Source organism: Trachurus trachurus (assembly GCF_905171665.1).
Source record: "Trachurus trachurus genome assembly, chromosome: 17".
In the NCBI taxonomy this organism is placed as follows: Eukaryota; Metazoa; Chordata; class Actinopteri; order Carangiformes; family Carangidae; genus Trachurus; species Trachurus trachurus.
In genome coordinates, this window is record NC_139900.1 from 17,400,579 (window position 1) to 17,516,702 (window position 116,124).

At 40.6% G+C, this 116,124-nt stretch overlaps 1 protein-coding gene and 2 long non-coding RNA genes across 3 annotated transcripts; 1 reads left to right on the plus strand and 2 right to left on the minus strand.

The window, feature by feature from the left end:
- Positions 1-763: 763 nt before the first annotated feature.
- LOC311000482 lies at positions 764-2,548 on the minus strand. Its single transcript, XR_014596089.1, has 3 exons — positions 2,197-2,548; positions 1,710-1,762; positions 764-1,521 (listed from the first exon to the last, which is right to left on the minus strand). It is a non-coding gene; the product is annotated as an uncharacterized lncRNA (long non-coding RNA).
- Positions 2,549-12,244: 9,696 nt separating this feature from the next.
- On the plus strand, positions 12,245-79,971 carry tnr (tenascin R (restrictin, janusin); the record flags this gene model as incomplete). Its single annotated transcript, XM_083991913.1, has 28 exons — positions 12,245-12,328; positions 13,671-13,887; positions 14,013-14,113; positions 15,275-15,437; positions 16,289-16,765; positions 21,432-21,551; positions 21,683-21,826; positions 23,206-23,321; positions 27,010-27,160; positions 30,305-30,483; positions 30,860-30,950; positions 31,477-31,577; positions 32,545-32,647; positions 33,459-33,548; positions 35,359-35,492; positions 35,642-35,771; positions 38,892-39,158; positions 42,019-42,138; positions 42,549-42,692; positions 49,233-49,352; positions 52,911-53,054; positions 64,736-64,866; positions 68,768-68,900; positions 69,688-69,839; positions 70,079-70,175; positions 76,322-76,483; positions 77,104-77,267; positions 79,852-79,971. The coding sequence occupies 28 exons, from the start codon at positions 12,245-12,247 to the stop codon at positions 79,969-79,971; spliced, it is 4,155 nt and encodes a 1,384-aa protein (XP_083848039.1).
- A 17,888-nt stretch (positions 79,972-97,859) lies between these two features.
- Positions 97,860-101,271, minus strand: LOC311001253. The gene is made up of 3 exons (XR_014596148.1): positions 101,194-101,271; positions 98,150-98,316; positions 97,860-97,990 (listed from the first exon to the last, which is right to left on the minus strand). It is a non-coding gene; the product is annotated as an uncharacterized lncRNA (long non-coding RNA).
- Between the last annotated feature and the right edge of the window lie 14,853 nt (positions 101,272-116,124).

A 116,124-nucleotide genomic window follows, 5' to 3' on the forward strand; every position in this document is an offset into this window, starting at 1 on the left:
AGTGCAAATCTAAGTCAACACAAAAAAGGAGTCAAGACAAAGTCAGGAAAGAGTTCAGATACATGAAGCTATGAGACCAAGGCTAAGACCCCGGAAATTTGAATACTCTCTCCCAACCAACCTCCGGCAATGATTTAACTAATATCTGTTCCTTTTTTTTTTGCTTTTGCTTTTTCGCTTGTTGAGTTTTGAGTGTTAACTCCAATGGAAAGAGAAAAAGAGAATATAGTCGGTTTGATTTAACCATGCATGATCAAGACATCAATGATCTTTGTTGATCAATTCTTTGTTCAATGTAAAAAGTAGTAAGAGAATTTGCAACCATAATGGTCAGATATGGCTCTCTCACATGCACCGCCACCATGATACTTGGCGTACAGGACTTGATGTTGCCATGTTGGTGTCAGTAGTTTTTTGTAAAACAATCGATCTCTGCGGCTCTGAGGCCTAAGGTATTTAGTATTTCAAACAGCTATAAAAACAAGTCTTTTGAGAGTATTAACTAATGAAAAAAAAAAGGTAACACTTTATTTTAAGGGGTCCTTGTTCCTGTGTATCTACCTAATTAATTACAGTGTAATTACCTATGTAACCGTATGTAATGACATGTACTTACATTGTAAATACATAGTGTATTTTCGTGTACTTACAGGTCCTTGTTACACTTGTAATAAGAAATGCTTGTGCAGAGAGAGGCCACTTTGGCATTTCTTATTACAAGTGTAACAAGGACCTGTAAGTACACGAAAATACACTACACTCTAAAAAGAAATGTTTAGACTCAACAAAAAAAATCAACGCAACAGTTTCCATTAGCCTTTCTTAGTTATGACAACTTAATTTGAAATTACATTGAACCAACAAACAACATTATGTTGGGGGAATTAGCTTTACCTCTTCAGTCAAAGATTATTTTAATTACCTCTTACTTAATAATTCTAAGCCTAAAGGCAAGTTTTTAAGTTCATAACTCAAAAAATTGAGTTGCTCCAACTAGTTTTACCATGTTATCTAGTTAATTACTATAACAATGTACACACCTTTTTAAGTAGCAAACATTAAAAAAATTAAGTTGCTCCAATTATATTTTTATTTTTACCATTTTGTGTTTTCTTGTTTTTGTTCATGTAGTAGCTTTTAAGAAAGACATTAGTTCAAACACTATCTTTGTGAAATTAATTTTTTTTTATTTCAAACTGCAGTTCAGTATTTTAACACAATATTCAAAAAACAACAACAAAACACCTCTTCTTGGGACTCATCACATTTGCAATGGCTTTCAGTCCATTAAGGTCGGGGAACAACTTCTGATAAGGTTCCAAAGTATGTAGGCTATATAAGTTCCACGTAGTTGGTCTAGCTCAGGTTGAGAGCTATATGTCCATCAGCAAAGCACAGCGCCTTGGGGCATCCTTTTGTTTCCTCCACCACAGTGGCTGCTGTCCGTGGTCAGATGCAGGGGTAGACTGGTCACCAGTGATAGCAGTTTTCATCGAGGCTGGCCGCAAACTCATCATTGTCCTAGTACAGTAAATTAAAACATACGTTAGTGTTTAAGTTTGTAGTATGTGTATGGATTCAGTTAATCAGTTGAGACACACACACACACACACACACACACACACACACACACACACACACACACACACAAATCATAGTATTAGTATTATTATTATTAGTATGATAAATCATAATGGTAAGATCCATACCTCTTTAGCAGGTCTTCTTGCAGGGAGTAAGGTGCAGCATATGCTTTCAGCTTCTGTGGGAGACAAATATTCCATAGATATTAGTGCTAAAATTGCCATTCATGTCACAAACTCGTGTATTTTCAAATGTCAACTGTACATGGTAGATATTCTCCACAATGACCATGGCACAACCTGCAATGGTTTAGCAACCCTGTCTTTGTAGAGGATTCATATGTACACAGTTTCACAGCAATATCCACAGTTTGTTCAAACAACAATTTGCCTATAGTGGAAAAAATTCAGCCATCTATGTGAATGAACAAATGATATGAAATTAGATAACATTACGTAGCTTAATATGGCCACATGGTGAAACAAGCAAAACTTGAATAAGGCTTTTCTCATTGACTCTCTTGCTCAGCACATATCTTAATGAAACGTAATGAAAGACGTGCAAATTCATTATTTTCGTAGAACTGTTACATGTAAAGGAAATAATACTCACCATGAAATGTCCTTTATATTGAGTTTCTTCAGCTAACACACCGTCTTGCTATCGGAACTGGTCCAGGCATGTTATGTGGGTGGGAACTTGAAATTGTAATGTCATTGTGGAGAAAAATTAAGTTATCAAGCCAACTTAGTTAAGTAAGTACAACTTGAATTTGGTTTTAAAGCCATTAACAATGACATTTGAGTATAAATCACATGCAAAATTAAGTTGATGCAATTACCAACATTATTATTTGAACACAACTTATAAAATAAAGTTTGCAACTTAGAAAGTTGCTCTAAAACAACTAATTAGAATTTTTAACTTGTGTCCATGTATTAAATCAAGTGGTGGTAAAAGCTCCTCTGAGTTACTTTTACAATGTAAGTACATGTTATTACATACGGTTACATAGGTAATTACACTGTAATTAATTAGGTAGATACACAGGAACAAGGACCCCTTAAAATAAAGTGTTACCAAAAAAAAGAAGGCAAAGATCAATAGAATTATTTTTATATTGATATACTTTGTCTTTATTCCTTTGCCATCTCCACCTGTTGATCAGATATTACCAAATTGCAATTTTCGGAAAAAAGTAGGAAAGTAAGTCTTAAAATAAAACAAACAAACATCTGAGGTGTAGATTAAAAGATGAATAAGCTCTGAAGATCAAACACTGTCTAGCACTTCTTTACTGCATGTCATCTCAGTTCTCTCTGTGAACATTTGTTTACATCTCCCCTGATAAATCGGTTGCAGTGTGCTGGGTAGAGCATGCAGTAATCAGCAGCCTGCGGTTGTATTATTTGCTGTAGAATGGAATCCATTTCTTGGTCCCATCTTTGCCCTGAAACAGCCGTGAGACATAGGAAAAGACTTGTGCAGCCCTCCGGTTGCGGGAGCAGCCAATGAACAGGGCCCAATGGTCCTGAAAGACAAGGTAATTTGGCCAGGGTGATGGGAATAATGAGAAAAGCATCGTAATGTTGCCAGAGTCCAATTTACAAGGTGGAGAGAGAGAGAGACTGAGAGAGAGAGAGCTAAAAAAGAGAAGCAGGGACAGGGAAGGAGCCGAGGAAGGCAAGAGACAGGAGAGAGTGAGTGAGCGATTACCCACGCAAAAAGGCCTGGTATTGGTTTTGTGTTCATGTTGAGGTGGCTGCACATTAACCTGTGCAAATGGAGGTTATGGCTTTACTTCCATAGGGCGAGCAAGGAGGGGATAACAGGGCCGCTGCCAGAGAAAGAGAGAAAGAAAGCAGTGAACATAGAGAAAATTCAGCCTTCCACCTCTACAGTGTTCGACTTTCAGCCAGAGAATCAGCACAGATGCGTCATTATACTGTACAGCACATCTCAAGAAGAACAGATTTACTGTACTGTGCGGAGTGAAAAAAAAAAGACTTTCAGGGATAAAGAAAATCCTCGGAGAAAGACTGAAAATGAAAACCCTGTCAGAAAGATAAAAGATGATGAAAATGACAAAAAGAGATAATGAAAAATGAGAGCCAGCAAATAAGAGAAGATGGACCAGAGAGAGCAAAGGTGATTCTCTCAAATAGGTGAATAAAATCATGAGGAAGAAAAAAGTGTGAAAACGACAGAATGTTCTCCACTTGTCCTCTCTCCTGACTCCACATTATGACGCCGCAGAGCAGCGGAGCATCTTAAACCAGAGGCAGTACTTTGCAACCGATCGCAGTGTCTCTCCGACCGACCAACCGCGTGCCTCAGCAGCTGGGAAGACGCTGGAGATTGCCATCGCAGCTGGATTACGGAAGACAGTTGCTCCATAAACGCTCCCACTGTCCCCCTCTCGACTCGTAAAGGGATTGTGACAGCTAACTGCTCCCAAGGCTGACTTATCTGTTCTCGCTGATCCCCTCCCCCAGGACCGCAGAGGGTACGGAGACCACATACACAGATTGAGACATACTTTATTTCTACAGGCCAGACCGCAAGCACTTAGTTGGGAGGCAGCAGCCTAAAAACCCCTGTGGCCATGGGAAAACTGGCGAGACACACATACAGTGAGAGTTAATAAAGCTTTCCAGTGCATATCCCTGCATAATCTAATGGGGATGTTAATCTCCTGTGGGTCCCTAACTGATAAAACACACTGGTACACACACACATATACACATACACACCTACACACTTACAGAATGAGACTGTGATCATAAGCAATGTGTGGGTGGAGAGGCATTCAGTAGCTGCCTCTTGTTTCATGATGCAGCTGGCTGAATGAGCAAGGTTTGTTGAGCCATTTGCCTTTTTTCTTCAGCTTTCTTTTTTGTCACTTCATTAAATGGCTGCAGACATTTTATTTTAACTCTGTAATTATATTGTGTCAGCAGCACACCATATCTTCCGGTGCACACCTCTAATCGCAGGCTTTCCCTCTTGTTTCTTTCTTATGCCCGTGTCCATCTCAACAACTTAATACTTTAATCATTGTTCATCTTCACAAATTCAAGGCTACATTTTCCATGCCATTTACACTTTGCTGAAAATGCAGTCTGTACTGTATACGTATGAATGCTTTATGCCGGTGTTAATGCAGCACCTCTGACAGTGCTCTGCCAGGTGTAAATGTAGCTCATTTTAAAAGAAAGCCCACAGGAAGAAAAACGTTCACGACCCCTTGTCAATTTCGCCATCCACTCTGCTTCAGTGAAGAGCTGCGAGCACAATACACTCCCACAAGTCGTGGCTCCTTTCACGCATCCGTGGTAGGGGAATCATTATGGATAAGGGAGGGAGTAGCACTCTGTGCAGCTGTTAATGCTTGTGATAATAACAACCTGCTGCGTTTTTGTTGCTTCTTATGACACGTCATGAAAGACCAATCTTGACACTTCCAGTGACATCAAAGAAAAGGGCTGTACAGTACCATGAAGCCCTGGGGGAGTCGGTTCTACTACATTACACATTAATTATCCACAATATCTCACCTGACCAACCTCCTTTCTTAGCAGCCATAACATCTGTGAAAAAGTCAACAAATCTGTTTTCTCTGTTTAGTGACAAGAAATGCAATGTGAATGATGGAATTGCATTCTTTTAATTAGGAGCATGTTAAACAACAGACCAATTGTTTGTTTCTGTCCACCTCGTTAGGCCTTCCAAAGGGAATAATTGGTAATATTCTGTATTTTCTCTATCATTTAATCAAATACCATAAAAAGATCGAACAGTGAACTGATCCTAAAAAGTGTTGACTAGGGCTGCTTATGGACAGATTTGTTTTTTTTGAATTGATAAGTGGTTTAGTCATAATGACTAAACTGGTAGAAAATGGTACAGTAACATAACATGAGCTGGGCGTGTCTTACATTAACTTTTATTTTTTGATCAATACCTGAAACATATTTAGTCCTCAATTTAAGATCTCTTAAAAAATGGACATAAACAACCAATCAAACATCACAATAGTTGCAAATTATTTCTCTTTTGATTGGGAGATTCATTATTTGACTAGTTACCTCTATTGTTGTCTGAAAATAATTAAAAAAATACATAAATTGGCTGCATTGCTGTACTTGGAGAAATGTTCTTTTGATAAGTATGATCACACTTTGTTGTTGATGCACATAGTCCCCAATAGACAAACAGTACTCCTATTTACAAGCAAATGAAATAAAAATCAAAATATTTTTAATTCATTGTCAGTATTTACATCCTTATCTGTAGAATGTGCTGATTCCTAACCCAAAACCAAATGAATTATTTCATCCTGCTTTAGAGACACACAGACAGGCACTTTGTTGGGTAAACTTGCTTGTTTAACTCAAACTGCCAGCTCCTCTAAACAGTAAAAAAATGCAACCGCAGCTGAACGTATTAAGTATGCAGACAGGGTCAAGAGGTTCAGTTACTGCTCAACTGAACATTAAAATCAGCAATACGTGTCATTTAAGGAGAGCTGCGGCTGTTGCCAGATGGGAGGCGCGGTGAATAAAAAGAGAAGCAAAAATCGTGCAGTCAGTGGAGGCTCTGTTAGCAAGGAAAAACAAAAAAGCTGTCAGCACAAGAGGTCAAAGGAAAACAGTCAAGAACATAAGACACAAGTTAGGGAGTAAGAGCCCAGTGAGTCATTTCTAGATTACTCGACAAGCATGACAGTGACATACATTGTCTGCACAGAGCAGCGGTGAATGATTGTGTAGTTAGAAAACCAGAATCAGCAATAGCATCTCTATAGAAACCCGAATGAGAATGAGAATGGATTTAAAATCTTCAATGAGCGTTCCTGTTGCAGTCATGCTACAAGGAGTTTGTCTTTTCTAGTCCCATTCTCTTACAGGTATGAATATTAAATACAGTGTTTACAGAGTGTATATCAAGGTCAAAAACGGTCAACATATAATCCACAAAAAAAGGATAAGTAAGCCTTTGAATTAGAATCTGAGCATTGCTTGATAAAGCCACAATGCAACATAAAACCCTTTTGCTATGTGAGCTTTTGACCCGGTGAGTGCAAACACAAATCCCAGTAATCCCCAAAGTGAAAATTGCATTGGACTCCCTGGTTGTTACAGACACCCTTCCTGCCCTGCATGCCTCTCCACACACATCAGTGCATTAAAAGTCCACAGTGAGTCACCAAAATGCCAAACGTGTCCAGTTAGGAAAATCAAGCCTCACTGGTGCGACACAGGAACAGCCCTTTAGGTTGTTGGAATTGGTACAATAGATAAATAAAAAAAACACTGTGCCATAGCCATACTCATCGGTCATATCTTCTTGAGCCGAGAAGAGGCAGTGTCAATGAAGCTGAGGGAGAGAATAGTCTATTTCTGAAGAAAATGACCTAAGCCCAGTTGTTGTAGAGATGTGAGTTAGTGGTATTTCATAATACCATGAGCCTACTGACACAGAGTCAAGGGCAAGGGGGACAGTTGCACTACTGAGCAAATGGGAGGTGTTCAACAAGATGGAAAGTTCATCTAAGGTTGTGCTGCTGAGGCAGATGTTGATGATAGATATGGGTTGATGATAAAAGAGGGAATGTCCTGTCTTCAAGGAAGTGGTGATTTGTTGATCATGTGGCCAAACCAGTAACTGACATGTAGTCACTTTGAGCAGAGTATTTTCTTTCTCTCTGTAGTGAACTTTCTTGAGGACGATTTAGCTCCTTTTAGCATTAATACACACGTGGCAGCTGTTTCAGATGTGAATGCTCAAACCTTTTAAATGATACATAATAAAGTCGGAGATCGGTCTCTCGTGGCAGACAACAATGACCCAGGTTAGTAGTGAAGGAGCTTGGGAGTGATTTGACCCTGAGGAAAATCTGTCTTGTAACAATAGGTAGATACTTCAGCTAAAAGCAAACCAGGCTTTCAGATTCTGTGATTGGTACGCGTACGTCCAAGAATAAGAGCTCAGGAGGAGCTGGACAAGGAGAGCATTGTTTGTTGAGTTGGCCAGAACACAGTAACAGTTGGATGGTTTGTAAAGTCAGCATTAACAATTTGATGAACCAGACTTTTTTCCTTTGCTGTGTTTGTCTCCTTTCTTTTATTACAGTTTTTCTGCATTTTTATATTACATTTTTCTTGGATCCAGCACAATTGATAATGAATTACTGCAATCTCACCCATATACCAAAATAAAATGGGGAGGTGTAAATCTTAAATGCAGGATTTACATTTTCCCTCCTCATGCTTGATATTGTTGTCCTCATCTGTAGTAGGTTCCTATTCCGTCTTTCTGCTTCCCCCTCCGCTTCATCAGATACATTTTATGTGCCTCTTATGTGCATGCCTGACTTTGCATACTCTATGCACCTCTGGGGTATATTTGTGAAAGATGAGACAAATGGTGTAACTTCTGTAGGTGTTTGGTTGACTTGGGGGCCATTAGCTCAGTAGTTTAATATTGTTACTTTTCAAGAAGCTAATGTTTTCCAATATGTGCCATTGATTTGCTTCACCCAGGGTGTGTTGAGATGCAGAGCATGATCCTCAACATCTGCATTTAAATGAGGAAGACTTTAAGAATTCTACACCTGTGCTTAAGATGAGTGTGAAGGACTCCATTCACTTTATATAAACACAGGGAGAAAGAAGTATATTTTTTATATTACATATTTGTGGTTTTATTTTGACTGTGTTTGTCTTGTCACTATGGTTCTACATCTGTGTCTACAGCAGCTGATTAAAGGACTTTTTTTTAAGCATCTACATGACAAAGAATTGGATCAGTAGCTCAATTGCACCATGCATTTTTAAATTCAGTTCTATGTTCACATCGACTCATCTGCCTGTGGATGAAAGAAATATATTGTCAAAGATTCAAGACAAAAAAAAGCTCACCTTTGAGAGAAATATAATCTAACAAAGATGAAAAAAGTTTGAAAGACAAGATCAAAGTGTTTTTTTTTTTTATCAAACTTAAAGGCGTGCTGGTTTTTGTGATTTACACAGATACAGTTGGGATATTTTGCTGAGTGGCCTCCTTTGTGTAAGATGAATATTTTACCTTTTCCTTTGTGATATTGCATAAAGTGCCCTGATGGTTTTTATTATAATTGGAACAGGCAGTTTCATTTCAGCCTCACGGGGGGTGAACTCATCCAATTTCTCCCAAGAAAATCACCAGGTAATACATAAAATGACAGCACTGTTTCAGAGCATTCTCAAAGTCATTAGATTTATATTTTTTCCATGCACACAAGCTCAGTTTGCCATGGGGCTAAATTACTTTACTGTAGGGTTTTTTTTGTACCTACCCCTTTAAAACCACCTCTCTAGATTGAGAAGATGCATGCTGGCAGATCTAATTACTACCAAGGCAGGTGGAATGTTAATAAAGTGAAGAGCAAGAAACACTTGAAACCCAACGCTCAGCATGTTTCTGTGCTTGTGTACGTGTTTGAGTGTATGATCTAAGTGTAATGTAAATTTGAAAGCGTTTGTGTGAGCACACTTAGTCTTGTGTGCTCATCTAAGTGTGTGTTCTCTCTCCTGAAAAAAATGTGAGTAAATTAAGCCTGTTTTAGTGCCTGAAGCATGTTGATTCTCTTCACTCTGAACGAGCAGGTCTGCCCTTAATTGAGCGTCCATGAAAAACCTCCTCTATTGTGTGTAGTAAAGCTTGTGGGCATCAGCCTGCACCATGACCCAATGACTAAAGTATAATCTTGTGACTTTGAAACTTTTATCAGTGCCACTATAACTATATATAGGGTTGCCTTATACAGCTCTATATTTAGAAGACATTTATAGGCAGTATGCCTTAAAGGAAGACACTTTGCATGCTTACTGTACACGAGACCTTCATCGCCTTTGTCTATCGGGAAACAAAACGTTTGCATGACACTTATTTCACTTGACATATTTTTAGCTCCATTTGTTTGTTGTAGGAAAAAAGGGTTAGGAATCTGAGAAGCTGGTACTGTACTGTATAGAATAAAGCCAGGTCAAGTATTGACTGCTGAATTGCTGTGATTGATAACATGTAAGCCGATAAAAACACAAATGAGCTCACATACTCACAAGAAAATGCAACAAAAATCTTGATATGGTTACAGCTGACAAAATAAATTCACCACGACATCTATGCTACAGTACTGTAGGTAGATGTTCCAGTACGTTATTCAATCATATCACATTCTTCATCAGCAGATGGTGTTTCCTGATTGTTGACTTTAGGCCGAAGGGGAGAAAAACAGATATTGTATTACATTTAGGTTGCAGTTCCTATGTTCCTTAACACTTTGAGGAAGTTTGGTCTGCATTGGATAGATGCTTGATATACAATCTATGAAAATGCCACCATTAAATTCTATAGTTTGTCCACCTGACAGTCCATATCTTGGTAACAGTATTTAAGCAGTGCCTCATAACTCTGTTTCAGTTTCAAAACTCTACTGAAATATCCATTGATATTTCTTGGAAAGAATTATATCATCATCATGTTATTTAGTACTTATCATTGACAAGAGAAAGTTCCATCATAATTCCAGTTAATTGCTGGTTTCTGTTGGTGAGTGATGTACATGAAAGAACTTTTCTCTGAAATACATCACCATTTTCACTACAATCTGGACCAGATTATAAATAGTTTTTTGTTTTTGCAAGGAAACCTTAAAAGAACAAAAAAATCTATAACAATGGGGAAATATTTGTCAGAAATCTTGAGTCAATATTAGATCTCAGTGGATATAGCCTCCTTGGATTTGAGTTTTAAAACAAAACATAATAGCACCTGCTAATCTCCAGAGATGTCCTCCATCAAGCTTGTTGCAGAACGTGAGTGAAACATGCATGTAGTGCCGTTTATCATCATCACATCTTTAAAGCATGCATCCGAGCCATCGACTGGAGCTAGCCAAAGGGACACTGCTTTGGCTAATGGCTTTGAACAACACGGTTCCAGTTGGCTTTGTCCATCTCACTTCTACACCATCTGCACGCGTCTCATTTGTTGGGTGAATTCAGGAGTTAAACGGCTCGTGTCGCGTCAAGACAGCAGCTGCACGCTTGAGGGGCGGTTTCAGAGTAGAACATTTTCCATCTCTTCAGCTTTGGGCAGGCGATAGAGGTTGGCAGTTGATTCCAGCAAGGCCATAGTCATTTTTAAAAACATTAGCAGCACTATCTGAAGCGAGGCATGCGGCAGATTGTAACATATGACCTACCTACCTTCCCCCAATGGGTCTTTTATGATATAGTATATGTGTCAGCCTCCTGTATGCATTTCTGTTCACAACAACACATGTACAACCACACACTGGTTTTCTGCTTTGTCTTCAAATGAGGGGGGAGTTCAGATGGGTGCAAAAGATCTTGAAAAGTGAAGTGCAACGATGTGAGAAATCTTCAGTTTCATGAGCAGAAAGCCTGAGACATTGAAAATGCATCGAATTCAAAAGAAGAAGAAGAAAAGAAAAAAAAACCTAGAAGAAAACATTTGTCTCCTCTGGATGAGAGAAACTTAAAATATACTCACCGGGATTCTCTGCGTTGCTCATTTATGTGCAAATACACATATTTTTCAACATTTCCACCATAAATGATCAAAAAAGCCTGAGCCAGTTAGGTGTGATAAGAAGACTTCCATCTGGCTCACACTAAAGGCGCCAGCTGAGTGAAATAGCCTGCTTTTCCAACATGAGATGCATTGTTTTGATAAAAGCATGAGTTGAATGCAGACAACACAGGCTCATCTGTGAGATGTATGTTTTCCCTCTCCTTTGAAGCATCTTCTACCCACACGTACATAGGCGTGAGCATGTGAAAACTCAAGGGAATTGGGCTTAAAATTACTTCAAAGCACACATGAACTCACACTCATGCTAGTGATATAATTGCTTTTCAGTCTTCTGTAACCTCCCATACCCATAGTCGTATGGTAGAACATCCTTTGCAGGTTGAGTGAGATGATTCAGCAGCAAAAATTCAATAAATTCAAATAGCCACCTTTAAAGCTCTACACGGTCTTGTCTGTTCTGCTGTGTGACAGTCTGCTTGAAGAATCCACATCCTCTGTGCGGCTTTTATTTCAGCGGGTCCTTGTTCTCACTCCCTCACTCTATGGAGAGGGGATTACAGCGGCATCACTCAAACCATGTCTCTACTGAAATCCATCTATCAACTCTCTCCCTGAGCAATATTTCTATATTCCTCCCAAGTGGAAAGATCAAATATTTGGTATTGCACAGTGAAATGCATTCAGAGGTTCCATAATCCCTGGAAGACTTTCCCATTTTTTTCCCACCTTCTAAAGTCTATAATTTTATATCAGATCAAAGCCACTTATTTACCATTTAAAGAGGATAAGCTGATGGAAGTGGGAGTTCCCACACACATCAGACACACATGAGCACATACTGTACAGTGAATTTCCTTGTTGGTACATTAATGGCTCCAGTGGTGCAGCTACAGTGCATTTAAAGGACATTTTTATGCAACACAAACACCACCGCTGTCTGTTTTTTTTTTGTTTTTTTTCATTTACAACAGCTCTTCACATTATTCTGTTTTTTCCCACCTCTCTGTTACTTCTCCATAGGTGTGAGTGGACAGGAGCGGTGAGGTTTCTTCCCATCATGCCACTGGCAAAACAGCACCACAGGGCCACTGTGCCCATAACAGGCTGGATCCTGGTTTTGGCTCTGTTTCTTGCTCTACAGGTAAAATTTGTTCAGACAAAATAGCCCTGTCTCTCTGTCCTTTTTTTTAACCGAGTGCAGCTGCCCAGGGCTTTTTTTCATATTCATTATTTATTTGGAATCAACTATTTTTGGCAGCCAATGTTAATCACTCGACTCTGCACAAATCCACTCAAACTCTGTCCCAGTCGGTTTGAGAATCAAAGAGAGGTGGTGCTTCAGACTACCGCCGTGCTTTCTGTGTGTTTTTAATATTTCATGTTTACGTTTCCCCCTTGAAAGTAGACACTCTCTGTTACTCTGGGACTTAATGTGGGAATACTGTTTACACCCCTCCCCCCTCCCTCCATAACAGATTTAAAACCGTTTTATTAGTCATTGAAATGATGAGATATTGCCAGCAAGAAATTAGAAAATCAGTAATTGGAAAATGACAACAGTCACTCTCAGAGCACTATCAGATAAAGCATGCAGTGACTTTTCAACTGGTCACTGTAATAAACACTAAATATGCATTTGATGGCTACAGTATATACATTGTGGTGTGCCAAATGATCTAGAGATACAAAGCCAGGACCGCTTTCCACAAAGTGAGGAAATGCTACACACTGGATGTAGTTGTGGACAGGTGATATGCTCCCTGGCATTTAGAAGTCACGCTCGGTTACCACTGTAGGTAGGAAGTTACTCAGCTGGATATTTGAACAAGTGCAGTTTACAGTGAGGCAGAATAACACACTGTTTCACCCATCTCTTAAAAAATGTCATACTGTAGATTATTATTCTTACAGCATCCCTATGCACTTTGTTTCAACGTGTGTTCTAGGGCTGTCTTTAACAAATGGTAAATTTTATGTAGGTAATGTTAGAAACCGTATACTAATAACTCAGGGACAACTTTCTTGATCAAATATTTTAACAAATGTACAAAGCCATATTCAGCAACATCTACTGTAGCTGAGTCGATCCAGTGGTGTTCAGACTTGTCTGCCCGCGGCTTTATTTTCTGCTTATCTTTCCTTTCCCCTTGAAATATCACTGGCTTTTTTAATATTGGAAATTCTCGGAGCTCCCTGCCAGACACAAAGAAAGCGGAATCTTAAAATACTGAACTGATGCCACAGTCATTTTGCAAATGACCCACATTTTTAATGTGAAAATTGCTTTGTCAGTGTTACAGCAGTGAGAAAATCCTTCATATAGTATATATTAGTGTCATATTGGTTTGCGTCCCCTTGGGTTCTTTTCTTAGCTTTCACTCCATCATTTTGTAAACACAAGATAGAAAGGAGAAAAAAAACTGGAACCCCCCGAGTCCACACCACACACAGTGTTTTTTGTTTCATATTGTCTCTCTCTCCAGGATGCCGCTCATGCTGCTCCATCAGGAGACAACAAGCTGGTTCGTACTACCAGAGTGAGGAGACAGACCCCAGGGGGGGATCAGCCCACTTCCTCTGCCAACCAAACCATGCTCGAACAGCCCGTGGTCTTTAATCATGTCTACAACATCAATGTTCCCTTGGAATCTCTGTGCTCTGTCGACCTGGACGCCTCCGCACCACCTGCCCCAGGTGATGGTGAGGTCATCTGATCGATCAAGCGTTTGGGTTTAAACTCACTTTGTTCATCTTATCTTCTGTCCTTGAGACAACTTTTCCTGATTGAAACAAAGTTTTCAAGACATATTCTGTTCATGTTAAAGGTCCACGTGCTGAATTGGGCTCCAGGCCTTCGATGGAGGGTCCAATGGATCCAAATGGACCGACAGAATACACTGAGCAGACACTGGATACTGACAGTCAGGTAGGGTTTTTTTTAAGTCAAGAAAGTCTCAACTTTATGTGAATGCCCTCTACTGCCTGGAGACAACCAGTTGCAGTTGTTTTGACCCCTGTGAAAGAGTTTTTTTCTGCTCCAGCTCCACCATGTAAATCACTTCAGATAAATGGAGTAGAGGCCTCCAGCCAACTGCCCCATTCAGTGTTGTGGTACAACTTAGGCGAATTACCAGGACTTGAAAAGGAAAACAATGTGGGGAAACGCCACCCTCCAGCAGTGCCCTATTTTGTTGTGCACAACCAGAGCAGAGTGTGTAAATTACTATAAACTTAATGCTAAACACCTCAGAAAGCATCAAGCTTGTGATAGGTGAGAGCAGCCTGCTGCTTTTAATCTGGCATGTGTGAACAGGGAATAAGACATGCGAGTAGTTAATTGACTTTCATGTGGCATAGGAACATCTGTTTCATCAGACTTATTCATTTACATTTAGATATTTATGACCAATCATTCTATCCAGATTTATTGACAGCTACAGTATAGCTCAGAAAAACAGTCTCAGTAACCCCCCCAACAATTTGAAGTTGGTCAAATTCAAATCAATTGAAATTGATTCCAATATTGAACACTTTTCACAGTAGAAAAAAAAAAAGATGGGAACATGCATTTCAAATGGTCAAGCCATACTCCTGTGCCTTAAAGTACACCACTTACCTCTGTACTCTCACTCAGGCATGTTTATAGGAGCTCACCTTTTGATCCGTCTGTTTGTAAAAAGTGGATAATGTTGCATGTTTAAGAAGTTTCTAGAGACCATTAAAACTGACTATGGCCTCGGTTCCCCTAGACAGACAGAACTATGAACTTGTTTTCTGCCTCTTCAACGCTGTGGGGCTACAGGTGAGTGGCCATGTCAAAATGTGTTCCCACTGACCGATGGAGCTCATTAATGCCTGAGTTGGGGCTTGTTTTCCACAAGCTGGGCTGTATTTGCTTGATGTTTACTCCATATTTTTGTTAGTTGATGCCGGCAGATACATAAAGTTATTTACAGAGTGCTTGATACTTCAGAGATATTATTTGGGTGATGTAGACCCAGATGCACTTTGTCCCATACAGTAATTGCCTGAATACACTTTGGTGCTTTAAAGTGCACATTTTACCCAAATTGTCCATCTTGTTCAGGTCACGTTTACTCACCGCATCAATATCCCAAAAGCTGCATGTGGTTGTACAGCAACAACCACAATCCAGCAGCTCGCCACCAGGGTGGAGATGCTTGAGAGAGAAGTTTCCATGCTCAGAGCTCAGTGTGGATCTGGATGCTGTGGGGAGAGCTCAGCCATGGGTGAGTACTGTTTAAAAGTGGCAGGAAAAAATGTAAGTGAAGTTTCTGGATATAGTTTTTGGAACCACAGTATTTATACAAAGGGTACAACAACAACAACAATAAAGATTATATATAATAATGATAATGGTATGGTATCAACTGTTGACATTACTGCTAAAAAAATGTTCAAAAAAGGTTGTATCATATTTGGCAAAGAGAAACAACAGGTATTATAGACAAAAACAGCAAGAAAAAAATAAAATGAATGAAGAGGAAACAGACGACGGCAGAATATTGATGCTGGAGGGCAACTTCTTTATTCTGCTGCAGAGTCTCAGCCTAAAAGCTGGAGAGGAACCTTTGCTACTGGGAAAAATATTGTTCAGTATTCACGAGTTGCTGCCATTATAATATGAGGGGACTGGAATGACCAGAGTTATAGGACATATTATGGTTAAAGGATCTTCTTCATTGACACCATCACCCCATTCAAATAGTTTTCTGAAAACGCTCCATCTTTACGGTGAGACTGTGATTATCTCCAGCAGTCACAAACTGAATCAGAATGAGGATGAAATGCGCAGCTGGAGAGGAATTGCAGAAAATGAGACGGGTTCCCATTGATGTCTTGACAACTGTCTCTCCCCATCAAGGCCGTTGAGGCGCAGAGACATGGGGCAGATTATATGTTTTATATATGATTTGACTTCTGAGTTGGTATTGAAATGATCAACTCTCAAAGAAAGTTGTGCTCTTAAAAAGGCACAGAATGTACCATAGTATATCTCACCCTATATGTCAAACTTTTCTTTGAATCAAGCATTATTTTTGCTCCGTACTTTGTGATTAAATTGATATTTTTTCCCCAGGTCACTTGGACTTTGTGCCAGGCTGCAGTGGCCATGGCAGCTTCAGCTTTGACCTTTGTGGCTGCATCTGTGAGGAAGGCTGGAGCGGCAAGAACTGCTCAGAGCCTCGCTGCCCGGACGACTGCTCCGGCCAGGGGGTGTGCGTTGAAGGGGAGTGTGTGTGCGACCGTGACTTTGGAGGCGAAAACTGTTCGGAGCCACGGTGCCCTTCAGACTGCTCGGGCCGCGGGTTGTGCATAGACGGGGAGTGTGTGTGCGAGGAGTCCTTCACTGGAGAGGACTGCATGGTGGGGAGGTGTCTCAATGACTGCTCTGACCAGGGGCTGTGTGTCAACGGGACGTGCCAGTGTCGGCCCGGGTATGTGGGAGAGGACTGCTCGCTGGTGTACTGTGCCAATAACTGCAGCAAGAAGGGAATCTGCAAGGAGGGCTTCTGCGTCTGCCAGGACGGCTTCGCCGGAGATGATTGCAACTCTGGTAGGCTATTACTTTTTATCCTCCACATCAGTTTAATCCTCTGACTCTTGTCATGTACAAAAAATAGTTTGTGTGACATTTGTGGCTCAATTCCCAGAAGCAGAAACTCTGGGCAAAAGAAGTCGTCCTCCCTTAACACTTTCTGTCAATGTGACTTGGACCAAGGAACAGAGCAGTAACCCAGTCTAAACAGATTTCACAATGACACTCTGTGACCCTCGACTTCGGTTCAGGCTGAATTCATGAGCATGAACAGGTTTCCTTCAAAAATCACAGCTGAGCATTTGATGGAGTACCTCCAGTGCCGAGGGGGATTTTTTGTTAACGTCATCACATTTTCTGTTCATGAATGACTGCCACTAATGCTAATGCTCATTTGGGTGCAAAACTGAATACATACTTTAGATTACAGCCTTGTGAATATTTTAGAAATGCCATGTCTCTTCATCTGCTTTATGTGAAGTGTGGGAGTAATTCAAAGCAAGAAAAAAAAAACTGATTGGTTCCACTTGATAAGGAAAACCAACAAACAGTAAAAAAAAAAAAAAAAAAGAGTTATTTCTAGCTGAAAGTGTAGCTCTTGCTATATTCACATTGCTAGATGTCATGAATAAGTCAAGTGAAGGAAAATATAACACACTGTTTTCTGTGGCTCATGGTCAAAGCTCAGCCACACAGGTAAATAGCTCAAACTTGTTTCACAGAACTCTAAATGCAAAACTATTTCTCTGAAGTAGCCCTTAGGTCCATGAGTTTGAAAACACAACAGCCACAGCCACAGCCACATCATTTTCAGTATACCTGCAGCTCTGAAAAACAATTTGCCCTCTACTTCTAATGTAGGTGGTGGGGCGCGTGACTTGCTGGACAGGAGAAGGTGTAACACTGTTCATTTGTCAAAAGTCACTCTCATCCACGGACACAACTGTCACATTAGCTGCAGCTGAGACGGTTTCTGAGCCGTGCTTACCTTTGTTCAGAACCGGCTCTCCACGCCAAAATATCAGATCCTCCCCTCTCATTTGAGGCAGCTGTCAACAAAGTGACGGATGAGGACAGGCAGAGGAGCAAGCAATAGTGCGACTGCAAATCATATTACTAAAGCTTATTTCTCAGCGCTGCCCTCTCATTTAATATCTATACCAAGTGAGGGAGCCTGAATTGCAATTTCTTTGCAATTAAAGGCCAAAATAGCCAATACTTGTAGGGGAGAGTTTGCTGAATACAAAACAAAGCGGCTCGGCCATCAGAGGCCTGCATGATGACAGGTTTAAATGTTTCATGTTATCATAAGCTGAAGAAAACGGGATGCAGTTTTGATTCAATTATTGTTGTGTATGTTCCCCCTCTATGAGAAATAATGGAGGCTGTTGAATTTAAATTGGATGTTTCAGACATGGGGTGAGATACAGTATATCTTTACATAAAAATATATCCACCCACGAAGCAGCGATCAACTCACGCTGAAGAGTGGCATTTAATCTTGACAGCAGAGGTATTCCACGCTCGCTTTGATGAGTCCTGATGCTACAGTGGGAAAGCAGCGGTGACGTTCTTATGTTGTTGACATCCTCTGAGTGCGGCTGTGGTGACAACTGACATTTACATTTCTGTCAAAGACATGGAGCTCAAGTCATCGAGTTTATATGAAAACTATCGCCCCTTGTCTATTTTATTGCCATAATTTATTGCCCTGCTGTGCAGTATAAAGTCAGTCAAGTTTATCTGCAGAGCATGCTTTTTTCTCTGGCGCAGGATTGCACAGTGGTATGGCAGTTTAATAGGCTCCGGTATCAAGTCGTTTTGTCACAACACATATGACAGTCCATCACATGATACAACTGTGCACCTGTTTTAAATACAAACACACACCTAAACATAACATAATATGCCACACTGCACAAGAAACACACACTGTTTCTGTGGCATTGATGTGTGAGGAGACACTGTATCAGTGGTTTCAACTGAAATTGTGTTGTAGCTTGTGACAAAACTCCATTAATAACTAAAAGCAATTCTTCTGCACTGAATAGAAAATGAAAAATATATGACAATACAACTTTGACAGTGACAGTATGTGTTTGGGAGCATTCTTTTTTCCAGCCAAAAAATAAACTTGAACATGGGGCTGTTATATTTGTTTGTTTTTTGTTTTTTTATAGCAAACATGTAGTGTGTCCTTTTGTGGACACTTTACGGCTGAGTGTAGTCAAAGATTTGCATTTCATGCCTTTTTTAAGCCTAACATCAGAACCAATTTACTTTTCATTCATAGCAGAACAAAGGAATAAGAGCGCTTTGACAGTTACTGTGGAATAAAGTCTGGCCCTATATAATTAATGTGTTTTCTCATACAGTACATGCAAACCCAAATTACTGTATGTCACATTAGAACTTGAAATATAATCACTTGAGCAAATTTACAAGAGAAATGTCACATCACACCTTAGCCTGAAGGTAAGTTAGTCCTCTGATGCACCGACCTCTGTTGTCAGCTGGAGTTCTTTCATCAGGGTTTTAGTTGAGTAGATTTCGCCGTATCTGCTGATGATGGCGTGCTGATTAGACCTAATGAGACTTAAAGACTGCAGGCGAGATTCTCGAATAACCCTCAGCAAGTCTCCCTTTTGAAGAAAACTTTAGAAAGGACTCATACCTGAGATGTGGTCTCACAGACTTTGAGCATTTGAATTAATTTGAATTCATATCCAACGTGTGATAATGTAATATCTAATTTATGCAGATAAGAAGCATTTACATGTAACACAACTATTTGGTTGTTAGGAGTTGTTTCTTAAATTAGACATTGTGCATTTGGGCTAACGGGCCCATGATGTACCTTTACAATTCTGGTGATTTTTCTGTTAACTACTGTACCTGGATGGAGATGTCGGTAGAGAAGTCTTTTATACTCATCCTTCAACATTTCAGTCAGAGGAACAAAATGTCCTTAAACTGAAATTAGAATAAGAAAGAACAAAAAGGATCATGTGAACTGAGAAATGGCCCAGTCACAAAGGCCTGAGATTCTCCTAATGCTGATTGGATATCAGGTTGTACTCATCATGGACGATTCCAGCTGATTGAAGTATTTGCATTCAGACGAACTCATGGGTGACCTTTCATTCAGCAACAGGTCTACGCTGTGTCTCCCGTGTCACGTCACCGCTTCAACTTTTTCAGAGCAACTTCCTCCAGAGTGCTCACTTGAGAGCGTGCCCTTCACTTTCTATCGGAGTTAATGCCTTTACTTTCAAGCAGCTCATCTGTTCAGCCTCCTGCGTGACCTCATTCAATCACTCCTCCTATCCCACGGATTATTGCTCCTTCTTTTGATTTGTTATTTCCTTCATGTACTTGACGAAGCTGAATCCAATTGACGAAATAAATCAAGCTAAGTGAATGCTGCAGGAGTTGTCTCCAGTGCAGGTTCACTGTTTTGAAATGAGCAAACCACTGTGAAGCATGCAGCCATCTGCCGAGTGTGTGAGGAAGGAGCTGAAACAGCTACTTGAGTGTCCCAAGGTTCCCCGAGGAGTCCTCAGAGCTGTGCTGTGGAGTCCTATATCACAGGATCCAGGGGTGATGATTGTGTGAGAGGGTGTTTATCACACCATCACACTTGGTGTTCTTCTCCTCATCTCTCTCTCTCTTCCTCCTCCTTTCTTACTGTTTCCCTCAGTCTCTCTCTTTAAACTATCACTCTATCTACCTTAGTCATCTGTTCTCTCCTCAAGTCGCCCTCTTCTCCCTTCCTCCTCCGTCCTTTGTGCATCCGTCTCATCATTTCTTCGGCTTTATGTCCTTTACCTGTCTCCTCTTCCTCCTCCTGCTCATTGTTTTTGGCAGAGAGTTGTAAACACTCTTGTTTATGCCTCCACATTTACATTCAGCACCATCTCTGAGTTTTATGGCTTGACGATCTCCACTTCAACCCAAATGAGTGACTGTGCTTCTCCCTATCATGTTAGCACTCAGCCCCTCGTTGCTGCAAGCTCTGGCTTCTTGTACTGGCTGCAGAGATGTAGGCTACTCAGTAAGCCGTCTGAATATTGTTTTCTTTTGGAATATACGTATACATAACTGAAAATGCAGGAGGCAACTTGACACCATCTAAAAGTGAACAGGCACAGGATTTACTACCATATGTTTAAACCTCTATGCTGCTGCCAGTCATTTCCCAAAGCATGCAACTATCTTTGAACTTTTTGTAATATATTTTGCAGGATTTCCTGTTCTCGCACAATGAAATGTTGAGTAGATACACCCAACTAAAAATGCAGCCTTTTGCTGGCTAATATACACATCCACATTTATGGCGGCATACGAGTTGTCATTTGCTTTTTGCTTGTTATATTTTTTTTTATCTTGAGACTATTTGCTGGTAAGAATATATGCTCAGCTGTCAGGCAAAGTGTGCTCATGCCTCATATGGCACAACAAGACACTGAAGGTATGAGGGAGGGAGTGAAATGATGAATTATGTGTATGGAAAACTTTCTGATAAAAATTAGAAGACATACATTTTTGTGGTTGTCTTACTCAGTAGCACTATGACTAATTGCGGTCTTAGAGGCAGATAAAGGCGATACTTGGGTTAACTTTGATGCTGAGACAAACAGCACACAAATCAATATTAATATGTTTTTTTTTTCTGTGTCAACAGTGGCACCTGTCATGAACCTGAGGGTCCGAGGGGTGACTGATCGCACTATTGACCTGGAGTGGGAGGGCTCACCTCGGCTGACAGATTTCCTGGTGACCTACACACCGAGCAGCCAAGGAGGTAAGTACTGTACAGAGCCATGCTGGCCTCTCAAAGCCAGGAAAGTTTTTAATTTAGCTTTCATTTGATTGACAACTTTTCCATGAGTGCACCCATGGATCCATGTATCTTTGTATCCGTCTCTGTTTCAGGTGTGCAGCTAGAGATAAGGATCCCAGGCAATACCACAGCCTGCACTATCACAGGCCTGGACGCCGGCATGGAATACAACATCAATGTGTTTGCCGTCATTAACAACAGCATCAGCGTCCCTGACAGCATCACTGTTTGGACCTGTAAGTGCAGTCTTGTGTGCTGTTTTGACAAAGTGCTCCTCTGCAGTCATGCATGTGTGGTCCATTACCTAGGAAATAATAAATTAATACCTCAGTTTACTGTCTCACACAGAATCAACCGTGCATTTATTCATGCACATGGTAATCCATGTGGAAGCGCACACACCCTGGCTGTCTCTCACTTTTTTCTTTCTTTTTTTTGTGTATAAATCCTCTCAGAGATGGTTCTCAGTGTCAATAGAGTGAGAGCACCACCTGCTCCCCGGTGCCAACTGGTTGTGATTCCTACCTGTAACACCTGCTTGGTGTCACTCACACTCATGTACACACTCACACACACACAAATAGGAACACCCTTTGAACATGTTCCCTTCTAGCTGGTGCTCATGCCAGGTCTGTGGATCTGACCGCAAAAACATACCAGTTGCCTCTATTACTCATCACAGACTCATGCAAACTCACCCTGCCTCCAACCAAGAATGGCCTATTTGCAATCACCAAGAAAATTGTGTCAGCTCATATAAAGCAGGCAGATATACAGCGTGATACACTTTGATAGTACAGTCTTTGCTGGTAGAATTATCGTCCATTTCACAGATAAGTGAATTTAATTTCCACGATGGTAGAAATTGGAGTAATAAAGACAATTTAGGGCATTTAAGTTTTATGCAACCATTCATCAGTGAGGATATGATTTGTTGGCTTGTCTTTGCTGAACTTAATTATGAAATGTAGTATTTGATTATCTTGAAAGATTTGTGGGGACTCAGTTAACTGTGAAGAAAATCATTTTAACATTCTGTTAGATCAGAGTATGAGCAATGGCTATTAACCAAGAAATCAATATTTCAGGATTTACATACAGGAGCTTCAGGAAATATTCAGTGCCCTTTACTTTGTGCAGACCTAAATGTGTTGTAGCTTTAATTTTAAACAGACACTACTGCCTTGTATTAATGAGAGATTTCAGTGTTTGATTTTTTTTTTTTTTTGGATTAAATTTCATGAAACTTGATTTCACTTTTTTCATTATTGATGGGCAGTTTTATTAATTGAACATTCAATCTTAAACACAGTAGTATGAAGAGGTCTAAAAACCAAATCATTGCATGTATGAACTGAAAAGGGTCTTTTGTGTGTGTTAATAGGCCGGTGGTTGTAATAAAAATGACTAAAAAATAAAATCAAGTACCAACACTAAACATTGCACAGCGTCACTCAAAATGATAAAATTGATACAGACAGAGGCAAAAGAATAGTAACACAAATTTAAAAGAGAAAGGTTGAGCATCCCACACCTTCAGCATTAGATGGAGTAGTGATTTATGGGCTGTGTGGGTCACTGAAGAACAATAATACGTCTCTGGCTACTTCTCCAGATCTCTCCAATCCGGACGGTTTAGTCTTCAAATCCATCACAGAGACGTCAGTGGAGGTCCAGTGGCAACCCTTCTACTATTCTTTCGATGGATGGGAGATCAGCTTCATCCCTAAGGTAGAGTAAAGCTGTGTGAACGCTGAGTGTATGTGTTCACTGTCAGCCTCAATGTAAGACTGCAGAGTGCACAGCGAGTGTGTTGGAAGAGGGTGGGGGTGAGGGAGCTAACCAAACAGAGGGGGAGAAGTCTGGTTTTTTTTATGCTTTTAATGAGCCATCAGCAAATGACAGATTTGCCTGCTGCCCCACACACAACTGCAGAGGTTTTCCATTTTGCTTGTTGAGCAAACCAAATATTCTTGATTGAAAAGAATTATTTTAAAATCTCACTAATGCTAATCTGTAAATGACTTTCTGAATTTCCTTGCAGAAACAGGAGGGAAAAATAACTGGATGGATTTAGGTTTTCTTGGGGGCCCATACCAAATTAGACAAGCGGATTGTCTTAAGCTTATTGGCTATTAGATGGATGAGCCATTAAACCCTTTTCCAGAATAACCCTTGGAAAAGCCATAGCAGGGCCAGGTTGAAAGCCAGAAAGCAAAAAGCTTTCTCTTTCTAATTCCCGCTGTAAACTCAGGTACTCCGTGCACTCTAATCTCGTGCCCTCTCACAGTAATTGGTTTTCTCCTTTAAGGTGTTCTCAGGGGGAGATATCCTTTGCTCCGGCCAGACTCAAAGCATTAAATCTGATGTTAAGATGCTTTTTTGTGTTTATTTCAAGCCGTTGTGAGGATGGAGTCACTGAGTGAAAAAAGCAGCAACTCCTGATTTCATTTGATTGCTTTTAGGCATCCTTTCTTCTCTCTTTCTATTCAATTGTACATGTCTCACCGATGTCCCTCTTCTTCTAACATCTGCCCCCCCCCCCCCAACTCCACCTCCATAATCTCTTGTTTTTACCTTCCATCCACCATACCTTTCTGATCTCACAGCCTTTCCTCTCTCTACCCCCAGAGGTACCTTCTCTCCACCCTTTCTCCTTCACCTCTCCCTCACTCTCTCTCGTCCTTTCTGTATATGTTCCTCCCTCTATCTCCCCTCGCTTTCCCTCTCTCACTACAGCCACAAGGGAAATCATATTATGGGTTGGCAGTCCCGCCCCCTGTGGATCTAATCCAGCAATGGGGATTGTGAATTTTGACAATCTTGTAATGGAAGCAGGCATGAAAGCTTGGGCCTGTGCGAACAAACACAGACCTCACTACCCTGTAAAAAAGGAAACAGAGAAAGTGAAAGATGGAGGGACGGTGAGCGTCAAGACCCACCATTAACACTGTTAGAGACAGCTATGGTAAATATCTGACATTCCAGTCGAATACCACGCTGCCAATGTTTCTGTAGCACAGCATCTAATATGCCATAAACTGTAGTTGACTTTTTAAGTAACCTGATAAAGCTGTAAAATAGTACCACTGATAATAGAACTGTATTATTATTTTACTTGAATATGATATTAGTAATGGTTATGTACATATATACAGTCATATATATGGCCAATGATTTATAGGAAGCAAGGGTCTTTGACTTTATCCTTGAGGCTCCCTCTTGAATAACATTTGCTGATTGCTAAAGAAGCTTCTTTTGTAATTAAATCCATACATGCAGAAACACATGATTAGATTTTCCCTGAAGCCTCTCAGCGTTGTTATTCATTTAAATAGTCAACCAACGTGGTCAAAGCGCTAAGTTCAGGACACATGATGAGGCGGTGCAAGTGTGCAGTATTATCTCTGTAAAAAAAACATTTTGTCCATAAATGATGTCTACATGAATGATGTTAATCCATGCCTGTGGCTATAACACTGCTCACTTTGCACTTTGTGCCTCAATCCTTCACTCCTGGGAAGAAAAGGCAGTACCTGGCAGCTTGCATGAAAAATGAAAAATGATCTTTCTCGCTCATTTGAGAATCCCAAACTGCAAAATGTACAATACATGATGTGAATAAGCTACATGGGCTCTCTGTGCATACATATGCATATACATTAGTCTGTGTACAGGTTTAAGATATTCACATAGAACAATTCCAAAAACATATTGTTTATAGCCTTTGTTACCTTATTAGAGAGACATTTGATTTTACTCAAGTGGAAATCTCCAATTCCTAGTTCACATACATAATGTCATTTTTTATACTTGAAAAGATCAGATGTGTTTTGAAGGGCTCCCTTAAGGTGTGGGACCCCTTTTTTGTTTATGTCGAAAAGCTGAAGTTTCCATTTATTCCTGAGTGATTTTATTGGTGTCTGAGTGGTGTTGTTGTAGTTGTGGCATGGTGGATCTTACGCTGGCCAACAGCTGTTGCTTCGTGCTCTAACATTTTTTGATTCTGTTTTATCAGTTTTTTTATGATTTTTTTATTTTTTATTTTACTATGTATTATGTATTGTTCATGCATCTCTGCAATTCTATGTTGTTGAGCTGATTGGGTGTTGTTCTTTAGTTTGTGGTATTTGTCCTTTATTTGAAAGTATCTATAAACACAGATTGTGGGGAAAAAAAACTATATTGTTTCACTTACCCCTAACAGTATTTATCTAAATTTCTTTATACTGTAGGTTGTGGGAAAGATATGGGAGACCTGCTGCCACCACATTTTCCATTACATCTCTCACAGCAATGAAAGAAAATTGCATTAAAATGATCTGGAGCCCTATATCTTATCCAGAAACAATGTCAAATTCTCTGGATGATCAACTGACTATACTGTCAACATTTCTTTTCTAATCATAAATATGTTCTACATTATGGGAAACTGATTAAAAGCCTGTGGGACAGAAAATACATCATTTTGTATTTAAATGCATTATGGCAAGAGAATTAGTACAAGATTGTGTTTTACAATTTTTTACATGAACAGACATGAAAATTATGTCTGACATACTAAATGACCCCAGTCCTTTAACCATGACACCTTAAAGCACATTAAAAATCTCTTTTGTCACTCTTCACCTAAGCAAACTCGTCAGCAGAGAGAATGATGACTAATTATGGGCAAACTGACACAGGGGATGGGAGTGGGATACACTGTTAAGGTGATTCATTTTGTATCATTTAGCATCGCTTGCATTTATTGAGATTGAGCACAACTTGTTATTGGGACATTACCATGGTGTGTTACTGCCCACCCTGGTAATTTAGTTGAGATGATTAAATGGATTACATCTCTAATTACAGTTTTGATTCTGGAAAGTAGCAAGCTGTTATATATTCGGCTCTACTATGAGCCTTCATAGCACTGGCTATTGGGGATCTTGGAGCAGCAGTAGGTGTAACATCTGTCTGTCGACAGGAAGTGTATGTGCAACACTGGCTCTGTGAGAACAGCTGGGAATAGCAGGAACTCCATATGGATGATGAGTGACAGGCCATTGGAAATGTACAGAGTGCTGCCTCTGCAGAACAGGGCCTGAGAAATATCACTGTGGCACACACACATTCATTTTTTTTGCCCAATGCAGCTTGGGAATCTAATGTGCTAAGAGACATCTAGAAGTTTACATAAAAGTCAAAGGAAAAGGTCTCGGTGTGTTGAGGTTTGACTGCATAGAAATCAGCTGCTTGAGTCCTTGTTTATGTCTTACTGGTGATCACACAGTAGGCTTTTATCTGCCAGATTCCTTATCTCTACTGAGAAAAGAGGGTTGTGCCACACTGACATTTACTCAAAAATATGCAAACAATGAGCAACAGAGTTCCAGTCTCTTTTCATCACACACCTCTGTTTGTGTTTTTTCCCCAGGACAATGATGGGGGGATGACTGCACAGCTACCCAGCACCATCACGTCCTTTGTGCAGACCGGTCTGAGACCAGGGGAAGAGTATACTGTTAACTTGGTGGCGCTCCGAGACCAAGGTCGAAGTCAACCAGTCACTGCTACAGTCACAACATGTATGTACGAATGAAAACAGCTCATTCTTATTCCGAAAGAGTAAAGATGAGTCTTTACATACAGTATGGATATCATGTCAAACCCCTGTGTGGTGCCTGAATGGGTACAATGCAAGCTTGTTGGCAGAGATGGAGCTACTGTAATCTCAAACACTACTATTATTGCATCTTCAGAATATATTATATTTGAAACATATATAACATAACTACTCGAATTCACTACATTTTTTAGTTCAGTGGAAGTGTTGTTAGTTCAAGATTAAATTTAAGTCGTTTGCAGTGGTGAAATGCAACCAGTCAGCTTTAGCCAGGTCAGACCATCTTGATTCTGAGCAACTGTAACATAGCCACAGTAGAAGTTGCACTGCTCAGACAGTTTATGTCTCACTGTGATTGTAATGATTGGTGGAGCTTGCAGCAGCATTTGCAAGTAAACGTTATGCTAAACTTGGCTGTGTAGTCATAAGACTTACAAATAGCTCCTTTCCCAGAGAGCTGGTTTCCCAAAGACCTGTTTTGTTAATCAGACAATTAGATTAAATGGGGTCCCAGTCCAAGACAATTTTCTGTTACATTTACATTTTTCACACAAGAGAATTTATGGTTTTGCACAGCTTGAAGAGAAGCAACACAACATCACGCACCGTTCAGGATTTCATGACATTTAAATCAAACATCAAAACAGTCTAAATCTAATATATTTAAAATGTTTTTTAACCCAAAAAGTTGATTTTATATTCATAAGAAAGTTTGAAAAATATATATTTTTGGAGTCTTTCAGTTAATGTGAAGGTGACATTTTGAAATAAAAAGCGTTTTTTCTCCACACAACAGTCCCAAACCCAGCGCTGTTCAATTTCCATTATAATAGAGAAAAACTCTATGTTCTGATATTTGAAAAGAGAAAAAGTAAATGTTTGGCATTTTTTCTTGATAAATTAATAAGTATTTTCTGTCAATTGGTCAATTACAGGAAGTGTTCCCTGCACACTCAAGATGTGACACACACCCACAGTACACACCTGGATAAATATCCTGGCAGAGGCAGGGAGTGTTACCTTGACATATTTGTTGTTCTGCCACCGTTTATGTCCCTGTTGTAACCCTCACTGAGGTATTGCCCTTCCCCTCACCCAGTCCTCACCCGGCTGACAGGACTCAGACAGCTGTAATAGATCCAATTCAAACCTCGTCCATAACAATTCAAACTCTGATGTCTACAGTCAAAACACCATCAATTCCCTGTCAAGTCTTTGTTCTTTTCGTGGGTTGTAATTAAGTATTGATTAATAATTCATGGCACACTCTCATTAATTTTTCACGGTGGCCCACTGCAGGACACCTTATTGGATAAAGAAGGAGGAAAAGACAAATCTAAAGTTACTCAATTATTTACAACAAAGATTTATCCTTCCTTGGAGACGGAGGGAGAGTATGATGAAGGAGTCGGAGGAAAAACCACAGGGAGAGGACAGTTGATGTGGGAGCTGGTTTTCAGCAACTGTCTTCCTCAGGATGTTTTCTAGGACGAGACCCAAGGGGCCAATTTCTAATACATCAAGGATCAGAGTGGACCTGCAATATGTCAAACCTGAGTCTGGGACTTATTTAGATCTCAAAAGCTTAAAGAAATACTTTAAAGGAACACAGTGGTCCTGTGTTGCACAGTGTGAATGATGCCGTTCACATAAGTCCCCCCTGGGGCCGACAGCGGAGTAGTTATGCTATCACAGAGCGGTGTGCCGTGCTTTCAGTTTAAAACATTCATCTCGAACTAAGTACTGTGTCATCTGCTATTTTGGTCGTTTCCTCACCATTAAATGATGTTTGTCACCTCATTCATACTGTTCGTGTTTTGAGAATTATTTAAATCAGCTGCCGTAAACTGTGCACAAGTTGTATCTCTGAACCCCATCTAACGGCGGTGGGATTTGTCAAGAAAAGTGTTGATGTGAGAATCGAAAGCCCCTGCCTTTTCCCAGACATCTGCTTCAACAAGAGATGTCAAAACATAGCTTTTGTGGAAAGAAGTAATTAACAGGTTAATGAAACGGAGTGCTAATTATCACGTTCTCGAACACCCAATTGGTTTGACGGAAATGTCTTCACATTGGCAATGCTGTTACAGTACAATACTGGTTCTCTAGAAATGAGAACTCGTGGAGAACGTGTTTAGTGAATTCCCTTTGTGTCAAACATTGTGAAGTGGCTCTTTCTCATGGTGCGTGATGTGTTTTCAGCTCTTCACACCTAATAAGTGCTGTTTTCCAGCAAACGGCTTGGAGGGACTTTAATCGTGGCTTATGGTTTACACCGTGCACAGATAAAGCCCACTGCCTCAGCGTGTGTCAGGTCTGAGAACACCTTCTCTGATAACAAACCCACAGCGCTGCTGCGGGAAGCACCAACATGAACTTTCATTCTTTCATTTAAAGTTTCTTATTTTTGCCAGATTTTTTGAATATTGACCGAAATGTGTTCTAACTAAAATTTGGCATCAAAGTTACTCCTTGATTTTGTTTTATTTATGTATAATTTGTCAAAGACTGTGTATTATTCACGCCAAACTCTATTACCTCAGTTTGGAGACAATGTTTAACATGTTATGGTAAGGTAATGTAGAAACAGCCAAACCTTGCTTCCACCCTCTCAGATGGATGATTAACTTGTGACTATTCTGGGTTTATGTATATTATAAATCATAAGCATCTTAATTCTTGTTTTTACTTATAAAAATCAATAGTTTTAGATGAGAAAAAGCTATTCATACCAGACAGATTATAAAGTTGAGAGGTCATAAAATTTGTAAACTTCTTAACTGTGTGGGGCCATAAATAGATGCTGCTTTATTTTAGGGGTCACACACCAAAATTAGCCACATGCTGACTTATGTTACAAATTATATATGCAGGTTTTGGGTTGTTTTAGTTGGACGAAACAATTTATTGACATCTACCTGCACCGGAAATCATCATAATCCTTCTTTCATAAAATGTAAATAATAAAATGTCAAATAATTCATGGCCCCACTCCGTAAATAAATCAGCAATAGAGGCTGACAAATGACAGATGACTCCCCGGTGACATTGCTTTGTTCATAACAATAGCAACGGGACACTCAATAATCATACATCTGTCTTTCAGTGATTGATGGTCCCACTCAGCTGATCGTGCGAGATGTGTCAGACACTGTGGCGTTTGTGGAGTGGATGCCACCGAAGGCAAAGATCGATCAGGTCGTGTTGCGTTATGGGCTTGTAGGAGGTGAGGGGCCACGGACGACCTTCCGCCTCCAGCCCACACTCAGCCAGTATTCCCTGCAGGTGAGTGTGTGTGTGTAATTCATCATGTCATGAGATCACAGATCTGATCATACAGACACATTTTGTGGACCTACTGTACCTGCCATATGGGGAAAGCTTCTTTTCATTTCTTATAACTGTCAGGTTGGCTTTGGAATTATTACATTGCACTCAAGTGTATAGTATTACTGTTTGTATACTGTTGTGTGTGTAGGTGTGTGTGTGTGTGTGTGTGTGTGTGTGTGTGTGTGTGTGTGTGTGTACACACTTCTCATGCTTGTTAATTCATCTAATCTGCCTGCCTTCTGTGCCTAGAGATAACCCCCCCCAAAAAAATGAAAAATCCATGCAGAGAGATTAAACAGAACAAACTGTCCGTGTGTTTTTGCCTCCACAGGTTCTGCGTCCTGGCTCGCGTTACGAGGTGTCTGTCAGAGGCGTGAGGAAAGGAAACGAGAGTGGATCCATTTCCACTGAATTTACTACTGGTGAGGTCTGACAGCAAGCAGATGTGATGATAGTAGTGTGTGTGATCCCTCGCCTGCCTCCAGGAATAGAACAGCTGATGACATATGGCCTAATGCATACCATGCTGTTTATCTATATTGGATAGGGTAGTAAACATCTGTTCATTGTTTTTTTTTTACTCCCATAAAGTTTGTGTAGAATAAAGCACATTATTTGTGGAAGCATCAACCTGATTTGTTTTGAGTGCAAATAAAGACATTACTACCACTACATCTACGGTATAGTAGAATGTGTCTCTGGTGCTAAAATATCTACTTCAGGATCATTCAATTTAAGTAGAATCTGCAGATAGCTGGATATGTGTATTCCTTAAGGACACGTTGCAAGTGATGATGCTGTGCTTTACCTGATATGATATTGTATACAGATTAAGTCTGGTAAATGACAGTTTGACACTAACCGTATCTGTCTGATACTGTTTAAACGGCTGTTGTTTGCTTGTTCACAATTCCTTAGAATTGGTCTCAGTGTCCCCAACATTGTCAGCTTTATCGTTCTTCTCAGAGATCGATGCCCCCAAGAACCTGCGGCTCGTGTCCAAGACGTCCACCACCCTGGAGCTTGAATGGGATAACAGCGAGGCTGAGGTAATTAGACATGCGCTGAATAACATTTGCAGGTAACAGACCTAAGCGTTGTACTTTGCCTGATTGTTTCAGTCTTATTGGTACTTAGATTTTACTTCACTACATTTATTGAATAACTTTTAAGATTTTATATTCAAAGCAAATGAGGAGCATTCTGTATGAAGTATTATGCAAATCAATAGATTAGAACAGCCAGCCAGAATATAAACAAGAGATAAAAAAATAATGTTTTAACTATACCAGTGATAATCCAATAAAATATTCAGATAATGTTTTATGGTGATTGGATAGAATCAAGTACATTTTTATACCTCAGTATACCTTTGTATTCCCTCCAAAATAAAAGTCCCCCTCTTAAAAAAAAAAAAAAGGCATAATGTTTTACACATTCGGTCATAATGTCACAATCAGTATATCCTTAATTGCTTGAATGTATTCACCCACACTTTGACCCTTCCCACTCGCTTGCCCTAAAGCAGGTTGTAACTTCTCCTGTTTTTCTTAACTGTCCTGTTTTCCCGAGCACTCTATCATCATAAACAGGTGGGCCTGCAAATGTCAGCTTGGTAAATGTCAATAATAGCAATGGAACAAGGACCACACTGGGTGCAAGTGATCACTGAATGTTTAACCCTGAATTAAAATGTCATAAATCATGTTGTTTCACCAGAAGTCACAGTGATATTTCAGGGGGGCACACTAACTAACTACACACCCAGACTTATGAAGCCAGTCTGTCTTGCTGCCTGTTAGCAGTGCAAATTTATTCATCCTCATGATTCTGCAGAGTGCTGACAGAGAGACAAATATCATACTGGGCTGATGCAAAATAAACCATTTATCTATCACCCATCAGCAATGCGGTGCAAAAGAAAATTAAGCTGTTAGGGCTACGAAAATATTTTTTTCAAATGTTTCTTTCTCCTTGGTGATGCAGCTGTTTAAATGTGTACATCTTATATTGCAGGTGGAGGGCTACCAGGTGGTGTACAGCACTTTAGCAGGAGATCAGTATGATAAAGTCATTGTACCACGAAATGAGGGAGCCACCACTAAGACCACTCTCACAGGTGAGTGAGGAGGAGCGATGCGTTGCTCATCCTCCATTTAATGGGTTTTGTAGTTAATTTGCCTTGAATTATTTATCATCAACATCTGTAGGGCTCTCTGGCTCTTTGGCAGTGTTTTTCCTGACGCTGTCACTATTATCACAATGCATCTAATGTGTGCTGAAGAAGCTGGGAAGTGCCTGTGTGTTTTACATGGCAGGATTATCTGCAAGGCGAACACTTGGCTGACGGGCTACTGATTGTATCTGCAGAAATGCGTGTTATCCTGCGGGGATATTGAAAGGCTGTCAGAAAGGAGGGGTCAGCTGGAATGCTTTTTTTCCTGAAAGGCCACAGTGCTGGAAAGGGCACGGCCAGCATAAGAATTGAAGCAAAAGGTCCTCGTGTCTCTCTGTTCGGCCATTGCAATCAATGCAATCAATTCCATCTCTGTCACTCTCATTTTCTCTCTGCCCCACACTCTCTTCTAATAATCTCTGTCACTCTCACTCATTTCTCATTGCTCATCTCTTCATCTCTCTTCCTGTAGTTTGAGAAGCTCATTGTGGACGTGCAAGATTGATTTAGAACTGATCAATTATGCAGATGGCGAAAAAAAATGGGTTTCTTCACAAATCATAGTGATGTACATGTAAATTTGTCAGGACCTCATCACTGATGTAGAGCTAATTGGGCTGTTATGAAAAACTCCATCTCATTGACATGCACGTTGTGTGTGGAGAAGAGTGCCAAACAACTCTATGTGATGTTTCTTCTTGCTATATTATGTGGTAAATGAGTAACCGCATCTCCCCTTGTCTTTGTGCATCAGACCTGCTTCCAGGCACGGAGTACGGCATCGGCATCTCTGCCATGAAAGGCAGCAACCAGAGCACACCAGCAACAATGAACGCCAGGACCAGTGAGTGAACTGTTGTTTAAACTCTACTGTAAAAAGCCAGTCATCCACTCATGCATGTAAGACACACCAACAGCAGCAGTGTAGTGTACTAAGTGAACTGCAGCACAGTGTTGTTCTGCAAATCTCAGCCTCACAGCTGGCTATCTAGCCCATTTGTCATTATACATGTACTTCACAGTTCGTGCTATGGGTCAGTGCTCTTGTTCCAACCAGTAAAAGCCGTTTTAGTGAAATTAAGCAAATCAGATTTTGGCAAGACTTGTGCAGTTTTAGAGAGGTGTGTAGCTGTTTTATGTTGCCGGCGTGGGTCAAAGTTCCCATTATAGCATTTTAAAGCTGTAATAATGCATACAATTTTGCTAATGGCCCTCTCTTTACATGAGTACTTGATCAGCTGTTTGAATTTTTATTGGGTTTGAGTTGTTTGGCTGAAAGAAAAAAGGACCTCAATTCACTTGCTCTTTGAAATGTTAGTGAAAGGAGGTGCTTCACTAATCTTTCCCATCACATTGTCTACCCAGAACAGCTGTCCTCCAGTTGCAGTTATTTTAATGGCATGAAGGTGTTTTGCACTTTGCAAAATTATACCTAGGTTTGCCTTACAAGCATGCTCTTTCTACCCCACTATTTTGTGAACTCTCTTTAAACTCTGAAAATGTACTACATCTATCACATCGCTCTCAAATAGCTCAAACACCTCATGTCTGCCCGGCGCACAGCTGTGCTTATGTTAATATAAGTGTGAGTTGAATGTTAGAAGCATCAATAACGAGCTCTTTACTTTTTTTCTGTTCCATGAAAAAAAAAAAGGCTTCTGCCAGAAAAACCAAAGATTAGATGAGAATTTAACTTCGGGATTCACTCAGCAAGTTGGGCTATTGATGCAGGAAATGACAAACATAGCATAACAAAAACAAAAATACAGAATCAGGATCATTAAGTTATTGTAGAGGTCCTTTTGGAAATGAACTTCCTGGAGGCAAGCTATTACATTTTAATCAGTAATGATGATTTTTCTTTGATGTGAGGTTATACAACAGATAAGAGCAGAACAGGAGCTCTGACTAATTTATGAATCAATAGCAACAGCTAAGTTTCTGTTAAAATGTTGAGGCAGATCTCAAAATAAAAATGTGAATTAGTTCATGTTTACATCAGCTCAAATTAAGTGAGAAATCTTATGATGTGACATGCAGCATCTGAGCAGCTCTAGACTTTTAACATAATTTGATATGAATGTCTGTGTGTGTTCTGGTTGAGTGGAAGTTAAGGCATTAGCGCTTTGTACACAGTAATATGAAGGTGCATCAGATCTCGCTGCTTTTACTTACAGTACCTTTATTGCATCTTCCCTACTTGACTGCGCCACTTTTTTAGCTTAGCGTGAACTCTTTTATGTCAATATGATCAATGATCAATTGTGAATCAATTATGGTATATAAATAGTATGAGGCTTGATAAACCTTGGCTTTTTTAGTTGGCTCAGTCAAATTACAGTGAATATACACATAAATACAAAACGATAAATAAAGTTATTACCTGAATTGCAAACAAAATTTTAAAAAAAAATCTACAGATACCTGTTGTTTTGACTCACTTATTTGTGATCAGTTGAAGAACGAATTATTTTCATAATTATGTGTCTTACATCGGGGAAAAGAGTAAGTAGGAAAAATTGTGTCCCATGCAGTTTGTTAGGAGGAAGGAACACTTAATATGCCAATGTAGTAGCCTCTCTTGATGCTGCGGTTTGTTGAAAATATTTCCTAGCACCTGTGCTTTTAACCAACTCATGCTTCTCCTCTGTTAGGTCTGGATGTGCCCATGGATTTAACAGTGACAGCGTCCACAGACAACACCATCACTCTGGTGTGGGGCGTGGTCCAGGGACCCATCGACCACTACAAGGTCACCTACACATCGTCCTCGGGTGTCGCAACTGAGGTGAAGAGCTGAACGGATGAACAGATAACATACAAGTTGCCACACCTTGAAAAGGACCAACAAGGCTGTGACCTTTTTTATTGTGAAGCCATCTGAAAGTATAGAGAAATCCCATTCAGTGTATGTCTGACTACTTCTTCTCGTTCCAGCTGACAGTGCCTAAAGATGTAACCACCACTACGCTCACGGACCTTGAGCCTGGGACTGAGTACACCATCACTGTAGCAGCAAGAAGAGGAAGACAGCAGAGCACTGCAGCCACCATAGACGCCTTCACAGGTAGAGGCAGCCTCAAAGTGTATAGTCACAAGGACCGAGTAGTGATACTTAAGTATCAAAGACATGATTGTGCATTCATAGGAAAGAATCCATAAACTATGCGTTTATTTGTATCTCAAATGATGATCAAATGGGAGCAGTGATGAGATCATTGCCTGAGAAACACCAACAATCCTCATTTTTTTTTCCAGCTGATAAAGTATAAACTTTCCTGAAGAGCATGGTGGTTGCAATGCAGTGTTCTCACTTTGTTCCACTCAATTATCAGACAAAGCTAAAATAAAATTCCCTCCCGGAGTGTTTCCTCTGCTCAGGGTAAAAACATGAAAGATCAGCCTATTACTGCAGAGAACAGAGCCATGGAACAGTTTGAACAACAGTGGCACATAATGAAGCTGAATGGTGAATATAATGAACCAAAGTGTGGCAGCAGGTAAGGCGAGTCACGCTAAAAGAAAATGGAGGACCTTAAAAGATTTTGAAGCAGCAATCAGCCAAGGTAAATTAGTCAAGTCAGCTAATGAGCTTGTTACAAGCGTTCCCTAATTGCACCTCTGTTTTGCATCGACTGGTATTTGTGTTTCTGTTTCTTCTGATGCCTTTTCAACAACGTGTTCTCTCACTTTTCCCATCACACACGCTGCTGTCTGCTTGCTACGTTATCCTCTTTCTCCGAGAATTTCAATCACAGCTTGGTTCTCTTCCCGCCACACTTGTGTCTATCCATCCAGCTATTTGTCAGATTGCCTGTCAATCTGCTTCGGCTCTGTTGGTTTTTGTTATTTTTACAGGGAGCTTGGTGTGATTTTTTTAGTCGCACAAAGCCCGGTGTCAGAATGATGGGCACCCGTTTACCTGCTGTCAGATTTGTCACTCTTTCCTCCCCGCGCTCATCATCATCGCCATCATCACCATCATCATCAGCTTGTTTCTTCTTTACCGAGCGCCATTGTGGCAGTTGTCACCGTCATAACCTTCATCGACATCATCACAGAGATCATCAGCACATTTATCATCTTTTGTTATCTGTGGTTTCCTTCAGTGGCATCACTGCAGCCATCTGGAGAGGAGAGATGACAGGATGATAAAACGACAGATCAAGAGAATCAGAGGAAAAATAATTAATTACCTGTCATCTCCTCATCCACTGTTCACTTGGCCATATTGGCAACATCTGTCTTCCTGTGATCAGGTGAACTCACCATCAGGAAAAAAATAGCCAGGGAATAATCCGGAGTTTGATCTCAAGTTGTAAATCCAAGATTGCCTGTGGGGCGCTGAAGTCTGACCTTCCGTTTGTGTCTTGATCACTGAATATGTACTTTACCACTTGGTGTAAGCAGTTATCTGCAAAATTCACATTATTTATTCATTTATTTATGATTGCAGTCGTACTCTTCATTACTCAGAAAGCAAAAGAGAATTATAAAGTTACCATATGTATTCATTTACATATCATTTTTATGGATTCATTTGTTTGTCTATTCATTTATTCACTCATTCTTATTCTTTCCCAAGCCTTTTAAGCTACATAATGCTAACAGCAGAAAGAGTGAGAAAACCTCTCCGTAAGGAGAAATGCACTTTGTTTTCATTATCTGCAGTGAGAAAAATCCAGGGCTTTATTTCTGTAATAACCCATCCATTACCATTACGTCGTGATTTAGTACTGTATTTCAGCTAAAACTGAAAATGCAACCAAATACAGAAACACTGCAGGGTTAAGAGAGGAAACTGAATCATTCAATCAGAATGTTTAAATAGAGAAAAACAAACTTGAATCAGTGGCCTCAGTAAATGTATGAGTCACCGTGTGTGCAGCTCAGTTCATCAATTTTACTCTGATGCCTGGAAATGTTTTTGTCATGTGTGCAATTTGTTCTCAGGGCCACGGCCACCATACAAACAACATCATCAGATGTTTTTCATGTACCTGTAGACCTACAGATCCTCTAGAACCACTAAAGACAGATACAAACCTGTTTTTCTAGGCCAAGTATTTCTTCTCATGACTACTACACTGACCTTGATCTCTTAAAGTTCCCTTTTCAAGGGATTGTCTTCTGTGCTTCAAATCACAAAAGTGACATGACAGTTAAATCAATGAAACATGACTCATCTGTAACACCTATGTCACTGCCTTTTGCTGCTTGCCTACTGGCTTTTGAATCACTAAGATCTCTGCAAAAGGACTGTCATTATTATCATCACTACCACCACTACAGCCATCACATTACACCACACCAACAGTTACATCTTCCTCTCTGTAATTTTAATCCGTAAAGCTTCCAAGTAGAGTTTTAGATCTCTCTTGGTGTTGTGCAAAGTTTGGACGAGTGTTTCCTTGTGTTGTTGTTTGTATCACATTTATCTTTTGCCAGCTTTACGCACAAGGATACACATGAACGCCACTAGCATGGGGTTTACGCAACACAGACTTCTGCTGACTGCACAGTGCACTGGTGAAGAATAATAAAAGGTAGAGAGTCGCCAGTAAGAGAAGAGAGCAACAATGAAAGCGATTGCAGGTTTCAAATGATGACAGATTACAGAGAAAATTTGTTTAATCTTGAGATTTCAGAAAAGAAGAAACCAAAGTTGCATCATGCTACCGGATATTTATACATCAGCACATGGCTAATTGAATGAAAGTCTTCTTCCATTTTCCGCTGTGTCATCGGCTGCACTTGTTCATATTCATCACATCATCTCCCATCTTGGTCGTTCTGACAACAGCATCTGTTATCATCACCATGTCTCCCGTTTTCTTATTGTCAACAGTCCCATCACATCTTCATCTTTATGGAGGACGGACTCATTAGTTTCTCTTTTTCTATCAAATCATTACTTCCACATGATCGTGGTCCATTCTGTCTATCACCAGCCCCATCACCATTACATCCAAGGCTAATTCACTCAACTGCGCTATTAACTCTCCTTCACTTCATCCATGGACTCCATCAATCCATCACTTAGCTTCTTGTCTGTCATCTTCATAATGATGACAGCCATTTTTTTTTTCTTTTCTTCGCTATTTTCCGGCTTTATTCTTGTTCTTTGGAAAAAAAGAAAAGAAAAAAGAACTCCTGCCAATTACCTCTGGATCCTCCATTCCTCCAGGAATCAGACCCGTAACCCACCTCTACTTGTCAGAGGTGACTTCAGACTCTGTGTTGGTGGCGTGGAGCGCTCCAGCACCGCCCGCCGACCTCTTCATCCTGAGCTACAGCTCTGCCGACGGGACCGACACATCAAAGGTTACACTGGACGGCTCCAAGACGAGGTCACTGGTCCAGGGGCTGCTGCCGTCCACTCCGTACACCATCAGTCTAATCACAATTCAGGGGGATGCTACCTCTGAGCCTATTACAGCATCACTCACTACAGGTGAGCTGCTTGATTTCATGAAGGCGTGCATGAGCAGCATAGTAAAGGTTTGTGGCTTTGTCTGAGGTCTGAAAACCTGCAGTGTGTTCCCTTGTCCATAGTACTTTTACATTTTGCTAATTGTTGGGTTTATAAACTATTAATACTAACAAAAGAGTGAAAAGTGGCCATTTCAGTTTTTTAAATACTGATGATAAGTCTTTGAATCAGTGATTTTGCTCAGGCATCACTACAGAATTTAAAGATATTCAATTTACAACCATTTATATAAAAAAAGTAGCTAATCCTCACATCAGAGAGGATTTTTAATTGACTAATTCCTTCCACATTTATGAATGGTTTGCGCTGTTGGGGTTTATTGATACAGGTTGTGCTGGAATTTCCCAATTCCCATTTAGAGTAAAGAGAAACTGAGGTCGGGAGGTTGAAAGAGGATTTCTTTGAAAGGAAAGTGTTGAATTAGCACATGTGAGGAGAGTAAAGGGAGAAAAGGAAAGAGGAGAAAATCTGCGTGAGAAATGGAAATACAAAGTGATTTTAAATTTAATACATATTCACAGAAATGCTGTTTGAGCATTTCATTTGCACAGAGCCACAGCAGAATGAGTTTTGTAATTAGATGTCTGCCTTAAAGGTTTTTTTTTTCATTTCCTTATTTTTTCTTTGTCTTCGTCTTAGAGACGTACTGTAGCACCACAAATCCTAGTTTGTTTTGTTCTTTGTGGTATCAGATGACTGAGTTTTGCTAAACTCAGATATGAAACTTGAGTCAATAGCCAGTCTGAATAGAAATCCAGTGTTGAGCCTAAATGCAAACAGACTATTTGAAGGGTGGAGAGAGTATTTGAGAAACTGCAGTTAAATGGCCAGTCTAATAAAGGAAAGGATTCAGAGAGAGGAGAGAGCGGGGAAGGACAGGTGCAATGTGACATGAGGGTTCAGATTATAAATCTCAATTTTCTGCCTCTGCTTTGTACCAAGTCCAGTTTCTATCTTGACAGTAACAATGAATCTTTTTTGTCTTCCATTTCTTTTATCTCCTCCTACAGTTTGTCGATCATTTCTCTCTGTTCCTTTTAATGAAAATGTTTAATTCACACTGCAGCACAAAAATCCTTCACAACCTTCTCCTTGTTTCTTAATAAGTTATGAAGTATGACTGTTCAATTTTTCATTAACTGGCTTATTGTGTCAAAAGGAGTCTCAGAAACAATTCTTTTGATTACGAGTGTGTTGTTCTCATCTGGGAAGACGCCGAATAAGAAGAGGGTCAGAATTTTAACCTTCAAGAGAGAGAGAGAGACAATGGGCAAAACACAACAGAGAATTTGAGTTTGTTTTTTTTCCAGAAAGAAGGACAAAAGAGGAATCGTTAAAAGGGAAAGCTAAGAGTGGGCTGGAGACAAACAGTGAAAAGAAGGAAGTCAGCATTTAACAATGGAGATGTTAACTCTGCGCCAGAGACACTGCATGCTGTCATCGTTTTTTTGTGCCAGGGTCATGTAAAACCTTGGCAGCTAAGAGTATCCTCCCTCCTTCCTTCTCTCTCTCTCTTACTCTCTCTTTACATTCACCCACACATGATGATAAGCAGATTTCAAGGGTGAAATTGAATAGGGGTTTTGAGACTGACGTACTGCCTTTACAGTGCGGTAATTTTGGTGCCCCACGGTGATCTGTGTGTCAGTGTGAGCACTGATGAACGGCTGCACTCTGCTGCTCCTCGTATAATTAGTTGTGCTTTTACAGTAGCAACATTTACAGCTTTTCTCAAAAGTGTTAACAACAGTTGTAGTTGGCGAGCTGGTTCACATTGCTGTGAATCGTCACTCAGCTGTGTTAAGGGAGTCTTAATGTGATTGAACCAGAGGGCCACATTCATTTATTAGCTTACACAGTGCAAATTGAATTGCGATCTTCCACAGGGATACAGTCAACAGGAGTTAGATACATCTGACAGAATAATTCAGTCACCTTCAGGAAGCTCCATCAGAGATGATAATTTGTCACGGTGACACCTTTGCCAAAGCAAATAGAATAAGTGAGAGACTGTATGCATAAATGAATAATTACAATTTAAATAAGTGTTATTGGTTTCATACAAGTGGAATTCAAATTAGCTAAAAGCCAATAGTTAAAAACTGACCCAACAGTCATTATTATGTTAGATTTTTTTCAAAGCAGGAATGAGAGTGCAGTGTACTGTAGGTGGCTTAGAAGTTTCTCCCCTTATCCATAACAAGACATAGAAACAAGCTTTCTCTCTCCCTCCATCTTTTTCTTTTCCCCTCTTTAACTTTCGTTACCTTGTATTTCTTTCTGTACTTGCTCAAAACTTGCTAAGAAATTGTTTGCTGACATTGTTTTCACCATAACCTTTTTCCATGGCAGCTCAACCGTCTCAGGAGACACATGAAACAAATTGTTGGGGGTGGGGAGGTTTCCACTGTGTAAACCAGGCTCACTTTCAATGCTAATGCCGGCCATTTTGTTCTTTATCTTTTGATAGGTGTTTTTTTTCTTTCTTTCTTTTTTTTAAAGACACATTTGCATTAAAAGTGCATGTGCTTCCACAGACCAAGGACAGGTCTGTTTATGTAAATGTAATGAGAAGATTAAAAATGACCCTTATGAGGATTACTGAAATACGTGAGCTTTCAAGGGCACTGTTTCTTTTAGATGTTTATGTAAATGCCTGAACTTACTTAATAATAAACCAGATAATGTGTTCCAATTGTACATCGGGGATCAAAACAGTCTGATTGATTTATGAGATCGCCCTTTTAGAAGACTCACACTCTCATATTGCCTATAATTCACCTTTTTGACCACATGTTTTTCAATGTTAACCCATTTCTAGGCATGGACCCACCAAAAGAGATGATGGTGTCAGATGTGACGGAGGACTCAGTAACTATCTCCTGGATCAAACCACTGGCTCCATTTGAATACTATAAGCTTTCCTATCAGTCAGCCAGAGGTAAAGAATAATATTCAGTCTAATGTTTATCTTCAGTGTTGTTAATAACAAGTTGCTATTATATTAACTTATAAATGGCACACACAGTAGCTACTCCTTGTTACAGCTAAATGAACATGGCATTTCGTACTGTATGACATACCAGGTCTCTCCAATGGACGATATTTTGTAGCAGAGCACCCCGCGACACACCCTGTTATACCTAATTAATTCTAACATTTTATCAGTAGAATTTAATTGAGTTTTTAATTAAAATTCTACATTGATTAAAAATGTAGTCTGTGATGCAAAACGTACACCAGCAGGCTAAGCAATAAACCCCGTACATGAAGACCTGTGATGTTCTGATGTTAGTCCTCGCTCTCTCTCTCTCTCTCTCTCTCTCTCTCTCTCTCTGGTGTCTCCTGCAGGTCGAGTGGACAGCGTGGTGATTGATAGCGATGTGACAAACTTCACCTTGTCCAGTCTGTTTCCCGCTACAGAATATGAGATCAGTCTCATCGCCGTCCGAGGGAGTCAGGAGAGCAAAGTGGTCACCACCTCCGTCTTCACAGGTGGGAGCTCACAGTAAAACTTTTATTAAAACATGGTGTTTAATTACTTTTTCAATTAACTGATTCATTGTTTGGTTGGTAAGATATGAAAAAAAAATTGAACAGATGTAATTTCCTCCAAGCCCACAGGATTACAGCAGTTGGTTGTTTTGAGTCACCAACAGTCCAAAACCTAAACCTCTTTAATTTACAGTTGTGTAGGACAAGGGAAAAACAGCAAATAATCTGTTTTTTTTGGGAGGCTGCCTGCTTCAGGGTTTCCTTGTTTAGTTCCTTGCTGTAAACACATCCCCTGAAAGGCCAAGACAGACATTGTTATATTTTATGTACTGCTCTGCCCTTGTAAAATGAAGGGCTACATTGTATTAAAACCATACTTCTCACTGCTCTTTCCTACAGCTCACTACTACTCACACTAAACGCTCCTGTTTGCCATGTAAAATGAATGAAGAATTGCTTCTCCTCTGCTAGACTTTCACACCAATTGTTCTTCCCACAGCGACACACAACAGCTTGGTGCCGGGAGATTTGTATTAAAAGGAGAAACAGACAGGCACCCACACACTCACACACAGATATCAGACAAAATCTAAGGTTACAGCTGACATTGCAGGAGGTACAATCTTTCTGCTGCGATAGATGAAACTGTCCATTCTGTGACCCAGTAATTGGTAACCTACTCCCAACTCCATCTCACCCTCCTCTATCTGTCTTTCCTTCCTTGCTTATCTCTGTATCCTTTTTCCTCACTTCTACAAAATTATGCCTCTCTCACTTCTCCTCCTTCTCCTGTTCTCCATCTTTCTGTCCCCTCTCTCTTTCCTCTGTGCTTCATCCTTCCCCCCCCCCCCCCCCCCCCCCGTCTTATCAATCCATCACTGTTGGTGAGAACCTGCTTTCAGACTCGTAACTTAGCACTGAATCTAAAGTTAGGAAAACATAAAACCTCTCTTGCACACACGCATGTAAATATGAGACACCGCTCCTCTCTGTAAGAGAACTCCACTAACCTAAGATTAACACAGCCTCCCAGTGCTGTATGCATAATCTTCACTGTGTGTATGAGTGTGTGTGAGTGTGTGTGTGTATGGGTGCGAGGGAGCTGAGGAGAGCGCAGAAAAGGAGTGAGAGGAGGAGAGCAGAAGGTGTGTTTGCATGCCAATGAGAGCAGCAGCCAGCAGGTTCAAGAATGCAGTGAGATAGAAGAAGCTAAAAGAGACTGTTTCACTTACTTTCTCTCTCTCTCTCTCATCTCTTTCTTTATCATCAGCTCCCTTCCCTCACACTCCCCATGTACTTACAATGAAGAGAGCCGTTGAGGCTGTAATAGCCTGAAAAAAACATAACTCCAAAGTCAAGCTTGTTAGGAATGGTAAATAACGTTTTCCTCATTGCACAATGCCCAACCAGGAACATTTTAATAATGCCTTCAACAACAATACATAAACAGGGGATTGGAAGAGTAATCCAACATTGCCTGGCCAAGTATGTAATGACTTGAATTGCTGCTTCTCTCGCTTCTGTAATCAATTATTGTCAGAGGGGCAAAAAAAAATGAAAAAGCAACGAGCCATATTTTATTTTGCCGACACAGCAGGTGCTACTAATCTGAGATGAATTTGAGAGAACTGACATTAAATGGAGCGTGTGAAGGCCTGTTTAAGATCTAAAGTCAGTGCTCATTACTAAAGTGTCAGGACCCTTAGTAAAGTATCAATCTCCCCAAAACTAATGGTTGAAGAAAGACTATTAAAGTCCTCCTTGCTTGTGCAATTTTTTTTTTACAGATATTTCATAAACAATGCTTTGTTAAAATATACAATAAAGTCACAGTCGATACTGAAAGGTGAAATGATAGAGAAATTAATGATGAGTTGAGAGATGAGAGTTGCAAACGAAAAGATGTAAAATAGAGGCTGAGAGTAAGAGAGGCAATTCATGTAAAAGTCTAAAAGAAGAAGAAAAGGAGCCTGGTTTTCATCTGGGGAAAACCTTCCCAGAAACCAGTGAGGCTTGTAAAGTTGGACATGTCTTTGGTGTACAGCAGCCTGCACTTTTCAGGGCCCCATTCTTCCAGCCCAGTTACATGTGTCACAGTCTCAGCACGACATTTCCGCTCAAGTGCTATCACTTACCATACAATCAATTAGAGGTGGAACACCCCATCATTTAAACCAAGTGGTTCATTATTTTTCATTCACACTTAAAAAATAATGACACAGAAAATAGTAGTTATTCACAGATGGGGAACAAGTCGGCAAATAACTGCCAAGAATAACTCTGAACAAAAAGATTATAATATAGTCACACACTTCAGAGCAGACTGCTATGCTGATGTTACACTTATGATCACTCTCTGTGAAACTTCATGAGGACCGTTTGCTTAAAGCCCCTGTACGGAGCTTTTAACTGGATAGGCAAAAGTCTCTGGTTTCTGCTGATGTGTCTCTGTTACCTACAACAGCAAATGAGCCCATCAGTGTGAAGATACGCTATTTCTAAGTAGTCTAATTCTATGCTTCTGGAAGGCATGGTCGGGTCGGACCACTGACAAAACGATACGAATAGATACATTACGCTGCAAAAAAAAAAGCAAGCCCTGTCTTCTTCCCAACGTTTCCAAAACAAATCTACACGCGCCGGCCAGATAAACATATTCATGACAGTGGGAAATGCAGTCTTCATTCCAGCAAAACACCACCGCTTTCGTCCACAGGGGCCGCCAAAATCAACACTAAATGAAAAGTCTGTATACAGGGGCTTTAATGTATACGGTTTGGATGCTAAATGGCACAAAACAAATAAGTAGTCAATACTTTCAGATTGGGTGTAATGATAGATCACATCTCACTTTTCAAAACGATTGATTAGTAAACATATTAAAGCAGAAGTGAGTGATATATTTGTGTTAATATAAGTCTTAAATAGTTATATCTTCCGACAGCAATCACTTACATAGAGTGTTTGGACTGAAACACGGGTCTCTCAGTCCCTCTGCTCTGCTCTGAGCCGAAGAGAAAACATTTATCGTATCCTACAGTTTTTATCCAATGAGGAGAGAGAACGGCATGCAGGGCTGTGTGTGCAGCCAAGGAACGCCGTGAATGTGGCGACGTAGGGACGAGGACTGTTATGGTGCGTTCAAGGAAACTCGTATTTTTCCGACCGTGAAGTGGTACCAGTTCGATCTGGTACGAGTTCACCGGTCGGAAGTTACGAGTGGCCGTTATAGTGACTTTCACCGGTAAAACAGGTCGGAAAAACACGAGTGGGTTGCCTGAAACGCTACAAAGTCGTAAGTTGTGACTTGAAGCTGTAATTTACGATTTCAAAAGCCTGCCTGGAACGCAGCATTGGCGAAAACGACCGGACCACTTACTTCTGCTTTAAGTTTCCACACAGATTACAGTGAGAATCTAAATTCAGCTCTGAAAAACCCTCCCTGCTACAACAGTGGGGCTCAGGCTCAGCTGGTGCAGCAGTCACAAATATTTGCACGGCTTTAGTCTGCCCCACATGAGTTTTTATTTTGTTCCACAATCGCATCCAGTGTAGCTGTGAGGTTAATGTGGATGACACACTCACACACTGATAACCAGCTTTTTTTTTTGTACAGTGATGCAGTGCAGCTTCTGCAGTAATGAGAGTGGATGCAGAGATACACTGGGGAGTAAACCGGCCTAGTGTGTCTTACTAACTGTACTGTCTGCTGCAGTCTGCTCTACATAATGACCACAGACAGAACACAAAGCAGACTTCACAGCCAACTATCACAGCTGGGTTGTCCCTTTTCAACCCAGTTTAAAGTTTTCCTAATGTATTTCATAGCACATCAACAGTAAAACATAAAATCCCCCATGATTACAACAGCCCCCTCGACCAACTGTCTCCAATAAAATCACAGGCACAATCAAAGCAGGTTTATTAACTGTATCAGCACTGATTTTATGTGTGAGCTGAACTATCACATAAGATGTTGGTGTTGACTTGTAAACTAGCGTCTATACAGAGGGAGATCCACTCTTTTTCGAAGTAAGTGAGGATTGTGTTTCATTAAGGTTCACAAAGACAAACACAGGCTCTTGGTCAATAAAGAGTCATTTAATCCAGCCTGGTACATTGTACAGTAGCTAGTTAGCAGCTTAGTACTGGCCAGCAGCTAAAGTGAGACAAGACTAAATGATAGTCAGAATCAGTCAGGATCATACTGTATAATCTTATATAACACAATCATTATATTCTGTAATCTGTTACCTAACATCAGTTTAGTATCTTAAAACTGAAAGGGTTCACCATTGTCATTATTTGGTGATTCCTGATTCCCTCAACTTGATTTGTCAAACTGGAAATCAAACTGATTTCCATGATGTCTGACACCACAGTCCCTTAGTAAGTAGACAACTTTATAATAGCTGCCACTAATTTTATTATGAATAAGTAATTTTAAGCATCATAGTAATGAAGCTATTATCATTAATGTGAGCTGCTGCCGTTTTCTTGATACAAATGAATAATGAATACAATTCGTAGAATTTGTCCTCAAGCACAATCATGATTAAAATATTTGCTGGTGAAACTAAGTCCTGTATTCACAAATAAAACTCACAAATTCAGGCGTATCTAAAATAACCTGTCTTAATTCTCATGTAACTGTAAAATTATGTTTTGTACTTGCCCGGGTGTATAGTTGGTCTCTGGAAACGTACGCCATTAGAGCCTCTCTCAGACAACACTGGCTCAGACGGGGCGTAGCGCTTTTGACGCGCTTCTCTTCAGAGCTCTCGATTCTTTGTTGTCAGGTTTTACAGCTTTGAGTGGACAAGTGGAAGGATCATAACCAGTGTTTGTGCATGTTTTATTGTGTTATTGACACTTGTTTTTGTGACGCTGTAGTCAGTGCTGTACTGTGTTATCAGGCTTTTACAGGAGGACGCTGCATGATCATTATCTCAATGTCCAGTATCCATTCCATGGATACATATAATTGTGGATTTTGGCAGTATAGTATGTAAATGGAGTGTGTTTTTGGCAGCTGACACCCCAGGTTTAATTATACAGAGATTCCCATCATCATGTAACTGCACCACAGCCCCGTGTTGCAGCTATATAGCAGCCTTTGTTTCTTTCTTACAAATCTTTTGTCTTGTCCTGAGTCCAAACAGGATGTTAAGCGCTGGAGCTTGACTTTCAGATCTAGATCATAGTGTGAGTGTGATGTAATTGGCTCGAGTCTGTGATTCACCAGTGCAATCAGGAAATGGAGAGTGGTGATTGGATTATCACAGACCCTAATGAAAGAGGACGACCTGTTTATTTATTTTTTTATTTTTTTTATTTTTTTTACCTTTTTGGCCATCTCAACTCTCATCTCCTTTGCCAATCTAATTGACTTGGCAGGCATCCATTTAATTCACTTAAACCTTTTTGCAATTAAAGTAATTATTTTAATCAGGTTTGTTCATCTATTGCAGTGAAAAGAAAGACTCTGACTCACTTCAGCGTGCTAATGAGCACAATTCTTTTTTAATTCTGATGAGGGCAGGGCAGTATTAATTACCTCATCTGGGCAGAGCTTTGGAGCACATGCAGGGCTCTATGTTCTCCTGCCACGCTCTCTGCCGTGCCAAAATAACACGCCTGGGGAGAAATTGGGGTTGAAACACTGAGGTTAAAGGTATAATTAAATTCAAACTCAATTTTGGCATGTCCAGCAGTCTGAGAATGAAATTAGGAAGAGGGTGGGGAAACAGAAGGCTCAGGAGAATATGTCTACCGCATATTTGACAGTGTTTTCTCTTTGATGTGTAGAATTGAGGAAACAGTGATCAAAATGGCAAAAAGAGCCACAGTAATTATAAGTCTGATGCAGGCTGAATGATGGTTTGCCATTCAGAATTTGTTTAGGTATAAATTGGCATAGATGGTCCCTTTGCAATTATATTGCAACTCACTACAGTATGTGCAAAATGATTCCCTCACTACATTTGACAGCAGATGTGACAGTTTTGTGTAGGTTTTGTGCAAATTATTGGGAGAGTATTTCAAAATACTTCAGATGAGAAATCCTGCAACACCCAGCAGCTACAGGCTTTCTCTTTGCACTGAGTCTTTCCACCTTTCATTAACTAAAGTTAAAGTAGTTGTAGACCTGAAGTAATTACTTTAAGTTATTTATATGGCAAAAATAATTTTAAACCTCTGCTGCTTCCAGCTTCTCAAATGTAATTACCATTTTTACCATTAAAAAGGAACTGAATATCTTTGAAATTCAAAGTGTTAGTCAGACAAAAGGCAGTTGAACACTCAGAATTGTTTTGGATTTCTTGTCATTTAATGAAAGAGAAAACATTAATCTTTTTTTGGGGGAGTGATGAACATGCTGTCTTACAATATACAGTCATGCAGTGAGTATTAATATTAACTGTATGTAATTAAATGTTATACAAATAAAACACATGAACTGAATTAGTAAAAGAGCCTGTAAGTATTATTTTTTTTAAAAGTTGTGCTTATATTTTTTTTGTTGTATTACAATCCTAGCGATGGACATGCCATCTGAGTTGACAGCGCTCAACATAACGCCACAAGGGGCCCTGCTGAGGTGGAATCCTCCGCTGTCCAGTGTCGACAACTATGTGCTGACCCTCACACACAACCAGGGTAAGTTTTCAGAGCTGCTAGTCATTTACTTAAGACAAAAATGTGTATGTTCTTTCATTTATTGATTTCTGCAACTGCGTAGGTGCAATTAATAAACAATTTTGCTGATCATTTCTCAGTTTCAAATCCCCACTACTGGTCTTGGTCTTCCAATAGGGACTCTTGAACTGGGAAACATTATCCTGAATCACATTTTACACATCAGCTGCGCTATTGATACCAATGTGGATTTTGTTTTGCATTTCATGAAGGACGAGTCCATCAAAGACTTTATAGAAATAAGCACTTATATATGAACTTACTGAGAAAATGCTATATTCACTGAGTAGAATCACACTGTGGACTGCAGTGACATCAGCCTGTGGAGTCAGACTATAATGAGCAGATTTGTTTTGGATCATTCAGGTGCATCATGTGGAGATATGACAGGTACCATCAAGGTTTTTCCATTAAGAAGTGCGATCTGCGGGATGCGTCCTTCAAGGCAATATAGACCCATTAGTCTTGCTTTCAGAACAGTTCATTATGCTTGGTAGAACCCCGAAGCCTTGGCACAAACATCGCAGTTACAGTATTACACAGCATACCTTTCTGATGCGGGCCATGTCTTCACTGTCTGACAGGCATATCCAGAGGGGAGAAAGATGGCCACACTGCTTGACACATCAGAGTTATGATTTGTTCCCTGAACTACAGTGCATTAAGAAAGTATCCACGCCACTTGCTTTCATACTATTGGCAGCTTTATGCCAAAAATAATTTCACTGTACTTTTTCTGTCATCACTACAATACATCCAAAACCTCATAACAATAGAAAAGAGTTAATTTTGAAAATCTAAAAAGAAAAACTGAAATATCATTGACACTTGAATGAAGCTCAGCTGCCACTAATTTCTCTTGATCATTCTTAAGATGTTTCCTAAATCATGATCGTCGTCTGTGGCAAATTAAGCCGACTGGACTTGAATTGGAAAAGGCCCACACCTCTCTGTAGAAGGTCTCGCAGCTGGCAGCGCATTGCTGTGCAAAAACCAAACCGTGAAGAAAAAGGAGCTGCCTGCAGAGCTCAGAGACAGGACTGTGTTGTGGCATAGATATAGGGAAGGCCACAAAAAAATTCAGCTGCATTAAAAGCTCTCGAGAGCTCAGTGGCCTCTATAATTCTGAAATGGAGAAAGTTTGAAAGAACCCAGGGCAGAGTTTTCCTAACTGAGCCATTAGGAGAGAAAGACCTTGGCAGGAGAGGTCAACAAAACCCTGATGGTCACTCTGGCTAAGCTTTAGAGCCGTCCACACGAATACTGATTTAATGAATCCGCATAAGTATTTTATCGTTTAGGCTTCTCGTCCAGACAGAAACGTTTGGGGCGTTTTGGGGGGGGGGGGTACTGGTACTGAATCGTGCCTGTTAAATCTTCACAGATCGTCACACACGCTCCACACAGGCTTAGAGTATGTACAGTACTACAGCGTTTTAAGTCATTTTCAGTGGATCCGCAGATATTTCTGTGAATGATGCCGTGTTTATGGAGATTAGTTTCAAAACGAATAAGATAAGAAAATTGTTTATGGTGAATCTCTGTTTTCGTGTGGATAAGGCCTTAGATAGCCTGTATAGGACAACTATCACTGCCGCTCGTCACCAGTCTGGCAGACATGGAAGTGTCTCCTCAGTGAAAGTCTGCAAAGTGTTAGATACAAGATCATCTGGTCTGACAAAACTGACATTGAAGTCTCTGTTCTAAGCATCTTGTCTTGAGGAAACCATGCACCGCTCATCACCTGCACACCATCATCTCCACAGAGAAGGGCGGAGGCTCCAGGGATGTGTTTTTCACTGGCAGGGACAAGGATAGTTTTCAGAGTAGAAGTAAGGCTGAATAACAGACCACTGCTTAATGAACACCTGGTCCAGAGAGTTCAGGACTTGAGACTGGACGGAAGAGTCACCTTCTAACAGGACGGAGACCTTAAGCTCACAGCCAAGACAACACAGCAGTGACTGTGTGCATGTCCTTGAGCGGCCCAGCAGGAGCTGTGACTTGCAATAATCTTAGCATAAGGCTGCAACATAGCAAAATGTGAAAAAATCTGAAAACTGTCCAAATGCACTGTAAGTGAAGGAATGCCAACTTACATTTGGTTAGCTAGCATAAGATTAAGCTTTAAGCTACTTGACATGCACAGCTACGGCGCTGAAATATGAAAGTGTGAAAAGTTTCAAAGGTTTCACATGTTTCAAACAACTCGCCCAGTGTTGGCAATCATTAGTCTTTGCAAAAATGTTCTTTAAACTTTCCAGTAAGATGTTCACTGACAATTGATTTCCACCATTCTTCTCTGACTTCTACAAACTGGCTGAAGAAAATGTTTTGAATACATATTCCTCATGTGTACATGACCTCAACGACGACGCTGTGCCTGGAGATATTCACAGAAATCTGTATTACTCAGCTGTAGGAGTCAATGTGTAAATTACACCCTGACTGACTGGATCCCAGCCAGATCATCTCTCTGATACAGCCACAGTATCTATATGCTGGGCACACACTTGGAAATCAGCCCCAGCCAGGGTTTACAGAACTGCAATGTAAGTTGTGGACAAATTCCCTTGAGTGTCAGTGTATTAAACCAAGGTCAATAAACCTCATATTTCACTGCTTGATGTCCTGCATCAAAAATAGAGTTTTATTGCCAACCTGGAACACACAGTAAGTGTTTGTCTTGGATGTTTTTTTTTTTTTTTTTTTTTTTTTTTTTTTTCTTGTATTGAGTATGTGTTTTCTGTATGTATTTTTTTGTTTTTTTTGTTTTATGTATTAATGTATTTTATGTGTTAATGGTTTGTATTTGTCATTTATTATGATGAAAAGACCCCAGGAAGAATAGCTGCTGCGTGGCAAAAGCTAATGGGGATCTAAATAAACTAAACTAAACTAAACACACATAAATTTCAAGCTGTGTGGTATCAATCACTCAAACTTTGTATAAAATAGAGAAAGTATGGTTTGCCTATATCCTCACCAGCATCCATGTCTCTATGAAATTTCACTGCGCTCGTCATTATTTCTATAAATTAAATCTCTCTGAGCCAGCAGGATCCTGTTGACACGCAGACTGCTAGTAAATTTTATGTCTTGTGCTCATGTTACAAAATTATTTGCCTGGAGAAAAACTTTTTACAGTCAATTCAAAGGCAGTTTCTAATGCAACTTGTAATCAAATAGTGATACATCTCAATTAACCCAGTAAATTGGTTTAGATTGGACAGATATCATGAAAATACCCTCAAATGAGAACAACACATTTGCATATATATATCAGGTATATGTACTGTCCTAAACTTGTCTCCAAAAGCATAATTAGTGTAGAAGTCATCTGAATTGAAGGACAACACCAGAGCCTGTTAAACAGTACAGGATTTGCCATTTTTTCACACTGGGGTGCATTTTTCAACCAGATTGTATGTAATCAATACAGACAAAGCTGAAAACAGAAGATGTGCAGGATGGTCTAGTAAACATAAACCCTGTGTGTCTTTTTCTTCTGTTCTCCAGTGACGGCAGATACTTTCTTAGTGGAAGGCAACCAACAGGAGCACCAGCTGTCGAACCTGAAGCCAAGCACCTCCTACTCTGTCGCCCTCTACGCCACCAAAGGACCCCTCACCAGCGGCACGGTCATCACCAACCTCCAAACACGTATGTGATCAATTTATCCAGCTGGTCCGTGTACGCTGAGCGGCACAGTGACTCAGTGGTTATCACTGTTGCCCCTCAGCAGGATGCTCCTCCAGGCCTGACTGGAGCCTTTTGGTTTCAAATTGAAATGTTCTCAGCATGTTTGCGTGGGTTTCTTCAGAACAAGAAATAGACATGTTAATTAGGAAAAATCCTGCCAGTGTCCTAGACCAAGGGCGATGGCTGCACACTGCTTCTGAAGTAATTTGAAACAAACACATGGTTTGACGATAACTCAGGGGCTTAAAAAAAGTGTAACACAAACAACAGAGGAGTTTGATACAAAGAAAAAATGTATCCACTGTTTATGTGCAATAGTAAATCATCACCGCCATGACTAATCTGGAAAAGTCACAGTAAATTGGAGGGATGGATGCAGGCCTAGGTGATGTAACAGAAAGGGCTCTAGTTTCGTGGACCAGGCGCAGGTGCGCCACGCCAATGGGGTGTGTCCACACGTTTCATGCGCATGGCACTCGCATTCCAACCTCCGTCCCTCCGACCGGCGCAAGTGGGAAACGAGAAGGAGAAAAGGCATGGAGTGGGATTAACACAGCGGATTCAGATCTTCACCTATAAATGAGCTCCTCACCTCATCTTTAAATGCGCCGTGGACGATGCGCACTGCAATTTTGATTTAAACTCTGGGTAACAAAGATGAGAAGTGTACACCGATCACAACATAAACAAACACCATGCGTAACAGGGATGAAATCAGAAGCGTCTCAGCGTAAAGGACGTATTGCTGAGCGCCTCTCTTTCTCTCTCTCTCTCTATCTTTTTATTTTTGTTTTCTGAGATGAGAGATGCTGAGTACTATCTGATGCCGAGGCTGTTTGTGGGTGGGTGAGAGAGATGATAGTTATTTATGTTGTTTTTCATTAGTTCGCATCACAGTTTCATCTGTGTGGATTCAGTCAGACTGAGTTTCCGTTACACATGCCAACAGCCTTTGATCTGACGTCAGATGTGACGGGACAATCTATATAGATATAAATTCATTAGGGGTGTCACGATTCTCCAAATCCTCGATTCGATTTGATTTTCGATTTTAGGGTCACGATTCGATTCGATTCTCGATTTTTTTTTCTTTTTCTAACAGCACAGACGCCTATGCTATTTTCAGACTAGTCTAGTCTACGATCATTGGTTTTATTCATCAAATTTTGTACAGTAAATCTTATTTCAAAAGATGGGATACATATAAGTGATGCAATTTCCATAATGTATCATATTAGGCACTAATGGTCACATTTAAATAATTTATTTACAATATAAAAGTAACATGCCCTTAAAAATCATGATCCAGGGGCCAAAATTGCCCCCAAGGTTTTGAAACATATATACTTATATCTACATTATCATAATTTTATTTTCATTAATTTACCGTCGTGTCTCATTATTCTCCTGATGTCGGCTTAATGTAATGTAAACGAGATTGCGCTGATACGCGAGAGTTATGTGACAGCGGGGCAGTGCTGCAGCTGCTGTGCTGCCATGGACCTGATGATCAGGTCCTGATCAGACTGGCGGTGGCCCACAGTGCATCCCCCGAAAGCCCCCGCAAATAATACATCGACAAAAAGTGGCAAGTTGCACCTTGTCGTCGGCTTATTATTTGCGTTTTTTTTTTTTTAATCTTATAACGTCACTGCAACATGCGGCTCTCAGTGCTTGTCGGTGCTGTGTAGTTAGAGCTGTGTCTCCCTCCTGTTTCCCAGGTAGGAGGGGGGCAGTAGCCCACCAGGGCGGGGTGATAAAACGCTATAAATTGTGAAATAACTTTTCTTCGATTGAAATATGAGACGTGGTCGACAGTTTTCATTCATCCATGTTTTGGCAAATAGCCAATGATATTGAGAGTTCCGCTGCGCCGAACCAATCTTGTGGCTGGAATAGAGCCAGTCAACATGTGCATTTGTTTGGGTTGCTGCAGACGTGCACATCAGCTGACACCGCCGGTAAAAAATAAAATAGAGAGAGAGAGAGAGAGAGAGAGAGAGAGAGAGAGAGAGAGAGAGAGAGAGAGAGAGAGAGAGAGAGAGAGAGAGAGAGAGAGAGAATGAGTGACTGTTGTCTCAAAATAAAAAGTAAAGGAAAACTCGGACCAGTGACTGACAAGACGAAATCGTAAATCGTGACACCCCTAAAATTCATGTGTTGATTCCATTAATTGCATTAAAGCAGACGTAAGCAGAATATTTGTGTTAATATAAGTCTTAAATAGTTATATCTTCCGACAGCAATCACTTATATAGAGTGTTTGGTCTGAAACATGGGTCTGTCAGTCACTCTGCTCTGCTGTAAGCCGAGGAGAAAACTTTCCTTGTATCCTACAACCTTTATCCAATGAGGAGAGAGAACGGCATAAAGGGGCGGTCCTCTCTGTGTGTGCAGCCAAGGGATGCGCGTGCATGTGGTGACGTAGGGACGAGGGCGGGGACTGCTAACTCCATCGGCTGACAAGAAGTTAGCCAAAACGACCGGATCGCTTACTTCTGCTTTAAATAGTGTTTGTTGTGATTATTTATTGCATTTAAATGGTCCTGGAACTGTGGAAACCTGCCTATGAGTTCTTGGTGGCCAGCCAAACTACCACTGCGCCGGCTGTGCTTCGCTTTGCGCCGAGAGTAGAGCAGGTTGGAGCTGGCTTTCGGTGCACTCTCGGCGCAACACTTTTCTGACACCTCCCCCTGCTGCGCCGCCACACCCACCTCTGCACACCACAGTCTACCAAACTGCCAAAGCGACCGTGCGCCATGCTGCGCTGGTCACAACTTGCACTGCGCCCGCTGCGCCACCTTGCGCCGTGCCACGAAACTAGGGCGCAAAAGCTTAGCACAGTAATTCTTCACATATCAGTCTGTATATATTGTCATGGTCACATCTTTCCTATTGTTTAGTCGGCAAACAACAGAAAGCTGTGTGTCCTAATATCAGCTGGTGAGGGGCAGATGCACAGAGGGCGGAAGGAAACACAGACAGAGAAGCTGAAGCGACTGACTCATTTGTTAAGATCTTGATACATAAACAATCCGAACTGTTCTCTTTGTGATTTATTTTGTTCTTGTCTGTGTTTACGTGTTACCACAAATGAACTAAGACAAAGTCAGTGGATGGTGGTAACACACCACAGGACACCTGGCTGGTATAGCCACAAGGCAAGTGTTAATTTGTATACACATAACAACAAACCATGTCCCCAGCACCACCTGGCTGTGACAATGTCACAATAAAAATTAAGTCACTATTTCTGTTCCACGAACGACCTTGAGCTTTGAATTCCCCACGAGTAGATCAAGCTTTACTGGATTGTAATGTTTCAAGTGATAAATTTAGTTTGTGGTCTTTTCTGTTTCACAGAGGTTTTTTTTTTTTATCTCATCAACGCTCTCCACATGACCTTTCCCTCTTTTGGGACAGTTTCATCCACTCCATCCAAAATAATAAAATTAAATTGCCAAAATACCTCAACATCACTGACCTTGTTATCTTATTTATGCACAACAGGTCTTTACATTTACGGTTGTAACTGGCGAGTAAGCTGTGTCTGTGCCAACACAAACAAGTTTCCTGTGAGGGAGTGATTCAGCCTCTTTGTATAACCATCAGTTTCTTGTGCCAAAACAGTATCATGTGGCTTGTCTGACTTATCCAACAAAACCCCACTGTGCCTGAAATGTCCGTCTGTTAAAAGATTGCCACATAATTGGTTAGAAGTACCTTTATTGTGACTGGTCACATTGTTGAGCAATTTAGCTTATCAACATATGAAATGTTCTTATTTTCTTAATGTGAGACTTTTCCATCGTGACCAGTGTTTATCCAGTTAATCAACCAGTTATGAAAGTATCATTGTTTTCGTCTTGCATAAAAGATGCAAGAAAAAAATGTCAGGAGGAAATATAAAGTATTCTAGGCACTCTGACAGCAACACTTCTGGTCAGCATACATTTTTTATATTTTGATCTTTTATCTCAGGATAACAGCCACTGAAGAGTCATATTTGCCACAGGGGTCAACTTCTTTCAAGACACTTTGACATCGTCAAAGACACATGCTGTCATCAGATTAAACTGGTGAACTCTGTATAACTTTTGCTCGACCCTCCTCTCTAATTAGATTCACCTTTATCAGCAGCTCTGTTGAGGGTAAAGTTAAAGGTGAGGGAATTGTTCCAGTTGAGCTGAGTTGCAGCTCTGTAAACTCAGTTTTTTCTCCAGTTCTTTCAGGAGGGGGAAAAAAAAACTTTTCCCTCAGCAGAGAAGTTCATATCCCCCAAGGAGCGCCAGAGCTACCTGTCCTGCACTGCAGCAGAGACGAACTGCGTGAAACAGAAACAAACTCTGACAACGTATGAGCAGGGCTGCAGAGGCTTCAAAAACATAAATGAGGCTCAGGGAAATTAGGTCTACCAGCAACCATGTCAATGCTGTACTTGTATATAGTAACTCATACATAAACAACTGTTCTTGGCAGTTTAAGGTGAGTCTAATTTGGAAACAGATGCTCCGCCTAGTGCGTCATGTACCTCAGCTTCTCAAGAGAACAAAAGACTAGAGGGAAAAAAGAGAAACATGCATTTCTACCCTGTTTTGGCTCCCTCATAAGCATCACCAGGGAGAGAGCAAAGAGGGCAGGAATTCTGTTTTGAGCACTATGTCTTATTGAATCAAGCAAATGCCTGGGTGTTTGCCTGTGTTGCTCTCCTCCTCTGATTGTAATAGACCAAATGTTTTCTTACAATTCCATTCAGGGAAAATGTGATGGTAGACAGGACCTAGGTGGAGGACAAACATGCATCACAGATTGGGCACAATCTGCACTGTACTGTATTAACATAAATGAATGTGATGCATTTGTGAATCAGCTTTGGTATCTACGTCTCCACTCTCTTTCTAAGCTCTGCTCTGTATTTTTTCTGTTTTCCTACAAGAGGGTCTTCAAAAAAAGATTGCATTCATAGTTCTAATTAAATTCAAACATAGTGCTCTTAGATTTTTTTCAATAGAGGAACAATGAATGAACATTCCCTGAGCTTAATTAAGTGCCACCCTTGGGCCCATATCAAAATTTATTATCACTGATTTTGAGAGACTTATTTTTGTCACTTATATAAAAAAAATCTGACAAAGCAAATGCTGGCATCCCAGTGCACACGTACTAGTATATACAGTAAGCAGCAGCGCCTCAGTCAAGCTCCAGCTTCATGGTGATCTTCCTGTGCGGTTAATTATTAAACTTCTTAATTGAAAGCTTAAAGCTTTGTACTGTTGTGCTCACACAGCTTGTTTTCTCAGACTTTCCGCTCCAGTGGAAAATGTCATATTGGGATCTGGCTGAGAGAGAGGATGAGACCATTGATTGGTTTGGTCAACTACACCCGGCTCTTGCCTCGTCACAGTCTCCCCATGTCTGCCACTCCGTTTGTCTGATTCTGTCAAACTTGCTTATTGAGTTTCAGTTTTCTTTTCACCACAGAGCTAAGGATTGCACAGCTGCATTCATATAGAGTGTGAATGCACCCTAGGAAGAAAAGTAAACAGGCCAGTGACTGTGGCTGAGTAAATATCTCCGTCATGATGACTATTAGTCAAGTCTGTTTATTGATAGAGAGCATTTAAAAGCAAGTGTTTACCGAAATACTTTGCAAAAAAAAAAAAAAAAAAGGAGGAAAACAATCTAAACAGACGCAATAGTATGCTTGTCTACTCTCCCAACTCTTTTTCAAACACATACCAAGGCAGGAACATATCGCGCTACTGCTAATGGAAAACTCTCTCACTATGCTTGAAATATTCTATTATCTACATTTGTGCTCCTGCATAATTTTGCTGCTATTATGGGCTCAAGGATGGCTGGAGAGAAGCAGGACTTTGTCGCAGAGTGCGTGACACGGCAAGATGTGCCACAACAATGCACAGCGGGTGAAGGGTCAGTGAAAGGTCTTGACTTTTTGCACTCATTTTAGGAAAGAATGGCTCGACCATGCATGCTGAACACACCACAGGAAAAAAAATCTCATATCAGAATGTGGAAAAGACCGTCCAGCCATTCAGGTTTTCTTGGTGGGGGGGGGGAGTGGTCTGTTTTTTTTTTTTCTTTTTCCTCCCAAGCCTCTTAACCACAGCTGAGAGTTGTTTTGTTGTCTGGCCTGCATGCCTCAAGAGTTCAGCACAGAGTAAGACAGCTTGGCTCCCTAAAGGCTGATATTTAAGCTATAGGGCTGGAAAATAAGGGATTTTGCCACGGGTGTCTATAAGCCTGTAGGCTGCAGCACCGGGACTTTTTCCCCTCAGATGTGTCTGAGCCCACTTGCTGAGAAGTGCTTGGCAAGTTTTTTGAAGCAGCAGAGATCCTTCCTGCGGGCAGCTTCATTGAGCTCCGGTTGATAGACCAATGCTGAGAGTGCTACTATACATACTCTTCATTCTTCAGGCAGTTTTGGCTGTCTTGACAGAATAATATACTTTTTTGAACTAGTGCTCTGTGAAAACTGTGTAGTTAGTTATTTTACAATGAAATGTTCAGAATCGCAACTACTGTAGATAAAAAAAGTTCTTAACTAAACAAGTTAGTGACACAGATCATTAGAGGGAAAACTTGTACAGACACAACTCTTTTAATCAATGCATATTATACGATGTGACCAGTAGTCGGTTAGGCGATTGGGGTAGGCTTTCATACAACTTGTCCCAGTTTTTTACAATTTATCTTCAGATAAAAGACTAAGACTTAAGTGCATAGTATTTCCGAAAGGGGCTTTTAAGTGAAGTACATTTAATTTCAATCAATGAAATTAATGAATAAAAATAATCAAATTTAGAATAAAAGTTGATAGCCCTTATACACTATTACCCTACCAGCATAGAAAATAAATCAAGCAAGAATGACCACAAAGAGAGAGCTGATGGAGTCATGCCTCCACCAAAAAGTGTCTCACAAAACAATGTTTATGACTATGGCCTGAAGCATTATGTTTTTGGGTGGTCTAGAAAGATGATCAGATTAGATTTTATTGGTCAAAGGTCAAAGTCACCATGACTTCACATCCATCCCATTCTAGTGAGCGTGATATATCAGACATGCCTTGGGGGAATTTCATTACATCTGTAGTTGGACTCAAGGATGAACTGCTTTGGATTTCGGTGGTCAAAGGTCAGATTATGAGGTCACAATGACAGATGACATTTGACCACCAGATTCTAATCCAGATGCCAAAGTTGAGGACATCTTCTAAAGGCGTTACTAGAGATACCACAACCCCAAAAACATAGTGTCTCCATATATTGCTGTCACTAGTACAGAGGCATAAAAGATGTATGTGCAGTTTATATATATGTGTGTATGTAAAGCAGAGCTGTGGTAACTTCCCTTAAATGCAGACGTGTAATCAACTTTGAATCTGTCTAAATGGCACTGTTGAGGGATTGTCTGGCTCCGTTTGGCTTTGTAATTTCTTCCAGATGGTCATTCTTGTAGATAATAACAAGGTGTTTGCTTGAACAACATAATTTCATCTGCGAGATCCATCCACGCAGCCTGTGATTTTGTTCGGTGGACTTCATCAATACAAAGCAGTTACTTAGACGTCATTCAGACAAAATTATTAGCTTGCAAATCGGCACAGAGATGTGATATCCACTCCAAAAGAGTAACTTCCTCCCTCTTGTCTTCCTACAACAAATTGCTGCTGCCCATGCTGCCCTTCCCATCTGCCTCTCTCTGTGTGTTTATTTTTTTCCCTCTTGCATTGTTTACTCTGTGTGTTAATGAGACATTAGGTGTAGCCAAACCTATTCATCTCAATCCCATTGTTCAAACCTCCGCATCTGAAGGCAGAGCTTCACAGCTGCCAGGAACTCAAACGAAACCCGCTCACCTGCTCGGGCACACTCTATGCAGGGGTGTAATTGGAGGTAGAGTGTGAGAGAGAAAAGGAAAATGAGGCAGATTTAATTGGAGAATGAAGAGAAGGGAAGGATAAAGACGTGCAAAATGAGGGTTGCGGGGGGGCCTTCATTTTCTGTGAATTGAAAACTCCTTTCCCGCCTCTTCCTTCTCTCATCTATCCCCTACACACATAATGCAGCTCCAGTGCTCAACAAGACAAGGGGGATGACAAGAGCAAAAGATAAACTGCATTCACTTTCTGGCACATTGAGTTAGGCAGCCTGTCAGATAAGGAGAAAAGAAGCAGGTGGACAAAGGATGTGAAGACAAGAGAAGCAGAAGAGAGAAACACTAGCATATATGGAGATAAGAGGGTGGGGGCTGAAGGAGCAGAGGACCCCAGGTTGATGTAGGAATGGGAGGAAACAGACAAAGGAGAAGGAAAAGCAGAAATGAGATGCACAGGAGGTCAGTGAAGATGAGAAGATTCAGGAGAGGAGACTGGCACGTGAGCACGGACTTGAGCACAATCTTCAATGTGCTGCAGCTTTTATCTCAATCTCACTCCTCAACCTCGTCCTCTGAAACACTCTTTTCCCTTTTCGCTCTCTGTCCTCTCCCAGTCCCCCCTGTCGCAACATGGATCTGCCTATCACTGCCTCAGATAGAAGACACCCTGCATCTGTCAGGAGGGGTACAAAGGAGGGTTCATGCTGTTAATTACTGAGCTATCATTGATCGTTCCATATGTGCGCTCACATATTAAGTGAGCAGGGAGCAGGGGGAAAGAGTGTTTTCTTTGTTGTGACCTCAGTTTTATGAAGCCTGGATTCAATTAAGGGGCAGATGATGAGCAGAAAGTCCAGACTTTGGTGCCTCAAGTCTTCAGGAAAATTTAAAAAAAGAAAAGAAAAAAAAGAAAAGAAAAAAAAGCTGGTTATGTTTATACGAAGCCATGTTCGTTTCACTACAAAGGGAAAAAAGAAGAAAGTGAGAATCAAAGGCCATAAAATCCGGCAGTGGGAATCAAGAGAAAGGGACAGCCTTTATCTTGTATTTACAGCAGTGAAGTTGGGTTGCATTGCACACAAATGCAGCACTTCATTTGTTTCAGTACCCCTGCCTCCCTTCCACCAAGCGCTGACTGTTTCACGATGTGCCCTAGAGCCATGATGTAACTCCTGGAAACTGATTTTCCAAATAGAAGGTCATCTATTTTCTATCTTGCTAAAATGAGGTTGTAGCAAGCCATTGCTTCTGCTACTACGTCGCAGGATCAGATATTGACTCAAAAAAGGATGATATAAGGTGATGCAATTGAGGTGAGTCTCCTCGTGACGAAGTACCAACAAAGACACTATAATCAAGTCTTGTTTAAAGTCGCACAGGGACCAGAAATACACTTGGATGGTGTGATGTAATGTGCAGTAAAACTTGGGTGGGCTTGCTGATCAAGGCCTCGAATGCTTTTGAGGCTGTGATACGCTGCGACTAAACATGGAAAAATGTCTCACTGCTCTTCTCGCTGCATCCTGTGGGAATTTACTCACTTCATTGAATATATCCACAGTAAATGATCAAGAATACCCCGTTCTCTTCTCTTTCTTTCCCCTTACATTTTTTTCGTTGAGCAGGTTCACCACAAATGTAGCTGACTGACAGACTGGCTGATAAAGTTACACTAATGGTCAGACGAATAACGTGTGACTGAGTGATAAGGTTACGACACTAGTGTACCCAATGGTTGTTACTCTCGTGAAATACTGTAGAAGAGCATTGCCAATGTCACTCCTTAAAGGTCAAGACTTCCCTCCTCTTGCCGACCACATGGCAGCTGAAATGAATGAGCTTTGAACTTTATATAAATGGCCGTGTGAATATGGCCACAGCACAGCAGTTGTTATGATAATATAATGTTATAATATTCAGTAATAGTACAGAGCAGCATTTAGTTTCAATTTAGCACCATGAAATCATACATACTCGCTAGAATACCACATATGTATTTCTACAGACCTGAAATATTTCCTGGAAACTACAATGCCCAGATGCCATTTATTCTAATACTATAGTAATAGTAGTAGTGTAAATCATGATTGTGTTTGCAGTCTTTACGTATATCGAGGCATGGCAGTAGGGGGGGTCATGGTGGTCAAGTGGTTTAAGATAAACAAAGAACGCCAAATGTCTCTTGGTGAACAAAAAGAAAATGTTGACCTCTGGACTAACACATTATCCTGCTGAGTGTCATCATCTGATTTTTACTAATGCTAATGAAAGAAAATGTGTAATAGCGTCGTCAGCCCTATCTTTTTAATCTTGGTCAAGACGGCAACTACTACAGTAGACATAACGGTTCAAGTGGCAGGAGGAAAAAATCAAACAAAGACATCCTTTCACAACGGCCTTCAGCAGTGCTGGCACAACATTCATCTACTTGAATCTCAGCAGCTGAGGTTTTGTTGGGTCACTGCTGTTTTGATTCATCTATTGCTGGTCTGTCCAGAGAGAGAAAACCTGACCAAGGAAGGACAATAGGCTACTCAACCTATAAAAGAAAAAGGCCACTTTTTTTTTTTTTGTTGTGGTTTTTTTTGGGTTGCTTACTATAAACAGTGTGTGTTCATTTTTGAGAGTCTACCCTCCTGCATAGTATCTCTGGGACAGTATGATCAAATATTTGGTCCAATTTCAGCGTTCCTAATTATGCCTTTAAGGCCCAAATCTAACTCCCTGCAGGCATTTTGATTGTGTTGCTGCTGATGATGATAGTATTGCCTGCTGCTTCTTTCATAATAGTGAATCAGCCACAGCTTGACCTCGATAAGTATAAGATTATCAAAAGCCTATAGGATACCAGACCTTGAGTTCAGTTCTATAGAACACAATGTGGTGATGGCTTAAACAGAGAATAACAAGTGGCAATGACATAAATAAAAAAGTACACTATTTATAATGATAGTAATAATAATAATCTCATTGAGTGTGTGTGCGCTCGTATATTTGTGGACAATGTTGTTCATCCCTAGCTTCTTACATGCCCTCTTTGCCCTGATGCACTGGGGATACCCGCAGCACTGAGGTCTGCCCTTGGCTGCACCTTTGCCTGGAGTCGTGGATCCTTGAATCCGACATCCATGAATTAATGTGAGGAATTCAAGACAGAAATTAGAGTTGCCAATTCCTTTATTTTACACATTCATTTATTTCTGCATAGCCTGAGTGCCATCATCCATTAATTCAACCTGTGGGACTTGAATTGAAACAACAACAACAAATTAACAAGACAGTTTTCTGCCTAATTACCTCAACTGTAGTTTGGCACTTCAAAATTTTGCCACATTAACAGACATGTGAGTCCTTTTTTTCTGTAGCACCAGAGTGCTAAGTATGAGAGTGATATTTTTGCAGTGTTAAAAGTTGAAAGTGATAATGCGAATTCAGACTACACAAAACAATAAGACGAGACATGCTGTGTTTGCCCAACTGCACTAGTCACTCAAGCAAAGCAAAGCTGCACAGAAGCTCACCAAATTCTAGACACGCTGTAAAATCAACACCAGGCATTCACTCACTCTACCAATTTGCAGAAGCGGGCGGATGAATCAACACTACAATTATTATTCGAGTACTTTGCCGTACAAAAAAAAAAGACTTCAGAAAACACAGTGTCAATGATGATCAATGTTTTTGCCCCAGAGATCTTTTTATAATCACTAAAAGGACCATCTTTTCTGTGTTCCTGGCAGCGATGGACGCTCCCCTCAACCTGACGGCCAGTGAGGTGAACCACCGCAGCGCTCTCATCTCCTGGCAACCGCCGCTGGCAGAAATCGACAACTACATGCTCACCTACAAGTCAACCGACGGCAGCCGTAAAGTATGTAGCACACACAGCTGCCGTATCTCTGCTGTCTCTAACACACGCATATTACAGACACACTCATACACACACTGTTGAAATTATTTAGACTGTAATTCCATGTATGTTGACATCTCAACTGCCGCCAAAAATGTGTTTCCATATCCACTGGTTCTGAAAATCCTGTTAAGTATCCATGCTACAGTTGCATGTGTCAGCGAGATAAACTGCACTTGTTAATCCACTCACCTGAAAATAGAAACTTAATTCTGGAGGAGTTCCTGTAGGACATGCTGAAACTCCTTCTTGGATTTTCGCAAAGTAGGAAACATTCCCAATTTATTAAACTAATTATAGTAGACTCGAACAATGTTTAGTGAAAAAACATTGATGTAGAATCAAAACTTTACGACTATCTTTCAATCTTTTTGTCCCCTGATGTAGAGCGGCGTAGTGTTGTGGGGCACACAGATTTTTGCACACACAAAGAAACTACACAGAGAAATTGCCTGTCCAATAGAGATATTACTTTAATGTGCCTCAGCAGAGACATTGTTTATTTTGATTGAACTTTTTGATGTGGCTGAGTGATGATAATAAAGCACATTAGTAAGATCTGTGTGGAACGCGCCACGCCTGTTAACAAATTGACTGGAACCAGTTCCCAAGATGCTTTGCATAAGGGTCCCTTTTATTGCCAATTACGTGTCCCACACTCTTCACTCTCTTTCTCACACACACACACACACACACACACACACACACACACACACACACACACACACACACACTGTCCCACAGTAATTGTAAAAGACTTGACCTTATGAAGGAACAGTTGAGATATAAACTCACTCATCCATTCTCTATCTCTCTCTTGCTCGCTCTCTCTCACTCTGACCTTGTGAGGGTGGTACTGCTGTGTGGCCGACCATTGGGTGTCACTCATGCACAAAGAATGTAACTCTATCTCCTCAGACGATCCTTTGTAAAATGTTACATCTTCTTAACCAAACAGACTTTTTTTCAGCAATAGTTTTTCTGTTTCTCCCATGTTCTGTTTTTTGTTTTTTTGTTGTTGTTTTTTTAATTTTTGTCTTTTAATCATTTCCTTCCTTATTTCCTTATTTTTTAAAGCAGCATTTGTCCAAATTGTATATTTTATGTCATTTGCAGTGCTCCACTAATCACATCTCTATTCTATCATTGACATTTTGGTCTGACTTTCAGTGAAGATTAGCTTTTCTGCTGAAGTCTCATTGTCTAATTTACAATCATGACAGCACCTTTGTCTTGGTTCGCTTTATCAGCGACAAAGCACAGCTAACTGAGTGCGGTGCTGATTATTTTGGCCCTGTTGGAACTTCAAACCCAGTGGTTTTTACAGAGTGACACTGGTTTTACCTCATTAGCCATCTTGGACAAGTTCAGGCAAAGGCTACAAAGCTTCAACCAACCTGACAACACAACAGCCCAGTTTAATTTTCTGTGCCATCAAGTGACTCACAGAATTAATGTCTATTAGGAACAGCTGATGTGTCATGTAACTGTCATTTGTCACCCGGTGAACGTAACAGTCACCACCAGCTAAAAAATGATGAGCAGCTACCTGGATGTTTTGTACGGTGCTCTGTGTTAATTAGAGAAGAGAGAGAACAACACAGGTTCATTAACTTACAGGTAATGAACCTGTGTCCATTGTCCACAGTCACTCACCACAGTCAGTTCTTCACACTCAGATACTTTGTTTTGCACTGTGAAATGAACCAATGAGGAGAGCAACTTGCTGTATCACATTCAAGTCTAGAGACAATTTGTCAAAAGCTGATGCTGATCTTTAAAAATGTTCCAAAAAATATTCAACATCATGGAGCATCATTACTGCCCACCTCACTTTGCAGGAAAGGAAACTTATAATCTAGTCCACTGCAGTTTGAAAACTTCCAAATGTCATTTCGGTGCATTTAAATGCTGGTGTCATTCCCCTTCAGTGCTGCTGCTAACAACACTCTGTCTTTGACGACTAAGCCAAAGTGAGGTTGTTTACTTGTCGGGGCTCAGCAGCACCGGCTCCACTGTCAATTACACATGGACGCTGACACCTCGCCTCAGAAGATGAGAGGAAAAGGATGATTTTTAATATTTCTTCAAAGATGAAAGAGTTTTTTTCTTCCCTTTAATATAAAAAACGATTAACTATTATAATTTTTTTGACTATTTAGATGAATTGTAATTTCAGTCCACCACCTTTTTGTTTCAAGAAACATACACCACTTTCTTGATGGAAATGCACCGAACAGCATTTGTGTTTGGAAAGAAAGGTCAACTTTTGGACAACTGTGCAAATTCATTTGGTCGGATTTGAAAATCTGTTTTCTTTTGTTTTCTTTTTTTGTGTGTTGTGTGTGTGTGGGGTGGTGGGTCGGGGGGTTCGTTTTGATTTTATTCAAACCTTCATTCACGACTGCGCGCTGCCACAACAACAAGTGCCACATTTTGAATTCATATCACACAACAACAAATGAGTCACCACTCACGCTCAGAGCAACAGCGATTATCGCAGCCAGAGACTGAAGTGTTCCTTGTGAGATTTTCCTCTGCTTGTCTCTACTTGAGGTCTGGCTCGGTATTACCTCAGCCGTAATCTAGCCACATATTGCTGAGCCTTACAGCTGTAAAGCCTGCTTCCCCTCACACTGAGATAATGGACTTTTATAATTCACACAAAGTAGCTGCAAGATTAATTCCTTGTCTGATCAAGTTTTACTTAATAGATTGTCAATGCATGTATCACTGTTGCTTATGAACGTGCCAGGAGTGAGAAAGATTGCCCCGTTCACATGCGTACACACAGTGAAGAAAACAGTTAAGCACCAAACATCCTACCACTCAACCACACATAGACAATCTATATCAAGTGTGCCAAGGTATCTATTATCCTTGGTGAGACAGGGCTGTTTCACTTGCAATAAAAATCTAATCTTGACCCTCAAAACCCACTGGGGAAAATGTCAGATCCTTAGAGGCAAAGAGACACCATTTACCAGCTGCTTCCCTGCATAATTCACAACAACATTGCTTGGAAATATGTGATTTTTTTCCTAGTAACTGGCTGAATATTTCATTTTTACTTGTTCATATTTAATGTGTATCCAGGCCAAACCGTAACACACAAAGTCACACACGCAAACACATGAATAGACAAGTTCAAGCTTTTGTGTCATCAATTGAACGTCCCGCCAGTGGATTTATGTCTCATCTGAGAAACTTGTGCCACAGAACCGATGCCAGAAAACAGTCAAACATCTTGGCTTCTTAAGACTGGCTCAATAAAAGAGGATTCGTGAAAGACAAAAGGAAGTAACTGCACCGTGCCTCGGTGACTTTTTCACCAAAAATAGAAATGTTTGTTTCGTGATTGCTGTGCAGCTTCTCAGCGTGGCTGTCCGATAAGAGTCTTTTATCTCATTTTCTCTGTCTAGGTGCCCTCCTCCCATCCACCCTTTTCGTTTCTAGCTTCTCAGTGTCTCATTTTTTGAATTTTCTATGGCACAGTTACTTTTCACATAAAAGTACCTTTTCTGCAGTCATTGGGAGGGAAGCACTTACTAATATAATCTCTAAATTGACCTAACGTGATTTTTTGCACCTATTTCGCTTGCTTGTTTTAGAATAATGTGCTACTAGAACAAAAGCAAGTTTTCAAGTGTTTCCTTAACAAAAATAGCCTGAAAGATTTATGCCATAGGTCTTTATAAACCTCACAAGTGCAATTCAGGGTTTTATTAGCAACTTATGGGGACTGTAATGTAATTTATTTTTACCCTGAGGTTTATACTGAATATACATTCAATTATTACTTTTGTGAAAGGAAATATCCTCACTATTTGTGTGTGTGTGTGTGTGTTTGTCTGCCTACTAGGAGCTGATCCTGGATGCCGAGGACACTTGGATTCGCCTTGAAGGACTGGGTGAGACAACAGAGTACACTGTCAAGCTCCAGGCAGCAAGAGGACTTGACACCAGCGCTGTCGTCTCCACTACCTTCACTACAGGTACAGTACACACACTTTGAGAAACAGACACAAACATTATGTGTTTGCATTCTTTGATTCAAGCTTTGACTCAACTGACTCGCGGAGATGACGAACAAGTCCCCATCATAATGGATCCCTAACTTCAGGTACAGTTTTCATCAGCATAGTGAGGAAAACTTCCCATAAGGCTGCACCGGCAGGGTGGTGAGTTATATTCTGAATCTGAAGAATTTACCCTAATCTCAAACGTCCTCAGTTGAATATTGGTTATGTCTTAGGTGAGGAAACATCCTTAAATTGCTAATCCCCTGGAATGTATAGGAAATGCCAAAGTTAAACATGCTGCAAGTTGTGCAGTGGTGTAATATGTATTCATAGTGTGCACTTCAGAAAAGTGAAAAGTGTGAAATTGCTGTTTGGCTATTAAGAAAAATAGCTTTCATAACTTGAATCAAGTGAAAGTCCAAATGGATTTTCTTGAAGATCCACAGAAAGTTCTGAAATTAAATGTAGACCGTAGGAGGAAAACAGTTTGCAAATGCAGGCTTTAGAATGTAAACAATTTCCTCAAAGAACTGCTTTGTAGAGCTCAGGGGTTGTGAATAATTCAGCACGGGTTTGTCAACACAAGCAACTTAATTTAATCCACTTAGTAAAAAAAAAAAAGTTGTAATTAGTCACTCCTTAAAAAACAGAACCGTTTAATTTCAGGTCATTTGATTCCGAGTACATTTCCAGTCAAAAGGCAGAAAAGGAAAACAAGCAAATCCTGACTGGTCAGATGTCTTCTCCTGCTTCTCTCCAGGGAGTCGTCTGTTTGCAACACCTCAGAACTGTGCCCAACACCTGCTGAACGGAGAGACGCTGAGCGGCGTCTACACCATTTACATCAACAGAGACCCCAGCCAGGGAGTGCAGGTGTACTGTGACATGACCACTGATGAGGGAGGCTGGATTGTAAGTCATTGTGAAAATAACACCCTCTCCTTTTTATTAGCACCTTCAAATGTGCAAATGTAGGTCACTGTGTCATTTAGGGGGGGGGGGGGGGGGGAGGAGAATAGAGGAGAAAATTGGAAATGAATTTCATAGTCAAATTACTTCTTTGTACTGAGCAACCCTCTTGATCACAGCACTGACTTATGCCAGCTAATAACCTATTCTTCTCATCTTCTTGTATCATCATTGGTTTCCAGGTGTTCCAGCGTCGTCAGAACGGCCTCACAGACTTTTCCAGGAAGTGGAGTGACTATCGGGTTGGCTTTGGAAACCTGGAGGACGAGTTCTGGCTTGGTAAGACTCTCACTGTGAAATAATTAATCTGGATTTTTTTTTTTTTTTAAACACGCCGAGTGTGGTGTCAGACTGAGGAAAGCGTTTACCCCCAGTCCATCATAGCGTTTGTGCTCATTTCCAGCCAAAGAAGCACCGTGGCCAGGTTTCATGTCCAGCATCACTGAGTGAAACCATTTACCTTCATTACCGGAGTGAACACCAAACATGGCACCATTCAACTTGTCAGTTATCTGGTGATTTCATCCTTTAACTTACAGTATGTTTGAAACACACTTAAAGGAATCACTTACCAATACCAATCTCATACTGTATCTGTTGAATGAGAGGCTGGAGCCAACTGCTTTCTGTCTTATATTAGCACAGAAAAAAATGAACCAGTGTTAAACCTTTAGTCTGGTTCTAAGACTCTTCTTACCACCATGATGAGACTGCAGGAAGTCAATGCTATAAAAGCATCAGTGTGTCATTTCATGCCCTGGGGTTCTTTTGTACTTGGATTTCTTAGCTTGGCTGTTTCCATTCTTTTTGCTCAGCTAAGCTAACCAGCTGCAGGTTGAAGTTTCATATTTTAAGTGCGGACATGATAATGGTATCAATCCTGTCTTGGCAAGAAAATGAACATTCGCCAAAATATCAAACTATTCTTCAAAAGATGGATCAGAGGGTTGAACACTGAACAACACCAAACATTAAAATAATTTTTCTTAAAGAACCTGAAATGATACTGACTGACTCATCGGTGTGTTACATAATTCATAGGTAAGATCACATTCGCTGCAGCTTTACATCAAACACCTGTCGCCCAGCCCTGTGTATATCTATCAGCAGGATTTTATAGGCTACAGGCTGATATTGAGCTGCAATCCACCACCCATTTTCTTGGATCTATGTTCCAGATTTCGCTCTATCTGCACACCATCCCCATGATTGAAGTAGATTTAATAGGTGCAATCGATAGAGGGTCATAGCTTTCACTTGGTTTCAATTGATACAGTACATCTATTTTATGGGGGGGGAAATATTGCTCCAGTACCTTTTGCAGGCTGTAAAGCTTTTCTTGTAAGATTTTTCACTCTGTATGAAGATGGAGAATCATGCTGCGAGACCTTTTATTTTGCTCATCTCATCTCTCCGCACTTGACTTCACAAAGTCTATCCGATTCATTACTGGATTCTTTGAATGCTCATCTCTCCCTGAAATGACTTGGTAATTGTGTCTGATTCAAAGACGAAACAACAGAACATCCACACTGTTTTGATGGACTGCTAAATATTTTTTCTCCTCCCCTCCAAATCTCATTATGAAACAATAATTATATTCATTAGAAAATGTGCAAATGAGTCATGTTTCTTCATGGGCCAGTTTTTGTCTTATTGTTTTGGTGTCGATGATTAAAGGAAAATATTACATGAATTTTTCATCTAGTGAACCAGGACCTTGAGAAGAATGTTTTTGAACTTTTTGATTAAAGAAATTAAATAACACGGGGGGGAAATGTTATGGCATTGCATTATCACCACATTATGACAGAGGGGAAGGCTGTTACTTTGCAGCTGACACATATTGGATCCTAGCGCAAGATAGCTGTGGAACACTGTGGTCCATTAGTGAGAAAGCTCACTGGTGAAGGCATGAAGAGATTTTTAGCTCCAACCCGTCATGAACTGTGGCTGACCATAAAATACAATCCACTACAGTCGCCTTATGTTGAGGCTGTGTCACATTTGTTGCCTCACAGGTTGTTACACCTCCAGATGGTCCGACCGTCCGTCTGTTTGTTCTGTTCTTATGAATACAACAGAAACTCCCTGGGCAGCATTTCCTCATGTTTGGTACAAACATTTACTCTGACTCAGGGATGAACTGACTAGAACTTACTGTAATGGCCAGTTATTACACATTTTAAAACAAATGTCTAACTATTATAAATATTATAATTATGCCAAGTGCAAAGTGGCAATTCTTGATTTTAAAGCTGTAGTTGTATTGTAGAGTTGACTAATGTTCAAAGGCCATTTGAAATAAAGTCTTTATCATTTTATGACAACAAGCCTACAACAGTCAGATTGCTCTCTGCTGGTTTGAATTAATAATTCATATATTTCAACAGAAAATCGCAGAAAATGACTCAGTGAAGCACAATAACAATATTGGCATACACTATTCAGGAAAGAAATTATTTTTCTGCTGTCTGTATTAAGTATAGTGAGTGAGTTATGTACGTATATGTTGAAGCTGCTTCGGACTGAGGACGCTATGTAAAACACATCCCAGCACAGATCAGCCTCTACAGGGAGAGTTTTAATGGATGTGTCCGTACAATATGATCTAAAGACACGCAACAATATGTAGGTCAGCGAGTACAACATTTCATCTGCCCTGTTTCTACTTCAGCTGAATCAGCAGTAATCTGCCCCCTCACAAATTCTGAGCCTACACCAGTCGAGGGCACCTCCATCTCCAGGGCCCTTTTTCACTTTTTTGGTGACCCCCAAGGATGCACTTGCCCCCCCTCTCTTCGTCCTTCTTCCCTGTTCTGTACTCTGTCCTCACAGTGCATTAAAGCAGCTTAATGTAACCTCAGGGTGCAAAGCATCAAGAGCTACAGTTTGCTCCTGAGAAAGCTTCTCCCCGTGATGCCAGATTGAAGATAACGCACCAGCAGGGAACAGGTTAGCCTCAGCAGACAGTGCAAAATGTCAAGACTATTGTATTGGACTGGCCTGTTAGTCTGCTGGTATGGTGGTTAGTATGATTTTATCACTTTGCATCAATTGGTGACAGTCATCTGCAACTTTCCAATTTAAGACTATGGTCAGTTGTTTGTGTGCTCTGGCCAGTTTGTTTCACCTGGATGTTGTTTTTCTCCCCCTGTTCTTCAACCAGAAAAAAAAGTAGTGGATCAAAATACATCATGTGAAAAGGTTCAGTCTGCTCATGTGTTAGATCTGTCTGAAGCAGGAGCCAGCAAATGAAACTGAGTGATTGTCCTAAAGATGTAATATACCCACATTTAAAGACACACAATGTGCTTTGTGTGTTAATTCAGGTCAGATGTCACTTAATTTTATGGTGCCAACAACTAATATATTTTTACTCATCTGCATCCGAGTATCCAAAGTGCCACTGGGTACAGGAGCCATTTAGCCCAAACTTGCAGAGTCATAGCTGTCTAAACAAGTTTGTTTGGTGGTTGTTGAAGTGCAGTTGTTGTGTTCAACTCTGCCCAAATAAATCATAGTCAGAGGAAGAACAAACCTGATTCAATCAGACTGAACAATGTAGGTTTGAAAACAACCTCAGAAAGAGTTACGCTGCTCAGTGCAGCTTATTATCAGGAGCCCTGCTTTTCTTTTGCTGTGACAATTTATCAATGAATTAATGACTGATTACACTGAAGTTAAGTGACTTTGGTTGCCATGTTGACATTAGCAATAATGAACTCATTGATTAAATAACCACGATACCCTGATAAACTCCCTTCATATTTAAATGAGTCTCTTCCAGAGTGGTAGATGACTCACAGCATTGTTTTTGTTCCTTCCTGTTTATTGATCTTGAAGTTAAAAAAATGTGAAATTCATGTCCCATGATGATGCAGAAAACACTGAGTGTGTACTTTAACTCTTTACAGGGTAAAATGTATCGTCCTTGTACAGTGTAAATGGTGTTGTACAGCTGGTCAGTACCATTTCAAACCATTTCACCTTCACTCCTCTCCAGATTAGGTCAGTGTCGTGGCCCTGGAGACCCATTTTAGTGAACATTTAGCAAATCACCACCTCTACACACAGAGCAGCAATATAGGTGACGGTATAGAGCCATAAACATCACTATTAAAACCGCTCAGACTGAAAAGAAGATACAATTAACTGGCTAGCAGTAAAGAATATAGAAATTAAGCTTTAATTAATACCTGCTACACAGAATGACTGTTTTTATTGCTGCTTGAGGGCAATCTATTCTCCATCCTCACTGACCTCGGCCAGTTTCATGCTGAACACAGTGTCAGTTTGAAGATGTAATAACAGGGAGAGACCAGGGTGGCTGTGATCATTAACCGATTGCCTTTCTTTTTCCTTTTTTTTTTTAAACCCCCCCGCCCTTTTCTTTCTGTGTAAGTGTGAGAGCAATACTGGTAATAAAATGTGACGAGATGGTAATATTAGTAGTATAATAGGACAAGAGCGCAGTAGTGTGTCAAAATTAAATTTTAATCGCTGCAGTTCAGAATAGAGCAGTCTGATCCTGTAAAACCGTTGAAGGGAAAAAACAGTAAAACATTATTGGTGCGAGATTAATTGCTGATAATTCAGTGCTGTGATACAATGGAAGTTATAGATGACCAAGTGTTAAACACAGTTTTATTACAACAATTGCTTTTTCTCTGTCACCTTAAGTGCCTGTGGGTTGTAACATAGATTGTATCTGCTTTTCATTGACATTTTACTGCAGACTTGGTTTCCCCTGCTCTCCCAGATTTTTTGCTTTCTATTCCTTATCGGTGAAGGGGTGGGATTTTTTTTTTCTACAGAGATTTTCCCCGGGTTCAGAAAAAGTGCACATGTGACATTTTTTGGTGGAGGTTAAGCAGAGAGGGAAGCTGTCTTCCAAATGGGTGCTTGTTGTAATCTGATAGTGAACGCAGTTCCAATCTCTCAGGTCGGTGTGGGGCCTTATCGCCTGTCTGAGTTCAAACAAGCCCCGTATCTGCTACCTTGGAGATAGAGAGCAAAGCCACATATCTCATAAAGTTGCAACATGTGGCATTTGCAGGGGTGCTGGTGGTGACAGTGCCCACCTCTCTTGACAATGACAATCATCCGCATCCACACAACCAGCTGACAAAGACGTCTGACATAGTGCTTATCAGGATTTAAACCTTTAACCCGCAAAGCTGTTGGTGGGAACAAATTTCGTTTCACAAGGGAGGAAAAATCTAGGAGTGAGTATGGATGGGAGACCTGTCACAAAAATCAATACGTTTCATATACCTGATAAAATGGTTTTATTTACTCTCTGACCTCTGTTAATCTAATATTCTCTCATTTATTTGTCATGAAGACAGTCCTACATCTTTTATTCTTCCTTAGATTTCCTCTGGTTTTACATTAAAGAGGATTTTTTTTGTTTTTGCTTCGTAGAAGAGAGGGAGCCCTGCTGTACAGATTAAACTGCAGTGAGAAAAAATGTGATTTTGGGTTCATATGAAAAAATATAATAACTGGCCTCCTGTGTGAAATGTGTTTGATTTGTATAATTTAATGTCGTAAGTGATGCAGGGTTTTAATGTATCATTCATTTTCACATTAAGTGTTTCTCACCAAAACACAGTGTGTATCCTCTAGACCTCAGCGACCCGTCAGCCACATTTCATGTTGTTGGTTGTTTGCGTTCATTGTCAGACACATTACTGTAAATGTCATTTCAAAATGACATGGTTGAAATGGCACACACCTACAGTATGTTAGTTGCTATTATCAGCAAATAGATAATACTTTGCCTTACCTCCAACCAGATATTTGATAGACAAGTTACATGCACAACAACAGGATTATTGGTTATTTTCTTCTTTGGAACAAATCTGCCATTTAAAAGTGCGTGTGTCCTATGGAAATAGTCTGATTAAGACTGGCAAATGAAAGAACACTGAAGAGATACAGTATAGTCTTACCAGCATGGGTTTGAAGTTTTTACATATTAAATAAGTATTTTTTTTCTTTTCACGTTCCTTTTTACACAACAAGTCCTTTTACTAACATTTTGTCAAGTTTGTGTATAAGCTACTTTAGGTTAATGTTTTTTTTCTAATATAGTTTAGGTTAATAGTGAATTTCTTGTTTCAAATATCTGATATGTCGCCAGTTTAAAATTTTTGAAGAAGTGTCACCTCAAGGACCCAGACTTCATTACACAGCTTCATTGTTCTCCAAGCAGAGCTCCACATGATACCTAGACAAATTGTATCCCATCTTTCTTTAGTTAATAAATGAGGTTGCCAGGTGGTCTAATTTGGAAGATAAACGTTGTGTTTACCCAGCAGGTATAATTGTGTCACCATTTGGTTTGTCTTTCTGGAGTCTCTGTACAATGCAGCAGCCCCACAATGCCGTACAAAGTCCTGTGTTTTGTCTCCCTGCAGGTCTGGACAACATTCAGAAGATTGCTGCTCAGGGCCGCTACGAGCTGAGGATTGACATGAGGGATGGGCAGGAGTCTGTCTATGCCAATTATGACAAATTCTCTATTGGAGACGCAAGAAACCTCTACAAGCTCAGGATAGGAGAGTACAATGGCACCGCTGGTACGTGGCAGGAATATTTGGCATGCTGCATTTCATATAGCTCTGTGGATGAAAACCTCTAGTGAGGACATCAATATTAAAAGCTTTTTCTATATAAACTCATATGGAATGGAATGGAAATGGTTTACAACATTTACAACGTATTTTTTTCCCACCCTTTAAATGAAAATGCTCTCTCCATCCCTCCTCTGCCATCTGCCATTTTCTCCTCCTGCCTCCTTTCCCCTCCATCTTTTCTTTTCCCTTGATGTCTGAGAAGCGCCTCGACACTCCTCCACATTTTCACTCGTCCTCGCTCTCCACGCATCTCCCAGTCTGTCAACATGACCATATGCTAGAATTACCTGTCAGCCCCTCATGTTTATAATTCTCTCTTCTCTCAGCCTAAATAAATTCACAGAGCCTGCAACAGGACTTCCTTCCTTTCCCTCCCTCCCTCCCTCCCTCCCTCTCCTCTCATCTCTCCATCTCCCTCCTGCCTCGCTGATCATTTCTGTCCCCTCATCACACCCCTATTCACTGCAACCATACGCCAATGTTGCCTGGCATAATGATGTTTAACGGCTCTCATCCTCCCCCCTTTGTCTCTCTCTCTCTCCCTCTCTCTCCTCTGATCCCAGGTGATTCTCTGAGCTACCACCAGGGCCGGCCCTTCTCTACAAAAGACAGAGACAATGACATTGCTGTCACTAACTGTGCCTTGTCTTACAAAGGAGCCTGGTGGTACAAGAACTGCCACCGGGCCAACCTCAACGGCAAATACGGCGAATCCAGACACAGTCAGGTCAGTTATACAATTATCAGTCAAATGAGAAAAAGTTAATCTGCACTGGATTAAGACAAACATCTCTCTGGGTTTAATTTTGGAGGATTGTTGTAGTTGATGTAGTTCTTGTGGCATTTATCCAGGATAGATAGCTAAATTGGTTTGGAATATTCATCATCACCATATAAACTGGGTCTGCTGTTAATCATTTCTATTGCTTATTCAAACAATTAGTTTTTGTGAAGTTGGAAAATAGTTTGGACTGGTTGGGCAAACTCCCATGCGCCCTCAAGCACCCTGCGGAGGGTGTAGAGCTGGTCCAGCGTTCCACGGCCAGGGCGAAAACCGCATTGTTCCTCCTGAATCTGAGGTTCGACTATCAGCCGCATTCTCCTCCCCAGCACCCTGGAATAGACTTTCCCCGGGAGGCTGAGGAGTGTGATCTGGAGAAGGCTTTCGACCGTGTCCCACGTGGCATCCTTTGGGAGGTGCTCCGAGAGTATGGGATCGGAGGCCCTCTGCTGAGGGCTGTACGGTCCCTGTACGACCGGAGCAGGAGCTTGGTTCGCATGGCCGGCAGTAAGTCAGACCTGTTCCCGGTGCGTGTTGGACTCCGGCAGGGCTGCCCTTTGTCACCGGTTCTGTTCATTATTTTTATGGACAGAATTTCTAGGCGCAGCCAAGTGCCGGAGGGGGTACGGTTCGGGAGCCACTTGATTTCATCTCTGCTTTTTGCGGATGATGTGGTCTTGTTGGCTCCCTCGAGCCAGGACCTTCAGCATGCACTGGGGCGGTTTGCAGCCGAGTGTGAAGCAGCTGGGATGAGAATCAGCACCTCTAAGTCCGAGGCCATGGTTCTCGACCGGAAAAAGGTGGCTTGCACCCTCCAGGTCGGGGGAGAGTTCCTACCTCAGGTGGAGGAGTTTAAGTATCTTGGGGTCTTGTTCACGAGTGAGGGGAGAACGGAGCGTGAGATTGACAGGCGGATCGGTGCGGCGGCCGCAGTAATGCGGTCATTGTATCGGTCCGTCGTGGTGAAGAAGGAGCTGAGCCGAAAGGCAAAGCTCTCGATTTACCGGTCGATCTACGTTCCCACCCTCACCTATGGTCATGAACTCTGGGTCATGACCGAAAGGACAGGATCCCGGATACAAGCGGCCGAAATGAGTTTCCTCCGCAGGGTGGCGGGGCGCTCCCTTAGAGATAGGGTGAGGAGCTCTGTCACCCGGGAGGAGCTCGGAGTAGAGCCGCTGCTCCTCCACATCGAGAGGAGTCAGCTGAGGTGGCTCGGGCACCTGTATAGGATGCCCCCTGGACGCCTCCCTCGTGAGGTGTTCCGGGCATGTCCCACCGGGAGGAGGCCCCGAGGAAGACCCAGGACACGCTGGGGTGACTACGTCACTCGGCTGGCCTGGGAACGCCTTGGGGTCCCCCCGGAAGAGCTGGAGGAAGTGTCCGGGGAGAGGGAAGTCTGGGGATCCCTGCTCCGACTGCTGCCCCCGCGACCCGGACTCGGATAAGCGGCGGACAATGGATGGATGGATGGATGGATGGATGGATGGATGGATGGATGGATGGATGGATGGATGGATGGATGGATGGATGGATGGATGGATGGATGGATGGATGGATGGATGGAAAATAGTTTGGTAAAAGTCCAGACAAAAGTCTAAAGGTTAGAGGTTTTGTGCACCACAAACAAAAACTCAATACACCCCCATTATTGTAATTTGGTGGCAACAGCACTTACTTACACTGTTGTTTATATTTTTGCCATTTCAGTGAGCCACCCCTTTTATCCATTGCGATCATTGGCATTTTGTGAACGATTAGCACACTGTGATTAAAGGTTAAAAGCTGTCATTTTGAAAGGTTTGTAAATTAAATGTCTTGGAACATGCAACCAACATCCATTAAGATACTAATTACACTGGAGGAGCTCTGCTGAAAGGTCGAAATTTTAAGGACCCAAACTGCTACACCGATTTGAAGAATGATGCGTCTTAACATTGATCGTTTAAAAGAGCCTGAGCCATCTGTTTATTTCCAGAGGACCAGTGAAGTCACATTCAGGTCATGAAAAATATTTTGAAATAAAAGGGCAGAGTTTATTCAAAACATGAAAGGAGCCCTGCTCTCCCACTGAAATGGACTTCTTTTTGTTCAGTACAGGTGAGGCGGGAGCGAGCGTTGAGGGCTCATCCATAATGTGTGAAGCAGCTCTCTGTCTCTGCTTGGTGCTGAAATGGCTCATAAAAGACAGTGAGGTGTTGTGTGAAGCTGTGATTAGGCCAAACTACAAAGGCTTTGTAGCATCACTGCTTCTCTTGCTGTGCTCTGCACCTACCTTTCACTTTGTCTTTTGATGACATGAAATGAGTCTCGGTGGGAGCAGAGATGGACGGGTATGAGGACACGCAGAGAGAAACTGCCTGAAATCGGTGGGGTGAGGGGGATTAGATGGACAGGAGTGAGACTATAATTGCACTAAGTTCATAATTGTGGTGGCTCTTACGTCAGCCAGTCTTTAGACTCTATTATTTTACATTTTCTAGCCTTGTTCTATTTTGCAGCTTCTGAAATTGTACTTTCACTCTGACAGGGTATCAACTGGTATCACTGGAAAGGCCACGAGTTCTCTATTCCCTCCGTGGAGATGAAGATGAGGCCGTTCAACTTCCGTAGCATCAGCAGCAAGAGGAGGCGGTCTGCCCCTGTATAAACAAACCGCCTCCGCCCACCCCAGAGTCATGGATAAATGGAGTTCAGACAGTGTTTAGTAATGAGTTTCTGCTATCTGTGTGCCTCACTGACAGTGCAGGCATGTTTTAATGTAACAGTGCCAAGGCTCTTTAGTCAGTGAGGCTGCAAAGAGGAAAGTGGTTAAGACAAAAGTCTACTAATAATTTATTAATATTAATTTGTAAAAAAAAAAAAATTCAAGACATTAATAATAATATACTACCAACAATCAGAAGATGTTATAACCATGAATGTGGCCGTCTAAGTACAATAGCAGTGAAGGTGAAACAAAGGTCTGAACTCTGTTTATCTTTAGTCCTGCCCAGCTTTAGCTGTCTTTCCCTGCTGTACTTCTACCCAGAAGATAGAAGACACTATGTAATTTATTAAATACTTTGAATGACAATGGTTTTATTTGCTGTAAAAATGGAAAGGCAAACAAAGAAGCTTTTTTCTTCTTTAAGTCTGTGATTTGCCTTTCCCTGGGGTGCGAGGAAATGTGCTCAGAAAAGACCTCGGGAGTGCTAGAGCTAGCGTTATTTTAACCTTTACGAAATAACAACACTTTTAACGAAAAATATACTGTATATGCCCTTAAAACCCTTAACTGTAAGATATATATATTTTTATAACTGATATTGTGACAATAGGCCATCTATTTAATATGATTTGATGCCTTGGTTTTTTTTAAGCCTATATTAAGTTCATGTAGTCATAAATCATGATGACAAATACTGGACATAAGAGAAAAAAAATTAACATCCAAAAGCAAAAGTGAACATTCAACAATCATCACTAACAGAGCAGTGCACCAGCAACAGCTTCATCGCCATCTGTTTAACGTCTCTGTTTTACTGTTAATTACAGAGTCCTTTGTGTTAATTATTCAAGAATGAAAATAAATGTCACTATTTATTATTATTGGTAGCCACACTGAGACGGTATTTGCACTACGAGCGGGAAGACAGCAAAGCTATTGTTCATTCAATTCTGTTTAATTTCCTTAGTTGTGCATGGGTGTTTAATATTACTTTCAAGCAAATTACAGACACGTAACATCTATTTCACCCCTGTTGTAGTTGCTGTGTTTGCTTGCGGAGATGGTGCTGATAGATGTAACATTTAACCAAAGATGTGCGCATGATAAAAACTCTGATTTGTGGAGAGATGCCAGTCAAATTTCCCACCAAAGCCAGCGAAGCAGCTTTTTTCGTGTTTTAATAGACTCTCACTTTTCAGGGACTTCTATGGTAATCATGTCCCTAGGCATTACTTTATGCAATGTGAACACTAAATTCTATGCAAAAGAAAGTCGGGGTGGGTATAGTGCAGATTTTAGCCCGGCCTCTCCCCCACTGCTTGCTGTAATGAACTCGACAATGAAAGCAGAACAGTAGGTGGAGTGGAGCCAAGCCTTTGCTCTGTGCCCTTCTTTTACTTGCCTCACTTTTTAAGCTCCCTCATGAAACAACTAAATCAACAAACAGGGCAGAGAATGTATTCTTTTAGTAGGGCGGGCGTAATCTGCAGCATGCCCACCAAGCGTTTTGTTTTATTCAGTGTTCACACTGTTGCACGGAGCATTCAGTACCAGTCAGTTGACTGCAGTTTTCTGGAAACAGTTTTGTTTTCGCCTCCTGCCCACTTTACTTTGTGGGAGGAAAATTTGTCTCTGTGGAGTTTTAAGAAAAAGAAAAAACACACACACAACTGGCTAATTCTCCTGTCTAGCCTCTTACTATCAATATAAAAACTAAATGTATTGTCCAATATAATACTTTGAAATCAATATCACCATCGCTGCAAGCAACACTTTGGTCTCAATATATATTCAATATTCCAAATACTTATTATTTTCCTGCTTTGAAGAGTTGGAAATTTAATTCTTCTATATTTTTGTCAGGGTTCTTCTTCCATTCAGTTTTCTTGTTGAAGTGAACCTACAAATCTGGCTTGTATCATACAACTGTATATTTTTCGTTTGCGTTCTTGTCTTTATTAGAATTGAAAACAATAGTGACTCTCCCCTCTATAAACTACTACTAATATACTATTGTAGATATAGAGTTGAAGATACTGCGTCTTTTGATGTGTTTCCCCTTTAACTGCAAACTAATTCATAAAGCCCATTGAAGCATTTCCGCTTTAACCACTGTATTTTTAGTCAGTGTTGTGTTAAAGGACGGATGGAACCTACTGCATGTTGACTAAATTGCAACCATGAGCCTGATAGTGAATGTCATAGAAATATGTTTTAACCTGATTTGTACCGACATGTTTATTTGCAGATCTGGGTAAAAGTTGATCTTGAAACAGTTTGTGAAATACAGTAGATGGATAGATAACTGACAGTATCTGGTCTTGAAGCTGTTGTGGAAACAGCAAAATGTCTCAAAGGCAAAATGAAACCAACATAACCTGAAAATACAATTTCCAACAAGCTGTTTCAACACATGGCCTTTCCCAGGTCTGATTTATGTTTCAGTGTCAAAATGACTGTCTCAGAGCCTCTCACACAGTCCTTCTCCCACAGTGATTTATTGTAGACTAGGAAAATCTCTATGTACTTATTTCATTAACTACTTTAGATGAAGTTTGCCTCTCAGTGTATTTTTGTACAAGGAACAAAGGTCATGAAGCTTTGCAGAAAAGGAACCGAATGTTATTTGTATTGTGAGGGATTTCTCTCATGGCAAACTACTGTATAAGGTGCTCTTTAAACTTTCAAGAAGAAAGCTCATGTATTTATGTTTATTTTTCCAATTATTCTTCATCAGTTTAAACTGTTTAAGTCAGTGAGAAAATGACAAAAGGGAAGATGTTTGAGTCAAGTTGTCCTGCTGTAGAAAAGCCTCTGTCCTACCTTGAAAATCTATTTGTTTTATTTCTATTTTCCAATTTCTTTAATGAGTTCACATATTGCTTATGTCAAATGTTACATTACGTCAATAAGTGTATTAAAAAGTAATCTTACTTTTCATTGAGAGTTTCCGAATAACAAATCATTTGAAATTGAGTGAAAGCAATTATCTTGTCGCGGAAACAGTGTTCATAAAGAGCCTAGGTTATATTCTTCATATTGTGAATTAGTTGACATTATTCCTTCGAGCATCAGGTAAGTTCAATACAGGTCAATACAAGCCAACTGGTCAAGTACTGTCTTATCTTTTTGGAGGGGAGAGGGATGTTAAATTGGCTTTGTGTTTGTACCGTATGTTTTTTCATTATGTAAAATTCAGTCCATTCAATCAGCTGTACGACATCAGGTTTGAAAAGAGCTTCTCTGTTATTTAAACATAAAACTCTGTGTCAGTCACTGGAGCGCACTCAGACTAAGTTTGTTTCTGCCGAGCTTCTTTTCAGGAAACCTGTCCTCTTATTTATTTCACAGATGTTAATTTTCCAATCACCCTGTGACTGATGCGACATTGTAAAAAAGAAAAAAAAAAAAGAAAAATCGAGTTAATAATGACACCAGATCCTCTACTGTATCAAAATGGAAAAATGCTTTATTTCATGGGTTTACTTTTACAAGTTGATTAACTTCTATTACCACCATGTTTGGTGGGATTTGTTATCTAAGCCAGAGACTGTCGATGATTTGAAATCTCGCCATGGAAATGTAAATGTTGACAAAATGTGATCTTGACTGTTTGAAAAGCTCATATATACTGAAACTATGGATTTATTGTTGGATAACCTTGGATATTACTGTCAAATTTAGCTCTAGTTTGACTTAAACATGTACTATATAGTTCCTTTTTTATTACATTTTCTACATATTAATAAAATATTCAAATAGTCTGATTTGGTGTAATTTATTTCCCTTTTTGATTAGTGTGTCTGTATACATGCTTTTCAGTTTATAGTGAGATGTTGAGGCCTTTAAAGTTACTTAAAATGTGCTACAGCTCATTATCTCCTCTTTGAAGTGGATTACATCTTTAATGTAGAGTGAATGTTGAGCCTGTGTTGTGCTACAAGTGTCCAGGGGCCTCATTTATCATTGTGGATACACCTTTTTTTACGCCATTTTCCCCTTGTTTTGTGCGTACGCACTTTTCTCCGCCAAATTTGGGATCTATCAAGCCAAAACCTGACGGGGAAAAGTGCGGACATTTACACCCATTTTGACCCTGGCGTACGCCTTTTTTGAGGAACAGGAGGAATTGGCGACACCGTTGCTGAGTCAGAGAACTGCAGTGTGAGAGGGAGAGAGGAGCGGAGTACATTTAGAAGAGCACAGAGGATTTTTTTAAAGTAATTGTGGTAGTGGTGGACCGTTGATGCTGGCAATCCAACCCGCTCTATAATAACACTAGGCTTTATGTTAATTGATAAACAGAGCGCATTGTGGATTTTGCTTTTTTGATTAGGCTATATGTGACGTCCGACAAGGATCAAACCATCCAAGTTTAAAAACACACCGGCAGCAGCGCCCGTGATCTGCAGCTACTGAGACTGTTATTATTCTGTCACCTGAGTTAACGAGGTGCACGTGTGTTTGGAGCTGACGAGAGGAGAGAATAAAGAGCGAGACAACGCGGCCTGAGGAGGAACTGTGAAGGACTCAGCTGTAATGGAAAATGACCTAAACCGAGTCCAGTAGAGCTGTAACTGTGTAGTGGGAAGGCCTGCAAAGTAATGGTAACTATCGTCCTGCTTCCTACATTGTTTTAACATCTAGGTAAAAAAAAAAAAAAAAAAAAAAAGATTTTCTGGGAAAAACGGGCAGATTATATAAGATTCTTCTTCTTTCTGCTCCCTTTTGTTGAGATTTGGGAGGTTTTTGTTTTTATTGTAGCTTATTAAAATGCAAGATCATTTTTCTGACTGATTTATTGCCCGTGTATCTGCTTTCGGAGAAGCGGAGAAGTTCCGCTTCTTTCCCCCGTCCTCCGCCGGTTGTCTCCGTTGTCACTTTGTTGTCACAAAAGTTGCTGCGCCACAGAGAGCACATGGCTAATTAAATATGCACGTGCTGACCATATAGAGTTGTATATAGGCGTTCCGGGGGCGGAGTAAGAGGTGTGTTCACGTGTGCACCATTCTTGAGTCCTGTGTGATTTATTGCGGAGAGTTGTGCGTACGCATAGTTTGATTGATCTGAAAAAGGTGTAAATATTGAGGGTGTACGCCATTTTCGTCTTTTCGCCGTACGCAAATATTTAGTAGCAGTTTTACACCCTCTTTGATAAATGAGGCCCCAGGTGTGTTTTTATGTCCACGCAGATCTGCTATGTGTCTAGTATGTATGAGCAGAGAGAGTCCTGGAGCCAAACTGAAAGGTTTTAATGACGGCACCTTTTCACTGTTCACTGTTCACTGCTGCTGGCCTCACTTCATTTTTTAATGACGTCCAATTAGAGGTGACAATACTTTGAAAAGTTTATGACGTGGAGTCACTCAGCTCTTGGTACTTCATTATTTCATGGGAAGAGGTTTTTTTTTTTCCACCATCCTGATCATATGCATGTGTGGATGTCCACCTTTCAATTGGGTGTAGGAAACACTTTTTATGAGCAGCACGTTTTAGGATTTCTAGTGAATCCAGGGGGACATAAAAGGACATTTCATGACATTTTTTTTTTTTTGAACTTACTTTTTTATTTGACTCATACAAACAAACATACATAAATTTAACAAACAACAAGGAGATGTATATTATATAAAGTTCCACTTGCTTGAGATTCTTGAAACTGAAAGTCTTTTCTTTTTTTCATGTTGAATAGTCTTTGTATGTATATCGGTCCGTATTCTTGTACTTGTACGTCATATTTCCATAGTCCATTTCTCCTCTCTATACTGCCTTGATTGGCATGTTACCGATTACGTGAGCTTTACCATTTGGAAAAACAACATTACAGATACGTATACTTTTAGAAAACAATAGTACAGAGTACGTGTACTTTCCAAAATAAAACAACAACTGTACCTATTACAAGTAGCCTACTTTTCATGTGAGAAAAACAACAATACAAAGTACAAATACTTTACAAGTGTGAAAAACAACGCTCCAATGGGAGAGAAAATAAAATAAAATACAATAAAATTGGAGGTGATTAGAGGTTTGGCATCGCTTTTTTTAATAATGTCCATTTTTTATCAAACATGACTGTTTTCAGCTGTAGTCTCGCTGTGATTTTCTCCATGACAAATACATTTTTTACCCTGTCTCTCCATTGTGCTATGCTTGGGGGCAGTGGTTTCAACCAAGAAGCTGTTATGGTCTTTTTTGCTACCAGCAGCAGGACTCTTAGCAAATATTTAGATCTCTTGTCTGTCATAGTATCAGGAGTTATACCCAAAATATACAATGATGGTTCCATAGGGAAGTTAATACCCATAATCTGTTTAATTTCCTTCTGAATATTTTCCCAGAAGTCTTGTATTTTGGGGCAATCCCAAAATATATGGGTGTAATCCCCCACAGCTCCACACTCCCTCCAGCATTTATCAGATGTATTGCTATATTTTGATGTAATAAACGGAGTGTTAAAGTAGCGCATTTTCACTTTCCAGTCGAATTCCCTCCATGTTGGGCTGTTAGTTAATTTGTGTCCTTCTATAAATGTTTCCTCCCACTCTTCTTCTGATATTATGATGTTAGCTTCCAGCTCCCATTTTTCTTTTATATCAAAATTGTTATCATTCGATTCGTGTTGTAGAGCTTTATAAATTTTTGATATAACCCCTTTTTTTGATTTGTCCTCTGAAAATGACCATAACACTTCTTCTAATTTAGATGGTGTCTTGCAAATTTTCTCCCATTCCTGGTGTTTTTGTAGATAATCTCTTAGCTGCAAGAATTTGTAAAAATCATTAGCTGGTAAGTTAAATTCTTTTTGTAATTGTGTGAATGATTTCAATGTTTGTCCCTGAAACATTTGATCAATATATATTAGCCCCTTGTTCGCCCATATGTTAAATCCTGAATCCATGGTAGATGGTATAAAATCTGGGTTCTTTGCTATCTTAGTAGCCCTGCTTACTGAATTTGACAACTTCAGCTTCTTTCTTACTGCTGCCCATATTTTCAATGTTCCCCTGATCCACTCGTTACCCATTCTGAGTTTCCTCCGAGCCTTTTCGTTCTGAAATGGGAGAGATTCTAAAGAAACGTGTTGACATGCATTTTGTTCCATCTCCACCCACATTGAATCTTTCTCTTTAGTGATCCACATAATTAAGGCTCTGAGTTGTGCTGCCCAATAGTAATTTCTTAAGTTAGGTAAATTTAACCCTCCCTTCTCTTTTTTGCTGAGAAGCGTCTTGTATTTAATTCTTGCTTTCTTATTCTGCCAAATAAATTTCGATATGATTTTGTCCAATTTTTTTAGAAAGGCTCCCGAGATCCCAATAGGCAATGATTGGAATAAGAACAACACTCTTGGTAATATATTCATCCGCACAGTTTCCACTCTTCCTACCAGAGTCAAGGGCAACACTTCCCATCTAGCCAAATCATCCTTTATCGCCGTTATCAATTTCCCATAATTAGCCTCAAATAATTGTGCTGTATCAGGAGTAATGATTATTCCCAGGTATCTAAAGCCCTTTTCTGTCCATTTAAAGTGGACCTTTTCTTTAAGTTCCTCTGGAAACTTTCCTGAGAGCATCATAGCCATTGATTTGGCTTCATTCGTCGAGTACCCTGATATTTCACCGTATTCTTTCAGGTTATCTAGTAGGGCTGGTATAGACGTGGAGGGCTCACTTACATATGTTAATAAATCGTCCGCAAATAACGATGTTTTGTGTTCTATGCCCCCTTCATCTTTTATTCCTTTAATGTTATTATTTTGTCTTATTAATTCTGCTAACGGTTCAATACTTGCAGCAAACAGCAGTGGACTCAAGCAATCTCCTTGCCTGACTCCTCTTTTTAGGTAGAAAAAGTCTGAGCAACAGCCATTTACTCTGATCCGGGATTTGGGATTTTTATAAACAATTTTAACCCAGTCAATAAACTTTGAATGAAACCCAAAAACCTCCAATGTTTGATACAAGAAGTTCCACTTCACGCGGTCAAACGCCTTTTGTGCGTCTAGGCTAAGCAGCATGGTCGGTTGGGGGTTATTTTTCGAACATGATATAAGATTTAATGTTCTCCTGATATTGTTAGCCCCCTGTCTTCCCGGGATAAACCCTGTTTGATCAGGTTTGATTAATGTAGTTATATGTTGTTGCATTCTCTGTGCTAGTATGTTTGTTAATATTTTGACATCATTACAAAGCAAACTGACAGGTCTATATCCCTCACATAAAGTTGGATCTTTGCCTTCCTTATGTAGCACGGAAATTATGGCTTCTGACCAAGTGTCTGGGGGGTTTCCTGTTGACAGAGCATAGTTAAAGACTTTACATAATACTGGTGTTATCTCTTCTGCAAAACATTTATAAAACTCTCCTGGGAAGCCATCTGTACCTGGGGATTTGTTACTTTTAAGGGTTTTTATAGTGTTAGCTATTTCTTGTGATGAGATTGGTTTTATCATTTCAGATGCTTCTTCTGCTGTTAATGATGGCAGACATAGTTTTTTGAAGAATTCTTGTGTTTTAGTTTCAATAAGGTTAGACTCTGAGTCGCTATATAAATCTTTATAAAATTCTGCAAAGGCCCCCGCTATCTCTGTTGGCTTTGCCGTGATTAGTTTGGTACTGGGATGCCTAATTTTTGTGATTATCCTATTTGTTTGAGCTTTTCGCAGTTGAAATGCCAGTAACCGGCTTGCCCTGTTGCCCATTTCGTAGTATCTTTGATTTATAAAACGGAGCGCTCCTTCTGCTTTATATGTTAAAAGTTCATCTAACTCACACCTAATTTTTTTTAATTCGAGGAGAGTGGAATTGTTAGACGTCCTTTTATGTTGTAACTCCAACTCTTTGATTTTGCTTTCTAGCTTTCCTTGCTGTTCCAATCGAGCTCTTTTCAATCTGGACGTTATTTCTATTATTTTCCCTCTTATGACTGCTTTTCCTCCCTCCCACAGAATTGATGGTGAGACCTCGCCATTGTCATTTATTTGAAAATATTCCTTTAAATTTTGCTTAAGTTCTTTGACCACCTTTTCGTCTGATAGGATTGACACATTTAGTCTCCAGTACCTAAAGAAGGATTCCCTGCCGAGCTCAAGAGATAGCGTGATAGGGGCGTGGTCACTTATAGTTATGGACTCTATACTGCAATTTCTAATCTTGTGTATCTGTTGTTTTGACACAAAAAAAAAGTCTATTCTTGAGTAACTACCATGTGGGTTAGAATAGAAGGTAAAGTCTCTTCCTTTAGGATTGTTATGTCTCCATGGATCAATAAGACCTAATTCTTTTATAACATTATTTAAGACTTTGGATTTTTTTGTATTTGGTCCCCTTTCTGGTGGCAATCTATCTAATTTACCATTCTGTATAGTATTGAAATCCCCCCCCATGATTATCGTCCCTCTTCCATTACTTGTAATAATATTAGCTATGTTTTTAAAGAATGTTTCATTTTCCTCATTTGGGGCATATATGTTTAATATCGAAATAGTCTCATCTCCTATTGTGCCCACCACCATGATATACCTTCCCATATCATCTTTAATCACTTTCTCTGCAGAAAATGGTAGGGATTTATTAATTAGTATGGCCACTCCCCTTTTCTTGCCAAATGAAGCATGAAATACTTGGTTTACCCAATCCCTTCTCAGTTTTTTATGTTCATTCTCATTCAGGTGAGTTTCTTGTATTAGTGCAATTGCACATTGTAGTTTCTTCAGCTGACTCAAAATTTTCTTCCTCTTAATGGGATGATTTAAACCATGCACATTATAAGAAACAAGGTTCAACCTATTCATGATACCTTAAGATGTAAGCATTCCGCTCTGTTCCTCCTATAAACCAAAACAACTGTGTAAAACGGCACACAGCGAAAAAACAAACAAACAATACGCATCTCCCTCTGAACTAATGTACAACAATTACACACTATGACTCCCAAAAGTCCCATCATCAGAGAGATGTGGCAAGATCTCTCTGGGGAAATAGCACAATGTGCACCTGCAACTTCTCAGCTGTAATTAAGTTGCTGCTTACTCAAATTGAGCTTCAGTTAAGCTCACTCTACCAATTTTGACATTAATCTGTAAGTAATACTTAAATCCCATAACTAGCTCCTTTTATTCTCTTTAAGCATTATACTAGACATATATTCAAATTGACCGTATTACCCTTCAGGATTGACACTTATTTTCACCTTTAGTTTCTAGACTGTTGTCTTGCCTTTACCACTGTGAACCTCAGAGTTCATTGAATGAGAGCTTGTAGGTGGCTGTCTCCTCTTCCCCTTCTGTCCTGGCACCGCCGTCCAGCTGCCCTGCATCCTCACTCTTTGTAGTTTCTCCCATTCGTCCTCCTCCACGTAAATCCCCATGTTCTTCAGCATGGGTGCAGCATCCATCAGTGTGGCGTATGTCTTAGTCCCGGTTTCCAGAAACACTTTCAGCTGTGCAGGATATGGAGACTGTGCCTTTATGTTTTTCTCCTTCAGTTTTTTTATTACATCCCGCACTTGTTTCCTTTTCTTCTGTATATCTGTAGTGTAGTCTTGGTTAAAGTAGATGGTCCGTCCCTCATATGTTATTTTTTGTTTCCATGCTTGTTGTATGATGCGGTCTTTCACCTGGTGGTCGATGAAGCGGGCTATGATGGCTCGCGGGGGGGCCGCGCCGTCTTTCGGTTTAGCAATCAGCGAGCGATGTGCTCTTTCGATGCGGATGTCCACGGCTGCTGGGATTTGTAGTGACGAGCGGATGAAGTCAGTCACAAATCCTATAGTGTCGTTTTTCTCCGAGCCCTCCGGGATACCGTGTATCCGTATGTTGTTACGTCTCGCCCTCGACTCCAAATCGTCACATTTCGCCGCTAACGTCGCTTCTTGGTGAAGAAGAAAGGCGACTGATCTTTCCAGCCGCGCTGCTCTGTCTTCCGTCTCCCCCAACCTTTCTTCCACATCCCCTGTTCGCTGCTCCAGCGAAGCAGTTCTCTCCATAATCTCCTTTAGATTAGTTTCTAGTCTCACTAGAGCATTCTTGTTGTCAATAGCCGCTTCTGTGTGCTCTTGTCTTAACTTGCGCAACTCCGCCAATATTACCGAGTCTTCTTCCCCACCGACGGTGTCCTTATCCGGCGTGGCTCCCGCTGTCGAGTCCGTAACTCCAATATTCGCATTGTCCTTTTTGTTAGACCTTGTCTCCATCATTTTTGTTGTTGTTAACTTTCGTTGTCAGTTTTTCTTGACTTTGACCCGCTTTCTGTTGTTAATAATGTTTAAAAGAGCTAGTTTTAATTGGTTTCTTCGAGAGCTAACTTTTTAGGCTGTCTTATCCAACATGGCGCCACCGGAAGTCCATTTCATGACATTTTAAAGGTTAAATAAAATAAATAAATAAAAAATATATAGAAACCGCACACATTTAAGGTTTTTTTTTCCAGCCCATTCTTGACTGGGTGACAATTTTTTAGTTTTTTGTATGCTTTTTTTTTCTCTGTTGTTATGGTCTTAAACTACTATAGGCTTATCATTTTCTGAAATATACAAACTATTACAGGTTTCAGGAGGTAGTTTAAAAACAGGCAGTTTAAGGTGATTTGGGAAGGTCATAGCTCTACTCAGACCAATTGTTTTCTACTTCACTGAAACTTTAGTGATGTTCCTCGCTTGTAACTTGCTTGATAAAAGTGTCTGCGAAATAAATAAATATTAATGTAAGATGGATCAAATATGGTGTAAAAATCACCTTAACATTAGCTTTGTATTACTAGTCAGTGAATAAATATGGTAAAGAGGTCCCCTCCACTTCTTGTGGAACAATGTACAAATTTACAGTATCATGTGTGTTGAACATTAAGTAAATGTCAGATTCTCATTTATTGACTCGAGACCTTTTTTAATGAGTTTGGTGAATTGGGAAACATGTTTGTTCTAAGTCTTGCCATAAAAATCTTTGTCCCACCGGGGTAACAAGCTGCATTGAGAAGACATGTTTTCATATCTCAGACATCCACATTTCTGATGCCTCAATACAACTGGATCCACACATTATTATTTCACAACAACATTTACTACCCAATGACTCCAGAGTGCTGTCATTCGTCTATAGGCCTATGCAACATTTGATCAAAAATATTTATGCAAATGCTTTAGAATCAATAAATGATTCCTTCAATATCCTGATAGATGGAATTGATGCAACTTGGACTTTATGTTGTTCCTCAAATTCATTCTCATTGACCAGCTCAAAATCCTTTTCTATGTTGAGGCATTTCATTCTTTGGCATTTTCCTTTACAGCTGTCAAGAGTTTCAAGAGCGGAGTAAAACTGAGACACAAGACGAACAAAAATAATCTAATTTTTACCATTTCTAAGGTCATTTTGAGCTATTTCATCACCAACTCAGCACCGCTGATGAGTAATAGCCTATTTCTAAGAAAGTGAGGATGTTGTTAAGGTTTTTTTTTTTTTTTTTTGGAAAGTGCACTAGTTTAAACCCGTTAGTCAACAGTATAATTAAACTATCACACTTTTTAATGAAACGTACTCTTTTTGATTCCTCAGCTTCAAAACTACAAATTCAGACTTGTTAATTGTCTGAATCATCTGGTCTAATTAAATGGAGACTTGACTGGTGTGAATCTTAAAATACAGTTTGAGCATGTTAACTCATGGGGGAAAAAATCTGCTAAACTATACACACACACACACACACACACACACACACACACACACACACACACACACACACACACACACACACACACACACACTCACATGTTCAGGATAGCAGATATACAGATTTTATTGCAATAACAGATACTCACAATCCCTCACTTCAGCAGTTTTTGGATTCATTGGTTAATTACAGCATGTTCTAATTATACATTAATTATCAATTCAAGTGACTGGTCAGCAAAAACAACTTGGTAAATAATGAGCTGGTGTGAAGTTTGTGAATATATTAGAGTTGGGCAAATAGATGAGGCACGCAGCACTGCAGTAGTAGTCTGGTAAAGGTCCGAGTGATAAGTTCAGTCTTTATCAAAACAAAGCAGGCACACACACACACAGCAGTGTCTTTAAAAGCAGTCAAACTTTAACCATGTTCTCAGTCAGTGATGTTGTAGATCTATTATGAAATTAAAAAAATTTATATGAATTTATCTTACTTATATAGACTTTATTTAACAATTTTCTTGCCATTTTATACACGTTTTCCATAATTTAAACCCATGCCTAACTTGGCCATCAGGACGTCTGGTACAGATGAAAAACACAATTTTACAGTTTTAACACACTGCAAGCTGTGCTCTATTGTTGATATCACTGCCACAGTCTGCTGGAGCCAAAATACTACTTTTTTTTCTTTTCTTTTTTACCAAATTCCTCCTTGGAAATCAATAAACTACTGTTTTCATAGCTGATGCACTTCATTGACAGGCGGCACACCATGTTGTTACCCTATAGTTTGTCATAAATTATTATGTCCCACTTTATTGCAGCCAGCAGGTGGGGTAATCAGACACCTTCATGTTCTTGTCATTTCTTGTAGTCTGCACTTGACCTGTTTTTGTTTGTTTGTTTGTTTTGATCCATTCATATTGTTTTTTTTATTACATCAGTTCCTCTGTTATCTTACTGTGGCTTTGGGCAGCTGGGAGTTTAGATATATCTATATTTAACTACTATAACAATTTACATTAGCTCTGTTTTATTCAGAGTTTTGGTTCTCTCTGTGGTGATTTAGCGCATGCTGTGCTGCAGTGATGTTACACCTTACAGCTGCCAGCATTTAAATAACAGCCAGAATAAAGCAATTTCAAAACAAAACACACTGTCAGCAGAACCCGGCTGAGCAGCAACACACACAAAAAAAGATTTGGCACTTCCAGGTTAGGTCTTATCTAATCTCAGAACAAACTAGGACAAGTTTATTTAAAGGGATAGTTCAACATTTTGGCAAATTGGCCCATTGCCATAATCGCTATAGTCATAGCAGTAGGTTCATTACCTTTAATTGTAGGTGTAAGCTATTTTCTATCGTTCCGTCATTATCTCATAGCGTGGTGGTTGTGCAGCTCACAACTTGTCTACAAAAGCGCTGTGGAGTTTTGGGATTTTGTATTTGATGAGTTTGATGAGGGAAACCAAGAAATTCCCTTAGCCTCCATAGCGTAGCTCTGAGCAGCCTGCTGCTGCGCTCCGCTGTACTAAAAATAGCTTACACCTACAATTAAAGGTAACGAACCTACTGCTATGACTATAGCAATTATGGCAATGGGCCAATTTGCCAAAATGTTGAACTATCCCTTTAACCTTGATTAAAGTATGTTCTACCACAAACTCCACAAATCACCCCTGAAACATACATTTTCGGTAATGATATTATATCAGTTAATCCGTTTTCTCATTTTGGTATAAGGTGGAAATTTGGACATGTATTTGGATAATCATTATCATTGTTTTGAACTGCTGCTTAGTTCCTCTATTTATTTTATCATCACTTATTGCAACATGGTGTGATGTGCAAGAGAGCAAAGCTGAGCGTCACCTCAACATCCTGTACTACAGTATATCTACATTTATGTAAACTAGAATGATGGGGCAGACATGGCCCAAACTTGTTACCAGTGCAAATAATATGTTTTTTTTTTTTATGTAGCTAACATCCACACAATGACCTGCTGTAGTGCACCAACCCACCACATCAGCTCCCTGTGAAGTCACTTAAATCTTGTACAGCGAGACGTGCGACAAATGTTTTGTAAGAAATCATGTAAATTATATTTAATCATTTGATTATGCAAACATCTGCAACAACACCTGCTGTGGCAGAGCCTGGCAAAGTTTTAAGTACCGTCCCACTCCTGCAGCCTGTCTCTGGACTGGAGGAAACATGTTTCTGATCACCCGGAGTTACAGTGTATAAGCATGTCCGTCCATTGTAAGTGTCCAAACATGAGAGGATCTGTTGACTCCAGTAAGTCAGCTTCATCATGTTTCAAGGTTTATCACCTCTGAAAAAGTTCCCTGACTTTGATATAAACCTTATTTTGAAAATATCTAACTACAGTATTTTTGTCTATTGAATTTAGGCAGAAATGTTTGTACTTGTTTTGTTTTTTTTCCAAAGTGTACAGTAATTTTGGGCTTTTTCGCCTTTAATGGAAAGTTGAGAGAGAGAGACAGGGAATGGGGAGGCATGAGGGGAGGATGACATGTAGGAAAGGGCCGCTCGATGCAGGATTCAAACCGGGGCCACTGGAAAAACGGCCTCTCCAAAAATAAGCAAAAAAAATTAATACAAGATATTTTTGCTTGTAATAAGCAAAAAAATCTGCCAATGGAACAAGTGAAAATTCTCTTGGCAAGATTTCTTGAAATAAGACATTATATTTAAGCCTTATAAGATAAGAGTGATCTTGAAATTAGCTGGGAAAACTCATTTTTAGCTATATTTTACTCGTATTGTGATGTTTTGTGTCTCATAATAAGCTTGTGATGCTCAAAAATAGTACTTTCCCCTCAAAAGTAGCATTTTTTGGGGGGTCATCCTGCTTGTTTCAAGTGTATTTAACTTATTTTTAGTTCTATAATTGTGACTCTGTTCTAGATTTAAGTCCACCACCTACTTGAAATAAGATTAGAAACTGGCATTTTGAGACAAAATGTCTTGAAGTTAGCATTCCTGACTCATATTAGGCAATGCTCTTTTGCAATAATAAGCCATAATTTACCATCCTGTCATCATCTCAAGTGTATTTAGCTTATTGTAAGCTCTACAAAAGTAATACTGTTCTAGATTCAAGACATTCACCTACTAGATTCAAGACATTAACTACTACTAATAAGACAGACAAAATAAAAACTAGTTTTGCATTTAACCATTTTTTTTTATTTAAACAACAAAAAGTCCCAGAGGACTGCATAAAAGGGAAACAGCTTAATTTTTCTCAACATTTTGGCTCACAGTATTTATGGAACTACAATATGAAAATAGCAGAGCATGCCAGTTAAGGCCAGGTCCAAACATCTGACCAATGTGCCCCTCAATACACGTACAAAATCTGTGCTTTGCACACACTCAAAGCATATAGACCCCTACTCACACCTGCACTTCTCAATCAAACTCTGTGTGATGACCTGATGATATTTCAGGGGAGTCGCAGGCGTCACCACAGGAGAGGTTACCGCCACATCTCCTACCGTTAGGAGGCAGTTGGACGGACTCACAATCAGGACTGAGCAGGAGAGAGGGTGTTTTCTTTTTCCTGTAACACATAACACAGACATCCTTCTGTTAGGATAATGCATTTTGGTCATTTGGAACCTAGAGTAGAGGGTTGTTTACAAACATTTATTACACGGCTCTATTGAATGCTGCTCTCTGATTGGTCCAGGGCTGCGTTCTGCGGTCTGTTATTTCTGTATAACGGACCGTCGTCAAGTATAACAGACCGTTGCTAGGGACGGAGCTCTGATCAGCGCAGCACAGAAAAGAGAAACTATGCAGGATATTTACCTTGTGTTTCATTGTTACCGTCATTAAACAGCTTCAGACTAACAGTGATGTTAGATAAATGACTGGTAACTTGTTACAGAGAGAGTGGAGGCTCCTTCACATCGCTGCTGGAAACCAAACCTGCTGATCAGAGCCTCTGACCCGGTGTCAGCTCTCCTCTCGTCTCGGTGACACCGCGACTCCGCGACACAAACGCACCCCGTAAACAGTAAAGTTCATCTCTTGTTTATGACAGATACGACTACACACAATACACACATCGTAACACGTGTATGGTACTCTATCGATCCACTGATTGATTATCAAAGGCTTCAAATGCACGAACGGGAGGAGGCTCGGCAAAACAGCGGAAGTGACCGGTCTTGCAGATTCGCTAAATTATGCAATTTTAAATCAATGAAAGTCGTATTTTGATCAGAATTATGTTTCAAATTAATTATTTCACTCGTAAACCGTGTAATAAGCGGGATAATGTACAGTTGGTCGGTTGTTATGGAGAAATAAACCCCTTCATGTTGTATGGAACCATATTATAACTATATAATTATATTATAATAATATTATGTATGGAACATATATAACCATGTTCCATACAACCTGTCGGGGTTTATTTCTCCATAACAACCTCCGAACTATACATTATCCCTTACTTAGAACACGGCTCTCTTGAATACGGCAAGCAACGGCCGACTCTGCATGTCCGGTCACGGCCGCTGTTTTGCTGAGCCTCCTCCCGTTCGTGCATTTGAAGCCTTTGATAATCAATCAGTGGATCGATGGATTACCATACACGTTACGATGTGTTTTGTGTAGTCGTATCTGTCATAAACAAGAGATTATGGGGTGCGTTTGTGTCGCGGAGCTACAGAGAGGAGAGGAGCTGTGACACGGTCAGAGGTTCTGATGCAAGTTTACTTTTCAGCCACGATGTGGAAATAAGGAGCCTCCACTCTCCCTGTAACAGGTTACAAGTCGTTTATCTAACATCACAATTAGTCCGAAGCTATTTAATGATGGTAAAAATGAAACACAAGGTAAATATCCTGCATACTTTCTCTTTTCTGTGCTGCGCTGGTCAGAGCGGCGTCCCGAGCAACGGTCTAATTTTACATGAATAAAATCTCTTTTTATCATTATTTTGTGTTACATTATTGAATGATTTAGTTGTAGGCCGTGTTCTAAGCGGGATAATGTATAGTTGGTCGGTTGTTATGGAGAAATAAACCCCTTCAGGTTGTATGAAACCAAAAGTTTGATGGTAAAAATGAAACATAAGGTTATATGGATGTATGTTATATATACATACATATGGATGTTCAAAAGCCAGAGCATCTGCTGCCTTCCCAGTTTTTGCTGACTTCTGTCTGAATAAGGTCATCAGTCGACGAACATGGCAGTCTAGCTCAGAATGTGGTTCTGATTCGTACTCTGCTGGAGCTCTGCATACAAATACATTGAAATAACAGCACAAGGACAAGTCAGCAACAACACTTAAACAGTTCACTTTGAAGAATGTCGCACACATTTATAAAGGAGCAAATAGCTGACAAATGGGTAAGAATTACAATTTCCACTTTAAAGAGAGAGCTGATCCATACCTCAAACTCTATTTGGAGAGCAGGCCTGAGGTCCATGAGCTCGTTCACTGGTGGGCAGGACGTCACTGTCTGTTGGCGCAGGGGAAACAGTATCCATCATCTTTCTAGTGAGGCCAGGGCAGGTTCTTCTCAGTCTGGACTTCTTCTGCCTCAAACATATCTGTTATCTGAAATTATTGCACACACAGTTAATGTCATCCTCTGAACTCTGATTTATTCATCTTTGTCATGAAAACCAGCTGGCCTGCTGAAGCAGAGTTGTTTGTTTTAAAACCGACCAGGCAGTTAATTTGTGGTCTGTTAACAGCAATCTCTGTGTCTCAGTGTTCATACAGAATTTAAAACGAGTGTCTATTGATAGCTTTCATGTGACGTCACGGCCCGTATGGAACGCCCCCCTGGCGGTCAAAACAATCCACTTCCCCGCTGTCCGCTGGTTAGGACAAGGCAGAAAAACACACACTGCTCCCTGCTGGTGTCTGATTTAACTGGTTACCGTACCGAACAACAGCTGTGCTGCACTTCCGTCCGCAGATTTGTCACAAATTCACAAATCAAGCCGCAGTTCACATGTTACTGCAGCCATATGCTTCTGTGAGTGAACCTGTTCCTCCAATCTACGGACAGTCAGCGCCACACGACACTCTGCACAACACTGCACAGTATGACAAAGCCTGTCATGTTAAAGTTACGAACTAATGGAAAACACTCTGAAAATACGCTAAACAACACCGGTCATCGTCCTTGCCGCGCCGCGGTCGGTCCCGACCCCCGTTACCGTGTCGCTGCCCCGCGGGCGGTGCTGCTGCCGTGTCCGGTCCCGCCGGGTTACCATCGCCGCTGCCGCCGCCGGTCCCGCTGCTATCGGACCGCCGTCATCGTTGCCGTCCTTCCCCCCGGTGCAAAGCTCCGGGCGGAAGGGGGGGGAGCTGGTCACCGTGCAGCCCAGCTAAGGGCTCTGGTTTGTGGGTGAGAGGAGCAGGGTAGAGATGGGATTTATGGCTCTTTGAGGGGAGCCGGATCTTGGTGAGCCGTTCCTTTCAAAGAGCCGTTCAAAAAACTGGCTCATTTGACTGATTTTTTAAATATTTATTAAGTTTTAAGAAGCCAGCCTGGTGGTAGCTAACTCATTTTATCTTGGAAATAATGGGGTGAGATTTGGAACAAAATAATACAAAATTAGATATCCCACTAATATCTGAGTTTGCACGCCACTAGACAATGGAGCAGCTTCAATTGACCCTTCGCCAACTCCTCCCACAAACGGCTATTGTCCAATCCTACGTTAGCAACCGTAAATAGCCTGGCAAGCTTTCCGCAGTTGAGTCATTACGTTTGCTTTTGTGGACACATTTTGAGACTAGGACGAAAAACATTTGTTTGTAGAGAAGGATGTTGTTGCTGCTGCTGCTACTACGGCGGCGGCGGCAACAGCAATATAGAGATGTTCAGATACGAGCGGACTTTTTTTTTCGACTTGAGCAAGTGTAAATATGGGGATAACCATATGTTCACCTCCGAAATGACAGCTGTACTTTTAGGGCTTTTACCTGGGCTTTTAGGCGAGGGATCCTCCAGGCAGGGACTGCTTTCACTGACTGATACAGCGGTGGGAGAAAAAAAAACAGCAGCGAAAGCTGTATGTGGTTCACAATCGCCCCAAAACTTGCAGTTTGACAACGTTTCATGACCAGTGAGATGACCTAAGTCCTCGTTGGTTGATAGACGGTAAAATTACCTGCCCTTACTGCTGCTCTGTACATTGTCCAGTCTGTCTTTGAACAGATGTTTTATCCTCCTGCGCGAGTCACGTCACTGAAAACTCTGAATGATCTTTGTGACTTCTTCTCTCTATTATCTCAGAACAGTTTATGCAGAAATTTGCTGATATTTCCTTTGAAATCGATACCAAATATTGCCAGGAGCATGGCTGGGAGTGAAAGCTTGCCCGGCGTAGCAACAGTAACCAAGGGGGCGGGGCTTACGCGAAGGGTCAATTGACTGTTATGAACACACAGAGATGTTAAAAAAAAGAAAGAACTTGTCCCAGCTGTGACTCGGTTCCCATCGTTCATGTTAACGAGCCGTTTAATAGAATCGGTTCGTTCGTGAACGTCACAACACTAGAGCAGGGAGCCTGGGCTCAGTGGGCTGGAGCTCAGACTGTGGAGCTCAGCGGAGCTGCGGTACCAGGACGGTGTTCCCGCACAGGAAAGTTACAGATACATTTCTACCACTTCAATGAGTTCAGAAACATTATTTTAAGATCAAAAAACTACAAAATGGGGCTTTTAATCAGAAACCAGTTGAGCCATAACACCGGAAATATTGGTTGCAAGCGGTGGAGGATGATGGATTCTCCACCAGGTAAATGTAAACATCGCCCAACTCGAGCTTCGGCAGGGAACTGGTCATCTTAAACAGCTCGTATACAGCAGCTGGTGTTGAATATGGGTCACAACAAGTGCCTAAAACTTCAAAGTTGTTTTTATATCTTTCTTTCTCGGCTGCTGGCAGATGATTTAAGTCATTACTCGGTTGTTTGTCCATAGAAAGTCCATTGCGGGGCCATTTTGGAATGTTGCTTTTGACCGCCAGGCCCCTGGGAAGTGACGTCACTGAAAGCTATCAATAGAAGATACACAGTCAAGACACAAAGGCAGTGTGCCTGCCCTGTGCTCTACTAGTGGCTCTCTAACTCTGTTAATAACATGGTATTTGAAAGAGGAAAGTCTCCCGATCACACGGGTAGTTGAACCGCTTTCTACAGCGTAAAATGACCGAAATAAACAAAAACATGTGAGACCGTTGCTCAAACACATCGGCGTGTGCGTCGACCCCAGAGGGTTTATGCAACCAGAAAAACTTCTGACAAGAAAACGGTTAGAAAGCTCTGACTGCAGTTAGCTCTGCTGCAGCCGTTAGCCCTGCTAGCACAATGTTTACTTCCGGGAGAGCGGCAAAAAAGCACATGAATAACACAGACCCGCCGGACAGCACCCAAAATAAATGTTAGTATGTTAACATTAACATTCAAAACGTACAGTAAGTCCGGTGATGCTGGCTTCAGTCCTCCGCTCCTCCGTGCTGTTTGTTGTTGCTGCTAACTGCTGTTCTGTTCAGGTTCAAACATAGACTGTAAAAAGAATGGACGTAGCGTCCGTGACGTCACCCATTGGTTTTGGTGAGTCTGTTTTGTGCTGCTACTACGGGGGTTTGAACCGCGCCATGTTGGATTCTACTTGCCATATTTGGAGCGGTGCGGCCGTTAGCCGGCCGAGGGCCCGCCCACTGGCCTCGTAGCAGCGGTCGCAGGACCTGTCACTCAACGGTTCTGCGCCCTGATTGGCCAGAACTTTAACCCTAATAATAGTAAAACGGTAGAGTTTTAAAAAAATTCACCCCCCTCAGAGTGTGTGCGGGGGTAGAAACTATCGATTGAGACCAAAAAAATAAAATGTACCAGGCTGTAAATATGTTTTTTTAAGCTGTAAAATCGGCTATTTTAACATGGGGCTCGATTGGAGTTGCTCCCTTCTGGAGCCAGCCCCCAGCGACAGCCGAGGGGATTGCAGCTTTTTGAATGCGGAAGTGAGCTTCACTTCTCAGACCGACAACTGCCCCGACAACTGCCCCCTTGGGGTTCAAACAAGGGGGCAGTTGTCGGTCTGAGAAGTGAAGCTCACTTCCGCATTCAAAAAGCTGCAATCCCCTCGGCTGTCGCTGGGGGCTGGCTCCAGAAGGGAGCAACTCCAATCGAGCCCCATGTTAAAATAGCCGATTTTACAGCTTAAAAAAACATATTTACAGCCTGGTACATTTTATTTTTTTGGTCTCAATCGATAGTTTCTACCCCCGCACACACTCTGAGGGGGGTGAATTTTTTTTAAACTCTACCGTTTTACTATTATTAGGGTTAAAGTTCTGGCCAATCAGGGCGCAGAACCGTTGAGTGACAGGTCCGGCGACCGCTGCTACGAGGCCAGTGGGCGGGCTCTCGGCCGGCCAACGGCCGCACCGCTCCAAATATGGCAAGTAGAATCCAACATGGCGCGGTTCTAACCCCCGTAGTAGCGGCACAAAACAGACTCCCCCAAACCAATGGGTGACGTCACGGACGCTACGTCCATTCTTTTTACAGTCTATGGGTTCAAACCGTCCTCTCTTCTGTTGTTTTCCAAAGAGCGGTAGCAATCATTGTAAATGTGCATTAGCGCCACCTGCTGCTTCGGAGGCTGAATCACAGATTAACTCGGAATAAAAAATGATTCCTGCAGCTGCTCAACACTTAAATAGGGAAAAGTAAAAATAAAATTATAGCTGCTGCGCAGCGATGGGTCGGGTCCGGGCTACTTTTGGGCAAATTTAGGCAATTCTGAGCAACAAACAGGAGAATAGGAAGACAAGACAAACAATTGACCTTATAATGTTCAATTTGCATCAGTTAAGGATTGAACCCACAACCTCGGGAACCAAAGACCGTTGTCTATCGCACTGAGCTCATTGACAAGTGGCATTTCAACAGTGGCTTCACAAATTGAGTAAGCCATTCACTGTCGTGTAGGCAGATTTGAAGCCACAGTAAAAAGAAAAATCAGTTTTTGAGGTAAAATAATGATATGTATTCGTTAAACATCTACTATGAGTAAGATGTTAGGAGGCTTCGCACATGGTCCAGTCCAAGCTATTTGGATTTTTAAATTTAGAGGCTTGCTGTGATGCCACCATTAGTACAACTGACTTGTGTTTCGTGTTGAGGACAACTGACATTTTGACCTGTCATCATCATCATCAGCCTTGCTGGGTCTCGAACTCACAACCTCTGACACCAAGAACCAGCTCTTAACTCGCTGAGCTAATTAGTTGGTATTGAGACCTGCTGTGTAGCTTCATTTATCCACTCAGGTGAGTCAGTGCCCGGGCAGCTGTTGTGATGAAATGGTCAAAATTTCAGAAATTCAGTCATCTAAACAAAAATCTGATAATACATAAATTGCATCTTGACAGCATGGAAATGTTGGTGATTTGTTTTTAATGATAAGTGTTTTGCTTCATAAGAGAAAATATGATGTTTATAAATTCCACTCTCACATTGACTGCAGTTGTTCCCATGAGAGCAGAATTCAAAATGTTCTAGAAAATTCAGTTTTTGAGATAAAATTCTGATATTTGCCAGACTTCATCAAACATGACTCCAGAATATTGTCATTTTTTTTCAGGAAGATTGAAAATGTATTTATCAAGAATTTGATGGTATATGTTTACAGTACTGTTTACAGTCAAACGTTTTCATGCACTGTAGGCTCAATTTTTGCTTAATCAAAAATCCGAGAAACAAGTTTTGTGGAGGACGGTCTGGAGATGCTCTGCAGCAAGTTTGGTGTCAATTGAGCAAAAATTGTGGGAGGAGATACATTTTAAAAGTTTTACAGTTATTGAAAAAAACAGAGTGATGGACTTCATAATTTGTAATAAGTTTAAGTGGACAAAAGTTTCAGCAGTATTGAGGCTACATTGTGGTGAAGTTTCAAAACTGTAGCATCTACCGTTGGTTTGGTAGGAATTTTTAAAGTTTTTAAATTTAAACGCTTATTGTGCCCCCCCTAGGAGGGGGGGGCACATGTCCTTGGAGTTGAGTGAATCTGGCATGGGACTGAACCTTTGTGCAAAGTTTGGTGAGTTTTCACCCATGGGAAGTATGACTTCCTTGGAAGTAGAAAGAAGAAGAAGAAGAAGAATTCCTCGGAATACAATAGGTTCCCGGCAGCTTAGCTGCCTGGACCCTAATAATAGATTACATTTATATAGCGCTTTTTCCCAACACCCAAAGCACTTTACAGTAACCATTATTTATACATACACATTCACACCAGTGGTGGTAAGCTACGTGTAGCCACAGCCACCCTGGGGCAGACTGACAGAAGTGTGGCTGCCAATGTGCATCAAACGGCCCCTCTGACCACCACCATGATCATTCATACACATTCACACGAGGCAAGTTGGGTAAGGTGTCTTGCCCAAGGACACTATAGCGACTGGGACAGAGTGGGATTCGAACTGCCAGCCCTCTAATTATTGGACGACCCGCTCTACTGCCTTAGTCACTGCCGCCCCATGTTGACCTGCATTTTCAATAAAGCAGATCTGTTGTCTCAATTTAAGTTAAGTCTATTTCTTGAAACAAGACGATTCATCTTTTACAAATAACACAGCAGCTTAAAAATCTTATGAAATGTCAAAAAAGCTTGTTTCATCTGAGATATGACTCAAAACAAGATGTTTTCAAGACTATTTCACTTATCAAGATTTTCAAGATGCACTGTCTAAAAACAAGCTACTTTATCTCAGTTAAATCTTACTCTTTAGGTGATTTTGTCTTATATTAAGTGTGATTAGATATTTTGACTAGAAATTAGAAAAATATACTTGGCAAGATTTTGAGTTTTTGCAGTGGGGCCGCCTGCAGTGAGGACTGTAGCCTCAACACACGGGACGGCAGCGGCTGCTCTACCAACTGGGCTAAACACCGCCCCTTGTACTTGTTTTTTTCAATGAAATCTAATTTAATAATTCATGTCTCTCTCTTTCTCCGACTATTAATAAGATCAAATGTGCTGCACAAATTCCAGAGAACGTGATGTTTTAGTTCAGCTGAACACAATAATGAACTGACTACTGCTTTGTCACGGGAACAGGAAGCCTCCATTTTGCGAGCCAACCATCTTTCCTCCTCTTCTCTCTCTTCCCCTCTCTGTACCCTTCTCCCTCCTCTCCACACCCCATCTGTCCAGTAATGTCTCCTCATTTCTCCACAGGATTGAGCACAGAGCTGGTGACAGGGTGAAGCTGATGAAAAGCGGCGTTGTGAGCCGTCCCTGGTCTCCCATGTGCTCCTGGAGTCTCTTTACAACTCACTGCATCCAGAAAGTTAACAGGCCCTGGCAGGCATCTGAATAAGAGGGAGGTGCAACCCAGATATCCCAGTTAGAGTCTCTGTGATAGTGTTGTAAACACTGGGGCTTAATTGGGCGACCGGCCGGTATACAGCTTGATTTTCATTAGGCGTTTATCGATGTTCAGAGCTCCATGAGTTGGAGAGGGGGGAGTCTGCGTGGAGGCCTTCAGTCGATCACACATATGAGGGAGACTTGACAACCTCAGTGGGACTGTGCGAGAGGTAAGAAAGGATGTGTGTGCATCATGCTTGACATCTTGAGTTATTTCTTTCTTTTTGTTGTTGTTTGCTCGTTAAAGGATCAGTGAAAATGAGAAAAACACCAATTATTGGACTAATGCATCTAAGCATTCATTAAGATTTTTTAACAGTCTTGAACACTTTCACTTAATGAATGAAGTCTCTGAAGCTTGAACACTTAATGAGGCTGTTTTTCTTTTTTGTAACTAATTATGACTAGCCCATTATGCCCCTATACTAGATTTAAAGTCTTTACTCACTGCAGTTACTGAGGCTTTACCCACATCCAAATGACACCATTAGAGAGCCTCTGCTTGTCGTATGGGCTGGCCTGTAAATGTAGATGTGAGCTGACACAGCTCAGATGGTGAGGTTATGACTGGAGAGAGTTAGTCTGACAGCTGCACTACAAAAAAAGTGTAAACCAAGAGCAAATAATGAAGAGAGAAGCTGGTTATCCTGTTAACAAGCTTTTAGTTTGATCTGATTTCAGAGGGATAAGCTGCACTTCCTTTGTTCTGCTTGTGATTTTATTCATTTAATTAACCACTGCTCATGTCCTCTCCTCTTCCTTCCCCCTTTCCTTACATTTCATGTTTTTTTTTTTGTATTTAATATGTAATTCTTTATTTATATAATCAGTGGTTCTACACAGCCATATCCAATAGGGTTGTACACTTTTATCCTTTCCCACTGATACATGGATTTCTTTTAAAAGATGTATAGGCTCGGTCTTTTATTTTTTCACTAGTTCCACTCAAGTTTACATTTATTCTGCTGCATTTGGAACAGCAGAAACCGGATGTTATATCAGTTTCCTGTCGCTGTTACTTGGCACATTTGGTGTCTTACAAGTGTCTATCTAGTCATAACCAGCTTCCAACTGACTCTGAAAATGTGGAGGCATGTCTTGTGCAGTCAGACTACTATTTTTGGTAAGTTATGGTGATCTCTACTAATTTATAGTATTTACTTACCATTTTAAGGTTTGAGGTTTTCCAGTTTCTTGTGTCTGTCTCGTGAACAGTTCCACCTGAAGCCCAGTTTCAGGCTGAGAAAGGGTGTACAAAATTCCCCAAAAATGAATACAAATTCATTCAGGACAATGTTCTTTTTTTTCTTCTAATTGTCTATCCCTGACTCCTATCATTAAGTATGTAACCCAGAGGAGAATGTGCAACCCTAGACAGCTGCTCAACCTAATGTAACTGAATAGAAAGTAATTTAAATTAGCTCTACAACATTAGAATACCACTTAATAATCATAGCTATTATATTGACAATGATACATATGATTATAAAGCAATTGCAGGAAATACTTTTACTTTCTTTACACTGCTGTATTGGTACTTCTGTTCTATGTAAGAACAGTAAGTACTTCTACCACTGAGTACATCTTCAGTTTCTTTTTCTATGCTTTACCGTTTTGTATTACTGATTTAAGGTCAAATAGGAAAATGGAGTTTGATTCTGCAGTGTGCCAGCAGGGCTATTTAATGCTCCCTGCATCAGCTGAACTACACAGAAGTCCTCAGGAGCCTTTCAGATGTGAGGGTTGACACACATATGAAAGTGCCTCTCAGGGCTACAGTGACCTGAGGGACGAGCTGAGCAGAGAGTTGGTTCTGTACTTTATCACACCACCTAAAGCAAAGTCCCATACTCAAGACTTTGGACAGCATTTTCTTTTTAGGGAAGGGCTTACTTACTACAAGAGGTAGTGTGGGTTTGTGTTACTGTATGTGTGCATATTTGCCATTTGAGTGGATTTCACTACTAATTCAATGGACACACACGCACGCATGGATGCATAATCTGAATTGAATTGAACTGAATAGAAATCATTCAGTAATGGTATGTGAGTATGAGGCTGTCGACTTTATTTGTTTTTGGTTAACATTTGAAGTTAAGGAGCAGGAATTTCCAAGTAATGTCAGGAATGTCTGCCTGATATTTGATGGGAAAAAACCCCTGACAAGTGAAGTAAAGCTTTATCTCACCATCTTAACTTCAGTTACACAAGTCATGGTTTCTCATGTGTGTGTGTAACCACAACTGTTGTACGCAACTTGAACGGTTTCAATAGAGGAAGCCTGTTTGAAAAACATGTTTAATAGATACTGTCTAAACACCAGCACATCATAAGCTATTCAAGGATTTAATTAAACGAGAAGTAAAGTTTTCCTCCTTTTCTGGAGCTTCTCCTGCAATCTTATATCCACTTAAGTGACTCTGAGTGAAGCTGACCACCTATCTGTTTGTTTAACACAGAGACACAGTGAGGAGATTAATACAGGCAAACTATTCAATTACTGCAATGTTGAACCAAAACGCTCTCTTCTGAAAATCCCTAATTGAATTGTCTTGTTGTGTCAAAATGTCCTTGTAGCTACAAATAAGAAATCACAAATCTACAATAGTCCGAACAGCCCTTATCATTTTTACTTAAACGGATGTGACTGTGCATACACGTCCTGACCTTTGACAAGTCCTGGCAACATTGAAAAAAAAGAAGAAAAATAAAAGGGAAGTGCTCTTGGTCATCCCATGATCCAATGAGGTCATGCCACTGTTTATCAGACGTTTCTATTTGTAGGAAACTAGAGCCAAAGTCTGTCTGTAAAAGATAATGACAAGGCATTTATTAAATAGCAATAATCAGTCATTTGACATTTATTCTTCTCCTTTCTGGGAATTACTGTACATGGGGCTAGTATAAAGACTGAAACCTCTCTGTTCTGTTTTCATGAATTCCATACAAAAACCCAAATGTTACATGTGGCATACATGTACATGTAGCTACACTTGTGTTTACATAATGTGTTTGTTAGCTTACTTACTGCTAACTGGCCAAAGTTACATCATTTCTGTGCTATTGATCTTTTTTTAAATAACAGTCTCTGCATTGTTTGTTCTCTTGTCTCCAATTTTGCTTTCTTTCTCTTACTATTTCAAACACAAATGTTGATGACCTAACATGCCGACCAACTTGACTAAGTTTTTATTCCCACAATATCTCATTTTGCTATTTCTGTAAATACGGAAATACTTGGTCACAAAAAGGAACTTAAAAAGTCCCCATTTATTAAAACAAAGAATTTCCCTTACTGCTTGCCGATAGTATGACTTTTTGTCTATTTATTCTGCAAACAACAAATCAAACTTTTCTTTTTTCCAGGCCAAGAATGAAACGTATAACATAATGTCAGAGCTACAGCTACAGCTCACGTCATCTGATAACTATGCTGAGATTATTACATAATGATATGTTAAAATAGCACTGGACTGGAATGTGTAATTAGGTCTCCTCGTAAAAGCCCGAAGTTTACATGCCAACCAATAGCTCTTCAAAGATAGATATTCTGTAGAGATGCAATTCCTTATATAGACTAATCATGTCGCTCTCTGTCTCGACTGTTTTCACTGTGCTGGGCCCAAACATTTTACAGCACTGAATCACAGCTAAGGTTTGCCTCTGGGGGGGACTGGTTTCATTGGCAGACTATTTCTGGACACTTGTCAGATTCCACTACAGCAACCCTTTAGTCACTTTTCATTAGCACTCACATTCAAAAGCTCATTGTGTGCACAGTGTTGGGTTCATACTTGCACATATTTCAGTGTGTGCTGAAAGAAGCAGTGGGTCGGGATGATTTGTAATGCCCTTTTGCTCAGTCCAGTAATTCCATGAGGCTTTTCTTAATGTTGCTGGTAATGTCACAGTCACATATTTTGCTATCATGGTTGTATGATCAGTGATTCAGTGTGAGCTCAGTGGTCGTTCCTGTTATTTGCTCAGCTAGAGGAGTTGGATAAAGGGACACATTGTCTCAGTTTTTCTTCACAGGTGAGCTCCACTGAGAACTGGGTTTCTATATACCAGATGGGAGCTACGCCTATTATAGCACAGGGTCAACGCAGTATAAATGCAGAGAAAGGTTTCCATAGAGGAAATGAGACGCATACGAAGGTCACTGCAGTATAAGTGGAACATAATTAACCCTTGGAGGAGAGTGAAGGTATAATGGGGTCCTTATAATATAACAGCAAAGTGCAGTGTGCATCAAGGAAATGGCAAAAGAAAGAAAAACAAATCTCATGGTGCATGTACCTGGCAACTATTGCTCATTTGTACGGAGCAGCAGTGTGGAGTTTACAGCAGATCTGAGAAGGGGGGATGCTGTTGCATGAGAACCAGCAGCTTTATTGGATCATTTCTCAGATCTTCTCATGTCTGACAAGCAGATCAAATTCAAGATTTTCACACAACTCCTGCAGGTTTGCGTGGTTGCATCTGTGCATAAAGCAGGTCCATGATACAGTGACATGAAGGCTTGTATGTTAATGACTGCAGTGGTAATTATAAGCAAATGGAATAGGTAGTGAAATCATTTTCATAAACTACTTTTAAAGAAGCATTTCCATCAAGGAAAAGTGCTGCTACACTGAGGTCATTAATCAACACTCGCTTGAGGTGACTGGTCACTGTAGTGCCTCAACAGCAGCTGGGATACAGTTTCACTGTGGAGCACTACACACTACACACCCTGCCTGTCAGACAGCACCCTCTGTGCTGGCTCTAAGTGTGTGTGTGTGTGTGTGTGTGTGTGTGTGTGTGTGTGTGTGTGTGTGTGTGTGTGTGTGTGTGTGGGCGGCTGGTTGCTATTTGTCTAAGATGGCTCAGACACACCTGCAGACATGGCAAGGCTTGTCTCATCAATTTTTATGTAACCATGCCCCACAGCCACAAACTAACACACACTGCATGTTCAGCCAGTCTACTGGTCAGAGAGAGTGTGTTCTCTTCACATCTAAAACATATACATTATTTGGCTTTAAGTAACAATATCCATTTTTCAAAAATATAGATACTATGTATTTTTCCACCACCACTCACTACTTTAAAGGGCATCAGAGGTGATATATTTCATTCATTATATTGAATTTTTCATGTTTTACTGTTTTATTGGACAAAAATGTAAGAATTACTTCTCTTTTTTATCAAAGGAAATTTGTCATGGTTCTGTGACTTCATTAGGCATCAGGCGTACTGTATGTAGCACACTTCATACTGTGCGAAAGTAGAATGAACTCACAGCTTCCACTTTTTTTCAAGAGAGGACAGTGCATTGAGCTATTGATTTCTTTCTTTATTCCTACTTCAGCAAAATCCTATTTTGCTTGAGTGAACTAAAAGGGCATTGACCACGATGCCACAGGCATAGTAAAAGTGTGTGTGTCGGTGTCTTTCTGTGTGTTTGTGTGTGGGGACTTCACATGACCTCAGTCTTTCATATCTCACTCTAGAATCTCACCAGGTGGTATTCATAACACACACACACACACACACACACACACACACACACACACACACACACACACACACACACACACACACACACACACACACACACACACACAGATACTTGGACAGCTTTCATTTCCCCCTTCAGTGCCATGTTGGTGCTATGAGTTGGGTGGAGTAGTTTCCTTCTAAACTGTAATTTAGTGTTATTATACAAAATGCTCTAACGTTGCCTGCAAATGAGTTGCAGATCAGTATTTAATTTTATTATCCAACATTTGGAAATTGTTATGAGAACCATTGAGTAAAAGCTTCACATTCAGTTCACCTAACTCTTTTTCTATGTCTGACATCACTCAGTGTTTGTGTGAGTAAAGTAAAGCAACCGCAAGAATCCAGTGCACCACACAGGAAAACACAGACACACAGACAGAGGGCCCATTCTTGCTCAAAGTGGGCCGGGTGCAGTGACGTTGTGACCAAAACACACACACACTCAAAGAGGGTGGGAGGGAGGGAGGGAGGAGGAGGACGGGAAACAAGGGTAGAGAGGGAAAGAGGAACAGAAAGTGAAGACTTGTCAAGATGTCTGGGTGAGGGCGGCCAGAACAGAGCAGATGCCAAAACAGAAAGAGCAGAAGTGTGAGCAGCTGACTGGATTAGACATGAGAGGAGACCTGACCTGCCACTTCACAAGTGCCCGTGGGGGTAAGGTGTCGCTTTCAAAGAGATACTGAGTGCCAGTAACTTGAAATACTTTGAAATTGTTCTGAGAGGTTTATATAAGCTGTTGATGCGTTTTGTTGTGTGTCTGGGGGAGAATAGAGGTAAAATTGCTGCCACAGTGTCAAACTCCCTCTGAAAAATGTTGTTTTGGCAGCGGTTTGATTTGACAGGATGTTTGACAAGTTGCAGCGTTAAGCTGATAAGTTTCTTCCTGCCTTCCAGTTACAGTGTCACTGTACCTCACACTTCACATGACTGTCTTTAAGTCTTGAACCCTTGCAACTTAAAATACCGTTTATGAAAAGAAAGAGTTTAATGTTACATAATAGTTTCCACATTTGCTGCACACAGGAAAACTTCCTGTTGTTCTGCTCAACGGACCTTTGCTGATATTTGGTTGATCTGAGAAACTGACCTCTGTCTGCTCTGACTTTAACACTGTCCTTCACTTTGCTTATGTCACTGAATCAAGTTGAGTTGATTCATGTTTGAGCTCTGAGGCACTCTTGCACTTGTTCCTGCTCACAGTGGAGATCATCACTTCTCCACACTAACAGCTGGCTCGTATCTAACCAAGCGTAACAGCTGCACTTAGTGATATGAAACAACTCATGTTTCCTGTAGAAAAAAAAAAAAAGGGCGACAAATGGAAATTAATTCATGTGTTGGCGGCTGACTCATGTCAAACTCAACATGTCCCGGTATTAATAGTGCATTAATACTGAAGGATCTGCTCTGAACATGTGCTGGGGGCAAGTCATTAAAGATTTCTGCTTTCCCTTCTGTCACAACTTTGTATTTTAGGTCGCAAATGTTCCTTAAAAAGCAGCAGGGCCTAACTGAGTGCAATCATAACATTTTTTCTCAGCCCCTTCCTGGCTTTGTGTGCCCCAGAATTGGCCTTTTCCTGTATATGAATGGCTCCAGGAGAGCACAATGTCATGAGAAAGTAAGAGAGAGTCTTGGGAAGGCATCTTGATGAGATAATAAGAAGCGAGGACATATTCGAAGCCTGCTGGAGCTTCACTTAAAATGTACCAAGAGTAATTTTAAAGGAAATCACACTTGCTCTTTTCTTTTTATAGTTAAGATCTTCTGTCTTGCACTTTTGCAAAATCACAAACTAACCACAGTGCAGTCATGCACCATCAACAGCTGAAGTGTGAACTGTTACACTGAAACATGAACCTCCTCACTTGCTTTCATAATACTGGAGACGGCCTGCTAGGCTTCAATAAAACTGCCGACCTCCATGTTTACCTCAAGAAGCATTAGAACAACGAACTGTGAATCCACCTAAGGTGAATGAGGTGACTGGCCTGTGTGTTTGAGCATTTAGAAAAGACACAGATAAGACAGAATGAGATTATAAAGTAAACTACTTTTTTTTTTTTTTTTTTTTTACACTTCCTACAGTATCAGTTAATGTGTGAACACTGAAGATTACTCATGTTTACAAATAACTCACAGTGATCTTATTGTTCCTGTCCAGAGACTATTATTATCTTAACACTTACGGTATATAGTGACTTACCTTTTCCATTCTAAGGCTGTACCACTCATACACTGTGAGTCATCTATTATATATAGCTAGTTCACACCTCTGTGCTGGTCTTTGTCTCTTTTCAACAGACTTATTGTTCAGTGAGTCTGTTCTGTTGTGTTGACAGTGTTTTCATAATGCGAGGGAGTTCAGAGTGTACTCGAGGGTGATGTAGCTCAGCCAAGCTCATCACGGCAACATGTACATACAGCAGAGAAAATAATCAAGAATAATGTTAACAGAGTTGCTGTGGCTCCCAACAACATGCGCTTTCTATAGTGACGTCTCACTCCAAATGAGAGGCGAATACTAACAGAGTTTGCAGAAAATCTGCAAAGAAAACATGAATTAAAGCAGAAGTAAGTGATCCCGTCGTTTGGGCTAATGCTGCGTTCCAGGCAGGCTTTTGAAACCGTAAGTTACAGCTTCGAGTCACGACTTACGACTTTGTAGTGTTCCAGGCAACCCGTAACTCGTGTTTTTCCGACCTGTTGCACCTGTTTTACCTGTGAAAGTGCACTATAATGGCCACTCGTAACTTCCGACCCGTGAACTCGTACCAGATCGAACTGGTACGACTTCACAGGTCGGAAAAACACGAGTTACGGGTTGCCTTGAACGCACCATAACTTCTTGTCAGCCAACGGAGTTAACAGCCCCCGCCCTCGTCATGGATCTATTGGTCCTCGTCCCTACGTCACCACATTCATCACGCGCATCCCTTGGCTGCACACACAGAGAGGACCGCCCCTTCATGCTGTTCTCTCTCCTCATTGGATAAAGGTTGTAGGATACAAGGAAAGTTTTCTCCTCGGCTTACAGCAGAGCAGAGTGACTGACAGACCCGTGTTTCAGACCAAACACTATGTAAGTGATTGCCGTCGAATGATATAACTATTTAAGACACAAAAATATTGCTTACTTCTGCTTTAATGCACTTTTATATCCACTGATCTTAAGTGACTGGGTTCGGTGCATCAGCCGCTAATTCTTCATTCAGGTGCTAATATTGCAGAAGAGGTTGCAACAAGAAGTCACTTCACACATACAGTACGTGATGTTTTTCTCTGCTTCCTTTGAGTGAGGTTAAAGTCACAGGCTTCATGTATTTTTTTTTCTTTAAACTCAACTCTGCAAACTTTTAAGTGCAGAGAGCAAAAAAAAAAAAACAGTTTTGCTTTGCAGCATATGAGCTGCATTATTTAGAGTTAGTATATACTGTGTGTGTGTGTATGTGTGTGTGTGTGTGTGTGTGTGTGTGTGTGTGTGTGTGTGTGTGTGTGTGTGTGTGTGTGTGTGTGTGTGTGTGTGTGTGTGTGTGTGTGTGTGTGTGTGTGTGTGCGTGCGTGCGTGTGTGTGTGTGTCTATATATATATATATATATACATATATAAAATCTAAAGATTGTAGCATGGACTCAGAGCAAATGTTTTTTTCAGACAGCTGAAGAAGCAAAAACATGCTTTACAAAAAGAGAAACATTTGAGAGAATTTTAAGCAGCAGAAATTGTTTTATTATTATTATTATTATTATTATTATTATTATTATTATTATTATTATTATTATTATTATTATTATTATTATTATTATTATTATTATTATTATACTATCTTATTCTTCTGACCTCACAGCTTAATCTTGTGACCCCCTGCTCTAGACTGGGAACCACATGTTTCGCCTATATGGATTTAAAAAAGGTCAAGTGGCGAGCAGTCAGTGAACATTTTGTTTCGAGGCCCACCACGATAAGAATACACAGCTGTACGTGCTCATGCTTTAACATGAAAATAAGCACGGCTCAAATGTGATGTATTTTAGATCGGTTCTTTTTTTTTTTTAGATGAGACAGCTCTTTCTGAACTTTGACGTTTCAGGTTGGTACTTACCTTTAAGCGCCCGGCTTCCTGTTGAGGAGCCGAACAGGGGGGAAGTTAGCGGACTGTTTGCGGGTAAACCAATTTCACACATGAAGCGCAACACACAGTGACAGCCATGCCAAATATATTTGCTCAACCCTTGCAGGTGCATCTTCCTCACTCTTCTCTGCCAAAAGAAGAAGCCAAATGTGAGACTGAATTTTTTTCTCTTGCTCCTGCAACTAGAATATAAAGAAGCTCTGCAGTATCAAGCTTTAGAGACTCAAAAAGACACACTTGAGTCAAAGTGTTTGAGTCTGTAACTATAGCTGCTTACTACCATTTAAATAAAGATTTCACCCCAAGGCCTTAGACTTAACCAAAGGAAAGAGGGACAATGACTGGGCCTTTGCAGATCTAATTCACCAAGTGAAGAGTCTCACCTAATGTGTTTTCTTCTTCATCTAAGATGTTAAGAGAGGATCTCATCCAAGGCCAGAGGAAATAATCAGTCACTCATATACTATGTATTTATATGAATACGTATAGCAGCTCCCGGTTATCTCCTCCGGTGGGAACCATTAACTGGGTATATGCAGATGAACCTCCTTCAGAGGGTTTCTCCCTGGCCTACCTCTCTCCCTTCTCTCTGACACTCTGTCACACTCTCTGTCTCAGCGGGACTCTTAGAAAGATTGGTTACCTCTGTCTGTGTCTCCCTCCCTCGTTTTTCTCTTTTTTCCTCTCCTTCTCGATGCCCCCGTCTTCCACAGTGGGACTCCTAGAGAGATCTGCCCTGTATCCTGGATGACTCCTCTGCAGTATTAATGAGGGGAGAGCTGCAGAAATCTGAGGCTGACAATGACAAGAGGGGTACGGGTGGGGTGGGGAGGAAGAGATGATAAAGACAGAAAGATGGATGGATTGAATGCAGGGAAGGGAAGGGGAAGGCTGAAGATAATCTGTCTGCTTGAAGCTGAATTTCTGTCCATATTCACTTTTTCTTTTTGTTATATATTCCACAGACACACCCAGAATGAGCCACCTCTTTGCAAGTGGATTAAACTAAAGCCATAGAGCAGGAGGACGAGAGGCGACCCAGGAGGACAAAGTGCAAGAGGACAATAAGTGGAATGTCAAATGGCATAAACAAACCTGGCTCGAGGGCAGATTTGGGCTTTTCCCTGAGGATCACAATCTTCACAACTGAGACATTTCAAAAGAAAACCTTCTTATAAACAAGAGAGCTTTTGGTCTTTCGTATTTGTTTAAAAAAAAAATGCTCTGGCGCGTCTACGAATTCAGCTTCCAGTGTAAACAACACAGGCCTGAGGGTTTAGACAAGTACT